Source organism: Pleurodeles waltl, chromosome 2_1 (assembly GCF_031143425.1).
Source record: "Pleurodeles waltl isolate 20211129_DDA chromosome 2_1, aPleWal1.hap1.20221129, whole genome shotgun sequence".
NCBI classification, from domain to species: domain Eukaryota; kingdom Metazoa; phylum Chordata; class Amphibia; order Caudata; family Salamandridae; genus Pleurodeles; species Pleurodeles waltl.
In genome coordinates, this window is record NC_090438.1 from 656823109 (window position 1) to 656967287 (window position 144179).

A 144179-nucleotide genomic window follows, 5' to 3' on the forward strand; every position below is an offset into this window, starting at 1 on the left:
GCTAAGAAAATAGTATTTTGATTGATTCCTGCTAGCTGTATCATCAACCTCCAGCAGCACCAATTGTGATGTAAGAGCTATATCCTGCCCCAAGAGTTTTCCCCAAAATTTTGTAATTTCATTCATAAAACCAGATAATTTTTCACATTAAAAAAACATATGGAATAAATCTGCATTTGTGCCGCTACATCGTGGACAAGTGATCCCCTCTGTCCTACCCCATCTAGCTAACTTAGCAGGCGCGTACAATAGGTTAAATTGTAATTTATAGTGTTGAGCTTGTGTTCCAGCCGACAGCAACACACCTTGAGCCATGTCCAAAGAAGCTAGGAATGCACTTTCACCGACCCCTATCCACCTACCCCAATCCTTAGCTTGGTTCCCAAATTGTCCTGCAGAAAAAATAATAGTAGCGGATGGAGATTTCTAATAGCACAACTAGTTGCATTCACTAATGCTTCCCTAATGCTTCCATTAAGCTGATCTTTTTCCCACAAGGATTTTCCACGGATATGGTTGTTCAAAAAGTTTCTATTCTGCAGGAATTTAAAGAAATCTCTGCTATCCAAGGAACACTCCTCCTTCAAGTCCTCAAACGCTTTTATTTGCCCTTCTTTTCGGAAAAAATCTCCCAGCTTCCGAATCCCACAATTGATCCATTTTAAACAGTAATTATATTAAACGTCCCAGGGAGCACAGGAGTATTCTACAGTGGCTTATAATAGCAAAACCAACTGATGCCAACCCTTCGCTTAGTCTGAGCCCAGACTTGAAAGGCTGCCCTGATCATTTTAAATGTAACTTTCTTAAAATATCTAGGTGCATCTATTCTTAAAAAAGCAGCATGAGCCATGCCGCCCCAGATCAGTGTGTATATGGAAGGAAGAGTTTCTGTTGACCCTCTGTCAAGATACGGAGATGAGCATACTCTCTGGGCGTACTGTAAGACAGCCGCCAAATAATAAAGCCTAAAGCAGGGGAGTGCCCAGCCCCCTCTCTCTCTTGATAGTACTAGATACCGCAGAGCTAGCTGCATTTTAGAGAAGGAGCATATAAAACTGCTGGTCAGGTCTTCCATTTGTTTAAACCAATCCTAACCAATTTCTAACAGAAGAGTCCTGAAAAAATACAGCATCCTGGGTTAAAAGGTCATTTTAATCACATTACATCACCCTACTATTGAGAGCTACAGATTATTTATGCAATGCAGTTCTTTTTTGGCACTAACTAATACCGGAGCAAGGTTGATGTCTACTACTTCGTCCTGATTAGGTGGTAGCCTGACCCCCAGATACTTAACCTGCGGCACCTTACGCTCATCCTCCATATTTATCCAACCATTGGTCATAATTTGACATTTAGATTTGTTTAAAAAAATACCCAGAGACTCTCCTAAATCCTGCCGTCTCTTGTTCTAACTCTGCTATTGCAACCACTAGGTCGGAAGTTACAACTGCAATATCATCGGCGTAGGCAAGTATTTTAGTGCTCCCACCTACCGTTTCCATTGACTTAATTGCTCTGTTATCTAACAGTTTTCTAATAAGTGGGTCAATATATAAAGCAAACAACAGTGGTGAGCACGGGCACCCCTGCTCTGTGCCCCTCGAAACAAAAATAGGCTGTGACTCTTACCCTGCTATTTGCAATTTGGTCATAGGATTTCAGTATAAATTCTTGATAGCCCTAATAAAGCCTGGACCAATATTATTTTTGTGCAGAACAGCCCATAAATATGCCCAATGCACCCGATCAAAGGCTTTTTCTGCTTCTAGCAAGATCACTGCCATAGTGCGCTTCGCCACTTCTGCGGCATCCAATAGTGAAATCACTCATCTAATGTGATCAGCCGTACCCTTCCCCAGGATAAACCCATGCTGCCATGGAGAGACTAAATTAGTGATCGCTGAACTCAACCTAGTAGCAAGAACTTTAGCATAAAGTTTTGCATCACTATTTACTAAGGAGATAGGGCGGTATGAACTAGGTAGCCGTGGATCCTTTTCTTTTTTTTAGGAAAGACTATTATATTCACCTCCAACCTTGATGTAGGTGGTTGAGATCGTACTTGCACACTCACGAATAGGATGAGGAGCTCTTTCTTCAATTCTGCAAAAAATACTTTGAAAACTCAAGAGGGATCTTATCTGGAACAGCAGCCTTGCCACTTGAAAGAGAGTTAACAGATGGTGCTATCTACCCATCCATCAAAGGGGCCTCTAACTTACATTTATCATCTTCATGCAGCTGTCCCACAGAGATACTAGCCAGGTATTGGTTTATCTCATCCTCTTGCGGATACATTTTCTGCATATATTGTTTCTGATAGAATTTCCTGAATACTCTTAGAACTTCTAGGTTATCACTCACCACTTGGCCATCTAAATCTTCAAGCATGCTAGTGCAGCCATAGGTTATTTTTTGCCTTACTTTTAAAGCCAAAAGCCTGCCAACCTTTTCGCTATATTCATAGCATTCCTGTCGATGCATCAGAAACTTTACCGCCGTGTTTCCATATAAGCCTTGGTAATTTTAGCTTTTACCACCTAATCTTATTTAAAATTTCCACCATAGCAGAGTCATTTCTTACCACCTCCCCTATCCATAATTAAAGCGAGGCGAACTCTGATTGAACTACCTCCTGCCATTTAGAGCGCACCCTCTCCTTCCTTACACCAAAGTTAAGGATCTCTCCTCTAATACCTGCTTTAAGCATATCCCAAACAATGTGGCTGGGGGCCGTGCCCTGATTTACCTCCCAAAAGTCTGGAATCCAGTCCCTCATGTGTTGCACATATAATTGATCTGCTAACAAACCCCTGTCACCAGGTCTTAGTCTGAGGCCTATCACTCCCCAATCAAACTTCCATAACTAACGGGTTATGGTCCGACATTACTCTTGGATGCTTCTCAATCCTTATCCTGGATCTGAAGGTCTACATATCTGCCAGACATCAACCTTACCATGATTCAGTACTAATGTCTGTAAAGCCCCAAAAAACTTTAGGTTTCCTCCTCTGGTACTTTGTTTGATCTTGAATAGGATAGCCATTATCTAGATGTATATTCAGATCTCCGCATACAATTTCCGGAGATCCCCAGGACGCAAGCTCAATATTGACAAGATCCAACACCTCCGTATCATCTACATTGGATCCTTAGACTGAGTAGAGTGTAACTTTTGTTCCCCCAAGAAGACACTCCAAAAAGACCCACCGACCACAGTCATCAGCGAGCTTTTTCGTAACCTTCAGTGACCTGATACGTGTCATTACAGCTACCCCTTTAGTTGTCGTGCCCTGACTTGTATATACCAACAACCACCACCCAGGAAAATCCATCAAATGCTTCTGTAAGCCAGAAATATGGGTCTCCTGCATACAAACGATGTCGGCCTTGAGGGATTTTAACCTTTCGCTCACCAATCACCACTTTTTGCCATCATTGAGCCCACAAATATTCACAGTTACTATATGTAATTTACTTTTCTGTACCATGTCCTAATCTGGAGTCTTCCCCTTAAACGGGTCCCTAAAATTCCCTTTCCTACCTGTGCAACTGTGTGAAATCCTCCAATTTGAACCAATACCCAGTTGTGTGCCCCCTGCGGAAAACCATCCCACCCACTGTGGCTTGGCCAAGGGGCAGTGCTCCACCCCTACTCTCTGCCCCACCTTAACCCATCCCTCCATCCTGCTGTGTGAGACCACCAGACCGCTAGGTCCGTAAGATGGAAGTTGTCCCTTACCCACCACCCAACACACTGCATACCTGCCCTTAAAATCATAATCCCCTAAATGCTACCACTAATACCCAGCCAATCATGCACCAATTTTAAATCAGGGCCCGTCAGCAGTCCCAGTAAACTCATAATATCTTTTCTCATAATTCCATTCTTCAGTTTAACCCTCCACGAGAGCTCCTGCAATTCAGGTGTCCCAGATATTCCCTAGCTTTAATTTCTGAAGTAAAAGTTCACACTGCACCTTTATATACAATCTTTAAGCAAGCAGGGCTCAGAAGATATGCCTCTGCCCCTTTCTCCTGAAATGGATCAATCAATTGCCTCAGCCACCACTGTCTCTCCACTGTAGCAGGAGCAAAATCTGGGCAGAAAAAAAAAGACACCCCATCCACATTTTTCATTGAATCCGGGCGGGCCTTTTTAAACACTGCTTGCTGCAGCAAATAGTTGCCAAAGTAAAGATAATGGCCCTAGGATGTCTCTGGTTGTCAAAGGTTCCTTCCTTCTGTTTCTTTCTAAAGAGTGGATACCGATGCGCTCTCTGTATCTCCGCGTACCAGTTCCAACCCGCTAGGTCAGGAAAGACACTCTTGAATAATTTGACTATATATGCCCTCATGTCTTGCCCTTCCGTCCCTTCCTTGAAACCCAAAATCCATTGTTGTGGCTTTGACAATTTTCTGCATCTTCCAACTTCCATTAGATATCTGATATCTGTGATTCCTGTATATCTGCTTGTTTAACTGCTGTGGTGACTTCTGCTTCCAGTACATTAGTACGACTCTCCATTGTACTTATGCGTTCCCCAATTTCACAGTAGGACTTTACCACCTTCCTAATCGATGCCTGTAGTTGTTTATTTGCAATCTTGGCTTTCCTGCTATCCCTTAGTGCTTGCTCATGATGCTGTACCATTGTCCAGTAGATAAGCTCGAGAGAGAGAGATGTTAAGTGCCCTAGGGCGCCAGCCGTTGGGCTTGCGGGTGGGTTATCAATTTTTGGGTACATCTGTTGAGTTACTGTGTAATCCCATACCATTTACCCTGTTCTTTTATTCAATTTTATTTTTCAGTGCCCCCCACTTACTGACATCCCTGAGCTGTAAATGTCTCAATTTCTTCCTGCTGGTTGGTTTGCTCGTGACCCGTCTGCTGGTGGCCGAGCTCTCAACAGTCTCTATTTCTAGCAATAGGGTGTTGTCATCTGAATCCAACTTGGTTTCCATTGTACCTGGCTGTCATTTAAGTACAACCAGATGACAGCTGTTGGCAATTAACTCTTTTTGGTGCTATTTTCATTTAAAACTTTAAAAATGTATATCTCTGGCACCCCTTATTGGATTTTCCTTGCAGTGGTGTCATTTTGTTCATTAAATTATTATCTATTTTTATAAATTGAAGCAGAATCTTTATTACATTGTGTTTTTGATTTCTTAACTGTCTTTTGCTTCTTCTAAATGCTTTGCACATTTTCTAAAGTTAATCCTGTCTGCTCTGTATCATAGGTACCAGCAGTTGAGCTCAAGTTCAAATTACTGAAACCTTTACTGGACCTAATAAGGATAGTGAGATTATTACTTGTGGTGGACTGCCATCCACGCAATTAATATTCGTCCTTCTCACAAACAAATTGACATTAGAACGTTAAAAATAGAACAAAAGAACAGATTGTATTAATTTTAAACGTTTTAAGGCCAAATGCACTAAGGAGTTAAATGGAAATACTTAATGTAAATGCACGTGATTGACTTGTACCTAGATTTGATTTCAAGTTGACCACAGAGCGAGAGTCGAGTAGGACATTTTCTGGAAAACAATCTGCTTCTGTGAGGCAAGATAGCATAATGAAAGAAGTGAGGGTACATTGATTTGAAGTTGAAACTGAAGCTTTCTACATTGGTGCCAAAGGTTTTGAGCAGGGTAAAGCTGATTTTCATTGCCACTAATGTAATTCCCCACAGAGGAGCCATTGTCACCTTGACCTGGTCCCAGGTCCTGAAATCAAATGTAGTTCTTTTTTAGTTTACAAACATTTCCAGTAGTGCAAGTCAGTAGTCTGTAGCTGATGAGGACACCTGAAGTTCAATCATTTCCATGCTATCTTTAAGCTTTTCAGGCACTTTTGCTGGAGCTTTGCTGGTATAGACACTCTACGTGGGACAAGATGGCAATTCATGGGTTGTGCACTTCGTGGGGAAAATTGGTGCCATGTACTGACCCTTCAGAGGCACAAAAAATACAACAACCCACTTAACGCTACTGGGAAAAGTCCCTCCTGGGTTATGCTAGTGGTTCCATGATTCTGGAAAAGATCCTAGGTGCTGACATTTAAATAATTAGAAGTTTGCCTCCAATGACTCTTACTCTGGGTCATCGGAGAGATTTCGTCAAGGTGGAGACCGAGTAATCTTCACTGTAATTAATCCTAAGGCCTGCCGCATCTAAATTGGGTAGGCAGATCATTATCTTGGTTATGTAATTAGAAATTGCCCCCTTAGTCATTGAAATGAAAGCTAAAATCCTTCAGCAGTGCAAGGTTGCAGGTTGTATCTAAGGAAGTCCTCTCAAAACTGGATAGCTGTTGGACGAGGTTCTGCTGAAAGCCTTGGTCTTGGTGGAAAATGTTTAGAGTGGGAGAAGTTCAGATTTTGCCCTGGGGGAAGTCCATTGTCTACTTTTCAAACCTTTACCAAGTCCTACATGGGGCAAGGCTGCAGGCTGTCTCCAGGAATATGTCACATTGAAGTCAAATAGGCTTGCTGTGGGAACTGTGCTGAGCAGCTTTTTCAAATGGCAAGAGGTTCTAAGCAGTACCAACTTGATTTTCCTGCCCAGAGATTTTGTGCCTAGGGTGGATTGATTTGGGTGACCAGTTCAGGTCCTTCAGAGTCCTGGATACCATTATTTTAATAATCCCAAATTTTTCAAGGATTTCCGAATAGTGCCGCTGGACAACATTAAGGGGGTTATTCTAACTTTGGAGGAGGTGTTAATCCGTCCCAAAAGTGACGGAAAAGTGACGGATTTACCACCAGCCGTATTACGAGTCCATTATATCCTATGGAACTCGTAATACGGCTGGTGGTATATCCGTCACTTTACCGTCACTTTTGGGACGGATTAACACTCCTCCAAAGTTAGAATAACCCCCTAAGGCTCCCCAGAATTCAGGCACAGCACTTAATTGTAAGGACTCTATTGTGCAGAGCCTTGTCCTCTCCACGGTAACATTCAAGGACAAAGGCATCTAGCAGCTTGTGATGTCCTTGTAGCATGTCCTTTTAGCTTGGAGGTCAGACAACTGACCCTTGGAGTCCACTTTATCCTGGGTACAAGTGAGAGCAGGTCCATCATGTCAAAGACCAGGTGCAGTTCTTCTTGTGTTCTGTCACATGTTCACAGAGTGTTCTGAGGAGCCGTGGAGAAGGGGCCTTATTTAAAGGTTTCACTACCCTGTGGGTGTGTGTTTCTACTGGACACTCCCTAGCCAAAAGGGAGAAGTACCCAGGAGCAACCTTACCAGCTTTTGCAGCACACCTGGTTTAGTTTACTGCAAACTGGACCAGAATACACTATTCTAGGGACTCTAAGGTGACACAAGCCTTCTGCCCTTGAAAGGGGCTTGGGTACTAGGCAGGCGTGAGTTTAGAAAAATGACCAGTGTTGTCTACGTTACACCAAACTGGTTCTGTGACAGCTTCCCCTTGCTTTGGGTTGGTGCCCAATTGGCTACCGTGGGCCTAAAGAAAAAAGGTTTCCCCTTCCTCAGGTCTACCCTGACACTAAACTATGAATGGGCAGGCTTCACCTCTGTCCCTTTCAAGCTAATTAAGTTCCTGGAACCTCCCTATGTGACCTTCCTGAGTTGATATAGTTCACCTGGCCTACACCCAGCCCATCTATCTTGTCACCAAGCCTAAGACATTGTCCTGATCTGGGAGCAGTTTGGACATTTTATTAAGGTCAAGCTTCCAGCACAAATCTCACAGTAGACAGCACTTGCTCACACTTGGTCCACAGCTCCATGCTTCGTATCATGCTTCGTATCATGCTAAACAGCTCAATCAATTACGTCATTAACATGCGACTTATAGCAAATGTGATGCTGTGCAATTTGCTAACTTATATGCAATACAACACCAAAGATTGCTATGCATGAATGTTGGTAAAATGTAGCCTTGATCTTCATTGATTATAGGCTGTTTTTTTGGCAAATTGTTACAACATAAACTCTACTACTCAATTGCCATCAAGCATTTTATGAAAGCTAAAATATATGTCAATATTGGAAGAAGCGCAAACACCGTTTTGAACCAAAAATGAAATTGTTACATTCCTGAATGTATCAATAAAATGTAAATCCTTCGCAGTTAAGAATTACAAAACTTATGTTGCCATTCTTGTGTCCTACCCAATGTCTTTGGTAGATATGTGACTTTCTTTAGGATACAAACAATGTGCTTATTCATATTTAACTCATATCAATAACATATCGGTGGTGTGTAAATACATGTTTGTGTGAGCTGAGGCCGTATAGAACCTTGTATTATCCACTTAAACTCGTACAAAATGCCAAAGATATCCCTGCGGAACTGGTGATTCAAATAGACAAGCAGAGTTCATTGCACCCAGTGATGTCAGATTAGATTGAATCACAGCCTTGACAATAGTCTGTAGCTTCCGAACACAGACCAGGAAGGAAATACCTGCGGTACTCTGAGTGAATTATGCTCGAGTTAGCACTGTGGTCTGTGTGCTTCTGAGAACAGCATAGTCGTTTTAATTCAGAGAGAGCAGCAGATTACTAATTCTGTTGTGTATGACCTTCGTGTGTTGCTCATAAATTACCTATATGCGTTTCTGGCACTCACACCACAAGTTTGTATTTGGTCACTTCAATTTGCAAACTATAGCAAGCACCTTTCCCCTAGACATTATTCTCAAATGGAGATCCAAGGGCTCTCTCTTGTTTGTTAAGAACACGCCTAAAGGTTTGGCTAAAGCAAAAATTGTACTGCAACAATTATATTCATATTCAAATTAATAGCTGTTTAACGTTCTAACCAAAACTGAAAACGACACATTTTAGATTCTACTTCTATGACTGCATTTTATTTTTCTTGTATTATGTAATGCTATATGTTAAGGTATGTGTTAAAATATATCCTATCCTATATATTACGTTATTTTATGCGGTGGTATGTATATGACATCAGTGAAACCATTCGGTGGTTATGTAGCCTGACAGACATATTGCTTTGTAAATAATCACATACTGATAGATATACTTTGCACAAAGGTGATTTTGCCTATCCTCTCTTGATATCCTCAGTCACCCTTCTGTTGGCACTCTACCTTACCAGGGATCCAACCAAACATGCTGTGCAAACCTGTGGATATCCGTAGTCCTGAATTCATGTTTTATTTCTTAAAACACTCTGGTGGATTATCCTTCTTCTTCCGACAAGTTTCAAACAAGATTGTTGTGGACCGCTGTGTAGTTCACAATGCTGCATTGCATCAACCCATACATATGAACCTCATACTTGGGTTCCATTCAAACGTATAACCCACAATGTAGTTAAAGGTGAACGGGCAAACGGAGCAGAGAATGGATATGAGGACCCATATGGAATGCATCTACTTTATACAGGTTCACCACTTTCAATGCTAACCCACGACAAATTTGACATCATCTTGTAATCTCCCTTGCAAAAACACCAAAGTGATGGATGAAATGCTTGAATTAATCTCAGCCACTGGCTATCACTCAGGCCACATCCCAATCCATAAATGTTTTTCCCCACTATGCCACCTCTGTGTAGAGCCAGTCATATGTGTTAGAACTGGCATCCTTGGCATGGTTTCCTCTAACTTTTTGTGTTCTGACCTCCTGTTTTGCCAACCTCGTTTTTGCTGGCCTTAGGACTGTGGGCACTTTACCAATGCTGACCAGGGCTAAACTGCATGTGCTCTTTCCCTAAAACATGATAACATTGGCTTATCCACAATTGACATATTTAATTTACCTATAAGTCCCTAGTAGAGTACACTACCTGTGCCCAGGGCATGTAAATTGAATGCTACTATGAACATTCAGCATTGAATGTGTTACTCACAGCAGTAGCCCTTCAAACATGGCTCAGGCCTGCCATTGCAGAGCCTGTGTGTGCAGTTATAAACTACCATATCGACCTGGCAAGTTAACCTACTTGCAGGCCCAAACCTTCCTAATTATTACATATGTCACCCCTAAGGATAGTCGCTACATAGCCCCAAGGGCAGGGTGCAGTGTTTTTTAAAAGCTGGACACGTACTTTTAAGCTTTACAATGTCCAGGTAGTGGAAAACTCTTAAATTAGTTTTTCACTACTGCAAGGCCTCTTTCTCCCATATGTTAACATTAGAATTGTTTCATTACATTTTATAAGTGTAATTTACCATTGGAAAGAGATGGTACCCCCGAGTTTGGTGTCTCTGGAATCACAATTTTAAATCTTGATTTATGGTGAAGTCAGATTTCAATTGTAATTCTAAAACTGACCCTTTTAGAAAGTTGGCATTTCCTTGCCTTAAATTATCTAATGCCTCTAACTACACCTCTGGGGTGGGTGACAACTGGGCTTTGTGCATTCCCTCTAGACAGCCAAACACAGAGCTCAGTTGTACCTAATAGGTCATCCACATCCTGATGGGTCATTAACATCTTGATGGGTCATCCTGGGCAGAATGGAAGGGAGAAGCTGACACTTACACCTGAATGGGCTGTGCCTGTCCCCACATAAAGAGCTGCATAACCCCCATAATGAGTCTGGAGACAGGGTAGAAAAAGCAGGGACTTATGCAATTCAAAGGCCTCCCTTTGATGTCTCCCCCACTTCAAAAGCAAACAAGCACAAATGATGGACGGAATGCGGAACCAATCAAACATCCACTCCCAGTCACAGATCTAGATTCAATCCAGCAATTGTTTTTTTGTTCACCATGCCACCTCAGTTTGGACCCAGCCATATGCAAATCAGTTGTGACCCTGCTCCCCCATGGGAACAGTCCAGCCGGAACTGCAAGGCCAAGTCCTCCCTGGACCAGAAACAAACATCTTGGGACCGGTTTCAGGGTATCACCCTTCACGAACCAGGCTAGCTTGAATCCAGTAGCACAGTGAGCCCTAGACCCACATCTGGGCATACATGGCGCACTTATGGCAACAAAAGCAAACAAACACAAACGATGGACGGAATGCAGAATCTATCAAACATTCACCCCAAGTCACAGATCTGTGTTTAATCCAGCAATTCTTTTGCTCACCATGCAACCTCAGTTTGGACCCAGCCATATGCAAATCATTCTTGACCATGGATTAAACCGAGATCTTTGTGACTGGGGGTGAATGTTTGCATTGTTCAGCATTCCGTCCATCATCTGTTCTTTTTGCACTTGTCACTCCAATTTGGAAGGGTATGTCCAGACGTGGGTCCCGTGCTCACTGCACCACTGGATTCAAGCTAGCCTAGCTGATGAAGGGTGATACCCTGAAACCGGTAATAAGATGCTTGTTTCCGGTCCGGGGAGCACCTGGCTTGGCTCTTTGGGCTGGACTGTTCCCATGAGGAAGAGGGTCAAGACTGGTTTCCATATGGCTGGGCACTGAGTTCAGCAGAAAAAGGTTGGCACCTGTATTCAACTTGGGTTTCATCCCGGTCAGATTGACCTTTTGGATTTCACCCAGTCTACCAGGAAATGAAATAGCACCAGTTGGCGCTTTATGTTTTTAAGCAGTACATTTGCAGATGTTCTTTAAATATTAATAACTTGACTTCTACTTATTGGTTTTTAGTTGTTTTGCTCTTATTTTGTTTATTAAGCTAACCTCTAGTTGTCTAACCTGGTGTGGATTAGTTTTGTGTGGTGTTTTCACTCTTTTACTATTTTGAGTGTTGCACAAATATGTTGTAGATTGCCTCCTAAGGTAAGCATGCCTGCTCTGTGACAAGATACCAGAGGGTAAGTACAGGATAATTTATGGTGTTTATCTGTCTTACCCTGACTAAGATTGTGGTTCCTGCTTGGACAGGGTGAACACCTGTGCCAATGTCTAACAATATGCAAATCTGTCTTGACCCTGCTACTCATGGGAATAGTTCAGCCGGAACTTCCAGGCCAGGTTCTTCGTGAACTGGAACACAAGAAAGCTAGGATCAGTTTGCCCTAGTTAGGGCTCTTCAACCAGGTATAACTTGGGTCCAGTGGCACAGTGAGTGTGAGCCCACATCTGAGCATACCCTGTACACTTAGGGTGGCAAGGTCACAAACAACAAGGTGATGGATGGAATGCTTGAATTAATCTCAGCCACTGGCAATCACTCAGGACCACACCCCAATCCATCACTTTTTTACACACCATGCCAACTTAGGATCGATTTTGTCCTAGTTAGGGCTCTTCAGCCAGGTAAACCTTGGTTCCAGTGGTACAGTGAGCCTGAGACCCACATCTGGGCATACTGGGCGCACTTAGGGCAGCAAATGCAAAAACAACAAGGTGATGGTGGAATGCTTGAATTAATCTCAGCAACTGGCAATTGCTCGTGCTACATCCTGGACCAAATGTCACGCACTTTTCAAGACTTGGCAAAAACAGGTGCAGTCTTTGTGGGCTCCATCCTTTTCATTTTCTGACACTCCACTTCACTCCATTTCACAAACACACATACAGAGACTCTCTCTCTCTCTCTTTCTCTCTCTCTCTCTCTCCCTCTCTCTCTCACACACAAGCACACACACACACAAGCAAGCACACTCCACCTCCATTTCCCTACATGGGACATCCTGTAAATCATGATTTATGAACTTTCAATCTTACTGAATATATATGGCATACAGAGCAGTTTAGCAATGTCAAGAAACAATCTCTGGGAGAATGAGTAAGACAGGTTGGCCAATTTGCTGCACTAGGGACAATAGTGGGTATTTTGTATGTTTAGAAGTGACACTGATCCAAACATTGGTCTCATCCTGAAAATGCTTTTGGCTTGCCCTCATGAGTCTGCAGATAAGGTCAAACTGTCCAAGCAATGTGCAAACTATGATCACACAAACACATATTTTTGGGCCATGTTAAGAAATAGTAAGCCATGAAGTCCTGCTCCCTACTTTGCATTCTGATACTAGCAGTCCTCTTTTCAAGACAGACCATATGATAGTCCATGTAGGAAAAGAAAGTAGGCAGACAGTTGTATGTTAGAATACCATTAATAAGAATATTATGTGCCAAAATTACTGTGTTCTAAATATCATTAGACAGATTTTATCCCATTGGGTGTAGATTACTTGGTATTCATTTGAATGTAGTCATATTTTTATAAATAACATTCAGGATAAAATATCTGCAAGGCGATATTAGAGCTACAATATTGTGGTGCCATACCGGACAGATAGTTACTATCCTAATAATATAGTTGGCAACCTCAAATAAGAGACATATGACCCTCACAGAACATCCTCGTCTGTTGTGTTGAAATTTTCCAGATGTTTGGAGAACCAAATATTAGAGTTTAGTCCCAATAATCCCCACCAGCTGTAATCCATTAGGTTATAAATATATGTGGGGTACTTGAAAATGTACACAAGGCTAGTGAGCAAAAATTTATTAAGAATTTGATTATGGACATGGCTACTACCCCCATGAATTACCTTGGTAATGGAAATTGTGGTGAGAATTACTTGAAATTAGCTCCTCTTTTGTTGTGGATTTTCACGAGGTGTAAGAATGAGACAGACTTTTTTTCAAATACAGTTTCTGTATTCAGTTTTCAACCCCAAAGAGTTGCAGTTGAGTGCTTAGGTAACACTGAGCAATTCAATTGGTATCAATATATATTGGAATAATGGCTTGATAACATGGAGCAATTTCATTGGTATCTATATAATTGGTATAATATCTGGATTATGTAATTAAGCACAGACTTGTTCCTGTTAAACTAGTGAGTACTTTGCATGTGTAATTTGTGCTTACATCTTTGAGTATTTTTTCACAAAAGTGTAACGTTAATAAAAAGTGTAGACATACATATTTCCACCCACCGAAACAGGAGGCTTGGACAAAGTTACAAATATAATGTACTGCTGCTGAAAAAAAGCAGTAGCAAGTCCAGCATCACACATGACAATCCACTGGTACTACAAATCCCTCTCCCCCAATTAAAAACTGATGGAGTTAAGGACTTAATAAACCTCCATATAAAATAATTAACAATTAAAAGAAATTATTTAAAATAGTTCAAAATATAAACAATATCTAAAACAATATCTCTGTAATCCTAAAATATGTTCACAGCATTTATTGAATTGATTCATTAAAGTTACAGTTGTCTTTATTAACATATAATTAGACTACTTTTAATTATTTCTATACATCACTTTTAATAGCAGTTTTTTCTCCAACCCTATCTCATGAAAGCTACAATCAATAAATCCTTACAGACCACACAGTGATGTGTTAACTCCGCTACTGAGCTCTTAAGGCTACCAAAGCCTTCCTCCTTAACATTTGCACTAAATTAAGGAAAAAATAACAATATGCCACCAGAGCCAAAACTAACAAACCACTCTACCTTGGATAACAAAACTTCATAATCCTTTGCACATGCCTGTTCAACACCTCAATCGTCAAATGACCTCACCGCCTAAAAGCAAAAAAGAAGACCTCCCAAAGAGAACTTTCCACAACTTGCTGCAGGAGGAGGCACTGTCTGAGTGTTAGTAGTCTACAGGTCTATCTTTAACACTAAAATGTCCCCACATTCTGCCATCAACATTCAACTGTCCTATAACAGCACTATTAAAAGCAAAAAATAATATGGGCACTCTGGTCATGGGAAAAAAGGATGTATGATGTAACAACACATGCACTTACAACACATGCCTTTACAACGCGGGAAATAAAGTGCATGCATTTACCACAAAATATTTTTACCATGCATGTCTTTACCATGAAAATTTCGTAGTAAAGGCATAGTTGGTAAAGGCATATGCATGGTAAAAAGTACAGGTAAATATAAAATATATTATTATTTTATATGTATGTGTGTATATATATATATAAATATATATATATATATATATATTACATATATTTATATGTAATATATATATATTTCTAAATATATGTATATATATATATATATATACACATATGTGTATATATATATATATATATATACATATATATATAATTATATATACACACTCACACAAACACACCTTTGCACCCAAAAACCCTACCTACACTAAACACTACTTTATCATCCCAAAACCCATACCCACCCTAAAACCTAAAAATGCCCTGGCCACCCCAAAACCCACACCCACCCTAAAACCTAAAAATGCCCTTACACCCCAAAACCCATAACCACCCTAAAACCTAATAAATGTCCTTACCACCCCAAAACCCATGCCCATCCTAAAACCTAAAAATGCCCTTACCACCCCAAAACACATACCCACTTCAAGAAGATATCTCATTACTCAATCAAATCATCACAGGTATATTTCAGCGACCCATGGATGAATTCTCACAAAACTGAATTTTACTCTCCCCAGCGCTTCAGCTTCTGTCCAAGACTGGTTAGCTTCTATAAATGTTCTTGTCTGTGGACCCAAAGTCATTGCATGCTCCAGATTTCTCTGGACCAACTTTCACATGAACTTGAATCCTCAAACACACATACACATCAAAATAGTTCTAAACTCGAATTCATAACTCTAAAAAACATCAATTCTTTTGTTCCGGAATCAGGGCCTGATTACGTGTTTGGCATCCATTCAACGCCATGGAGGTGCAGGCAGTCCGACTGCCATCAGTTTGGTTGTCGGACCACTGTATTACAATGTTGGTGGTCCCATAAAGCAAAGACCGCCGTGGTCCTGCAGCCTGCTACGGTGTTGAGGCAGGACAAACAGGCCAGTGGAGCCAGTATGTCTGCCAGACACATTATGATATTGCACACCACCAATGTGACCGTGGCAGTCCAACCACCACGTATCAGCAGGTGGAAATGGGGACAATAAAGGGAGCATCTCACCTGTAGGTAGCGTTACACATACTGTGCCACCAAGGAGCCCAACACACATGACTTGCCGCTGCTCATCGAAGGTGCACAAAATCCATGCCACCATGGACACGACTGATGGAAGGTACACACACCTACCTGTTTCATTAAGCTCAAAAACAGATCGCTACGCCACCATCCACATGATATGGGGTTCACGCTATGGGCACCAAGTGCACATGTCATTTTGTCCACAGTCAGAGTCATTCACAAACAATAATACATTCACAGCCACAAAACGCCCCATTGGGCAAGTTACTGACACTGCACTGCAACACTTCACAAAAACACACTTCTGACCATCTCAGGCACAGGGTCAGTGAAGTTTTCACATCATTGTGTCATACAACAGCAATACCACGGCAACATCACATTTGACAATCCAACTGACACCCTCACGTTGCACACATGCCATGGACTGTCATCAGATTGAATACACATATGTGTCATAGTGCATGGTTGGTCAAAGGGATGTACAATAGTTTTAGAGACACATATCCAAATATCACTATGTAAACAATAACGCACAATAGGAAAGGGGACATCAGGAGCACTCATTAAAGGATGCTGCCTTGGGGCACATTACACTTTGCGAATGCCCCTAAAATAACATTGGTCGAGGAACTGGCCCTTCAAGTATCTCAGGGACAAACAATAGTAGAGCCAAGTGGCATGCCTATCTTCATGATGTGGAAGTGCAAGTCAAGAAAGCAAACACAACAGCAACAGCATAGGCTACACATCTAGATGAAGTAGCAGCAAAGTACACACATCAAAATGGACACCTGCTCATTCAAGTGCAAAGGAAGCTAGTACAATTGGGCACCTTCCATGTGTGGACAAACAAAACTCAAGGTTCCACACATGAGACAACTGTGCAATCCATAACAAGGAGACAGGTTTAGCACCCTACATGCTGACATTGGACAACGCAAGAAAAAATACTTACCATACCAAACATAACACAATGCAATCACACCCCATTTGGATTAACACACACATATACATACAGTCAACATTTAACTTTGTCTTGGGTGACACCAGCACTGCCCATAAAGTCAGGTAACTCAGCAAATGGATCAGCAAGCAGGGTGAAACACACACAAATGTAGGCATACAACATGTTACTCAGGAACAACATAATGATAGAAAAGGAATTGCAGGACAAATGTGCACCCAAGAAAACAACAATCTGGATTCAATAACTCACAACTCAGAATTGTGCAGAGCAAAGTCCTTAGGCCAGTCCAATTAGAATATCCATGCACATCACTGTGCCCACACTTGACTCCAATCGCTGCCAGGGAACATACAAAAAGGTCATCAAGAGGGTGGGCAGGCACCTCAGGGATCATCCTTTCAGATTTAAAATGGGTGGATTTGGGTTTGGGGGTATTTTTCTTTGCAGGGGTGTGCTTCTTCTTGGGGGAGGGGAGGACTTTGACATGGAAAGGATGGGTTGGGCTGTGGGTGAGGGCCTCTTGGGTTTGGGAGGGAAGATGGAGGGAACAGACGAAAGGACAAGCTCAAGAAGGAAACTCATCTTGGGAAAAAGGGAATGTTGTACAGATGGGTTTGGAGTTGATGAAGTGTTTGTCTTGTGTATGTAGATGCCTTGCGTGTGTGTATGTGTGAGGCATGCTTCTGTGTGGGTGGTGTCTGTTGTGTGTGTGTGAGTGTGTGCGTTTGCAGGTCTTGGTGGGCTGGAAGGTGGAGCTGCTGAGTGATGAGGGAGTGGTAGATGTGTGTGTGTGTTGAGGTAGTGTCTGTGGGTATGCTGGATGTGTTGGATATGTGTGTGTCTGTTGGAGTGGTTTCTGCAGGTATGCTGGATGTGGTGAATGTTTTGTGTCTGTTGGAGTGGTGCTTGTGGATGTGGTGGATGTGTCTGTGTCTGCTGGGGTGGGTTTCTGCCCAATGGGAAGCTTCACCACTGTCTACATTTTGGTCCTGGAAACTCAGATGTGTGCGAATGAATGGCTGTCCCCAACCACATGTGATTCCAACATAACTGCAAGTCAACCCATGATGCATGACAACAGTCAGGTAACATACCTCCCCCATTACACATGTGCAGTGCACTTTACCACAGTATTCCAGATTAATGGCATGGAAATGCACATTGTGGGTACAAAAATCTAGTCCTACTTGTCATGTCCCTCATTGCTACTTCAGTTGTGTATGCCAAATGACATACTTTGATGGGTGAGGGTATGTGTGAGCCAACAACCAATGGTGAAACACTCCTGTCTGTGGCACTACATGAAATGCAGCCCTATTGCAAATATCATATTTCAAACACAGCTTGTCATGCACATAGTAGACCACACATGAAACAGCAGTGTACACATTTTGTCAAAAGAAAAAGGGACACATGCTAACATGTTAGCACAAGGACTGTTAGCAACAGTGATGGCACATAAATCATGTCAATGGACATGCCCCACTTACCAATGGAAAGTATTGATCTGTAGATGTCCAAAGTAACAAAGTATGATCTGTCACATGTGAGATGGCCATATTCAATTACAGACAGTAGTGAGGCACCAGCACTCATCACAGACAAATGGCCTCTGGGGGCAGATGCCAATTTACTCAATGGACCAGACACATGACTGAGTACAATGATCCATCACTTATTTTGTCTTTGGCCTGCAACACTGAGGAGTAGGGGTCTGTATCATGGTATTTACACCCACTACAACAACAAACATTACTTGATTGATCAATGTACACAGCCATGTATTGGCCCTGGAGTGCAAATTGTTTATGGATTATACACAGTTGTGTCTTTGGTCCCTGGGCCACTAGGCAAAGCACATACCTATGCACCACATCACAAATCTACACATACAGTTACTCATCTACTGTGTCACACATGGCTCATCCCTAATCGTCAGGGGGGATGTCAGAACTTAACACATTAACTTGCAATGTGACAGGAATCTGCCCTGTACTCACCCCCTCATTGCTGCTGCATTCCTGTCAAACGCCCATCAAGGTCCGGGTTAGGCCTGGGTGGAGTGCACATCGTCACCTTATGTGGAACTCCGCGAAGTGTAAAAAAATCTCTTTCATGCTACACGGAGTTGCACTAGCGAGCAGAGATTCTTGCTGTGCCTATTTGCGTGATTTTTAACATCCCTGGCAATGTGAAGTACGTTTGCCTGGGTGTGGCCATATTGATTTTTGCCTTGTTATGCTGCTGGGGCCTACTTCTATCCCTCTTCAAAATGTCCCATCCTACACTTTTAAAACTAATTTTCCCCTCATTTGTGTTTATTATCTTACCTAATCTCTTGGTGTTTTTATATTTTTTTGTGTTTTTTCATGACTTTTTTACTTTTTCTGTTCTTTGTTTTACTTTCTTATTTTTTCTTTCCTTCCTTTGTTCCTTTCTTATATTTTCCCCCCAGTGCCCAGTGCCATGGAAGAGAAGGGGTGCTGCCATGAAGGGGTGCAGCCCACACCATTTTTTTGGAGAAGGAAGTGGCAGGATTAGTCTTTCCTGTTTAGCGCCACCTCCCCTCCACCTTGGCAGCAGGCGGCAGGCCCGGGAGTGGTTCAACCCCTGCATTGCCAGCAACACTGGGAGAAGGTGCACCGGGCTGTGCTCCACAGCTCTGGGGGGCAGCGCACCCAGCAACAGCCTACTCACTGGTAGGCCATTATCCTGGACCGTGAAACAAACCTGCTGGACCTGCTAAGCGTGGAGGTTGTGGGGCTCAGTGAGTAATATTTCGGTATTAGTTGTGTTCTATGCTAATATTTTCTTCCCAAATAGCAAGCATGCGGCTCACGCCCACATAAATTAACTTTATATTATAAATATTATGTGATCATCATCTAAATAGGTGCTCAGTGCTACTGAATCGTACTCGTTGTCAGCACTTGCTTGGTCCGATTAAGAAGTAATACAGAGACTTCTTCTGTGCCCTGTATTGCCACTAAGATAGTGATAGTAATTTATTAGTAATTCCAAAATGTAGTTTGGGAAATTCTCAATAGGGTTGGAAAATTTGGAATAGGATGGTCCACAATGCAAGTATTAATATTATACAGGCGCTCTGATTTAGAAAAGTTCAATGTTACTGCTTTTGTCTTTTCCTATCAAAAAATATTTTTAGAGAGATTAATATTAACTGTACCACTAATGTTTTACATTTTTTTTCTTACATCATTCAGCATCCAGGGGCAAGAAAAGGGTTGGTCAGGTGGGTAAGGGGGTTGAAGGTGCATCCTCCCCAAATACCAGGAAAGATGACTTTGCTAGCCCAAGTAACTCCTCCTGTTGTAAATATTAATATTTATTTCCCTAACTTTTACAGCTCCACATTTAGATTTATTTTACCTTTTTATAGTGCCTGTCTCTTAATTTATTTCCAACTCCTCTTCGATGTATTTGCTTTGTAAATTCTTCTTATCCCTGCATTATCTTATTTATTTATTTTCTATATTTCAAGTTTCTTTACTTCAAACTGTCTGTCTGTACTAGTCTGTCTGTAACTTCCTATCTTCTGCTTTGTCAGTGAGCTTTCCCTCTCCCCTTATATATCTTGTGTACTGGTAGTACTGTGAGGCTCAGAGAACAATGTACTCTACTGTGAACACTGCATGCCCGAGCAAGATATTCTACGCATGTTTGTTGTGAAGGCTTTCTTTTTCTTGCTCCAGCTGAATCAGTAAGAAAAAGAAATAAAAAGTGTTTTTGAACATGGACATGTAATTAGACCCTCCAATGTTGTGTATGTATTATATTATTATTATAGTATACCAGCAGTTGATGACTGCGAACTATGTTGGAAGTAGAAGGAGGATGGCCCCATTGCACTTGCTAACCCAAACCATATGTCCCTCATTGACTAATTCTTGCACCCTTTAATTCTCTTGAAAAACTTAGATTCATCAGCAAAAAGTTGTGTTTGGCTTCACTACATGGCTTTTCAAAAATTGCCAACCAGCCAAATGTCCACCTGATATTTTGATAGAAGATAAGGCTGTAACCGAAATCTTGTTATGTATTGTGGTTGTATTTTGCTACAAAAAAATCAATAGGGACAGGCATATCTGGCGTCTAAAATGTGTAATATTTTTTTCTTGTCGCACTGACCACCAATACCAGGGCCAGCAGCGACAGTTCCAGCACAGATGCAGCAGTGGCAGCGGATGAAAGGGGAATCTCAGTAAGTCATATTGCTTGCTTATTGACAATTAGTAATATACTCACTGCAGGGGTGTACTAGTGTTGTTGATTCATTCGTGAACACCCTACTTTAGCAGATACAGCGGAAGTTAAGTATTACTATTAATGGGCTTTTCTATCTGCCACTCAGCAGACAAAGGTTCAGAAAATGAACTTTAACTATGATGTGTTTTGTTTATGGAAAATTGAAAGAAGGATGGAAGGAGAAAGGATGGGTGAGATATAATATGAGTGAATTGATGTGTGGGCGTAAGGGTGCATAATAGTCATTTAGGCTGGTGATGTTAGGGTGCATGGGTGGGTGAAGGATGGATGAAAGGGTATGGGTGAAAGGATGCCTGCCGGGATGGGTCAATAGAATCCTCGGGTGGTTTGGATCTCTTGGATGGGTGAATGGGTGAATGGATGAAAGGATGCATGGGTGGGTATTGTATAAATGGATGTTGCTGAAAGGTTCATTTAGAGCCATGTTTGGAATTTGGGTGGGTTTAAACTTTGAAGGACTAGATGAGAGAATGCAAAGCTTAAATGGTGTCAATGGAAGCTTCAAATATTTACTTTTCAACATTTGCCAACCACAGTGACTCATACAACTGGTCAAACCTTAGGCACATGATGATTCTAAAAATTTATCATTAAAGTGTCTACTCTACCTACCCAGCCTAATCCCCTCTACCTTACCCTGCAGTCAAGTAAGTTAAGTTTATTTTCCCTAGTGTAAAGCAAATGTATTTTGTTGGAAAAAATAAGTATTATAAAGTGTGATGGAGGAGGGAGATGAGGACAGTAAGTAAAATGGGACTAAGTAAGTGCCTTGACTTTTGTGGATGGAATAGTCTATGAGGAATATGCCAAATACAATCTATATATATCCCATTCCTTAATCCTTTCCCTGTGCTGCAGTACTTCACGTTTCCCACCGTCTACTTATGGTAGATAGGATGTCTACATGACTGATTTTATTATATTCCGTGGCGTGTATCATTCATAGTATTCATCTGATTGTTGTCAGGGTAAAATTTAAAGGCATTTTGGAGAAGAGCAGGGCCACTGGAATGAGATAGTTTTCTAATACAGCTGCCCCAGCTGCAGACAGTAACATGTATGACCAGGGCACCAGCTGAGCTAGCATGCCTCCATAAATTAAGCACAACAGGAGAGAGAAGAATACTTGTAAGCCATAGCGTATAATGGCTGTGACTCTAATCTCTTCAAAATCGAATGGCCTGAGGTGACCAGCAAATGCACTGCCATTAAATTATTTTAAACAAGTGTTTTAGACAGAGCATAGTTTAGAATTCCTTTTTTTAATTTCTTGATATAGCTATTCCTGCTGGTCCACCATCATGGCAGGAAATAGCAGCCTGCTGTGGCAGCAGAAGCTGGAGGCCATCAGGGCAGATTATCGGCTGCTGGAGGTCCTGGAGAAGGAGGATGCGGCAGCAGCAGCAGCTGCTAATACCCAGGGTCCCAGCCAGTCCCTAGCGCCCTCAGCTTACACTCAAAACTAGCACTGCTATTCCATGGCAGACATCTACCTTCGTTCATTCAATGCTGCCGTCCTCAGACACCACCTTCCAATTTAACATCCTTAAAAGGCTGTTGCAAATAGAAGCCAGGAAGGCATGCATGGAGGGGCTCTTCAAACAGCTCCTTGCCTGCCATTAGTGCCCTCGTCTGTCCCCTTTTTAGCCTTTGTTTTGGTGGGTGGGACTTGTTGTGGGTGGAGAGGGTAGGAATGGGATTTTGGGACCAGGACATTTGGACTTCTTTTTTTTTTATTCATGGACATTACAGACTTTTTGGACATTGGTAGGGGACAGGGAGATTTGTTTGGGGAGGCAGATGGGCCAGTTGTGGGTGGAACTGGTAGGTTTATATTATTGTTGTAAGGGATGGGGGTTAATAAATATTTATTCAATGTTATTTATGCCTAAAATCTTTCTTGGGGTGGTTTACTTCTCACTGCTGCCTTTTAGTGCAGCGTGTTTTTAAAATCTGCTGATAGTGTATAATAATAACTTATGCAGTGAGGTACCCTTATCCTACTACTCTACTAATCTCTGCACTGCATTATGCAAATAAATTTGACCCATAAGGAGTGGGAGGGGGACTTGCCACTGCCTTTTATATTGCCTAAAAGTACAACAATGCTCTATAGTTCTCTTGCCTGAATAGATGAAGCGAGGGCTGCATGGTTTCCCAAGGCACCAGGGTGGTGTAGTATTGGCACTAACAGTGAAGGCATCAGAAGCGATTTGCCATTCCACCTAGGTGAACTCAAATGAAGATCCTGCACACTGAGTTGCCATTGCTTCCACCACATCCTCCCCACTAAGTGTGTGATTAATCAAAGGTGTAAATTATTAAGTCACACCTCAATAAATCACACTGCCCTGGGGAAGAAGGTTAGGGATTTGATGAATGGATGAGAAAGGGAGTTAGGGAAAGATGTGACAGAAAGACAAAAACTACACTAACACAATATTCATCTGGTTAATGACCGGCAGCTTGTTGTGGGAGGAATGGAAAAATAAAATGAATATGATACAGTTATCTTAACATTCCATCAGCCCCAGAGAGACCCAATGTTAGACCTCAAAGCCTTAGGGTGGTCATCCCCCAACTTTTTGCCTGCCTCCCTCCACTTTTCTGACATTGTTTTGGTTGGTTTTAGCACTCTGTGCACTTTACCGCTGCTAACCAGTGCTAAAGTGAATATGCTCTCTCCCTTAAACATGGTAACATTGGTTCATACTCAATTGGCATATTTGAATTACTTATCAGTCCCTAGTAAAGTGCACAAGATGTGCACATGGCCTGTAAAATAAATGCTACTAGTGGGGCTACAGCACTGATTGTGCCACCCACATAAGCAGCCTCTTAACCATGTCTCATGCCTGTCATTGCATTTAGTACGTCCAGAATGGTAATAGAAAATCCTGCTTAATGGTGTGGTTGGATTTTATATTACTATTTTAGAAACACCACTTTTAGAGAGTGAGCATTTCTTTGCACTTAAAACCATCTGTGCCTTACAGCCTGTCTCCAATCAAGGTCTGGGCTGAGCTGGACTGGTTGACAGATCCCTTGTGCATTTCACCCAAACACAGGACAATAAGTCACACCTGCACTCATCTGCATACTGAATAGGTCTTCCTGGGCTGGAAGGATGGAGGGCCTAACACTTACATTTCAAAGGCTAGTGGCCTGCCCTCACACAATGGACTGCCAAAACATCTACTGGAACCATAGCAGACAGGACTGCACTGAAAGTGGAACTTGCGCACTTCAAAACCACTTTTTGAAGTCTCCCCCACTTCAAAGGCATTTTTGGGTATATAAACTAGTTCTCAGACCCTGCCAACTCAGACACTTCTGGATCTACACCTGCACCCTGTCAGAGGAACTGCCTGTCTTCCCAAAGAGCTTTGTTGAGAAGGACTGCTGCCTTGCTGGCCTGCTGGCCTCTGACTTTATAGGAAGGATTCTGCCTTCCCCCAAAAGTGCTCTCCAAGGACTTGGATTAAGCTTGCCTCCTGTTTCCTGAAGTCTCAGGGTCAAAAAGACTTCAGCAGCTAGCTTGTTGCTAGTACACTGACTTCAGTGACTGCAAAATTACTTCAGCGGCGCCAGCAACTCCACAGCCTGATCCTGCGCCATCGACTGCGCTGCATGCAACGCAAGTCCAACATTGCTGCAACTCCACTGTCATCCCACGGGGCCATCGCGATTCTGCGAAGTTGACACATCGAATCCTGATGGACCGGAACAAGTGACCCCACTGGGTCACAAGGAATCAACGCATCCTGAATTACGCCACATCACCTCCCCCTACATCCAGAAGGAACCGACATTGCACCTCTACCTGCTTCGCAGCGCAGAACCGACACCTCTGTCCTCGGATACAGTAAGAGACTGATGCCACACTGACTCCACTGACGCCTCTTTCCGATTCTGTGTGACATCCTTATTCTTTGTTTTCGAAAGGTACTGTACCTGGGGGTCTGTGTGATTCCGTGATCAGCACTGGTGGTGTTGGATTGTTGGGAGCGACTCCGTCAATGATGCCTTGAGAGCCCCAGTGGGAGCTATTGTGTTTTCTAGGCACTTTAGTTGGATTTAATCTTTAAAAATTCATAACTCTGCTTATGTACACTGGAGTTTCATCATTTTTACCTTATTTTATACACATTCATATTATCTATTTTTCTAAACCTGTGTTGTGTATTTGTGTGGTGTATTCACTTGTTACTGTGTGATTTATTGTACAAATACTTTACACATTGCTTTCTAAGTTAAGCCTGACTGCTCAGTGCCAAGCTACCAGAAGGTGGGCACAAGATAATTTGGATTGTGTGTTACTTGCCCTGACTAGGATTGTGGTCCCTACTTGGACAAGGGCGCATACCTCTGCCAACTAGAGACCCCATTTCTAACACCCAAGTTATTATATATCTAAAAATGTTCTTTCACCTAGGTTTGCAAAATAGTAAAATATAATTGATGTTAGAGTGAAGCTAACACACACAGGTCTAAAAAAAGATTATTAGAAGGAAAATTATACTAGTCTGTATTGCCAAATTGGGTGGTGCATCTGCATTCTTCTTGGATTGCCTTGTCAATCTTGAGAGCCTACCTGAAGCAGTCCGATAAAGTAAGTATGGGTGCTATGGTGCAGGAGAAGAGATTAAAAAGCCTGCATATTATAAAAATGAAATGATTATCATGATACTTTAGAATTAAGAAGGATAGAATGGAAGGTAAGCTTCATTGGAGTAGGGGAAGATAAAAATGTACCTTCAGGAAAACAATGATCAGTCATTAGGCCACCAACATTGTAAATCAATTTTGACACAAACACAATCAAGCGTAATAATTATAGTTAAACAATAAGCACCTACTCTCACTATCTGCCACCACTAGACATGAGTAACATGAACCATCTCAACATTGAAACAAGAATTCCTCATATCACTCATTGGGGCACAGCATTACGTACCTGTTCCAATCAAACATGGTGTTACATTGCTGATCCTCTTTGGTTCATGAAAAAAAACACACATTGGCCAGTAGGTTGTAAATCAAATATCTGGGGCAGATCTGCAAGGGGATAAAAGAAAGACTAGGCACAGGATGGAGGCAGGTATTGTCTCAACAATGTCCTTACTGGTCCAACGCCAAACCCGCCATACATGTGCCTAAAAAAGTTGCAGTTCATTGGTGTTTGAGACAGAAACAAACAAAATATAAAATAAAAATGATCTCCCAATTAGCTATATCTTTTTTCCCTAAGCAGTTCATCAATAGAAGAAAGAAAAAAGTTCTATGGTGGTCCAGGTCTACTCAGTAGTCAAGGAAGTAGAGTTTGCCCTAATATTTGGGTCGCTCGTCCTAAAGTTGGTCTGCTAGCATATTACCATGTCCTGAGTCTGACCAATCACCCTCATCACCTTTAGTTGTACTTCAGGTATGCTGTAATTGGGAGGTATAAAATGCTGATTCATTTTGATCATGGTCAACCTCTTGATGTTTTGGGGTGAGAGACTGGTCCTTTTCACTCTCACAACTGCACCAGCTGCACTGAGCACACGCTCAGCAGACAGACTGCTACAGGGCAAGCCAAAAACTTTAGTGCTAGCCTACTGAGCACTGGCCATTAGTGTGTCTTCCCATACAAATGCACCAATGGCTTTTGATCCGGATAGACCTCCTGTTCCTGTTGTTGTTGCTGGTGTTGGTTTTGGATGCTGTGAGCCAACAGCCCTGTCTCCAGGCTCTATGGAGATAGTAGGTTGCACCCTAGAACTTCTGCCCATGAGTGGACAGTTAAATCACAGCCATTTTTTTTCTAGGTCACTAGCTTGCTCCGCAATACACATCTTCTAGGATGAAACTTCCCCATCTGAAAAAGGAATGAAACTGGCCAGTTAGTGTTTGTACTGTGGATCAAGAATTGCAGCACAGATGTAATGTTTGGATGACACTATGGCCCTCATTTTAACCCTGGCAGTCTTTTTACCACCAGGGTTAATGTGGCGGTATCACCACAAACAGGCTGGAGGTGTATACCACCATATTATGAGTGGCCGCAGCCAACCCGACACATCACCACTCATACCGCCATGGTGGTATGAACTGCCGGGCCGGAGATGTGCTCCTCTGACCCGGCGGTCCACACATGTCCACCAGCGGTATAATGAGCCAGCCTACCACCGTGGTTTTCAGGGCAGTCCACCGCCAGGCGCCTCGACCGCTAGCATGGCTACTGCCAGATTTCCACCCTTATTGTGGCAGAAATCCTGCAGTAGCAATATTATGGCGGCTGGAAGATCACCAGCACTGGTGGTCTTCTGGCACCCTTGCATCAGCGGTTTCCTGACGAAGCTGCCGATTTCATAATGAGGGCCAATGTCTCTTTGCGGCCTTGTATCAAAAGATACGTGAAGTATTAAGCTCTCTGCCAACTCCTGCACATCTGTTTTTCCATCCACACCTGCGTACATTTCATGCACCTCCTTTGGCTGTTTCTGCAACATATGGAACAATGGGATAGCTTGGCCCATGGTACAGTCCTCCTTGCTGACTTTCCGAGCGAAAATTTCAAAAGGAAGCAGCATCTCTGTTAGGCATTTGACCAGGACCCACTGGTCCATCTCAATGATCATGCAGTTCACAGTTGCATCCCCTCTTTGCATGACATATTCCTTAATCAGTCTGCACTGTTCAAACAGACGTTGCAACATGTAATAAGTTGAATACCAACGTGTTGAAACATCATGTATGGGTGCCTTAACCGGTATTCTATTATCACGCTGTATTATCTTCAGCAGCCTCCGGACTTTCAAAGAATGGCTGAAATTAGTGCACATTCTTCTGTATGTGGACAGTAAGTTGCTGACTCAGGGTTCTTTTTTGAGAAAGTCCTGTACAATGATGTTAATGCTGTGCGCCAAACACAGGACACTGAAATAGCCACCAACTGACATGGCCTTAACTTCATACCTGCCATTGTCAGTGGCAACAAATCCAATGTTAAGTCCTCTAGGGCACATCCATTCAATTCCTTGTTGTTGAAGTTATCCAGAATATTTGCTGCTGTATGCGATTTCTCTATGGCAAATATAGCTACTGTTGCATGCTTCTGAACACCATTAAAACGTCAGCAGTGTCAACATCTGCGGACATAATTTCTCCAACGCCCACAAAAGAGATCCAGTGTGCAGTGATGCACATGTAATCAGTGGCTTGGCAACTGGTCCTCGTATCTGTTGACACGTGGATTGTGTGGGCAGCACTTAGCTGCAAAGCTTGCTCAACCAATTCCAGCATATTGTGATGTAGTGCTGGAACAGCAACTCTGGCAACATAGGTTTGGCTTGGAACCTTTCATTTCGGGGAGATGGCCACCACAAATTCTAGAAAACACACTCCTTCCACAAAAGAAAAAGGGAGAAGGTCCATCGCCAAAATTTTAGCCAGCTTCCCATTGTACAAACATACCGTTGGATGGTTGCATTTGTACTGCCCCTCCCACCTAAACATGCCAGTAGTAGAAGCCTGGATTTTTTTATTTACTGGTGCCACTGATTCAGGTGACTCCTTAAAAGCAGAAGGTGGTGGTAGGCTCAATATGTGTCTCAGCTGGGCAGTCACTGTATGTTCTTGCCTTGGAGTTCCGACCTGACTCTGAGTCTTCTTGTGCCATTGAGATGTTGCTGATGTGGGCAACAATACTATTGCACTGCTGGGGACAGGGCTAATTTGTGTAATCGGAATGTCACCCTCTCCTTCACCTTCCTACATTTAAGGCGAGCCACCCAGCAGATTGCATGGTGTTTTCTTAAATGGGTTGTTTGGCCTCTGGTACCATAGTTTGTACCAAGCTTACCCTGACTAACACTTGCTCGGCAAAAGGAGCATATGGCAAAGTTCAGCTCCTATTTACCAACCATAAAGAAGTCCCAAACTAGGGAAGTCAACTTTCTATCACTGGTGCTACTACCAATGTCAGAAGTGGCGGTAGGTGGTTGTTTTACTGATGTCTGCCCCTCTACAGTACCTTCTTCTACTGAAGTGGCTGTGGATGTAGGTTGCAGGCGGGCCCTTGTTGTAAATATAGAAGCTGGCGGTGATGGTGGTGTCTGTGCCACATCCTTCAGTGCAGATTCAAAAGATAGGGTAATGTTGGATTCTACTGGAGCTGGGCTAACATCTATGATGACTGGCTCATCGTCAGACTTGTCATACTCCTCTTCTTCATCGATAACTCCATGGCTTTCAGGAACCTTCCTTTTCACTTCTTGCCTCTCCTGGCATGCCTCAGACTGAGGTGGAATCTAAGTGGAGTCTTGATCATCAGAAGGGGAGCTTGAAGAAGAAAATGGCTGAGATCTGGAAAACAGTGGATCTTGTGAAAGAGGGGCTTCTTTGACTTCCACAGCATAAAGCTTAATATCCTCCTGATGTGCTCCTACTTCAGGAGGAACTACTAGTGCTGACTGCAGCTGTTGTTGTCCACTGATCTAAGTTTCCGGCAAATGATTGGGTACTACCTTGAGAAAGGGATGAGTCCAATAAATCATCACTGCTTGTCAGCATTGCTATGATTAGAAAAACTGCTCCTTTTCCAGACATGGACTTGGACCTAGTTTGGAGCGGGGTCGATGATTCAGGAGTGCTGCTCCCAGTTTTGCCAGTGTGACAGGCACACGTTTTTGCCCAAAAAAGGTCTATGGCGACATACTAGTGGTGGGAAGCTCCTTTCTTCTTTCTTGGTAGCACCTTTCTGTGGTGCCATCTTGAAGCTGTCAGTTGGACGTAGCACTTAGCTTCACAAGCTAAAGAGATGTCTGTGTCATGAGTGTGGTCACACTTCACGTCGTGCACAGGCCTTCTGTCTAGCAATATTGTGGGTGGTGTCTTTTCTTTTTTTTTGTGCATCTAAAATCAAACATGCAAGAAGAACATCAGTGAACTGTGGCATTGTTGCAGTTGAATTAGTAGTGGAGACAATGGCGGTCATTACAACATTGGCGGTAAAAGCCGCTTACTGATGTGCAGAAGACCGCCAACACACCGCCGCGGAATCCCGCCACAGCTAATATGACCCACAGCACTGAATCCGCCACAATTCAGACACCGACACAAGTCGCCAGACCAAAGGTCAGTGAGAAACTGGCGATAACAAGACCTCCACCGTCACGCCAACAGAAATACACCCACGCTATCACGACAGACGAATCCACACGGCGGTCTTTCAACCGCGGTATTCCATTGGCGGTACACACCGCCAAGCTCAAAATACACACACTCTTACAAAACACTACCACATTGGACAATTTGAAATACACACACCTGATACACATACACACACCACTCCCACACACCCATTACAATATAAAACACACACCCACATCACCCACAAACCCCCACGACCAAATATTCCAAAAGAAGGCCAGAGAGAGACACCACCAGCAAGAACAACAGCATCCACAGGCACACAACTCCATGACCCACAGAACTTCCACCCACCTCACACAACACACCACTACATATCAGCACACTTATCACCACACACTCCACCCCACACATCACCTACACCGCCCCATGGCACGGCAAAGACACCCCAGGTTCTCGGAGGAGGAGCTCAGGGTCATGGTGGAGGAAATCGTCCGGGTAGAGCCACAGCTATTTGGAGCACAGGTGCAGCACACCTCAATTGCAAGGAAGATGGAGCTATGGCGAAGAATAGTGGACAGGGTCAACGCAGTGGGACAGTACCCAAGAAATCGGGAGGACATCAGGAAGAGGTGGAACGACCTACGGGGGAAGGTGCATTCCGTGGTCTCAAGACACCACCAGGTGGTTCAGCGGACTGGCGGCGGACGACCACCTGCTCCCCCACAACTAACAACATGGGAGGAGCAAGTGTGGGCGATTCTGCATCCTGAGGGCCTCGCAGGAGTAGGTGGAGGAATGGACTCTGGTAAGACAAATCTTAATTATTACATCCCCCACCCTACCTGCATGCTGTCACATACCCCCACCCTCACCCTCACCCCCAGCACACCAACTCCTCACAGATGTCCCAACAACACAAACCACCCATCCCAACACCAAGCACTGCATGCAACAACAAAGCATGGACACCCATCACTAAAGCATGCCCACTGAACATACCCATACAACCCCCTAAACCATCATCACACAAGGTCCCACACAGGAATGCAAGCACTGTGGTACACGGTCACCCACCCATTGCACACCATGACACACACAGATGTAATAACCATCCTTTTATACCCCTGCAGGACCCCTACCCAATGTCACCGGACAGGAGGGTCCACACATGTCCACACTACCAACAGAAGAGGCCCACAGTGATGACAGCAGCTCTGTCCAACTGTATCTAGATGACCAGCCCGGCCCATCGGGGACCTCAGGACAGTCGGTTCCCCTCACCCAGTCACAGGCCACCACAGACCTTTCCCCCTCTGGAAACACCAGCACAGTACCCACCCAGCGGGCCCATACCTCCGTCCCCAGGACATGTCAATCAGCTGTGTGTCCACCACTACAGGGAACCCAGGATAACTCACCACCCCAACAACAACAGGGACCTGGGGGCAGTGGTAGTGGGCACACGGTCCAGGGGACGGAGGCCCAGGAACACAGGGGAACTGGGAGGGCTGCTGTGCGACAGGGGGCAGACAGGCCAAGGGAACCCACTCTCCACGAGGCCCTCTCCTCCATCATGGGGGCCTACCACCACTCCCAGGAGATGATGGCAATGGTACTGGCCAAGTTTCAGGAGACCCAGCGCCTGCAGGAGGAACAGTATATGGGCTTCAGGGAGGAACTCAGAGCCATCAGCTCCACCCTGGGCACCATCGTAGGGGTGCTGAAGGAAGTAATCAACACCAGGAGGAACACTGTGGCACTACAAGTGGCCCCTGACACTAGCATGGACGATGAAGTGCCCACCACCTCCGCTGGTGCTAGTGGACAGGATGCCCCGCCACAGGACCACCACAACAGCACCCCACCCCCTGCAGAGGGAGAACCACCCAGCAAATGGTCCCTGAGATCCAGGACAAAGACAGAGCACGATGCCAAGACCCCCGCCAAGAAATGAGACCACCCAGATTGTCATCCTACTGTCCCACTTTGTCACCCTGTCCATACTTAAACTGCCCCAGCTCTACTTCCTATGCCCATTTGGGCAATGCACCTGTGAGACTAATAGACTGGACTCTGCCATGGACATTCCTCCGCCATCACCCCTCACCATTTCACTACCCCCTCCAATATTGAGCACTAAAATAAATACACTTAAAGCACAAAACAATCTGGAGTCTGTCTGTGATTTCGAAATAGTGTATTAGCAATTGCAGTGACAAAATGCTCTTTCAATTACAATGTCAACATACCTATGTCACACAGCTTGAGTCTATGAGGAATCTAAGCAGATGTCACACAGTGGGACCCACATCTGTGAAATCATAAGGGAAAGTGACAACTCAGTGACCATACACTGGGTGAAAACGACAGACAGTAGAGAGGTAGTAGTGTTAAAGTACATGTAGTAGGCAGGTCTGTTCTCTTACCTGTGTCTCAATGGAAATATTGCTGGATCACTGAGTCCCTGTTGTTCATGTCTTCTTCCTGTGCTTCCTCGTCTTCTCTGTCCACAGGCTCTACAGCTGCAACAACACCGCCAACTGGACCATCCTCCTGCAGAAAAGGCACCTGTCGTCGCAAGGCCAAGTTGTGAAGCTTACAGCAGGCCACGATGATCTGGCACACCTTCTTTAGTGAGTAGAATAGGGATCCACCTGTCATATGGAGGCACCTGAACCTGGCCTTCAGGAGGCCAAAGGTCCGCTCGATCACCCTCCTAGTTCGCCCATGGGCCTCATTGTAGCGTTCCTCTGCCCTTGTCCTGGGATTCCTCACTCGGGTCAGTAGCCATGACAGGTTGGGGTAACCAGAGTCACCTGCAAATGGTGAGGGACAACTGTTAGACATGCACTAACCTGGAGGGATATCCCCAGGCCCAGACAACCATTCCCACTGACTTGCCTCCAGGTGCTCACCTAATAGCCACACACGGTGCCTCTGGAGTTGACCCATCACATAAGGGATGCTGCTATTCCGCAGGATGTAGGCATCATGCACTGAGCCAGGGAACTTGGCATTCACATGGGAGATGTACTGGTCTGCCAAACATACCATCTGTACATTCATAGAATGATAACTCTTCTGGTTTCTGTACACCTGTACACTCCTGTGGGGGGGGACCAAAGCCATATGTGTCCCATCAATGGCACCTATGATGTTGGGGATATGTCCCAGGGCATAGAAATCATCTTTCACTGTAGGCAAATCCTCCACCTGAGGGAAAACAATGTAGCTCCGCATGGAGCAGGTCTGGCTCCAACTGGGTACACAGTTCCTGGATTGTGGCATGGTCAAGCCTGTATGTGATAATCACATGTCACTCCTCCATTGTCGACAGGTCCACCAACGGTCGGTACACCGGAGGATGCCGCCATCTCCTCACATGTTCCAGCGGACGGTGCCTATGAAGGACAACAGCGAGCACAGAGTCAAACAACTCAGAGGTACGTACCCACAGTTTACCCAGAAGACCAATCATACATGAAAGGTGGCCTGTATGTGTGTTGAGTCTAGGCCTAGGTATGTGTGACGCAGTTGAAAATGAAGCCATGTGGGCCCCTGAAATGGAGGCTGCCTGACCTGTAAAGTGGGACAATGGGATGTGAGGTAACTGCGCTGACGTTGCACACCGTCGCAGTAGGCGGTCGAAGACCACGGCGCAATCCTGCATTGGTTAACATTGGACCCTATGTGTCCCTGGAGCCAATGACGATGTACGCCGGCGGTGACCGTACACACCGCTGCGGACGTGACCGCCATTTTCTATCTGTTCAATCACTCGATACCTGATCTTCGACAGTAGAGGACCTACACTGCAAGTGCTGCTGTGACCTCGGTCAGGAAGAGACAATGGCTCGAGTGTCTGGGGAAAGGGCCCCTGCCTTCACATCGGAGGAGTTGGAGAAGCTTGTGGATGGGGTCCTCCCCCAGCACACGCTACTCTACAGTCCTCCAGACAAACAGGTAAGTACACAGGGAGCATGTTGTATGGGCTATGCCTGTGTGGAGAGGGCTGGATGTAAGAAGGAAGGGGGGAGAGTGCTGCGTGCATGAAAGACGGTGAATGCATGTGCCACATGGCAAGGGTAGGGATGGGGCCAATCACTTTGACAGTGCAGTTGGTAATAACTTCTCGTTTTCCCCTGTACATTTCATGTAGATCAGCGCCCACCAGAAAAAAGATATTTGGCGTGCCATCGCCAAGGACGTCCGGACCCTGGGGGTCTACCACAGACGGAGCACCCACTGCCGGAAAAGATGGGAGGACATTCGCCGCTGGAGCAAGAAGACGGCAGAGGCTCAGCTGGGGATGGCCTCCCAACGTGGAAGGGGTGCCCGTCGCACCATGACCCCCCTGATGTTCAGGATCCTGGAGGTGGCCTACCCGGAGTTGGATGGGCGCTTGAGGGCATCGCAGCAGCCACAAGGGGGTGAGTACACTCTCATTCTGGTGACTTTGCGTGCAGTGGAGGGGTCTGGGTGGGGGAGGTGGGCTGTGGGTTTCCCTAGGCCAGGACACGTTCCATAGGCAAGGCGGCTCAGTAAGGCAGGCCATGTGGCACCCCACCCCACCTCTGTAGAGTGCCAAGTACACCTACTCATGCCCCTGTGTCATCTATGTGTGCAGATGTCGTCAATAGCCTTGTAAGCCATTTCCCAGGAATTGAACAGTGGACCCCAAGAGCGCGGCATAGTGCAGAGGGCTTCTGTGTCTGTCGTGTCCGCCAACGGAAGCGGTAATGCATGCACTCAACATGTCTTTCTTCTGTCTTCCCTCCCTTTTTGTGGTCTCCCTGTACTTGTGTGCATTAGCATCATCAGGCGGAGGAGCAGTGGCACCGAAGCATGAGGGACCTGCATCCCACATGGCCCTGGAGGGCGAGACTACGGACTCAGAGTTCACCAGTGGGACGGAGGGCGAGGGGAGCTGACACCAGCGAAACGGACTCATCCTCTGATGGGAGCTCCCTTGTGGTGGCGGCAATGTCTATTCCCCCCGCATCTACAGGTACATCTGCCATCCCCCCTACCAGTACCGCCGTCCCAGCAGCCCCTCAGCCTTTGTCCCGTGCCCGCTCACCCAGGAGGGTGGGCATCACCTTTGCCCCAGGCACCTCAGGCCCTGCCCCAGTCACCCCTGCTGCCCTCAGGGAGGAGGCCATTGACCTCCTCAGGTCCCTCACTGTTGGGCAGTCTACCATTTTGAATGCCATCCAGGGTGTAGAGAGGCAGTTGCAACAAACCAATGCATTCCTGGAGGGCATTCATTCTGGTCAGGCGGCTCTTCAGCGAGCTTTTCAGACTCTGGCCTCAGCACTGATGGCAGCCATTGTCCCCGTCTCTAGCCTCCCCCCTCCAACTTCCGCCACCCCGACCCAATCCCCTGTACCTCAGCCTATCCCAAGCACACCTACAGACCAACATGCACATACGTCAACACACAAGGGAAGCTGAGGCAAACATAAGCACCACACATCCCACAGGCACTCACGCAAGCATCACACACATGCAGACACACCAACATCCACTGCCTCCACTGTGTCCCCCTCCTCCTCGTCTCCCTCTTCCCTCCCAGTCTCGTCTACACTCACACCTGCATGCACTACCTCTACAGCCACTACGTCCCTCTCCAGCTCACCCACCACCACACCCCGCTCACGTGCAGTCACCCCCCCACTACCATTCACAAGTCCCCTGTGTCCTCTCCCAGTGTGTCTGTGACACCCCCTCCCAAGATACACAAACGCAGGCACACACCCACCCAACAGCCATCCACCTCACGACAGCCAACAGCGCATGCACCTTCACCCAAAGTCACCAAACGTATACCTCCTACAACCACCACCTCTTCCTCAACTCCCAAACCCCCTCCAGCTACCCGTCCCAGTGTGTCCAAAAAACTTTTCCTGTCCAACCTTGACCTCTTTCCCACACCTCCCCCACCCGGTCCGTCTCATAGTTCGCAAACTAGCACCTCAGCCACAACATCTCCGGGACCAGTGGTGCCTGTAGTCACCAGAATCTGGAGTGCACCGGCCACCAGGGCAGCCAGTGTGGCATGGAGCCACAGCACAGACAGTCCCCCACCTGTGAAGCATCAGAAGTTGGCCAGTGCCCGGCGGGAGAGGGGGAAGACTCCAGCAACCAAAGCCGCTCCCAGGGGTCCCAGTGGGAGTGTAGAGTCAGCTGTGACACCTTCCAAGGTGGGGAAGGGCCACAAGAAACCCAGCAAGTCTGGGAAGAGCAGCACGGCGGAGAAGACCGCCATCATCCCCGATGCCCAGGAGCCCACCTCCAGCACAAGCCCAGCTGCCCAGGACAGGATCGCCAGCACCAGCCCACCTGCCCAGGAGGGGCCCGCCAGCACCAGCCAGCTGCCCAGGAGGCTACCCAGGACAGGATCGCCAGCAGTAGCCCACCTGCCCAGGAGGGGCCCGCCAGAACCAGCCTAGCTGCCCAGGTGGGGCCCGCCAGCACCAGCCCAGCTGCCCAGGTGGCAACTACCAGCACCAGCCCAGCTGCCCAGGAGCCCACCGCCAGCACCAGCACAGCTGCCTAGGAGGCCACCGCCAGCACCAGCACAGCTGCCCAGGAGGCCACCGCCAGCACCAGCCCACCTGCCCAGGAGGCCACCGCCAGCACCAGCCCACCTTCCCAAGAGGCCATCGCCAGCACTAGCCCCGCTGGGCCATGAAGGACCACCAGCAAAAGCCCCTCTGGGCCATGAAGGACCGCCAGCAGCTGAGACCCTGCAATGGAGACCGCCATCTCAAGCACCGCTGAACAGGGCACCGCCGCCTCAAGCACCGCTGAACAGGGCACTGCCGTCTCAAGCACCACTGCACAGGGCACCGCCGTCTCAAGCACCGCTGAACAGAGCACCGCCGCCTCAAGCACCGCTGCACAGGGCACCGCCGTCTCAAGCACCGCTGAACAGGGCACCGCCGTCTCAAGCACCCCTGCACAGGGCACCGCCATCTTAAGCACCGCTGCACAGGGCACCGCCATCTCAAGCACCGCTGAACAGGGCACCGCCGTCTCAAGCACCACTGGCCCATGAGCAGCAAGGGCACTGATGCAACTGAGTCCGTCACGGGGTGAATGATGCACTCTGGGCACCAAGCCCCCTCCAGAACCAGTGGAGAAAAGCATCCACTACCCCAATCCATGGCAGGATGAAGCACTCTGGGCACCAAGTCCCCTCCAAAACCAGTGGAGAAAAGCATCCACTACCCCAATCCTTGGCAGGATGAAGCACTCTGGGCACCAAGCCCCCTCCATAACCAGTGGAGAAAAGCATCCACTACCCCAATCCTTGGCAGGATGAAGCACTCTGGGCACCAAGCCCCCTCCAGAACCAGTGGAGAAAAGCATCCACTACACCAATCTTTGGCAGGATGAAGCACTCTGGGCACCATGCCCCCTCCAGACCCAGTGGAGACTGTCATCCACTTGTGAGACTGTGGCTTTGCACTCCCCAGGATTGAACAGTGGGCAAACCAACCACTGTAGAGACTTGAGAGACTGTGGCTTTGCACTCCCCAGGATATGGCAGTGGGCAAACCACCCACTGTAGAGACTTGAGAGACTGTTGCTTTGCACTCCCCAGGATTGAACAGTGGGCAAACTACCCACTGTCGAGACTTGTGAGACTGTGGCTTTGCACTCCCCAGGATTGAACAGTGGGCAAACCACCCACTGTAGAGACTTGTGAGACTGTAGCTTTGCACTCCCCAGTGGGCATGTGGCCCCCTCGTGGATTTGGCGTTGTGCACTCAAGCAGCTGAGGTGCCCCCCCTTTCCCTCCCCCTGAGGTGCCTGTTTAGTTGTTCTCTGATGCCCCTGCAGTGTTCTCTCCGTCATGGTCAGGGATCTTGTGTGGGCCTCACCCATACCGTGTGGTCCCAGTGTTCCACGGACTTTCTTAGAACACTACCTGGACTACTATGCTTGGTATATATTATGTACATGGTGTATATATATATTTCTGCCTACTTGCTTTTAATATATTACAATGGTTACACTCATTTTCTATTGTCTTTGCATTCTTCCAGGGGGTTTGGGGGGTGTAACTGTGATGTATTGACATGCTTTAGTGTGTGTGTTGTAGTGGGTGAGGGTGGGGGTGGGGGTGTTGCGTGTGTGTGTCCCTGTTTTTTTCCCTCCCCTGTGTCGTAGGTGCAGTACTCACCGTGGTATTTGCCGCCGGCGTTCGTGCTCCTGGTAGAGGAGCAGGAAGACTATTGCAGGGAGAATTTGGAGTTCCGGGTCCATGGCGTCCTCGTTCCTCGTGGGGTGTGTAGAGGTGAGTGTTTTCCCTTCGGGATTCCTGTTTCCGCCATGTTTTTATCCGCGGTGAATCCACCCCGGAAAAGGTGGTAGATTGGCCTGTCATAATAGTGTGGGCAGTACATTGTCTTCCGCCTGTCTGTTGGCGGTGACCGCCGCGCTGTTTGTTTGTACCGCCGTGGCGGTCGGAGTGTTAAAGTGGCTGTCTTTGTTGGCGGTTTCCGCCACGGTCGGAATTGCTAATTTTTTACCGCCGGCCTGTTGGCGGTCTCACCGACGCTTTAACACCGACCGCCAGGGTTGTAATGACCACCAATATCATTTAGTGGTTACTTTAATTAAAAAGAATTAAAGATACAGAGTATTGATTTGTAAAACCACACCAACATTATCTTTCATCATCATGTCCACTCAGGAAGGATAAAAAAGAGAAGCAACTACAACATACAGAAGGTAAATGTTAGCTTTATGTGCATCAAGTTGACATGTGGCACTCAGGGAGTTGCTGCTGACAAATGTAAAAATCATTGAATGATGTTGTGCAGCTGTGTGCCTATAGCAGACATGAGGCTGATGGTGAAAATGGGGAAACATTTTTAATTTTTGAAAATGAAAAAAAAATGGAAAAAATGATTTAAAAAATATATATATATATATAAAACAATAAAATAAATTAAGAACTAAATATTAATCTTATTATGTTTAAATTAAATTAAATAGTGTGTGAAACTAATTATTTAATAAAAAAATAAAATTAAAATATATAATTGATGATCTATTAGGCGAAGGGGACTACCATGAAAAAACACTGGGATTTAACAGGCAAGGATGGGGCAGGTGAAAAACTCAAATAAAGTATATAATGTATTATAAAACACAGTTCATAGAGTACATTTAGTAATGAGCATTGACCTACTAGGCCTCAAGCATTACAAACAAAATGACCACCAGCCTCATGGTCAAATGACAACATCTAGCAAGGAGCCATGACCACTGCAGCAAAGAAGAACACATACAGTTCCACTGGTTGCCTACACAAAATGGCTACAAGCCACATGGTCAAACAACAACAACCATCAAGGAGGCATGGCCACCACAACAAAGAAGAACACATGCAGGCCCACCGGCTGCCTACACAAAATGGCCATCAGTCACATGGTCTAACAACAACTAGCAAGGAGGCATGGCCACACAACAAAGAAGAACACATGCAGGCCCACTGGCTGCCTACACAAAATGGGCGCCAGCCACATGTTTGAGCAACAACTAACAAAGAGGCATGACCACCACAACAAAGAAGAACACAGGCAGGCCCACTGGCGGCCTACACAAAATGGCCACCAGACACATGGTCCAGCAACAACCAGCAGGGAGGCATGGCCAAAACAAACAGCACATCCATTAGAGAAGAATTTTAGCTCAAGTTGTCTTTTTGAGGAGATTTTAGCAGTTTGAGCTTCAGCAAGTTGTAGCTATGGTCTAGTGCAGTAGATCATGCTCACTCGTGCTTACCTACATCAAAAGAGACGTGCAAGAAGTTGCTGTTGTGGTGCTAAATCTCGAGGGTGGGTATAGAATCTTGTTGTGCTTGCGAGTGACCAGAAGTTTCTCGTCGGGCTTCCTGCACACACTTAATGGCATTAAGCACGGACCAACTGGGAAAGCTCCGCTCCGTTGCAGAGTGCAGAGTCTATTGGTAACTCCACATTCTCTGTGTGACGCAGACTTGCCGAATACCACAAACTCTACCAGCAGAGTGGAGTTTTCCCCCCAGTGCTAGTTCAGGTACACCAGTGGAAGGATGAGGCCCATTAGGGGGGGTCATATTCTGATGTGCACTCCGCCCATGTTGGGAGGACAGCTTCAGCTGGACCTCCGTGATCTTCCAGGCCCATCATCACATGTCCTCCCACCTCTTATGACAGGGTCCGCACCTTCTGGGTGATGGCTATCCATATCTCCTTCTTCTGAAGGGTGTTTACCTGTATGGATGCAAGAGACAAATCAAGAGACTTCAATCACAAGTTTTTGACAAAATGGTTGTGTCACATGTCAGAAACACCAAAAGATGGTCAATTTGTTAACACACCCCAAGTTTAAAGCGCACATGCCAATAAGTACAGGGACAAGACTACATACTTTTGTTTCCATCTGCACTACCCTGCTCATGGCCTATAATGACTAAACAAGCCTACTGACATTGTTTCATAGGCTCTCATTATTCTAATGAGACTACTGGATTTGAGCGGCAGAATCCCCTGCGTTGTGGGGGACTGAGTCTAACCCACTACAGGAGACACCTGTCGGCCTAATCTAGGGTTTGCTCTGGCTAAATAGCAGTGCCTCATCTCAACCCAAGAGCAGGGACAATTGGGCAGCCGAGCGCATGACACAATTGACTCCTCAGGGAAATCATGGTCACTCAGATCACATCTGTTTTCTCACATTTATATTAGTCTCACATATACAAGGACAGCCAGAGGCAGTATATGTTTCAATAAGGTTTTAATGAAGCAACTGCATCTTAGATAATAAAGCATGTACTGCAATAACAAGGACGATGAAGCATGACATGATTAAAATAGTGATGAGGAGAGTAAAGCATAAAAATAACGCTACAATGCTGTCACTAGAGTCATTAAAATTACTACCTAGGCTATATTAGAGCACAGCATGTTAAGCTCTAGTTCTGCCCTTCAGGTTCCCATGGGAAGACATCATCCCTCACACCTGAGCAAGAGGCCTGAAGTCTGCATAAGCAGCTGTAGCGAAGCATTCAGCAATCAACATCAGTCCTGGTCATCTGACTGGAATCTCCAGGACAGTCAGAGGCAGTATATGTTTCAATAAGGTTTTAATGAAGCAACTGCATCTTAGATAATAAAGCATGTACTGCAATAACCAGGACTATGAAGCATGACAGGATTAAAATAGTGACAAAGAAAGTAAAGAATAAAAATAACGCTACCATGTTGTCACTAGAGTCATTAAAATAATTCCTACTTAGGCTATATTAGACCAGAGCATGTTAAGCTCTAGTTCTGCCCTTCAGGTTCCCATGGGAAGACATCATCCATCATACTTGAGCAAGAGGCCTCAAGTCTGCATAAGCAGCTGTAGCGAAGCATTCAGCAATCAACATCAGTCCTGGTCATCTGACTGGAATCTCCCTCTAACGTGTATGGGACAGAGAAGTGTTTTTTAATGAAACAGCTGATGTTCTGAGAAAATGTCCCTACGTAAGGATGTGTTTCTTTCTATGAATACCAGAGACAAAGAGTTACCATCTTTACTGCCAACCTATCTTACTTCAGCCATGAGAAAAACACAGAGTGAAATAAATGTCTTGTTTAAGAACACAGTGCTGACCTAGGCAAAGAACAGCTAGATAGAAATAAATAAAACAAGACCACAAATGTGGCTATTGTTAAAATAATAAATGAAGCTTAATAAAATATATCTAGGTTAAAGTGCACAGCGGCAGGCCTAGTGTGCTAAAATAATATGCATGGAGCTATAACTAAAATGGCTACACAACAACATCAGGTAGCCATGCTCCAGGAATATGCACTGTGATGTGAGCCACAATGAAACACTACACACCTATGTGCTACTGAAGGGTAAATTCCTTAGGCCTGACTGGGCCAACACATTTACACTCTGTGAGATTGACTCACTGCATAGAGTCCCTACAGGCAACTTCCATAGTACAGACTTCACTCTTACACTTGAGTGGCAATGAAGGGATTGGCATGGTGGGTACAGAAAGCATCTTCCTTGTGAATGTGGACATGTGGCCTACCAAAAACAGACTCATGCCACTTCAGGGGAAAGGGTTCTTGGTATGTACCTATACCACAGAACACTCCTTTAGTCATGTGTCAAAACTACAGAGAAGGCATCCAACATACAAAAGTAAGCACTGTACAGTTTCTGCTATGGAACCAAGCTACTGAGTCACATGTCATGGCCTCCCAGGAATCTGCACAGTATCTGCACTGTGGTTCTGTCATCTGTGCAAAAAGCATGCACAGAACAAATATAACTTCTATGAAGATGACAACAGTACTGTGGGAGTAGGGGACCAGTCATGAGTCAGGAACACACATTGACAATAGTGCAAAATCCACATGTGGAGTAGTTTGGGGATTTACCTCAGTACCCATTCCTGATCTAGTCAATGGACTGAGGCATTCAGGGCAAGTGTTGTAACTAGAGTTTTAGATTGTCCACATGACAGGATCTGCTGGTGTACATAGAGTAGACACAGTGCCACAGTTGCATAGCCAAATTGAATCTCCCACAGCCTAGACTATGTCCCATACTGGGAAATACATTTGACAGGCCCTGGTTTCTGCAGGGTTACCTACATGACACTCCCATTTCCATCACTTCTATGCATAACAGTACATCATGTGGCCATCAGCAATGTGGCTTGTGTGGCTACCTACAGGGCACACTGATTCAAGCTATGCCTGCCAGACAACAGTTTGGCAAGGACAACTGTGCGGACCCCAAGGACCCCAAAATACATCACACAACAAAAAGTGAATGAACTCAGCATATAGTATGGGTCACCAACACCTGCACAATGTACATCCCATTGATGCCACACAGACTGCAACAACAGGCACACAAGATGTTTAACTAGTACACTGGGCACTATGTAGCCTGTGAGGAGGGAAAGGATGGTGTTGAACAGAGTCAATTGTGCACATGAGGTACTTGCCTGCTCCTCTGGTGACCAGTGGAGCTGTTCATACATGGGAAAGACCTAATTCACAAGCCTCTCCAGGTCCTCTCAGGAGAAGGCAGGGGCCCTTTCACCTGCTGAATGTGGCATGATTGGTCCCAGAGGTGGCACACAGCAGCTGAAGTAGTGGAGGTGTTGTTAGCATCAGTGTCAGGAGTCAAGTGACTAATTTTGCAGAACATCGCAAACACGTGCACTATGTAGGCAGTCATCACTGCTGACTGATACAGCCAAAAGGTTGTGACCACCACAGGCAACAATGTTAGCCTATGGCTGTGTCTGCCACAGTTGGAGCTTCCTACTATGTGGACGACTTCCGCAATTGGTCGTGGGTGGCTCTTAAAGTCCAGTGGAGTAAGTCAGGCATCTGCCATTTTGGTGTTTGGAAATACTGTACAGGGCTCGGTAAACTGTGTTACACATACAATATATGTATAGGATCACAAACATCCTTATTATGTCTTGTTATGTAGGTCCTACTACACCACCACAAGTGTTGTGTGTTGCAGGACACAGATGGCATATGACGGCGGTGTGAGGGCCACCACCGCCAACAGGATTTTTCACGGTCAGAAAATACAGTCACATTTTGAGGTGTAATTGTGTAGCAGATTGTTGGGTTTTGCCCAAATCCATGTTGTGGGCACATGTGTTGACAGCCATGGAGGTCACATATGACCCTTGGGTACTTTCCAGCTGGGATGTCAACCGGGTTTCATGTATATCCAGTCAGAAATGCTTTGCCACTTAATATTGTTGTCATCCATCATGCATGTTGCTGTGGACACACTGACTAATGTTACAAATCATGTACTGTCACACATAGTTACCCTGGGAGAGGGAGGAGGCATCAACCTCTTATCTACCGTCCACTGCCAGACCTGCAGATCATAGACGTATGCCACGTCATACAATTATACTGTTTGAATAGACAAACAATAATTGACCTATGCCTTCAGTTAGAGTCAGATCTGAAGTCAGTTAACAGTCATCCAACCTGCATACCACCCATTGTACAAGTCATGTCTGCATTGCACTTCCTGGCCACAGGGTCCTTCCAACATACAATGGCCCTATCAGCTGGTATGTCCCAACCTATGCTTACTCTGGTGTTGAAAGATTTCCTCACAGCAATGATGAAACCCGTTGCCAGCTATATCCGGTTCCCCCAATATGAGGATTTAGCCAATGTGAATGCCTAATTTTATGGTTTTGCCTGCCTCCCATATGTAGTGGGGACCTTTGATAGCACACATGTTGTGTAGGTGCCACCACAGGACACTGAACGAGTCCATTGCAACAGAAAGAACTTCCATTTCGTCAACTTGCAAGTTGTCTGTTTGGCTGATCTCTACATCTCTTTTTTGTGTGTGCCCATTATCCTGATTCAGCCCATGATTCCTTAAAAATGTGGAACAGCACCATACCCCAGCTGATGTCACCACTGCACCCAGAGAGGGCCTGGCTGGTTGGTAAGTCACATCTGTCTTGATTGTGTGTCAGCAATGTCAGGTGCTACAATCATGAAGTGAGTGACTCATTGTTGCACTTATGCCCTATTCCTTAACAGGAGTCTCAGCACATCCAAACCATCTTTGGTTGTTGATGCCGCTGAGGACTCCAGCTATACCAGGGGAAGCCTGCTTCCATGCGACCTATGAAAGAACATGGCGGGCAGTGTAGTGGGCATTCGGGCTCCTGAAGGCCAGATTTCGGTGTCTGAACAGGACTGGTGGAGCCCTCCTCTACTCACCCGGCAAAGTGCATTAGATCCCTGTAGCATGCTGCATGCTCTCCAATGTTGCCTTGTGATCGAATATCCCATACATCCCAGAGGAGAGAGAGCCTGCTGTGCCACCGGGTGAAAATCCTGAAATGCTAACTGAGGATGACAGTAGTGAAGAGGAAGGCGCTGACTTGCAAGAAGATCTCATCTATTCTGACTGTGACTGTACAATGAACTGTAGTTGTGAGAATGTGTGGAGTTGAGTGTTTTGGATAAAGCTAGGTAGCTGATACTCTGCAATATTCAGCCAAAGGCTACTTGATAAGATAACTTTTGACATATCCCTACCTTGATGATGTTGCTGTGTTTGTGTCAGTTTCCTTGCAATGTACTTTTTTCTAGATGCTTGCTATGTGACTTGTGTCATATGTATATGTTCAAGCCTATACTCCTTGTAACTTCACCATGACATATTGATGTGGGCATTTCAGAGTTGTGACATTGACAGGTATGTGATGCTGTTCTGACATACAAAGTGGACGTGGATTGTTCCGGGTTATGTATGTTGCAGAGTTTGGGTATATGAGACCTTTGCCAAGACACCTTGCACAGTGTTTGGGTGGAAGTTCAGAAGTGCCCATTGCACTTGTTTTGTGTGCTGTGATGGGCCTGATGCCTCAAGTGTGTCATCAGGTGCTCATCAAATATGCAGACCTAGCTTATGACTAAGTCATTTTCCTTCACATCACCTGAACACTTTTTGTGTGACCTCTATGTAGCTGTAGATATTTTTAATCATTGTAGACCACAGTGCCTGTGCCACAACACCTCCATATGTTTGGCTACCACCAGTTGCATGGGTATTGGATTATAATGGCGCTGTGATCAGGGACTGTTGTACTGTCATGAATTACTTTGGTGTGGTATGTGATAAGTCACGGTCTGACAAATCCCTTTCTTTCAGGGTCTGTATCTGTCAATATGTTCATTTACTCAGTATGAGTCAATCATTCTTGATTTCCACTAGCTCAGACATATTGACAGCCTATGTACTAAACACTGTAATAAATGTTTTAGTTTGAGCAGTCACTTTGATGTATGTGTTTATGTGGGAGTGTTGTAATCCTGAGCTGGACATTGTGCACATGCAACATATCCCATCTTGAACAAGTAGCTTTGATATTCACTGTATGGTTCATGTGGTCTGACATATCTACATGGCTAAATATGAAATCATAATCGGCAGACAAAGAGTCATTGAAGGGTGATTTTATTGTGCAGCTATGACTAGCAAAAAATATAAGTGACATGACTCAACAAAAATTCAAATGTGAAGTGGTCAATCATGGTGAGTTAAATCATTGGAGTAGATGCCACACCATTGGTAGTCCAAAGTTCAGAGTGCTCCTCTCATTGAAAATGGTAGGCAGTTTAGGAACATTTCAGAGTGAATGTGTAACACACAAAGGAGGTCCTTAAGGAAGAGGGTTATTACTGGCAGTGGTGGTTGTCTTGCCAACCGCACCACCTGGATTAATTGCTAGACATCCCCGCTTGCTTGGGGGGGCATCTACTGCTACTGAGGCAGGGGTGTCTGGGGCTTATTGTTCCTCTGGCAGGGCCTCCCTTCCAGTGGCCTGCATCAATGTTGATGTGCCTGCTGTTGATGAGCCAACAGAGGGAGGAAACTGGTGTTGAAAAGCTCTGCTCAGGGTGATATGTATGTCCTTCAACACCCCTGTTAAGGAGGCTATGTTGGTATTGTGGGCCTCCATCTGTTCCCACATGTCCCTATGCATGTCCCTCTGTAGCTGCTCTGTTTCTCAGAGTTCGGTCAACACCTGGCCCATTACGCCTTGGGACACCTAATAGACCCCCAAGACATGGTTAATGTTGTCCTGGTCAAGAGCAGCCGCAGTGGCCTCACCCCACTGGCCCACAGCATCACTTCCATGTACCCTACCCCGACGAGGCTGTGCCTTTCAACATGGTGCCCTTTCCAACTTGTTCCTGGACCCTCATTGTCCAAAGTGTTGTACTGCAACTCAGGATCCAGGACTGGGAGGCATGAGATGGTAGACAGTGTGCTAGGAACACAGGTTGGGGGTGAATGGTTGCCTGAGATGTTCACGCAACAGGGCTGGAAGGTGAGACTCACTGTTGCCATCTGATCAGGCTGCCCAGATGGGCCAGAACTGCCCTCCATGTTCAGATGTTCAGGAGAGTTGTCATCACTGTGGGCTTCATCCAGAGGGGTAATGACAGTCTATTCCGTGGCCTCTTTTGCCAGCGGCAGATCCACCTGTTGATGTAAAACTTAATTGTTACTGGTTGTATTATGACATCTACCTCCAATGGTTTAGAGTTACAATAGGCAGAGACCTTGTACAAGGTTAAGTTGTAGTTAATACAACTGTGGCAAGTAACCATGGTATTGGGTGATTTGTCAGGATGTGTGAAGCATGCCAACTCATTTTGATTCAAGCAGCTGCTGAGATGTACACATCTGTTGCAGTTTGAAGGATGGCCAGAAAAAGACATATTGCCACCACTGCAGCCAACACAGTGGAAAGTCAAGATATGACTTTGACCATTTCAAGGCCTAGTTGAATGGGGTGTAGGCAGACCCAGGACTTTGTTGTGTATGTGACTAGAGTCATCATGTGCTCAGTGATGTCTCAATGTGTCTGCTGCTGCTACCAAACCAGTGATGGATTTAGAGGCCTTAGGAATACTTGTTGTACACACTGGATAAGGTGTTATTCCTGTCCTCAAGACTTTCATCCTGAGTTATCAAGTCAAGATGGAGCTAGGTAGATAGACACATCTTTGATTTTAGAATGATCTGTGCTTTATCACCCCCAGGTAAGTACAATTCATTTGTGAGTGACTGTGTGATTGTAATATGCACATTGGTTGACCGTGGAACTGATGGTGTTGGAGCTCAGACCACCTCTGTTCAGGCCGATGTCCTGCTGGCAGTCAGACTTTTTTGCTGGCAGTCGGCAGTCCTGCCAGTATAACTCATAATATAATGGTCAGGGGGACCGTCTTTTCAGGACCACCAACATGGTGGTCTGGAGGTCTGACCGCCAAATCCTTAATCAGGCCCTCAGACTTTAAACATATTTTGCAAGACTTATGGCTATCCTCTCTGCGGTATTACAAGTGCTTTATTTCCTATGGCACCAGTAATATAGCGGACAGAATATCTGTCATGTTTCTTGCAGAGTATCCAATCCATTAGGCTCAGCTATGTACTTGCCCTACTCACTGGGTTTTCCAAAGTACACCTGGCCCACTTGAAGGCATTCCTGAACTCTACAGAAAGACTTATCCCAGTAGGAAGATGCCACAATCACATTACCGCAGCAGTGCAAATTACACTCAACTGGGGTCCTATCGAAGCTAGAAGCATCTTTAAAGTTACATGCATTAACCCCCAGATGCCCAGGACGAGACCAGCTCATCCTGCACCCGGCCTCCCACCCGCACCCCCCAGTCGAGGATGGAAGGGAAATCGCTTCCCCTTCCATCCCTGACCCCCCCCCGCCGGCAATCTGATGACGTCAGTGCGTTCACAGCACACCGACGTCATCAGAAGCTGCTGAGGATGCGTTGGAAGCCATTTGCTTCCAGCACAAGTGGAGAGAGGACGTGAATCAGGTAAGTCATTCTCCTGTGGGCTTTGGAGGGGGGAAAACAGACACAGGGGGATAGGAAAGAGTTTTTCCTTTCCCCGTGCCTGTTTTCAGTGGATTCCTGCTCCACGATCAAGAGCGGGGACCGCGATCGTGGAGCAGGAATCCCCACTAGGCACCAGGGATTTTGATTTCATTTTATTTTGGGGAGCTACCCCTTGGGCAAGGGTCGCAGCCCTGGGGGACTATTCCAAATCCTGTGTCGGCACCCCCCTGGGGGCAGAAAACAACTAGACCAGGCAGGGGTCGCTGCCCCGGGGACAATAATTTTTTATATGTTTCGGCACCCTCTAGGGCTAGATCGGCCATGTTTTTGGCTGATCTTGCCCCCAGCGGGGTCGAAACCCACTTGGCACCAGGGATTGTGTGGTGTGTGTGTGTGTTTTGGGTGTTTGGGGGTACCCCTTGGGCAAGGGTTGCCCCCCAAAGGGGGGGAAATTAGTATTGGCCATTTCTGCCCCCCTTGGGGGCAGATGAGCCAATTTTTTAGGCCCGTCTGCGCCCAAGGGGGTCAGAAACCACCAATGCGCCAGGGATTTTTTTTTTGTTCCCCTTTTTTTGTTTTGTGCTGGGGGTGCCCCCTTTTGCCCACTTTGGCAAGGGTCGCCCCTTAAGGGGGCACAGAGCTGTTGGCCATTTCTGCCCCCCTTGGGGGCAGATCGGCCAATTTATTTTACGCCCGTCTGCCACCAAGGGGGGCAGAATCCACTTAGGCACCAAGGATGCTGTGTGTGTGTGTGTTTTGTGTGGGGGGGCACACCTTTTGCAAGGGTTGCCCCCCCAAAGGGGGCACATTACCTATTTTGTTTAGGCCATCTGCCACCAAGGGGGGGCAGAAGACACCAAGATGTCAGCAATTTTTTTTTTTTTTTGGTTCTCTTTGTTTTTTTGTGTGCTGGGGATGCCCCCTTTGACAAGGGTCACCCTCGAAGGGGGGGCAGAGCTGTTGGCCATTTCTGCCCCCCTTGGGGGCAGATTGGCATATTCATTTTAGGCGTTCTACCCCCAAGGGGGGCAGAATCCACTTAGGCACCAGGGATCTTATGTGTGTTTTGTGTGGGGGGTCAGCCCCTTTGGCAAGCGTCGCTCCCCAAAGGGGGGCATATTACTGATGGCCATTTCTGCTCCCCTTGGGGCAGATCGGGCAATTTTTTTAGGCCCATCTGCCTCCAAAGGGGGCAGACACCACTTAGGCACCAGGTACAATTTCTAAGTTTGACTTTTTTGATGGGGTTGATAAGGAAGCCGTCACTGGCTTCTTATTGGTCTACTAGTCCCTTGATGGCAACGGCTATATTTCCTGCAACTATGGACCGTAATCGCTTCTTCTTCGTATGCTGCATTTTGTAGACAATGCTTTAGACTTGCCACAAGATCACCCTGATTGTGACAGTCTTTTTGAGATTAGGCATGTCCGTGATCATTTTGTAGATCGGTTTTCAGAGGTCTATCTTCCAGGCAAAGAGATAAGTGTGGACGAGTCTTTGGTCCTTTTCAAGGGGCATTTAGTTTTTAAGCAGTACATTCCTAGAAAGAGGGCACGGTATAGAATTAAATTGTATATGCTGTCAGAAAGTAGTACAGGATATGTGCATAATATCTGGTTCTACACTGGTAGGGATTCCAGTATTGACCCTCCTTGTTGTCTGCCCACTTTTAGAGTTAGTGAAAAAATTGTGTGGGAACTTGGTCGACGACTGTTTAACAAAGGTCACCATTTGTACGAAGATAATTTCTACACTGGAGTGCAGTTGTTCAAGGAGTTGTTTAGAGTGGACACTGTTGCTTGTGGCACAATCCGTTCTAACCGGGAAGGCTATCCAAGGGAGCTTTGTGTAAAAAACTTGAGAGGGGACAGTGCAGTGCCTTGCTAAATAATGAGCTGCTAGCTCTGAAATTTTCTGACAGGAGGTATGTGTACATGCTATCTACCGTCCATGATGGGAGTACTTCCCCTGCGACTGTTTGGGGTCAGGTTGCCAAAGTGCGCAAACCTGCATTCATTTTGGACTACAATAGGCACATGGGTGGTGTTGATAGAGTAGATCAGAGGTTGGAACCTTACACTGCTCTTCGTAAGTCTTACGTGTGGTATAAAAAGTTGGCCCTACATTTATTTCATTTGGCCACTTTTAATGCCTTTATTGTGTTCAAGGACTGTTCACCTGAGTCAAGGATGAAATTTGTTAAATTTCAGGAGCCAGTGATAGAGAGCCTTATTGTGGTGGAACAGGCAAGAGTTCTTAAAGTAGCAGTGGTAGAGGATGTGGCTAGATTGAAAGATCGCCACTTTCCAGATCACATTCCTCCCACTCCCAAAAAAGTCTTGCCCACTAAGAAATGTATTTAGTTAGAGCTTTTGTGTTTGTAGTTTTGTACTTATTTTATAATTAGTTAGTGGTTTCTTTGTTGTTTTAAAAAAAAAAGTGATGGCGGTGTGCGTGGGGTGGCGCTTGGCTGGCGGTGTGTGTGGGGTGGTGCTTGGCTGGTGGTGTGCGTGGGGTGGCCCTTGGCTGGCAGTGTGCGTGGGGTGGCGCTTGGCTCGCGGCGCCAGCCAAACGTCAGTCAACACACTCCCATTAGCTAGTGTGACTGATGTATCAGGCATGTGGGTGTATGTAAGTGATGGGCCCTTGAGTGGTGCTGTCTGTCGATGCGAGTGTTGAAATGTGCTGGGCTCATGGATGGCACCGTGAATGGTCTTGTGCGTGTCGTGTATGAAAGGTGTGTGAATGGACTGTAAAACGGTTGGTGCCTTGACGCGGCTTTACAGCTCACGAGCTGTGAGTCATTGATTCAGTTTTTGGGCCTTTCAGCTATTAACAGTGCATTTCACTTTTGTGAAATCTCTTTTCAATAAAATTTGATCTACTGAACCATCACTCACCCTTGTGCCAAATCCAACCAATATGTGTGGTAAACATGACAAAACCTGCTCCGCTGTAATCAGGCGTCACAGCACACTTGTGACACGCTAGGTGTCTCAGGTGGGACCTCAGTGATGAAGCATGCCACCAACTTGGTTGGTGGGTGAGGGGTCTTTTTCACATAACCTAAGTGCGTTTCTTTTCACAATTTTACTGTTTGGCACATCACAGATATACGTGGACACATCAAAAAGGTATATTACAAAACTACCTGTGTTTGGGGGGTAGAGGGCACCTATGTTTTTGGTCCTGGGTGCGACCTTCATTGAGGGACTCCTACCAAACCCAAACATTTTTTTAAACTAGACATCTCAAGGAGTCTAGGGAGGTGTGGCTTGAGTGGATCCCCCAACATTTTCTTACCCAGACTCCTCTACAAACCTCAAAATTTGCTTAAAAAACATATTTTCCTGACTTTTCTTAGTAGGATCACGGCTCCAGCACAAAATTCCTACTCCCAGCGTTGCCCTCAGTCTCCCAAGTAAAATGACACCTCACTTGTGTGGGTCCGCAAAGCAGAGTCAGCCCAAAGATGTATTAAAGAAGAATACGTGCTTATCAACTCACTGTGCTATCCCCTCAATCTCTATATGTTTTTGGCCTTTTTCTGTTGCAGGAACCAGGCCCACCCACACAAGTGAGGTATCATTTTTATTGGGAGACTTGAGGGAACGCTGGGTGGAAGGAAATTTGTGGCTCCACTCAGATTGCAGAACTTTCTGTCACCGATATGTGAGGAAAAAGTGTTTTTATAGCCAAGTTTTGAGGTTTGCAAAGGATTCTGGGTAACAGAACCTGGTGAGAGCCCCACAGGTTACCCCATCTTGGATTCCCCTAGTTCTCTAGTTTTCAAAATTGCACAGGTTTGGTAGGTTTCCCTAGGTGCCGGCTGAGCTACAGGCCAAAATCCACAGGTAGGCACTTTGCAAAAAACACCTCTGTTTCTGTGGAAAAATGTGATGTGTCCACGTTGTGTTTTAGGGCATTTCCTGTCGTAGGCACTAGGCCTACCCACACAAGTGAGGTATAATTTTTATCTGGAGACTTAGGGGAATACTGGGTGGAAGGAAATTTGTGGCTTCTCTCAGATTCCAGAACTTTCTGTCACTGAAATGTGAGGAAAAAGTGTTTATTTAGCCAAATTTAGATGTTTGCAAAGGATTCTGGGTAACAGAGCCTGGTGAGAGCCCCACAGGTCACCCCATCTGGGATTCCCCTAGGTCTCTAGTTTTAAAAAATGCACAGGTTTGGTACGTTTCCGTAGGTGCCGGCTGAGCTACAGGCCAAAATCCACAGGTAGGCACTTTGCAAAAAACACCTCTGTTTTCTGTGGAAAAATGGGATGTGTCCATGTTGTGTTTTGGGGCATTTCCTGTCCCTGGCATTAGGCATACCCACACCAGTGAAGTATCATTTTTATCAGGAGACTGAGGCTTAGACTGGGTGGCAGCAAATTTGTGGCTCCTCTCAGATTCCAGAACTTTCTGTCACCAAAATGTGAGGAGAAAGGGTTTTTTAGCCAAGGTTTGAGGTTTGCAAAGGATTCTGGATAACAGAACCTGGTGAGAGCCCCACAAGTCACCCCATCTTGGATTCCTCTAGGTCTCTAGTTTTCACAAATGCACAGGTTTGGTAGGTTTCCCTAGGTGCTGGCTGAGCTAGAGGCCAAAACCCACAAGTAGGCACTTTGCAAAAAACAGCTCTGTTTTCAGTGGAAAAATGTGATGTGTCCACGTTGTGTTTTGGGGCATTTCCTGTTGCAGGCACTAGGCCTACCCACACAAGTGAGGTATCATTTTTATCGGGAGACTTGGGGGAATGCTGGGTGGAAGGAAATTTGTGGATCCTCTCCGATTCCAGAACTTTCTGGCACCAAAATGTGAGGAAAAAGTGTTTTTTTGGCCTGAGTTTGAGGTTTGCAAGGGATTCTGGGTAACAGAACCTGGTGAGAGCCCCACAAGTTGTCCCATCTTGGATTCCCCTAGGTGTCTAGTTTTAAAAAATGCACAGGTTTTGTAGGTCTCCCTAGGTGCCGGCTGAGCTAGAGGCCAAAATCCACAGCTCGGCTCTTTGCAAAAAACAGCTCTGTTTTCTTTGGGAAAATGTCATGTGTCCATGTTGTGTTTTAGGGCATTTCCTGTCACGGGTGCTAGGCCTACCCATACAAGTGAGGTGCCATTTCTATAGGGAGACTTTGGGGAATGCTAGGTGGAAGGAAATTTGTGGCTCCTCTCAGATTCCAGAACTTTCTGGCACCAAAATGTGAGGAAAAAGTGTTTTCTTTGGCCTGAGTTTGAGGTTTGAAAGGGATTCTGGGTAACAGAACCTGGTGAGAGTCCCACAAGTTGTCCCATCTTGGATTCCCCTAGGTGTCTAGTTTTCAAAAATGCACAGGTTTGGTAGGTCTCCCTAGGTGCCGGCTGAGCTACAGGCCAAAATCCACAGGTAGGCACTTTGCAAAAAACACCTCTGTTTCTGTGGAAAAATGTGATGTGTCCACATTGTGTTTTAGGGCATTTCCTGTCGTAGGCACTAGGCCTACCCACACGAGTGAGGTATAATTTTTATCTGGAGACTTAGGGGAATACTGGGTGGAAGGAAATTTGTGGCTTCTCTCAGATTCCAGAACTTTCTGTCACCGATATGTGAGGAAAAAGTGTTTTTATAGCCAAGTTTTGAGGTTTGCAAAGGATTCTGGGTAACAGAACCTGGTGAGAGCCCCACAGGTTACCCCATCTTGGATTCCCCTAGTTCTCTAGTTTTCAAAATTGCACAGGTTTGGTAGGTTTTCCTAGGTGCCGGCTGAGCTACAGGCCAAAATCCACAGGTAGGCACTTTGGAAAAAACACCTCTGTTTCTGTGGAAAAATGTGATGTGTCCACGTTGTGTTTTAGGGCATTTCCTGTCGTAGGCACTAGGCCTACCCACACAAGTGAGGTATAATTTTTATCTGGAGACTTAGGGGAATACTGGGTGGAAGGAAATTTGTGGCTTCTCTCAGATTCCAGAACTTTCTGTCACTGAAATGTGAGGAAAAAGTGTTTTTTAGCCAAATTTAGATGTTTGCAAAGGATTCTGGGTAACAGAGCCTGGTGAGAGCCCCACAGGTCACCCCATCTGGGATTCCCCTAGGTCTCTAGTTTAAAAAAATGCACAGGTTTGGTACGTTTCCGTAGGTGCCGGCTGAGCTACAGGCCAAAATCCACAGGTAGGCACTTTGCAAAAAACACCTCTGTTTTCTGTGGAAAAATGGGATGTGTCCATTTTGTGTTTTGGGGCATTTCCTGTCCCTGGCATTAGGCATACCCACACCAGTGAAGTATCATTTTTATCAGGAGACTGAGGCTTAGACTGGGTGGCAGCAAATTTGTGGCTCCTCTCAGATTCCAGAACTTTCTGTCACCAAAATGTGAGGAGAAAGGTTTTTTTAGCCAAGGTTTGAGGTTTGCAAAGGATTCTGGATAACAGAACCTGGTGAGAGCCCCACAAGTCACCCCATCTTGGATTCCTCTAGGTCTCTAGTTTTCACAAATGCACAGGTTTGGTAGGTTTCCCTAGGTGCTGGCTGAGCTAGAGGCCAAAATCCACAAGTAGGCACTTTGCAAAAAACAGCTCTGTTTTCAGTGGAAAAATGTGATGTGTCCACGTTGTGTTTTGGGGCATTTCCTGTTGCAGGCACTAGGCCTACCCACACAAGTGAGGTATCATTTTTATCGGGAGACTTGGGGGAATGCTGGGTGGAAGGAAATTTGTGGATCCTCTCCGATTCCAGAACTTTCTGGCACCAAAATGTGAGGAAAAAGTGTTTTTTTGGCCTGAGTTTGAGGTTTGCAAGGGATTCTGGGTAACAGAACCTGGTGAGAGCCCCACAAGTTGTCCCATCTTGGATTCCCCTAGGTGTCTAGTTTTCAAAAATGCACAGGTTTGGTAGGTCTCCCTAGGTGCCGGCTGAGCTAGAGGCCAAAATCCACAGCTCGGCTCTTTGCAAAAAACAGCTCTGTTTTCTTTGGGAAAATGTCATGTGTCCATGTTGTGTTTTAGGGCATTTCCTGTCACGGGTGCTAGGCCTACCCACACAAGTGAGGTGCCATTTCTATAGGGAGACTTTGGGGAATGCTAGGTGGAAGGAAATTTGTGGCTCCTCTCAGATTCCAGAACTTTCTGGCACCAAAATGTGAGGAAAAAGTGTTTTCTTTGGCCTGAGTTTGAGGTTTGCAAGGGATTCTGGGTAACATAACCTGGTGAGAGTCCCACAAGTTGTCCCATCTTGGATTCCCCTAGGTGTCTAGTTTTCAAAAATGCACAGGTTTGGTAGGTCTCCCTAGGTGCCTGCTGAGCTACAGGCCAAAATCCACAGGTAGGCACTTTGCAAAAAACACCTCTGTTTCTGTGGAAAAATGTGATGTGTCCACATTGTGTTTTAGGGCATTTCCTGTCGTAGGCACTAGGCCTACCCACACAAGTGAGGTATAATTTTTATCTGGAGACTTAGGGGAATACTGGGTGGAAGGAAATTTGTGGCTTCTCTCAGATTCCAGAACTTTCTGTCACTGAAATGTGAGGAAAAAGTGTTTTTTTAGCCAAATTTAGATGTTTGCAAAGGATTCTGGGTAACAGAGCCTGGTGAGAGCCCCACAGGTCACCCCATCTGGGATTCCCCTAGGTCTCTAGTTTAAAAAAATGCACAGGTTTGGTACGTTTCCGTAGGTGCCGGCTGAGCTACAGGCCAAAATCCACAGGTAGGCACTTTGCAAAAAACACCTCTGTTTTCTGTGGAAAAATGGGATGTGTCCATGTTGTGTTTTGGGGCATTTCCTGTCCCTGGCATTAGGCATACCCACACCAGTGAAGTATCATTTTTATCAGGAGACTGAGGCTTAGACTGGGTGGCAGCAAATTTGTGGCTCCTCTCAGATTCCAGAACTTTTTGTCACCAAAATGTGAGGAGAAAGGGTTTTTTAGCCAAGGTTTGAGGTTTGCAAAGGATTCTGGATAACAGAACCTGGTGAGAGCCCCACAAGTCACCCCATCTTGGATTCCTCTAGGTCTCTAGTTTTCACAAATGCACAGGTTTGGTAGGTTTCCCTAGGTGCTGGCTGAGCTAGAGGCCAAAATCCACAAGTAGGCACTTTGCAAAAAACAGCTCTGTTTTCAGTGGAAAAATGTGATGTGTCCACGTTGTGTTTTGGGGCATTTCCTGTTGCAGGCACTAGGCCTACCCACACAAGTGAGGTATCATTTTTATCGGGAGACTTGGGGGAATGCTGGGTGGAAGGAAATTTGTGGATCCTCTCCGATTCCAGAACTTTCTGGCACCAAAATGTGAGGAAAAAGTGTTTTCTTTGGCCTGAGTTTGAGGTTGGCAAGGGATTCTGGGTAACAGAACCTGGTGAGAGCCCCACAAGTTGTCCCATCTTGGATTCCCCTAGGTGTCTAGTTTTCAAAAATGCACAGGTTTGGTAGGTCTCCCTAGGTGCCGGCTGAGCTAGAGGCCAAAATCCACAGCACGGCTCTTTGCAAAAAACAGCTCTGTTTTCTTTGGGAAAATGTCATGTGTCCATGTTGTGTTTTAGGGCATTTCCTGTCACGGGTGCTAGGCCTACCCACACAAGTGAGGTGCCATTTCTATAGGGAGACTTTGGGGAATGCTAGGTGGAAGGAAATTTGTGGCTCCTCTCAGATTCCAGAACTTTCTGGCACCAAAATGTGAGGAAAAAGTGTTTTCTTTGGCCTGAGTTTGAGGTTTGCAAGGGATTCTGGGTAACAGAACCTGGTGAGAGTCCCACAAGTTGTCCCATCTTGGATTCCCCTAGGTGTCTAGTTTTCAAAAATGCACAGGTTTGGTAGGTCTCCCTAGGTGCCGGCTGAGCTACAGGCCAAAATCCACAGGTAGGCACTTTGCAAAAAACACCTCTGTTTCTGTAGAAAAATGTGATGTGTCCACATTGTGTTTTAGGGCATTTCCTGTCGTAGGCACTAGGCCTACCCACACAAGTGAGGTATAATTTTTATCTGGAGACTTAGGGGAATACTGGGTGGAAGGAAATTTGTGGCTTCTCTCAGATTCCAGAACTTTCTGTCACTGAAATGTGAGGAAAAAGTGTTTTTTTAGCCAAATTTAGATGTTTGCAAAGGATTCTGGGTAACAGAGCCTGGTGAGAGCCCCACAGGTCACCCCATCTGGGATTCCCCTAGGTCTCTAGTTTTAAAAAATGCACAGGTTTGGTACGTTTCCGTAGGTGCCGGCTGAGCTACAGGCCAAAATCCACAGGTAGGCACTTTGCAAAAAACACCTCTGTTTTCTGTGGAAAAATGGGATGTGTCCATGTTGTGTTTTGGGGCATTTCCTGTCCCTGGCATTAGGCATACCCACACCAGTGAAGTATCATTTTTATCAGGAGACTGAGGCTTAGACTGGGTGGCAGCAAATTTGTGGCTCCTCTCAGATTCCAGAACTTTCTGTCACCAAAATGTGAGGAGAAAGGGTTTTTTTAGCCAAGGTTTGAGGTTTGCAAAGGATTCTGGATAACAGAACCTGGTGAGAGCCCCACAAGTCACCCCATCTTGGATTCCTCTAGGTCTCTAGTTTTCACAAATGCACAGGTTTGGTAGGTTTCCCTAGGTGCTGGCTGAGCTAGAGGCCAAAATCCACAAGTAGGCACTTTGCAAAAAACAGCTCTGTTTTCAGTGGAAAAATGTGATGTGTCCACGTTGTGTTTTGGGGCATTTCCTGTTGCAGGCACTAGGCCTACCCACACAAGTGAGGTATCATTTTTATCGGGAGACTTGGGGGAATGCTGGGTGGAAGGAAATTTGTGGATCCTCTCCGATTCCAGAACTTTCTGGCACCAAAATGTGAGGAAAAAGTGTTTTTTTGGCCTGAGTTTGAGGTTTGCAAGGGATTCTGGGTAACAGAACCTGGTGAGAGCCCCACAAGTTGTCCCATCTTGGATTCCCCTAGGTGTCTAGTTTTCAAAAATGCACAGGTTTGGTAGGTCTCCCTAGGTGCCGGCTGAGCTAGAGGCCAAAATCCACAGCTGGGCTCTTTGCAAAAAACAGCTCTGTTTTCTTTGGGAAAATGTCATGTGTCCATGTTGTGTTTTAGGGCATTTCCTGTCGCGGGTGCTAGGCCTACCCACACAAGTGAGGTGCCATTTCTATAGGGAGACTTTGGGGAATGCTAGGTGGAAGGAAATTTGTGGCTCCTCTCAGATTCCAGAACTTTCTGTCACCAAAATGAGAGGAAAATGTGTTTTTTTGGCCAAATTTTGAGGTTTGCAAAGGATTTTGGGTAACAGAACCTGGTGAGAGCCCCACAGGTTACCCCATCTTGGATTCCCCTAGGTGTCTAGTTTTTAAAAATGCGCAGGTTTGGTAGGTTTCCCTAGGTGCCGGCTGAGCTAGAGGCCAAAATCCACAGCTAGGCACTTTGCAATAAACACATCAGAATTCAATGTGAAAATGTGATGTGTCCATGTTGCGGTTCTTGTCGCGAGCATTAAGCCTATCCACGCAAGTGAGGTACCATTTTTATAGGGAGACTTGGGGGAACACAGAATAGCAAAATAAGTGTTATTGCCCCTTGTCTTTCTCCAAATATAAGACAGTGTGTAAAAAAGGCGTCTATTTGAGATATGCCCTGTAATTCACATGCCAGTATGGGCACCCCGAAACTCAGAGATGTGCAAATAAACACTGCTTCTCAACACTTTATCCTGTGCCCATATTGGAAATGCAAAGGTTTTCTTGATAGCTATTTTTCAATCTTTATATTTCAGCAAATGAATTGCTGCATACCAGGTATAGACTGAAAACCCATTGCAAGGTGCAGCTCATTTATTGGCTCAGGGTACCTAGGGTTCTTGATGAACCTACAAGCCCTATATATCCCCACAACCAAAAGAGTCCAGCAGACATAGTGGTATATTGCTTTAAAAATCTGACATTGCAGGAAAAATTTACAGAGTAAAACGTTGAGAAAAATGGCTGTTTTTTTCACCTCAATTTTAATATTTTTTTATTTCAGCTGCTATTTTCCATAGGAAAACCTTGTAGGATCTACACAAATTACCCCTTGCTAAATTCAGAATCCTTTCAACTTTTCAGAAATGTTTAGCTTTCTGGGATACAGCATTGGTTTCACACCCATTCCTGTCACTAACTGGAAGAAGGCTGAAAGCACACAAAATAGTAAAAATGGGGTATGTGCCAGTAAAATGCCAGAATTGTGTTGATGAATTGGGTTTTCTGTGCATAGATGCATGTCAGTATATTGATAACAAAATATTAACTGAAATGCATATTGTGGTCTAAACATTGCTTATAATATATTGGCTCACTAGGGTAGTGGACTTTTTGCCTTACGCAGGGTCATCCCCAGTCTTTTTGCCTCCTTCCTCCTGGTTTTTCTGACCTCTCGCTGTTGGCTCTAGGACTCTGAGCACTTTATCACTGTTGACTAGTGCTAAAGTGCAGGTGCTCTCCCATCTAAAGTTGGTATGATTGGCTTATACCTAATTGGCATATTTAATTTCCCTATAAGTCCCTTGTACAGTGGTATCTCTATACCCAGGGCCTGTAAATTAAATACTACTAGTGGGCCTGCAGCACTGCTTGCGCCACCCACTGAAGTAGACTTTCAAACCTGTCTCAGGCCTGCTAGCACCGGGCCTGTGTGCACAGTTTTCTGCCACAGGGACCTGGCATCTAAACTTACTTGCCAGGCCCAGAACTCCCCTTTTACTACATGTAAGTCACCCCTAAGGTACGCCCTAGCTAGCCACATGGGCAGGGTGCATGTATGTAGAAAGGCAGGACATGTGCCATATTGCATGGCCTGTCCTGGTAGTGACAAACAGCCTAACTTGGTGTCTCACTGCTGTGAGTGCTGCCTTCTCATAGGATTGCATTAGGAATGCCCTGCCTTATGTGTAAGGGGTATTGTCTGATTTATGAAGGGTAGCGTAGGCGTATGTGGGATGGTTGTGATGGTGATAATAAATGCTGCTTACTGGTGTGGGTGTATTTTTTTATTACTATCACAGAAATGCCACTTATAGAAAATGCACATTTATCTGTGCTTATGACTCTGGTGTTTTGCAGCTTGACACCAATCCACGTCTGGGCAGAGTGACAGTTGGGGCTTTGTGCATACTTTTCAGACAGCCTGTACACAGGGAGGGTGGAGGTGTCACAGAGGTGCATCTGCATTCTGAATAGTCTTCCTGGGCTGGGAGAAGGGAGAGGCGGGCACACCTAGATTTGTAAAGGCTGTGCCCTGGCCTCACACAATAGGGTCGTTAACACCCCACTAATGCTTGGAGCCTCTACTGAAAGGAGAGAGGGGGCACTCCGAGAACCAGTTGTAACTGGCTGGAACCTCCTCTCCCTACCATTGCAAAACATTGTAAGGACTGAGTATAAGTATAGGGAAATTTTCCCCACAATTTGAAGACTCTTGGAATCATCTTGGAACTGGACCCCAAAGGCTGAAGGGACTCACCAGGAACCGCCATGGACTGCTGCTGCTGTGCTGACCTGTGACTTCCCTGGTCACTGTGAAGGACTTGCCACTTGCTGCCTTTCCCTTGTGCTGGCCTGTTTCTGGGTCCTCCACCTGAGGACCTTTTCTTAAGACTCTGCTCACGAGGGGCAGGGTGCTCTGGCCCCTGACCCCTGCATCCATTTCTTCACGAGGGGTGCTTCTCCGTGGTTGCGGCTACCATAACACTGATTGCAGCGCGCTTATGGAGCCTTGGGAGCTCGTAGGCTCCTTGCTGCATTGTGCCCCTTTAAAAATGATCACAGCCGCAGCCCAGGCTTCAAGAGTAGCTTTGGCGCTTTGAAAAGCACTCTTTTTGATGCCCTGAATCACTGCCGCAGCCTGGGCGTCCGATATTTACAAAGTGCGAGTCTTGGGCACTCTTGAGTGCCCCCAGGGTACCGTCCCCTCCCTGGAGCGCCCCCGGGGCACCAGCCGCCTCCGATCTTTGAGAAGATCACCGCGGCGACCCGGGAAGCTGGAAGAACACTCGTGCACTGCATCGGGTGTGGGCGAGTGTCTGCTCGAGCCCCAGGAGGGGTCCGATCTTATTGTGGCTTCAGGCAGGACCAGGGGAAGGTGCAGGGAGTGCCCCTTCCCCCTTCGCCTCTGCGGTAGGAGCGGGACGCTCCTTTCCGGCTACTAGTTAAAATGGGCATTATTGCGGGCCCCCCCTTTTGTGGAAGGGCCAGTGAAGGCCCGGGGGGGCCCCCAGAGATCGTGGGCCCACAGAGGGGCCCTTCATTAAACCGGAGGTGGTGCGTGGTGCCCCCCTCCTGCCCTAAGTTGTTTTTGCTGGCTTTGGCTCCCCACGTGAGGGCCGGTTGAGGCCCGGGGGCCCCCAGTAGTCAAGGTCCCCGGAGGGGCCTGTCTATAAGAGAGAGGAGGTGCATGTCGCCCTCCTCTGACCCCAGAGGATAAGGGAGGCCCCCGTTTTGTGCATAGGAGTGCCGGGGGCCCCATTGTTTGCCTTCTAGGCACTGGAGGTGCCTTCATCCAACCAGGTACTGTTTAAAGGACCAATATAGTTACAATCCAAAGTTCTTTCTACAGACTTTTATTGATTCATATATTACCTACCTGCGTTTGATGTTTTTTTTACATATGTGTATGCAAATGTTCCTGTTATGGGAATGACATGCAAATATGTTTTCTAACTTGCCATTTGTTTTCTAATGTTCCTATTATGGGCATTGTATGATATTCTTATGACAGGTGCTTTAGTGTAATAACGTGTTTTCCTGCATGGGCAGTGCAGGGGCCCCCAGGGGCCCCAGGACACCCGTTCCTGCCATCCTGTTCCTGGTGGTAAAAACCGCTAAAAACAGGGTGGCGGGAAGGGGGTCAGAATCCCCATGGCGACGCTGCTTGCAGCGCCGCCATGGCGGATTTGGGCAACCGGGGGAAATCCGGCGGGAAACCGCCAGACACGGTTTTCTGACCGCGGCTTTACCGCCACGGTCAGAATGGCCCAGGAAGCACCGCCAGCCTGTTGGTGGTGCTTCCGTCATCCGCGACCCTGGCGGTTTTTACCGCCAGGGTCAGAATGACCCCCATAGTGTTTTCAATTCTGTAGCCACAATACATTGACTATAACTCACAACTTCTACATGCACTAGCTATACTCTTTGATATTATATCACCTGTACCATCTAAAATTCTAGCATTTACAACAACACTTATGACATCACAGATCACATCATTTGTGAGAACAGAGTGCATGGAAGAGTGGCAAGTTATTTGTTGCTACCAAGTTGAATACACTGTTTATGGAGGTGTGCAAGTAAGAATAATTTGATGGAGCCCCTGCCATCCACAGTGTTGTTCTCAATGATGTAATTTCAGATGTTACAGTGATGTTAACAATGATGCCATAGACCATGATATGAGTGATGTAATATGGAAGGTAATTAGCAGTGAATGGCGAGGGTGCAAGCTGTAGTTACTTTAGGGCTATAACTGGTGAATTTCAGTGGTTTTGTTCTTTTGAAATGGCATGTTTTAACTGACATTTTCATCTACCTATAACATCACTTTAACCTTTGTTTTTTTCAGTAAAATTCCAAGGTTGGTTTTTAATGCAAAGTAAGATATTATATAACTTTAATGTCACCTCAACCTTTGTTTTTTTCAATCAATTTCTAACATTTATTTAAATGTAAAGTAATATTTATTACCATACTAATGCAAACCCGCACCATGATGGATTGGCCACAGGTCCAACCACTTGTAGGCAGCCAACCCCATCCTGAACATGGCCTTCAGGGTTGTGAACCATGGGGATAGCCACGGGCTAGGCCATGCACCTAAACTCTGCTGCTGCCAAACCTTCAGCTGTGCAAAAGTCATATGCAGCAAGGGAGCGGGGTACATGGCCTGTCTCCCAAACTCCCATAGGCACATATGCCTAAATATAAAGGGTGTTGTTTCAGTAAAGGAGAGCTACTGACTTTATCAAAGGTCAGACAACCAAAATATATAAAGTAGGCCTAATGGCATACATATATATATATATATATATATATATATATATATATATATATATATATATATATATATATATAATATATATTTGTATATAAATAGAGAGAGATATATATATATAGATATAAAGATATATATATATATCTATATATATATATAAAAAATATATTATTTCACCAATTCAATTCACACAGTTCAATGTTTATTAAAAGTGACTGTCATTAAAAAAATGAATAAAGCTTTATAAAAAAAAAAAAACATTTTGAGTCTATTCTTTAACATTTTTCAAGCTACAAAATGCATCCAAATATCTGGCCATAAGGGGGTCCTGCACTCCAGCTGCAGAAGATACAATGTGTTCCTTACAAATATTTACCTACTTTAAAAAGTATGCTCCAGGAGACTTGGGGCCAGATGTAGGAAAATCCAATTTTGACCGACTCTCAATTTGCAAGTCACAAAATTGGATGCAGAATGGTGTCTCAGACACCTTCTGCGACTCGCTATGGGGTCGCAAAGACCCACCTCATCAATATTCATGAGGTGGGTCGCATTTTGCGACCCCATAGCGAGTCCCTGCACTCACAGGGATGGTGGCCTGCTGTAGTCAGCAGACCTCCATGTCTGTGACTGCTTTATAAATAAAGCAGTTTTTTTTTTTCATTTTGCAGCCCGTTTTCCTTAAATGAAAACGAGTTGCAAAATGAAAAGTAAACCGAAACCATTTGGCTTCGTTTTTTTCGGCATTCACAAAGGGGAAGGGGTCCCCTGGGGACCCCTTCCCTTTTGCGAATGAGTTACCACCAGTGTGACACTGGTGGTAACAGCGAGTTGGTTTGCGACCGCATTCGCGGTCACAAAGCAACTCTGAATTGCGATGCGGTCGCAAATAGTAAGGGAACACCCCTTCCTATTTGAGAGTCGCATCCCCAAATTGCAAGTCGGTACCGACTCGCAATTTGGGAATGAGCATTGCGTTCGCCCGTTTGCATGCCTCAAACTGCGATTTTTGCAGTTTGCGACATGCAAACGGCTTACTACATCTGGCCCTTACTGTTTTACTTCTATGTTGATGGAAAATATAGACATCCTGTACCTCCTCTCACACTACAAAACAATGCAAAAATGTTTGATATTGACCCTGCCCCATCTAGGGGCACCACCTGACGCAAAAATCATTAAGAGGCTTTGCAGGGCACTTCTTACTTGGAGCAGTGAATATTAAAAGAGCAACACCTACTGCTCATGTACTATTCAGTTATTCTTTTTGGGTCTCCTGATGCCCACTCATGACACCCACATATTTACTTTTTGTTGTGGGCTATAAGGGTAGCCCCTAGGACCATTTGAAACTGGCTTACCAGTGACCCCATGGGCCATGCTTGAGCTGGCAACCTTTTTTATGTATTTATTTATTTTATACAGAGTTGATCATGTGCCTATTTGTGGCAGCCCAGAGCATTTTCTACATTGAGGGGTGTGAGGAGAGCCCCAAGGCCCCTGCAACCCTACTGGCTCCCCTGTCAGCATCCATGCGGAATGGGATGGGATGGGGCATTGTTCCCACCCTGTGGAAGCAGTATTCCTTTGCTTATGCTGGGAGGGACCAATTCTAAGTTTTCCTGCCAGTGAGAGCACAGCCAGGGAGAAACGTGTGTGTTCCCAACAAGCAGGAGCAGCTTTACAGAAGAGTTTCCTGCCCACAGTGTTCCAGGGTTTGGGATCCCCAGGAAACTGCCAGGGAGTTGGCCCCAGGGATGGGGTACCGTAGCCTGAGAGAGGTTCGGGGAGGGGAGCTGCATGCCCCTCCCCTTAATTCATATTTCAGGTCTAGGGATGGAATACCTGGTGCCTCAAAGAGGCTCAGGATGATTGTACCACAAGCCCCTCACTTTAATTTACATATTGGCCCCAGGATACGGTCCTAGGAGCCTGCGCATTTTCTTTTTTTTTCTTCTTTTTTTTACAGCATATTCCTGGATCCACTGGAAAGTTGTGCATAGTGTATATATACCCTGCCTACTTATATATTTTTTTTACTTTTTTTTCCCAGGGCTAGTGATTCAGTGCCCGAGTCCTAAAATGGCTGCCATCACATCTTTGTTCATGTGGTGGTAGCCAATCAGATCTTGTTTTAAGATCTGTCTGGTCCATGGATCCTCCGCTGTATTAAATATCTATATTTATTTAACCTTAATTTCTCAAAAACGACTGGGTCGAATTAGACCAACACACAAAAGGCACAACTTCCGGACCAAGATCTTGCTTTCTGCCATATTTGGTGTAATTGCATTTGGCTGTTTTGTTAGCTGCTGTGTCTAATGTTCCTACAGAAAAAAGAATGGGGAAAAGACATTTTGGGAACCCACTTTTTCTTGCCTACTTGACGGATACCCTATAACTTTCCAGGAAGGAACAGATGTGAATGACACTTTTTTTTCCTGGCAATGTTTGTGAAGATTTATCAAAGTGAGCCTAAGTTATAAGCAAACCAAAAAATAATTTTCCTATAAAAACATATTTCTAACTATAACTACCCAGTTATTTTTTATTTTAGAATTTAGATTTATTTTTCTAACACAATAATGCAGAAATTGTACCTACAAGAATGAGTCCAAAATAATAACACCAATGTTCTTTATTTCAATAGCTGTCTACTTACAGCTATTTACCCAGGACACTGTATGCAAACAAAATGTCCAATGTTGGTCATATTAAACATTTTCTTTAAAAAGGAAATAAGTGATTTCTTCATATCACAGTGTGTGCAAGCCTGACAAATAAGAACAAAAATATCCATCACATACATAATTCATCTGTGCAATTTCCGACTGCATGGAGTTTCTCCTCTGATGTACAATTATTTGCTTAGAAGCTATTTTGTTGGATATTTTGTATATTAAATGTATTTGTAGCCTTGTAAAATGTGGAAACATTGTGTGATTTTTGCACAGTTGCATACACAGACCAACAGAGAGGTTAGGTAAATATTTGTAAGGAACACATTGTACAGCTACCTACAGAACAAACCAAACAATAAAGTGAAATATTTTATTTTAAACTCTTCTTTCTGAATATTTATACACATTGATTTTTGCACATGCATGCTGGCTTTCAGCTTCTCTTGCACAAATGTATATTGCCATCCCATTGCATTCTCTATAGTTCACAAATTGTGGCTAGCTACCCCTCACTGGTCCCTCTGCAACAAAAGCAGGTAACTGAGATAAAATCGACTCATTAGAGTGGCATTGGATAGTTTGAATGTGTTCAAAATATGTTTTAGGAGCTCATAGAACTCACATGAAGGTGAGGAGGCAAGGGAGGGCCCTCAAGAGAATATCCAAGGGAGGTGCGGGGATTACTGATGGCTAGCAGATATTGAGGCACAGCCACCCAGCCTGAGGTAACGGGGGAGAAGTGCATTAGAGAGTTAATCTTCTGCTCTCTCTCTCTATGCCATACCTGACAGTGAGAAGGTACATTTTCCTGCACAAAAACAATCAACTGAGGTGTTTTCCTCTTTCTATTTGTGCTGTAAAGTGCACCACACACCTCCCCCGGGAAAGTGTGCTATTTTGATGCATTCCCAGGTTTACTAGTGTTAGTAAATCTGGAAATGCACCAAACAGCATGGGTGAATGAGTGGGAATACCAACGTTCCACCCATGGAACTCCTTCCCAGGGCAAAGTAAAGCAAGTCAGCGACTAGTGTTGCCTTGAGTGACTCCTGATTAAATGTGCCATACAGAGCCACACAGGGTGGCTCTGTGTGGCATGGTAATCTTATTTAAGGGCTTGCATTACCCTTGTGTGACTCAAAGTCAACAGAAGCCCTTGATAAATCTGGCCTAGTGTATGCATTTCAGATTGGGTGCCTTCAGTAAGGCTCCTCCCTCTCTTTCGGGTAGTAGCCCAGGCCATTGCTGATAAAAACCAATGTTTTCCAAATATCAGAGGCTGAGACAGTATTAGACACTCAGCTTAGACAGGAGCAGAACCCAACACACAGATTCCACCTCCCCACATTAGCAGGTGGCTCTGTTTGAGAGGATGAGAGAGGATATTGGTGAGCAGAACATGAAGCAGTGAGTGTTGTTAGTGCAACTCCTTGCCCTGATTGTTGCCTGCCTACCCCTGTTCCTTGTAGTCCCCAAAATGGTATGCACACTTATTCTGTCCCTGCATTCTTGGCCTGATGCATATCAGTTGATGCTACTGCTCTTCATCTACTGAGTTCTATAGAAGGCTAAGGCTATCTGTTTTTATGCTGCAGCTGCTCAGTTCCATCCTTGATGATGCTGAGTCAGGAGGGAACCGTCACAGTGCCCTGTGTGTGTGTGTGAATTTGTGTATGTGTGGGCAGGTGTAACCCATGATATGAGGACCAGATTGGTCTTCATAGCTTGAGTAAACTATGACTGAACAAGACAAACTCTGTGTGTTTGTTTGTATTGGGCCATGCAGTACAACATAGTGGATTTCCCTTACATAGTAATGGCCCACTCTTAAGTTATCGGGCATTTTGACAATATTTTGGCTATCCCTGGCCAAGGAATAACCCATTATTATCATATTGGAAATGTCCCAGATTACATACTGGATATACTTTGCAGAATGGGCAGCCATTTGTGACATGTTGTGGGAAATCTGGGCAACCTTCGGTTTCCATTGCATTGATGTCTTTTTGACCTATTCTTGATAGCTTACTGGTCATTTGTGCAATAATGGTGCCTTTGATGTCTTATTTAAGGTAAATTTTGCATACTTACAGCTAACAAGGTTTAATTGTACTTTTGGTCTTGTGCTAAATATCCTTTTTATTTTTGGGAGTTATTCAAGCTCAGCCACTGAGACATTTCGGCTCCACATGCTTTTTCATGCTAACCGGCTCAAGTAGAATACACTTCAATTTAAGTAAAAAAAAAACAAAGAAAGGGGACTGGGGTTCAAGTCAGCATATGGTCAACATATGGTTGCCATCTTTCAGTGATAGCACATTACATGTTGATCATGTAGAAAATCATATGCGAAAGAGACCTAAGAAAGAAAAAGTCATTTTGGCCCATAATTGTTGGACAAGCCCCCTATAATTCAATTGAAACAAAAATCTTACCCTCATGGGTTTTATATATTTTTCAAGAAAATGTTCCTGTAAACAAAATACTCAGGCCTAAATGGGCAAATGTATATTTAGATGATATACTTAATATACCAAAATATGACAGCTTAAAAATAACATTTCAGAGGTGAAGACTGAGCATGATAAAAATGTAACGTTTAAAAATAATAACTTTAATGTTAGAGGACTCCCTCTGAACAACATTGATTAATCATTCTGTAAAAGCCTGCAAGCAATCAAGCCAAGTGGGTAAAACTGACTCATCCTACCAGTTTCTTCTCCTAGTTAGGTGATACAACTCTAAATAAAAAAAATAAAAAATAACAACCATTGTGTCCAAATGATTACCTCATGATAGAAGAGTAGGGTATAGTAGAGTAGGGGGCCTCAGCCAGGACCACCTCTCATTCACCCCAGCAACGCCAGGTGTAGAGAGTCCCTTAGTCTCTTCCCTGTGAATAGAAGAAAAAAAGATTTTGATTAAAATGTCACTATAAAATCATTCTACACTCCCCGCCTATCAAAGGGCAACAGGCAGGTGATAACAGAAAAAACAAACATCAAGAGGAGTCAATGAAGAAACACATATCCACATGTCTCTAGCCACAAGGTAATGATTATAATAGTATTCTATGGTGTTCATTTGTTGTAAGATCATGTGTGAACTGGATAAATTGTACTACCAACATATCTCAGGGGTAATGGGTGATGCCTGCACCTCAGAAGGTGAAAAAAGAGGGGCAACTTATTTAGATGAATTCCACCTTCTTAGATGGGGTGGAAGATGTATCAGCAAAATGGGCAGGAAAGAGGAATAAGAAGGAGAGGCATAGGCTCATGAGAAAGGAAAAGAACAGCCAAAGAGAAAGAAGGAAGCATAAACATTACCTCTGTGGAAAGAGGCAAAAAGGTCCATGCATGGGGCAATGAACAAGAATATGGTAATGAAAGCTATCATTAATTTATCAAATAGACAATTGATTGAAATTGAATGTAAGCTTTTATGCTATGGACTTTCCTCTCATCTCATACACATACACAGACACACACAGACACACACACACCAACACACACACTAAAAACACACACAGGGATGTCTGTATATAAAAAAGGTCTTCGATGTTATAAGCAATTTGAGTATTGGTGGAGGGGTGGAAAGTGCCTGCCTCAACTAGTAATCACAGTCCTTTCAAGGTGAGCCACTAGAGTCACTAAATAAACTTGAGCTCAACCCCCTGGTAGCCAGAGCAGAGAGCACAGACGCCTAACTTGGAGGCAATGTGTAAATTATTTATGCACTACCAAAACAGTAATAAAGCGAAAACTCAACACAAGGAAATTACCAAAATAATTTAGAAAAAAAGACAATATTTTAATAAATGAAATTACACCAAAATAATAGAAAATCCCATAAGGTAAATCACACATAAGTATTTTTAAAATTGAAATACAAAAGAAGCACCAGAAAGTGTGAAGCACCAACCCCATCTCATTGCCCTTGTAAAGGACCTAAGTATGATTTGAAGTCAATAATGATAAAGTGTGAGGTCAGACTTTTTATCTTCATACTTAGGGGCTGATTACAAGTTTGGCAGACGGAAACATCCAAATTCCTGATGAGGAGGTCGCATAGTTCTGGTGACCTACCTGGCGGCTCCATTACAACTTTCCCACTGGGCTGACCGGTGGAAACCAAGCCCAGTGGGAAAAGTGCAGCGGCATTGCTGCCAGCTCATAATAGTGCCAGCAGCAATGCTGTCGCACATAGGGGGCACTAGCACCCTTGAAATACACCCTGTCTGCACAGCACATGGGCATGTTCAGTGCAGCGGCTCCTGTGGCCCCCTGCACTTGTTCTCCGCCAGCCTTTTCATTGCGGTGGAACTGCCATGAAAACGTTGGCAGAGAACAAGGTTTTAATCACAGGTCGACATTGAGTTCAGCTCCTTCTTGGCTGATTACAACCAGCACTTCTGTCAGCCCGTTGGGATCTAGGATCCTGGCAAGGATGGCAGGAGGTTGGCTGGTCTTCATCATGGCAATGCAGCAGTCTGTGGTCGAGTATGTCTCCATAACGTAGACTACTTATTGTTAAATGTCCCTGTGGAGCTGTTGACTTTTGATCAGAGTGGGAGAAATTTGAACTACTTCATGCCCATAGAAGGTCGGATACTTTTGGCACCATCGCAAAGTGAATGTTTCTAAATTCAGACCTAGTTACCTTTTAGAGTTTGGATTCTTTTAGTGTGGCAAGGCTGCAAGCTGTAGCCCAAGATGGCTCTACGAGGCTGAATACCTCCTTCAAGAGGTACTGCTTAAACAGTAAAAGCTCAGAGCAGGAGCAACCTGAATCATCAGTCCAGCAGCAATGCACCTTCATTGGATCAGCTTGGCAGGTTGGTCCCGGTCCTCTGGAGATCTTTGGTGCCAAAAGACCTTAAAGTCCCAGGTTTCAGGAGATGTTAGGTGGAGTACACTTTGACAAAGTCCAGGGTTCCAGGATCTGAGAAAACAAATGTGGGGGTTAAGACTAGACCTCAGTGAAAAGCTAATTAGTCCAGCATTATTGACATAATTTTGGTAATCTCAAAATGTTCACTAATTTACTGCGATCACGCCATTAAGTCACATCAGGTAATTTTGAGAAAAAATTTCAACATGTGATGTACCATTCAGGTAATTTCTGAATGTGTGCAGTATTTCAGATACAAAACTACAAATAGGAATGCAAAAAGCAGTACTACGAATGTTAGGAACAGTTTCTTTAATTTGAGTGGTCAACAAATATTTCAGGTAGATCTTCCATCCAAGCTGACTGAATAATTTTTGAGAGAAAAATTTGAAATTCAAACACAAGGTGGCAACATTTAAAACGTGAGCAACCAGAAATAATTCCAAATTATATTTTTGAATTTATACTTGAATAGACTGTTTAGGAAATATTTGGAGTTTGAGATGCATTTTGCGTAGTTCAGCATATTTTCATATAATTTTGCAGTAATTTCCTGTGATTACATGAGTTGTGCACAATCCTAGTCAAGCCTCATTCCAGCAAAAGCCACCAGCAGGGTGGAATGTTGCTGAATAGCTTTATTTTAGCCTGTGGTGTCCCTGTAGCTTGTACAGAAGGTCAGATTTATGGCCCTTGAAATACAATTATTTGTCCAGATTGCAAGAGGGAGATCAGGTCTAGTTCTTCAGGGTTTCTCTCAGGTCTCAGATAACAGATCCTGTAGTGTTCTGAGGAGGGTACTGTGGATGCCCAGTTTATGCCTGGCACCAGTCTATGGGTTGGGCTGACTCCTGATCCCTTTCTAATCCATAGGTAAATGTTCCCAGGCATAACCGTACCACTTTTTCAGCATTTACTCTATGCTCCTACTTCTAGTGATTCCACAGTACCCTTCTTTTCCTAAAACCAATACATTGCCTCTTCTGTGCAGAACTTGTGTGCCCACCCCAGAGATATGGCTATGGAAATAAGCAACTCTTCCTCTCAGGTCACTCTAGGCCAGTTCAGGAGGCAACTCCCCTGCCAGTGAGATTTGTACCTGCCTGACTAGGGGGACAAAGGAAGGGCCTGTCCAGGCATCCGGTAACATTTGCCTGGGACAGGGAAGGCCTTGTCAAAGTTAATCATGCTCCTGGGTACATCCGACTGGCCATCCTGTCATGGGAATAACATCTCCCCACACCCAAGACCTTTGTCCTACTCTGGGAGCATTTTTCATATCTCTTCAAGGGGGGTATGCTGCTGCCACGTGACAGTCATGATAATGGGCCCCAAGAGTCTTTATAGCAGGAAAAGGTAACTTTCGAAAAGTATCTTTTACTTAACAGTCATTGGGAATCTGCCTTCACCAGTGAATTGGGTGTGCCAATGTCATCATAATGAAAGGGGCGCGCAGGCACTTTACCATTGGTTAGCAGGGGTAAAGTGTGTTTAATATTCCCACTCTAATCGAAACCAGTTTGAAGAGAATGTTGGCTACTAAGGGAGTGACATTTACTCATTCCACTCCAATCTAAACCAATTGGAGAGAGGTGTTGTACTCTAAAGGGGTGACATTTAGTATTTCCACTCCAATCTAAACCAATTTGGGGAGGGTGTTGGACCCTAAGGAGGTGAGAATTACTATTCCCACTCCAATCTAAACCAATTTGGGGGAAGGTTCTAGACACTAAAGGGATTACATTTACTATTCCCACTGCAATGTAATCATAGTGGAGGAAGTTGTTGGACATGAAAGGTGTGACATTTACAATTCCCACTCAAATTTAAATCATTTTGGGGAAGTTGTTGGACTCTAAAGCGGTGGTATTTACTATTCCAACTCAAATCCAAACCAATTTGGGGAAGGTGTTGGACACTAAAGTTGTACCATTTACTATTTCAACTCCAATCTAAACCATTTTGGGGAAGGTATTGCACACTAAAGGGGTAACGTTTACTATTCTCACTCCGATCTACCCATATTGGGGGAAAGTGTTGCACACTAAATGGGTGAAATGTACTATTCCTTCTTCAATCTAAACCAATATGGGGAAGGAGTTGGAAACTAACTGGGTGACATATTTGGTTCCCACGCCAATCTAGCCATAATGAGTTAAATTGTCAGGCACTAAATGGGTGACATTTCCTATTCCAATCTAAATCAATTTGGGAAACGTGTTGGACACTAAAAGGATGACATTTACTCTTCTCACTCCAATCTACACTGAATTGGGGGAGGTGTAAGACAACAATGAGGGGACACTTATTATTCCAACTCCAACCTAATCATACTGGGAAGGAAAGTGTTGTACATTAAAGGGGTGACATTTACTATTCCCATTCCAATCTAAACCTATTTGGGGAAGATGTTGGAAACTAAAGACATAACATTTACTATTCTCACTCCAATCCAAAGTAGTTTCGGGAAGGTTTGGACACTAAGAGGGTGATATTTACTATTTCAACTCCAATCTAAACCAATTTGGGGAAGGTGTTTAAGACTAATGAGATAATATTTACTACTCCCACTCAAATCTAAACTAATTTGGGAAAGATATAGGACACCAAAGGGGTAACATTTAATATTGCCACTCCAATCCAAACCAGTTTGAGGAAGGTGTGGGGCACTAAGGGGTGATATTTAATATTCCCACTCCAGTGGAAACCAATTTGAGGAAGGTGATGGACCAAAAAGGGATCACATTAAGTAGTCCCATTCCAACCTAAACCTATTTTGGGAATATGTTTGACACTAAAGGGGTGTAATGTACTATCCCACTCCAATATACATTAATTTGGAGAAGATGTTGGACAGTATAGGAGTGCATTTTACTATTTCTCCTCCAATCTACCTATGTTGGTGGAAGATACTAGACACTAAAGGGGTGACATTTGCGATTCCCTCTCCAATATTAACAAATGTTGGGGAGATGTAGACTCTAAAGGGGTAATATGAATATCCCTAATCCAATTTAAACTACATTGGGGTAGGTTTTGGGCAGTAAAGGAGTGATGTTTACTATTCACACTCCAATCTTAAACAATTTGGGAAAGGTGCTGTAGACTAAAGTGGTGACATTTACTGTTCCCACTCCAATCTAAACATACTGAAGGAAGGTGTTGGACACTAGAGGGGTTACCTTCACTATTCCTGCTCCAATTTAAACCACTTTGGAAAGGTGTTAGACATTGAAGCAGTTACATACACTATTTCAACTCCTATCAAAACCAATTTGGGGGAGGTTTTAGACACTAAATGGGTGACATTTACTCTTCCTTCGACAATCTAAACCAATTTCGAGATGGTGTTGGAAACTAAATGGATGACAATTACTATTCCTATTCTGATCTAACTATATAGGAGGAAAGTGTTGGACACTAAAGGGGTGACATCTACTTTTCCCTCTCCCATTTAAAACCATTTTGAGTGAGTGATGTATACTAAAGGGCAAAATTTAGTATCACCTTGCCAATCTAAACTAATTTGGGGAAGGTGTCGGAGATTAAGGGGGTCATTAGACCGCCACGGCTGTTTTGGAGGAAACACCACCAACATGCTGGCAGTGCTTCCAGGGGCATTACGACCGCAGCGTTTTCCCGCCACATTGGTCCCCGCGGTTTAAATCCCCCAGGGCAGCGCTGCCCAGGGGATTACGAGTCCCCTTCCCGCCAGCCTTTTCATGACGGTAAGAACCGCCAGGAGAAGGCTGGCAGAAAGGGGAGTTGTGGGGTCCCTGGGGGCCCCTGAACTGCCCATGCCACTGGCATGGGCAGTTCAGGGGCCCCCTGCCACAGCCCCATGGAGCTTTTCACTGTCTGCTATGCAGACAGTGAAGAGCGCAACGGGTGCAACTGCACCCGTCGCACAGTCGCAACACCGCCGGCTCCATTTGGAGCCGGCTTACGTGTTGCGCCGAGATCACCACTGGGCCGGCGGGCGGAAACCAGGTTTCCGCCTGCCGGCCCAGCGGGGATCTCACAATAGACCCCGCGGGAGTGCGGCCTGGTGGTTCAACCTTGGCGGGTGGCGTTTGCCGCCCGCCAAGGTTGTAATGAGGGCCAAAATCAGTGACTTTTTTGTTCCAACTCCAATCTAAACCAATTTGTGGAAGAAGTTGCACAACAAAGGGGTATAGTTTACTATTCTCACTCCAATCCTATCATATAAGAGAAAAGTGTTGGACCCTAAGGGGTTGAAATTTACTATTCCCTCTCCAATTTAAATCAATTTGTAGAAGGTATTGGACAATAAATTGATGACATTTACTATCCCCACTCCAATCTATCCTCATTTAGGGAAGGTGTTAACACTTAAGGGGTGAAATATACTATTCCCACTCCAATCTAAAGCAATTGGAGGGAGGTGTTGCACACTAGTGGGATGACATTTAGTATTGAATTACTATTCCTAATCCAATCTAAATCAATTTGAGGAAGGTATTGGACACTAAAGTTGTGACATTTACTATTCCCACTTCTACCTAAAAGAATTTAGGAAATGTTTTGCACACCAAAGTGGTTACCTTTAGTATTCCCACTCCAATCTAAGCCAAATTTTGGAGGGTGATGAATGCTAAAGATGTGCCATTTAATAATCCCACTCCAATCTAACGCATTTTGGGAAGGGTTTTGGACACTATAGTGGTGACATTTACTATTCTCATTTCAAACTAAACCAAATTGGGAAAGGTGTTTAACAACAAAGGTGTGACATTTAATGTTCCCACTCCAAACCAAAACAGTTTGAGGAAGGTGTTGGACACTAAGGGGGTGACATATACTATTTCCACTGCAATGTAAACCAATTTGTGTAGGATGATAAAAGTGGAAATCCCACTCTAATGTAACTCAAATTGAGGTAGGTTTGGAAACTAAAGAGGTGACAACTTCTGTTCGCATTCCAATCTAATATAATTTGGGGAAAGTGTTAGAAACTAAATGGATGACATTTATTATTCCCAATCCAATTTAAAGCAATTTGTGTAAGGTGTTGGCCACTAAAAAGGTTACATTTACTATTCCATTTTCAATCTAAAGTATTTGGGGAAGGTGTTGGGCTCTAAAGCTGTGACATGTACTATTCCATCTCTAGTGTAAACCAATTTGAGGAAGGTGTTTCCCCATTAAAGGGGTCACTCAAATCTAATAATATTGGATGAAATTGTTGGAGCTGGCGCAAGGCCACTGCAGGGGACATCTTTGAGCACAGGTGGACCTTCAGTGCAGGGCACATGCTGGCCAGGTGCAGAGCGAATCTGTGAGCCAGAAGCTGTGCAGTCGATGGAAGCAAGAGGTTGGTCACTTTGAGGGTCACTTACAGGTCAGCAGGGGCCTTCTGGTTGGAGATCCTGGTGTTTTCTGAAGTCACTTGAGGGGGGCTTCCTCCTGGTCCTTTTTCAGTCCAGTGTGGACTGTCCTTTTGAGTGTCTGATGTGGCGTGACCAGTATCAGGAGATATTACATGGTTCGGCCACTGGAGATCACAGTGCCACCAAACTTAGCACAATGGTAGGCATTGTCCTCATGGTCTATCAGGTGAAATTTGGTCTGGCTACAGCATCTCTTTCTGTGGTCAATAGCCAGTCAGTGAACTGGACTTCACTGGTATTTTGATATTTGTTGCAGGAGAGTGATGCCTTCAGTCTGAAAGGAGATCTTCAGCTATTTTTAAAAGAGTGGGGGTCCTCTGGGGTTTGTAGAGTCTGTCTGATATCTGCGCAACTCTCAACAGAGATTGTTGAGTCCTGGGTGCAGTAGGCAAGGTTTGGCACCTTGGTGCATCAGGACTTCAGTTCTTGAGCCTTGAATCTTCTTTGTTGTTGGAATTCATTTGGCTTTGGAATCTGAATCTCAGTACTAAGGGTGCCCACTAAATACTGTATTTAGGGGAAGTTTGTGAAAGTACCTAGTAGTAACCAATGGGTCACCTACCTTAGGGTGGCTACACCCACTAAGTGAACACTTTGTGTGGGCAGAGGTCACTTCCATGTCCCTGATAGGCTATTTTCCTATCATGCAAGATGAAAGAAATGAAATGGAGGGCCCCCCTTGCATGCAGCATCTTGGAGGTAGTACAAGCTGGGGCTGACCACTCCTCCTCTCGTTTGTGTGTTTTCCCGCTATTGGTCCTGCCAAAAGTGGTGGTTTGCAATGGGGGCAGCCATCTGGTGCTAGCAGCAGGCTTCAGGGTTGAGATTCAAAGTCCATAAGCCCTTTGAAGCTCACTAGCAGGACAATGCACATTCCTGAGGAAGAAGCTGTAACACCTCCACCCAGGAAGGGCTTTGTTCTGGGACCCAGAGAGCAGGAGCTCTCACCCCAGGGTTCCAGGATCCTGTTTGGTGGTGGCAGGCTGGTTGTGAATGGCCAGCAACCATACCAGGGTAGTTAGCTTTTGCTGGGGGAACTCTAGAGTGATTCCTGGGTACACTTAGGAAGAAATCCAATACTGGCACCAGTTTAGATTTGTCATTCTGAGTTGTTTGATACCAAACAACCCACTGGTTATCATGTAGTCGTGGAAGTCGTACTGATTAGTGTCCAGCACAAGCTTGTAAAATGGGTGCTCTATTCACTTACTATGTCCCAGGTTTGACAAGGACACAGTAAGGGCATATTGTTCATGCATCTATATCCACACATACAGCATAGTGTACCCTGCCTTAGGGCTGAAGGCCTACCAGAGAGATGACCTACCTATACTGAATGCAATGTATAGTAGAAGGGGCCTACATGCTGTGTGCCATGTTGAATTTGCATTTTAGGATTGCACCTCGACATTCAGGGCCACATTTAATGAAAAGTGGTGCAGCGTCTGCTGCGCCAAAATTGGCTGCAACAGTATGCCAAACTTTAGAAACACAGGGATGCGCCATATTTAAGGGAATACAGCGCAACCTGGCGTTTCTCCCTGAGCTAGTGCTAAATTTAGCTGCCAGCGCCAACGCAGGTATTCTTGAACCATCATGCAAGGATGTCTGTGTTGAGGGGTGTGATTGGTTTTGTGCGGGAAGGTGTCCCTTCCTGCACATAAACAACCACTAATGGTGCTTTGGCACTTCTGTGTGTGCTGCACAATGCAGCACACACAGAAGTGCCAAAGCGTCATTTTCAAATGATTGTTTATGTGCAAGAAGGGACACCTTCCCGCACATAAACAATATTCTCTGGCATTTTGCTTTTTCTATGTGAGTGGTAGAATGCAGCACACATAGAAAAAGCAAAAAGCGAGGAGGAATAGAAGTATTCCTCCTTGTTGCGCCCTGCTAACTCTACCCCTGGAGGTGGTGTTAGATTGTGGCGCTGCCTCAGGTTTGTGAAGTTTCATAAATCTGAGGCAGCGTCAAAATGCAATGGGTGTTGCTGTGGCATGCCCACAAAAACACCCATTGCACGCCCCTTCCACGCAAAGTGCTGTGTGGGAAAGGGCCGTATTTACAAGGTGGCATTAATCCACAAAAAGTGGCTTAACACCACCTTGTAAACGCGGCGCTGTGCTTAGCACCACAGGAGCGTCACAAAAAGTGATGCTCCTGTGGCACTAGGGGCCTATAAATATGGCTCTCAGTCTGCAGTGGCAGTACTGGGTGTTTCAGAATGCATGGCCCTAGAGGGTGGCACAATCTGTGCGGCTGCCCTCAGGGGCCTCTCTTTAGTACCCCATGCACTGGGTACCTAAGTACCATTTAGTAGGGGCTTATAGTGACAGCTAAAATTTTGCAAATTGTGCTGATGCATCACAGCATTTTGGGAAATAGATCTGGCCCAGGGAACCAGGTTAGCAGGGGCCCTGGACACTAACAACTTTGAGACCACATCAAATACTAGGCAGAAAGTAAATGGGGGGCTAACCATGACAAAAGAGGCATTTTCTCACAATGTATGTTGGATTTTGTTGTTTTGGTCTTGTTTTATTTAGATAAATAGTGAATATTTTTCTCAACTGGTGTGGTCTGAGAGGAGCCTGACTGCTTGTGCCAAGCTACTAAGGGGATGAGCAGGGGTTATCTTAACTGTGTGACTCCCTTACCCTGACTAGAGAGAGGGCTCCTACTTGGACAGGGTGCAAACCGCTGCCAAATAGAGACCCCATTTCTAACACATAGCACATTACAAATTAAAATATTACATACACATTGAATAGTCACTCCATATTCTCACACTTTTTAAAAAATAAAATAAAATAAAATGCTATAAAAAAGACACTAATCTAAATTACAAACCTACACATATTTATATTTTAAATTATGTAATTACTATTTTTATTAGTACAAAAAAAAAAATCGAAATATTTACTAACTTTCTTGGACTTTAAACAATAAAGTAAAAATACATTAATAATACAATATTAATATTGCATATTTTTATAAATATTTATTTAAAAAAATAATTTTCAAAATTAAAAATAAATTTAAAAGGTGAATTCAATCTATTTTTAGAAAAATACATGTATTTAAACAAATATCATTTAAATACATGTAAATTTAACATTTTAATTTGAAAATGATACAAAATAGTAGTCTTAAGTAAACATATTTAATGTAAGTTTCATATTTTATAATATTTAAATGTTTCTTATAAAAACTTTTAAATTACCATCAATTTAAAATATTTTAAACATATTTATACAATAAAATAAATGTAAAAATCATTAATGTGCATATCTTAAAAGTGACCTTACATCTTAAATTTAAAGCATACATTTTTCAAAAAATCCTCTAAAGACCTGATATCCCACTACCAAAACAAAACATGATTAAATTATTTAAATACATGAATACAACTAAAAATACTAATTTCAGCAATTTCATAACTTAAAAAACTTACAAAAGACACAAATAAAAAATAGTGAACACATGAAATCTAACACAGGACAATACATTACATATTAATTAACTCTTAAAAATGTATATTATCTACAATATTTAGTACATCAATATTTTAACAAAGATATTGAAACAACATTAAAATTGTATTTTTACCTTCGATATTGCTGTCCATGATATTTCTGATGTCCATATATTCTTGACACAATATTTTTGTATCACAATATTTGTTTCTGATATTTTGGCCAAATAACCAAACTGGCCATTGTAGCACTGTGCAAGTGCTTTGTAGCTTTTGTTTTCCTGAAGCTTAAGAGGATACTACCAACTAGTCCATGTATTCCCCTCACTGGTTCATGACACCAGTTGGAGCAGGAGTGGCTCATGGGGTCTTTTGCCACAGGTTCAACGGAAGGAGCAGTCGTCCTTTTCTAAAGTGCTGTCTTGGTCCAGTAGGTGCAGCAAGTTCAGTCTTCCCACAGCAGCCTTTCTTCCTGACAGCCACAGATTCAGCAGGTGCAGTGCTTCTTTTCAAGTCCAGGAGTTTTCTGAAGCTGGTAGCCAGAGCTGCCTCTTATGTACCAACTTCAAGTTCAACAACTACGATGGGGGTAACCCCACCCACATTTACATAATTTTCTGTGGGGTTGGCACTAAAACATCACACATTGCATCTCACTGCCCAAATCCAAAATGTCAGGACCCTTCTAACCTGGAACAGATCTTTGGGCATACGCTAGATGTATGTCTGGAATAATTAGCCACCTCTCCTGGAAAACCAGTTCTGGAACTGATTTTCCATCCTTTGGGGGAGAGCCAATCTGTCTACCGCCACAAAGGGAAGCACAGCTCCAGTACAATACACACTTGATGCAGTAGCCTCATTGAAGCAGGGCCATCTGTGGCTAAAGCCCTCAGGCCATCCTCTCGGAGGAGGTCACACCTCAACCGACTATCAGACCTTTTGAACGCAATTCCTGAGAGCAAATTCACACCTATTGGCAGAAAAGCAGTAGGTTGTCCCAGGTGAAAACTGCTGCAGTTAATCAGAAACAGCAACTAGACGTTTGGGGCAAAAAAGTGATGACTTTCTAATACCACCTTTGTATTAAAAGTTACTTTAAGTCTGACTTAAGCAATAAGTCAAGTTCAACGTAACAATTTATTTGATACCTTTGAGTACTAAGATTCATGCTCTCAAACTGAAGTTAGCACTTAGCCCATGGGCTCTAGATGCTCGATGGTAATCAATTGAACTGCAGGACGTACTACACTGAAAATGACAATGTCTAGTTTTGACTGTCAAGATGCGCAACAGTAAAGAAACAGTAAAGAAAAATGTCCTTCTTTTTAATATTTAGCACTCTGCCTTCTGGGCCTTCCCTATGGTTGACTTCTAAATATTAAAAAGGAAGGTTTTGACTGGGCAAAAGTATTTATTTTGCCATGCCAGGTTCGCAGTTTAAAAGCTGACAGACTAGGCTGCAACTGCAGACCTGGAGACATGTCTGTCACTGCAGTGGTGGCACAATAATTGCTGCATGCCACTAGTGATATTTAACATTCTAGTTTTGGGTAAACCTGGTACTATATCCTAGGGACGAGGTTAGGTGAATATGCCAATCAGGGTTTACCTAAGTGTACATGCACTTTAAATAGTCAAACCACATGTATTGGAGTCTTGTCGGCAGGGCCCAGTGCACTTCTGAATCGAAAGAAAACACCAGCTTTATCAGTCCAGAAACGTAACGGGTGATCATACAAAAAGAGGCCCTTTCTTAAAATTCTTTACTGCCAAAATGGAGTTTAGGTGAGATTTATAAACCACTTGGAATTCAGCCTCATGGTTTACAAATGTCACCACAATGATATAAACCCATATAATACAGTTGCCCATTTTTTATTCTGTACATGTTATATACATGTGGATAGCAGCTGGGTAGTGATAGTAAGGTCAGAGTTTTCAATAAAAAGGCATTATTTTGTTTTCTTAAAAAATCGGCACTGCTTGTTAAATCTGGGTCCCTTGTATCAAGTTTGAGACAAATCTGTCAAGAGCAGGTCAGAAACCACGAGACCCCAATGTGGCATTTACCATTTTAACTCCCAAGTGATTCTTTGCTCCATTACACAGAAAGTGGACAGAATTATACCAAACTTGCATTTTAAGTAGCACTGTAGTCAAGGCAGAGGCTTGTGGCTTGGTGTAAATCTGATTTTGAGAAATTAACATTTGAAAACTGGTCCAGTGTGGGCATGAAGAGATTCAGGCCCTCAATACAACATTGGCGGTAAAAGCCTCTTACCGCCGTGCAGAAGACCGCCAGCACACCGCCGCAACCGCGGAATTCCGCCACAGCTAATATGACCCACAGCTCGGAATCCGCCAAAATTCAGACACCCACACAAGTCTGCCACACCAAAGATCAGTGATAAACTGGCGAAACCAAAACCTCCACAGTCACGCCAACAGAAATATGCCGACACTATCACGACCCACGAATCCACGCAGCGGTCTTTCAACCGCGGTAAACCACTGGCGGTACACACCGCTGCACTCAAAATACACACACATCTACATAACACTACCACATTGGACAATTCCAAATACACACACCTGATACACATACACACACCACTCCCACACACCCATTACAATATAAAACACACACCCACATCACCCACAAACCCCTACGACCACAATTACCGAGAGAAGGCCAGAGAGAGACACCACAAACAACTACCAAGCATCCACAGGCACACAATACCATCACCCACATAACTTCCACGCACCTCACACAACACACCACTAAATATTACCCCACTTATCACTACACACACCACCCCACACATCACCCACACCTCCCCATGGCACGGCAAAGACACCCCAGGATCTCTGAGGAGGAGCTCAGGGTCATGGTGGAAGAAATCGTCCGGGTAGAGCCACAGCTATTCGGATCACAGGTGCAGCACACCTCCATAGCTAGGAAGATGGAGCTATGGTGAAGAATAGTGGACAGGGTTAACGCAGTGGGACACCACCAAAGAAATCGAGATGACATCAGGAAGAGGTGGAACGACCTACGGGGGAAGGTGCGTTCCGTGGTCTCAAGACACCACCTTGCGGTTCAGCGGACTGGCGGCGGACCCCCACCTCCTCCCCCACAACTAACAACATGGAAGGAGCAGGTCTTGGCGATTGCGCATCCTGAGGGCCTCGCAGGAGTAGATGGAGGAATGGACTCTGGTAAGGCAAAGCTTTACTATTACATCCCCTACCCTACCTGCATGCCATCACATACCCCCACCCTCACCCCCATCACTCCTACTCCTCACAAATGTCCCACTAACACAACCCACCCATCCCAACACCAAGCCCTGCATGCAACAACAAAGCATGGACACCCATCACCAAAGCATGGCCACTGCACATACCCATACACCCCCCTAAACCACCATCACACAAGGTCCCACACAGGAATGCAAGCACTGGGGTACACGGTCACCCACCTATTGCACACCATGGCACACACAGATGTAATAAACATCCTTGTATACCCCTGCAGGACCCCTACGCAACGTCACCGGACAGGAGGGTCCACACATGTCCACACCACCAACAGAAGAGGCCCACAGTGATGACAGCAGCTCTGTCTAACTGGATCTAGATGATCAGCCCGGCCCATCGGGGACAGTTGGTTCCTCTGACACAGTCACAGGCCACTACAGAGCTTCCCCCCTGTGGAAACACCAGCACAGCACCCACCCAGCGGGCCCATACCTCTGTCCCCAGGACACGTCAATCAGCAGTGTGTCCACCACTACAGGGAACCCAGGCTAACCCACCACCCCAACAACAACAGGGACCTGGGGGCAGTGGTAGTGGGCACACAGTCCAGGGGACGGAGGACCAGGAACACAGGGGAAACTGGGAGGGCTGCAGTGCGACAGGGGGAGGACAGGCCAAGGGAACCCACTCTCCAAGAGGCCCTCTTCTCCATCATGGGAGTCTACCACCACTCCCAGGAGACGATGGCAACGGTACTAGCCAAGTTTCAGGAGACCCAGCGCCTGCAGGAGGAACAGTATTTCGGCTTCAGGGAAGAACTCAGAGCCATCAATTCCACCCTGGGCACCATCGTAGGGGTGCTGAAGGAAGTACTCAACACCAGGAGGGACACTGTGGCACAACAAGGGGCCCCTGACAATAGCATGGACGATGAACTGCCCACCACCTCCGCCGGCACTACTGGACAGGAGGCACCGCCACAGGACCACCACACCAGCACCCCACCCCCTGCAGAGGGAGAACCACCCCGCAAACGGTCCCTGAGATCCAGGACAAAGACAGAGAACGATTCCAAGACCCCCGCCAAGAAATGAGACCACCCTGAATGTCATCCTTCTGTCCCACTTTGTCACCGTGTCCATCCTCAAACTGCCCCAGTTCCACTTCCTATGCCCATTTGGGCAATGCACCTGTGAGACTAATAGACTGGACTCTGCCATGGACATTCCTCCACCATCACCCTCTCACCATTTTACAACTCCCTCCAATATTGAGCACTTAAATAAACACCCTTGAAGCACAAGACAATCTGGAGTCAGTCTGTGATTTTGAAATACTGTATTAGCAATTACAGTGGCAAAATGCTCTTTCAATTGTAATGTCAACATACCTATGTCACACAGCTCCAGTCCATGAGGAAACAAAGCAGATTTCACACTGTGGGACACACATCTGTGAAATCGTAAGGGAAAGTGACAACTCAGTGACCATACACTGGGTGAAAACGACAGACAGTAGAGAGGTAGTAGTGTTAAAGTACAAGTAGGCAGGTTTGTATTCTTACCTGTGTCTCACTGGAAATATTACAGGATCACCGAGTTTCTGTTGTCCATGTCCTCTTCTTCTGCTTCCTCGTCTTCACTGTCCACAGGCTCCACAGCTGCAACAACACCGCCATCTGGACCATCCTCCTGCAGAAAAGGCACCTGTCATTGCAAAGCTAAGTAGTGAAGCATGCAGCAGGCCACGATGATCTGGCACACCTTCTTTGGTGAGTAGAATAAGGATCCACCTGTCATATGGAGGCCGAAGGTCCGCTCTATTATCCGCTGAGTCCCCCCATGGTCCTCATTGTAGCATTCCTCTGCCCTTGTCCTGGGATTCCTCACTGGGGTCAGTAGCCATGACAGGTTGGGGTAACCAGAGTCACCTGCAAATGGCGAGAGACAACTGTTATACACACACTAAACTGTAGGGATATCCCCAGACAACCATTCCCACTGACTTGCTTCCAGGTGCTCACCTAATAGCCACACACGGTGCCTCTGGAGTTGACCCATCACATAAGGGATGCTGCTATTCCGCAGGATGTAAGTGTCATGCACTGAGCCAGGGAATTTGGCATTAACATGGGAGATGTACTGGTCTGCCAAACACACCATCTGCACATTCATGGAATGATAACTCTTCCGGTTTCTGTCCACCTGTTCACTCCTGTGGGGGGGTACCAAAGCCACATGTGTACCATCAATGGCACCAATGATGTTGATATGTCCCAGGGCAAAGAAGTCTCCTTTCACTGTAGGCAAATCCTCCACCTGAGGCAAAACAATGTAGTTCCGCATGTGTTTCAGCAGGGCAGACAACACTCTGGACAACACGTTGGAAAACATAGGCTGGGACATCCCTGATGCTATGGCCACTGTTGTTTGAAATGACCCACTTGCAAGGAAATGGAGTACTGACAGCACCTGCACTTGAGGGGGATTCTTATGGGATGGCGGATAGCTGACATCAGGTCTGGCTCCAGCTGGGCACACAGTTCCTGGATTGTGGCACGGTCAAGCCTGTAGGTGATGATCACATGTCTTTCCTCCATTGTCAACAGGTCCACCAGCGGTCTGTACACTGGAGGATGCCGCCATCTCCTCACATGTCCCAGCGGAGGGTGCCTATGAAGGACAACAGCGAGCACAGAGTCAACCAACTCAGAGGTACGTACCCACAGCTTACACCGAACACTAATCAGAATCCGAAAATTGGCCTGTATGAATGTTGAGGCAAGGCCTAGGTATGTGTGACGCAGTTAAAAATTAAGCCAGGTGGGCTCCTGAAATGGCGGCTGCCTGACCTGTAAAGTGGGACAATGGGATGTGAGGTAACTGCGCTGGTGTTGTACACCGTCGCGGTAGGCGGTCGAAGACCGCGGCGCAATGCTGCATTGGTTAACATTGGACCCTATGGGTCCCAGGAGCCAATGACAATGTACGCCGGTGGTGACGGTACGCACCGCCGCGGACGTGACCGCCATTTTCTATCTGTTCAATCACTCGATACCTGATCTTCGACAGGAGAGGACCTACACTGCAAGTGCTGCTGTGCCCTCGGTCTGGAAGAGACAATGGCTCGAGTGTCTAGGGAAAGGGCCCCTGCCTTCACATCGGAGGAGTTGGAGAAACTTGTGGATGGGTCCTCCCCCAGTACACGCTACTCTACGGTCCGCCAGACAAACAGGTAAATACACTGGGAGCATGCTGTATGGGCTATGCCTGTGTGGAGTGGGGTGGATGAAAGATGGAGGGGGAGTGATTGAGGCGTGCATGAAACGATGGTGAGTGCATGTGCACCATGGCAAGGGTAGGGGTGGGGACCAATGACTGTGACGTTGCATTTGGTAATAACTTTTCTTTTCCCCCTGTACAATTCATGTAGGTCAGCGCCCACCAGAAAAAATATATTTGGCGTGCCATCGCCAAGGACGTCGGGACCCTGGGGGTCTACCACAGACGGAGCACCCACTGCCGTAAGAGATGGGAGGACATTCGCCGCTGGAGCAAAAAGATGGCGGAGGCCCAGCTGGGGATGGCCTCCCAACGTGGGGTGGGTGCCCGTCGCACCATGACCCCCCTGATGTTCAGGATCCTGGCGGTGGCGTACCCGGAGTTGGATGGGCACTTGGAGGCATCACAGCAGCCACAAGGGGGTGAGTACACTCTCATTCTGCTGATTTTGCGTGCAGTGGAGGTGTCTGGGTGGGGGAGGTGGGCTGTGGTTTTCCCTAGGCCAGGGCGAGTGTGTTAGTTAGGTCCCCTTGTTCTGGCAGACCCTGTGGCACCCCACCCCACCTGTGTACAGTGCCATATACACCTAGTCAGGCTCCTGTGTCATCCATGTGCGCAGATGTCGTCCATAGCCTTGTAGCCCATGTCCCAGGGATTGAACAGTGGAGCCCAAGTGAGCGGCGTAGTGCAGGGGGCTTCTGTGTCTGTTGTGTCCGCCAACGGTACCGGTAATGCAGGCACTCAACATGTCTTTTTTCTGTCCCCCCCACCCCCTTTTGTGGTCTCCCTGTTCTTGTATGCATTAGCATCATCAGGCGGAGGAGCAGTGGCACCGGAGCAGGAGGGAGCTGCATCCCACATGGCCCTGGAGGGCGAGATTACGGACTCGGAGTTCACCAGTGGGACGGAGGGCGAGGGGAGCTCCACTGCAGGGACAGGAGCTGACACCAGTGACACGGACTCGTCCTCTGATGGGAGCTCCCTTGTGGTGGCGGCCACATCTGTGCCTCCCGCATCTACAGGTACAGCCACCACCCCCCCTACCAGCAACGCCCTCCCAGCAGCCCCTCAGCCTTTGCCCCGTGCCCGCTCACCCAGGAGGGTGGGCATCACCTTCGCCCCAGGAACCTCAGGCCCTTCCCCAGTCACCCCTGCTGCCCTCAGTGAGGAGGCCATTGACCTCCTTAGGTCCCTCATTGTTGGGCAGTCTAGCATTTTGAATGCCATCCAGGGTGTAGAAAGGCAGTTGCAACAAACAAATGCATTCCTGGAGGGCATTCATTCTTGTCAGGCGGCCCTTCAGCAAGCTTTTCAGACTCTGGCCTCAGCACTGATGGCAGCCATTGTCCCTGTGTCTAGCCTCCCCCCTCCATCTTCCGCCACCCAGACCCAATCCCCTCTACCTCAGCCTATCCCAAGCACACCTTCAGACCAGCATGCACACATGTCCACACACAAGGGAAGCTCAGGCAAACATAAGCACCACACATCCCACAGGCACTCACGCAAGCATCACACGCATGCAGTCACACCAACATCCACTGCCTCCACTGTGTCCCCCTCCTCCTCGTCTCCCTCCTCCCTCCCAGTCTCGTTAACACTCACACCTGCATGTACTACATCTACAGCCACTACTGCCATCACCAGCACACACACCACCACTCCCCGCTCACGTGCAGTCACCACCCCCACTGCCATTCACACGTCCACTGTGTCCTCTCCCAGTGTGTCTGTGACGCCACCTCCCAAGATACACAAACTCAGGCACACATCTACCCAACAGCCATCCACCTCACGACAGCCTCCAGCGCATGCACCTTCACCCAAAGTCACCAAACAAACACCTCTTACAACCACAACCTCTTCCTCCACTCCCAAACCCCCTCCAACTATCCGTCCCAGTGTTTCCAAAAACGTTTCCTGTCCAACCTTGACCTCTTTCCCACCCCGTCCGTCTCCTAGGGCCCGACTCTCCAGGTCCCAACCTAGCACCTCAGCCACAACATCTCCGGGACTAGTGGTGCCTGTAGTCACCGGAATCTGGAGTACACCGGCCACCAGGGCAGCCAGTGTGGAACGGAGCCACAGCACGGACAGTCCCCCACCTGTGAAGCATCATAAGTTGGCCAGTGCCAGGTGGGAGAGGGGGAAGACTCCAGCCACCAAAGCCGTTCCCAGGGGTACAGGTGGGAGTGTGGTGTCAGCTGTGACACCTTCCAAGGTGGGGAAGGGCCACAAGAAAGTCAGCAAGTCTGGGAAGAGCAGCATGGCGGAGAAGACCGCCATCATCCCCGCTGCCCAGGAGGCTACCGCCATCATCCCCGCTGCCCAGGAGGCCACCGCCAGTACCTGCCCTGCTGCCCAAGAGGCCACCGCCATCATCACCGCTGCCCAGGAGGCCATTGTCACCAGCCCCGCTGGAGCCCGAGAGGACCACGAGCACCAGCCCCGCTGGGCAAGACAGACAGGACCGCCAGCCCCGCTGGGCCAGACAGGACCGCCAGCACCAGCCCCGCTGGGCCAGACAGGACCGCCAGCACCAGCCCCGCTGGGCCAGACAGGACCGCCAGCACCAGCCCCGCTGGGCCAGACAGGACCGCCAGCACCATCCCCGCTGGGCCAGAGAGGACCGCCAGCACCTGCCCCGCTGGGCCAGAGAGGACTGCCAACACCAGCCCCGCTGGGCCAGACAGGACCGCCAGCCCCAGCCCCGCTGGGCCAGACAGGACCGCCAGCACCAGCCCCGCTGGGCCAGACATTACCGCCAGCACCACCCTCGCTGGGCCAGAGAGGACCGCCAGCCCCGCTGGGCCAGACAGGACCACCAGCCCCGCTGGGCAAGACAGGACCGCCAGCACTAGCCCCGCTGGGCCATGAAGGACCGCCAGCAGCTGAGTCACTGCAAAGGACACCGCCGCCACAAGCACCGCTGAACAGGGCACCGCCGCCACAAGCACCGATGAACAGGGCCCCGCCACCACAAGCACCGCTGAACAGGGCACCGCCGCAAAAGCACTGCTGAACAGGGCACCGCCGCAACAACCACCGCTGAACAAGGCACTGCCGCCACAAGCACCGCTGGCCCATGAGCGCCAAGGGCACTGACACTACTGAGTCCGTCACGAGCAGGATGAAGTACTCTGGGCACCAAGCCCCCTCCAGAACCAGTGGAGAAAGTCATCCACTACCTCAGTCTTTGGCAGGATGAAGCACTCTGGGCACCAAGTCCCCTCCAGAACCAGTGGAGATTGACATCCCCTTGAGAGACTGTGGCTTTGCACGCCCCAGGATAAAGCAGTGGGCAAACCACCCACTGTAGAGACTTGAGAGACTTTGGCTTTGCACTCCCCAGGATAAAGCAGTGGGCAAACCACCCACTGTAGAGACTTGAGAGACTGTGGCTTTGTACTCCCCAGGATAAAGCAGTGGGTAAACCACCCACTGTAAAGACTTGAGAGACTGTGGCTTTGCACTCCCCAGGATTGAACAGTGGGCATGTGGCCCCCTCGTGGAGTTGGCGTTGTGCACTTAACCGGCTGAGGTGCCCCCCTTTCCCTCCCCCTGAGGTGCCTGTTTTATTGCTATCTAATGCCCCTGCAGTGTTCTCTCCGTCATGGTAGTGGATCTTGTGTAGGCCTCGCCCATACCGTGTGGGCACAGTGTTCCACAGACGTCAATGGAGCACTACCTGGACTACTATTCTTGGTGTATATTTTGTTTATAGTATATATGTTTATTTTTGCATACTGGATTTTAATATATTACAATGGTTACACTCATTTTTTTTGGTCTTTGCATTCTTCCGGGGGGGTTGCGGGGTTTAACTGTAATGTATCATGCTGTATTAGTGTGTGTGTTGTCGTGGGTGAGGGCGGGGGTGTTGCGTATTACGTGTGTGTCCCTGATTTTTCCCTGCCCCCTCCCCTGTGTCATAGGTGCAGTACTCACCGTGGTCTTCGCCGCCGGCGTTCGTGCTCCTGGTAGAGGAGCAAGAAGATAAGGGCTGGCAGGATGTGCAGCTCTGGTTCCATGGCGTCCTGGTTGCTTGCGGGGTGTGTAGAGGTGAGCGTTTTCCCTTCGAAGTCCTGTTTCTGCTGTGTTTTTGTCCGCGGTGAATCCGCCCCGCAAAAAGGTGGCAGATTGGTAGGTTGTGATACTGTGGGCGGTACTTTGTCCTCCGCCTGTCTGTTGGCGGTGACCGCTGCGCTGTTTATTTGTACCGCCTTGGCGGTCGGAGTGTTAAAGTGGCTGTCTTTGTTGGCGGGTTCCGCCACGGTCGTAATTCAATTTTTTTTTACCGCCGGCCTGTTGGTGGTCTTACTGCCGCTTTAACACCGTCCGCCAGAGTTGTAATGACCACCTCAATTTCTTAACAGTAGAAAAGGTGTCTTATAAATTTTGGACTCTCAGACGAATTTGCATGAAATTTGGGAGATGCTTAGCATGTTTAGGATCGTCTTAATATTTTTTAATTTGTGCTGATTCGTCAAGTGGGGAAGCATATTTAATGGGTGTTAGACTTGGCATCCTTGGCGTGGTCACCGCCAACTTTTTTCTTCTGTTTCCCAGGTTGTTGATATGTGCTGGACTCTGTGTTTGCTGTTTTTGTTACTCTGGTCACCTTACCACTGCTATCCAGTACTAAAGTGCAAGTGCTCCTATACAAACTGTGTATGCAATCGGTGTATCCATGATTGGCATATTTGATTTACTAGTAAGTCCCTAGTACTGTGCACTAGAGGTGCCCAGGGCCTGTAAATCAAATGCTTCTTGTGGGCCTGCAGCACTGGTTGTGCCACTCACAACAGTAGCTCTGTAAACATGGCTCAGACCTGCAGTGTCTGTGTGTGTAGTTTTAAACTGCCAATTCAAGTTGGCAAGTGTACCCACTTGCCAGGCCTAAACCTTTCCTTTTCTTACATGTAAGACACCCCTAAGGTAGGCCCTAGGTAGCCCCATGGGCAGGGTGCAGTGAATGTTTATGGTAGGACATATACTAATGTGTTTTATTTGTTCTAACAGTGAAATACTGCCAAATTCAGTTTTCACTGTTGCAAGGCCTATCCCTCTCATAGGTTAACATCGGGGCTGCCTTTAAATGTGATTAAAGCGTAGATTCCCTTTGGGAGCGGATAGACATGTGGAGTTTGGGGTCTCTGAGCTCACAATTTTAAAATACATATTTTGGTAAAGTTGATTTTAAGATTGTGGTGTTTGAAAATGCCACTTTTAGAAAGTGAGCATTGTCTTGCTTATACCATTCCGTGACTCTGCCTGTTTGTGGATTCCCTGCCTGGGTCAGTTTGACAGTTGGGCTGTGTGCATCTCTCTCTAGACAGTGACACAAAGGGAGCTGGGGTGTACCCTGCATATCCTGATGAGCCATCTGTGCTAGGAGGGAGGGGAGGAGTGGTCACTCACACCTGAAAGGGCTGTGCCTGCCCTGACACAGTGCAGACTCCAACCCCCCGGTGTGTGTCTGGGGCCTGGACTGGGCAAGGCAGGACTTCATAAACAAGAGAGACTTTCCTTTGAAGTAAGCCTACTTCAAAGGCCAAACGGGTATAAGAAGGGCACCCAAAACCACAGACTTTAGATCACTTCTGGACATCAAGAGGAACCTCTGCCTGGAGAAGAGCTGTGGAGCTGAGAAGAAGTGCTGCCCTGCCTGTGTCTGTGCTTTGTGGAGCTATCCTGCAGTTGCGGTTTCTGCCTGGTGAAAAGAGACAAAGACTGGACTTTGTTGTGCATTCCGGCTTGTGAAGAAAACTCCAAGGGCTTGTCCTGAGCTTGTCTCCTGTTGTTGAAGTCTTAGGGCCATCAAAGACTTCCCCTGCCAGCACTTGGAATCTCTGCTGAGACTCCTGCCAGTTCCTGGGGTCTTCACAGGTAAAACTGGCAGACCAAGATTGAAAATCCACGCATAGACCACTGTGCTGGGAAATTTCCGACGCAACCTCCGAGACTTGGCTGAAGAAACAACGCGCTGCCGGTCCGTGGCTGAAATCAATGCAGCACTTGCAGCGCGGTGAGAAGATCGACGCTCACGGCTGGAGAAACGCTGCATCGCTAATGGAGGCTGGTGACGTCGCAACCCACACAGCGTGGTTTTGCTATCACCGTGTGGCAGGATTTTCGATGTAAACCTTGCTGGGTGCAGAAAAATTACGTAACGTCTGCCCAGACCCGAGTGCTGCCCCGATTGATGCATCGCTCCCCTGGGGGAGAAAAACCAACAGACGCCGACCTGACCGGAGAAGGAGAAATGACACACGGTCTCGCTTGTGGGTGAGAAATCGACGCACCGCTTTCCTTGCCCTTGCATGTTATTTTGACGCTACCCAGGTACTTTTTAACGCTAACAGTGTTTTACCTGTTTACAAAAGGATTAAGGGGGTTATTCTAACTTTGGAGGAGTGTTAATTCGTCCCAAAAGTGACGGTAAAGTGACAGATATACCACCAGCCGTATTACTTGTTCCATAGGATATAATGGACTCGTAATACGGCTGGTGGTAAATCCGTCACTTTTCCGTCACTTTTGGGACGGATTAACACCTCCTCCAAAGTTAGAATAACCCCCTAAGTCTCTTTTTGTTTTTAAAATTATCATCTTGACTTGTGTATGCTGGATTTTTGTCGTTTTGGTCTTGTTTTGTGTAGATAAATATTTCCTATTTTTCAAAACCTGTGTTGTGTCATTTTGTAGTGTTTTCATTAAGTCACTGTGTGTGTTGGTACAAATACTTTACACCTAACACCCTGAAGTTAAGCCTGCCTGATCATGACAAACTACCAAGGGGGTAAGCGGGGGTTAGCAGAGGGTGATTCTACTTTATCCTGACTAGAGTAAGGGTCCTTGCTTGGACAGGGGGTAACTTGATTGCTAACCAAAAAACCCATTTCTAACAATGGGGGTCCTGGACAGCAAATCAAATCCTTATGGTGAAATGGAGTTTCTGTCACCAATGGTAGCCCAGCTGCCATTTTTAAGCATGAACAGGCTCAATTAACTAAAATATGGTTGACACTTTATAGACATTGCTTGGCTGTAAAATAATACCAGACAGCAGCCAAGGCCTCTACATTTTATATATAGTTTTAGATAATTTTATAGTGGAAATACAATAGGGTAACATTGGTCTTTTTATTGCTTTACATTTTTTTAAACTTTTTCCCATGGTATTGTAATGATTTTAATGAATCATATAATAAATATTTATCTTATCCTTAATGGGGGGGTCAATTCATTTGCTAATAGCTATTGCAATATTTAACAAATCAATGAGAAATTTTGCAAAACGTTTGCATTTTGCTCTTTTAGAGGTATAGCAGTTTTATGCACATCCATCAATCGGGTGACAAAGTTTAAAAAGTGGAAAAATGAGTTACTGTTATAAAAACTTTGGTGATCTTCAATGAATAATCATGAAATTTGGCAAGTGGTAAGCTTATTAAACTCAGGTCAGGAATCTCAGGGTTCCAGCAGATCTGACAACAGGGAACACATTTAAATGTATGGTCAAATAATATGTATTTGCGAATACCTTTGCCACATGTTTATGCATCTACAAAACCTTTGAGGCATCAAAAGAAAATGATAGATGAAGTGCTTGAATTATTTCCCAGCCACTGGTAATCACTCTGGCTGCATCCAACCCATTGTTTTTCACCAATCCTGCCAGGAATTCAGAAATATAAGAGCCACATTTTTATTAAAATTAGCATTGCAATAGGGGCACTGATTGAACCAGTGGTTATATTAGTTGTACCAGGGCATTAATTTGATGTAGAGCCACAACATGAAGGAGTAGTTTTCACTTCCACATTAATTAGCATATTATGCATTGCAAAGCATTGCTGGAAGAAGATCCTCCACAATTTGGTTAGAGGTGGAATTGTTTAAAGGACTATTGTAGAATGTAATAGACTATTCTGACCGGTTGCAAGGAAAGTAACCATTTAACATATATTCAGGGCCGGGTTACACAATGGTTAGACACGCTATGAGTTCATTCTGTCTATTCTAAAGCTTGCAGTCCGGAATTCTGTGTATAGTGAATAATTTCATTTATCCATCTTTATTTTTTTACCGGATTTCCAAATACATAATTAAAACAGAGCCCAAAGTTGGGCTACTGACATTTAGGGGGTCATTATGACCCCGGCGGGCGGCACATACCTCCACATTATGACATTGGCAGGTTGGCTGAAGTCAAGCCGCCAATGTACCACACCGACTGCCATGGCGGTAGCAGCCACCGGGCTGGAGATAACAATCTACAACCCGGTGGCCGCTACTGTCCTGCCGGCGGCATTATGACCCTGCCTACCACCATGGTTTTCGTGGCGTAAACGAACCATGGCAGTAGGCCCTACCAGTGACAGAGAATTGCTTCCCTGTCACTGGCAGGAAGCCCGCCCCCCCAACACTCCCCATACAACCCCAAATCCCATCCTCCCATTCATACTCCTCCCTTCCAATCCACCCCCCATACACACAGGCACACTCTACGCATTCACACACTCACTCACACAGGCATACACGCATGCATCCATTCATTCATGCACACATCCGTACACACATCCAAACTTACACACAGACATGCATTCACTTTTCCATTCATTCACGCATTCTCACACATGCACACACACACTCACGCAACACTATACACTCATGCACATGCACGCACACACTCACACAGTCATGCACACAACCCTACACACACACACACAACATCCCCCACCCCCTCCCCTGTCGGAAACCCAACTTACCTGAATCCAGGGGGTCTACAGTAAGGGGATGGGATGGGGCGCCAGCAGCGCCCGCCAGCAGAACACCGCCAAGCCATATTATTTTTTATAATACAGCTGCCAGTGGTCTACTGGTGTGGCACTGCTGGTGGTAGCAGCGCTAGCTTAACACCATCCACCAGTATGGCCACAGCTAGATTTCTGCCCTTCTTGTGGCGGGAATCCGGCTGTGGTCATATTATGGTGGATGGATGTTAGCAACAGTCTTTTGGCGGCAGTCGCTGCGGGGGTAGGCGCCATTTACCGCCATTGTCAAAATTAGGGCCTTAGTTTGAGACTGTAGCCTTGACAGAGAATCTACAAGGCATGATGCACAATCGTTCGTTAAAGAGTTGGGTGTTACAGGCTCCATGTCTATTCATTGCATGTTTGAGCAGAGGAATACACACAAGTGCAATCCCATCAACCCAGTCTTTGATCCCCTTTCTTGTGCTGCATGCACTTTAAGATGTTAGCACTGGTTTTGGAAAAGTAATCACCCGAAATGAGAGATCTGCCAGTTTGGGTGCCTATATTTTCCGCTGCTTAATCTTCTACAAAGAGCTTCTCTTTTTGTACCTGCTGATACCAAGTAGGGCAAAACTGGTCTTTGGTTGCTTGTGTTCTGTTTCAATAGGACCTGGCCAGGCAGTTCTGGCAGTATGGTTCCTAATGGAGCAGGGTCAAAACTGAATTGCAGAAGGCTGGATCCAAATTGAGATGGAAGGTTGAGCAAAAGAATGGTAGTTTGCGATGCTACCTCAAGCAATTGCCAGTAGTTAAACAAATTGCAGGCCTTTAATTCACCAACTCAATCTTCAAACTTGTACATTTTCTGTGGACTTTCGAAAAGACTGCCATGAACCTCCCTTGAGATATCTGTGGCCGCATCAAAAATGGGACCTCTGAAAGTGCTAAAGCATGGTCTATGGCAAGGTTTAAGGCTGACTGATGCCTTAAATAGTTGACGAGCTGGAGCAGTACTTTTTTACCTTAGATGGCGATAAATTGCTGCTTGTGCAGTCTTTGACTCAAAGCTTTTGTTGACAAACAACAGCACATCACTCAATGACTTACACAAACCAACATTCCAATACATTTAAAACATAATAGGACACAACACCACAAACTAGTGCAACATGCTAGTTCAAAAATGTGCAACACAACAACCACAGTATGCTACAACCACCTCACATTGCAATAATGCAGACCTAAATCATAAGAGTACAAAAATCAACAGACTACATCACCATGACAGAAAATGCCACATAACAGGTATACACAAACATCCCTGCCAAACATTATTGTTTCCATAATTAGGATCTCATATCAGGGTGGTGAAAGGAGTTTTCACCAAGCACTTTCTTAACTCACCACCAAGGATGTGAAATAGCTGAGTCAAAAGCTAATACCTCACATGCTTTCCACACTAGCAACATCCTATGTGGCAAGATGGTACTCTGGGGGAGACAGCAATAAGTGTCCCTGCTATGCACTTTTAATTGCAAAAAATGTTCCCTCAACTAACGGCACAAGCGATAACACTATTGCAAGTTATGTAGTCCTGGTTGGTGGTGGCTGCAGCATTCACTTTTCTGAGGTTTGTTTATACTAAAATGACAGAAAAGCGCTTGTGATGTGCATTTGATCGAAGACCATGAGTGTGTGTGGTTGTCCAGATCAATCATCACATTATGTTATCATTTTATATAAAATCAGCACTCAAAGTGCTGATATATAATACAATTAGAGATATAGGGCCTCATTACGGCCCAGGCGGCCGGCGGTACACTGGCAGAAACACCGCCAACAGGCTGGCGGTGTACCGGCAGTGAATTATGACCGTGGCACATTAGCCATGGTCATACTGTCGGCCCCTCCAACGGACCGCCAAGCAGTCATAATCCCAGGGCAGCAGTGCAAGCACTGCTCCCCTGGGGATTTTGAGTCCCCAACCGCCAGGCCTGACCATGGTGGTAAACACTGCCATGGAAAGGCTGGCGGTAAGGGGGGCTCGGGGTGCCCCTGGGGGCCCCTGCACTACCCAGGCACTTGGCATGGGCAGTGCATGGGCCCCAAGGCACAGCCCCATCACGCATTTAACTGCCCGAATTTCAGGCAATGAAATGTGCGACGGGTGCTGCTGCACCCGCTGCACATCAACATTGACGCCGGCTCTATTATGAGCTGGCTGCAATGTTGATGTGCCTTTTCCGCTGGGCCAGTGGACGGAAACGCTGTTTCTATCCCCGCTGGCCCAGCGGAAAAGTCATAATAGGGGGCCAGCCATACCGCCAGCACTGGTGGTATGTTGGCTCCCGCAGCTTCAGCGGTCTTTTTTAAAGACCGCCGAAGTCGTAATGAGGCCCATAGTGTTTGACTAAAAGATGGCTTCCATAGATAAAACTATTTTACCAATTTAGTCAGTAGTTAACCGTTGTTTTCCACAATAACTTTAAATTTATTTTCTGCTTTTGGCTGTAAAGGCAGCTGTATTTTAGACATATCTAAACAGAACAGAGCACTTTCACAGATGCAAAACAACACAATTAAAATATAACAGGACACAACAAAAGAGTTAAAACAGAACGCCACACAACAACCAAAGTGCAACGTAATGCAGCACAAAACAACAGCAGCATAAAAACAACAGACACAAAAACAACACAACAAAATGCTACACAACATGCTTTCATAATGCAGAAGTAAATGTTGTTTGCAGTATTACCTTAACTAATTATCGAAGATATGAAAGTGCACCAAGTCCCTGAAACGTCCTCGTCAGTTCCCTCATCTGATTTAGAGTTTCAGAAAGATTAATTTGTCATTGACAAAGTCACTAAATAGGCTGCTAATGGGAGCATTATTAAGGTAGGCCAGGCACCTTGCCCAATTTAGGCAGCCCCTCTGTCGCTATTTATACTGGTGTTCTTTCAGTCTTGAATCACCTTGTAACTCTTGCTGTCTCAAATAAAAATGTTCCGATATGGCCTATAAACTAGAAGAAAATCAAGTTTTCATGAAGAGGGACTCAGCTTTGGGGGGGGGGCAATCTTCAGGAATAATGTATGTGTGGACCAGTGTGCCATGTCAGCATGAGCTGGTGGACGTGCCATCATGGGTACTTTTTTCTCAAGGGAGGCTTCTGCAAAGTAGAAGGGAGTCACTTTGGAACAAAACATCTTCAAATATGGCTGACAACTTTACAGTAGTCACTCTTGTCTCTCTTCTGCTGTAATGGCATTTGGTAGCATAGCTCCCATGCATTTAAATGTGGCCCTATACCACTTTGTCCCTTTACTCATAAGGATGCTCATACAAAAGTGTCCCGCTGTACTACAGCAATCCACTATTCATATATTGTCTCACACAGTGCTTTGTCCTATGTTCTGGGAACATGGGTGGATCACAGTCAACAGTATGCATTTGAGAATCGCATATATTTGCCAGCAACAGATACTGAGTGAATCATCAGGTTTAGCTTTCCTTCCTGAATTTCCTAAAGGCGGAGAGTTTGAGAAAATGAAGGGGTGTTTCCATAGCCTTCATATGAAAATGTAGAAAGTTTTTTTTTAATCTGTTCCTCTTGGAGCTTCTAGATTTCCACTCTGCAAGGTAGGTACTGAGGGAGGTTTGGAAAGATTTATGCGCTATATTCTCGCTTTTTGTGGTGTCTTGCATGAAGTAGTGTTACGTAATTTTGATATGGGGTTGTTGTGGTTCAAAACAAAGAGGGGGAGAAAAAGGACTGCAAACCTGGTAGACTGTCCTAAATAGATTAATGCCCAACACAATGAGAGTACAAGAGAGTAGGGAATGACACGTAGTGTAAAAAGGGGATTAAATAAGGCTCCAAAGGGGGCCTACTCTGGACTCCACTCATAGAGGATGTGGATATACAATAATGGATAATTGATCAGATGAAGGATTACGAGAAGCATATGCCTTCCATCGGAAGCCTAGGAAACAAATTAGGGGCAGTTGGTGTATTACGTCCCCCCGGCTCCTCAAACCCAGAATTAGGCCATCATGAAAAGATAAAGTTCAGTACTCATTTGTGTGTGGTTATATTGATAGCCTAACTCCTACTGTTTCTTGCAAGAAGTGAATTACATTCTGGTGCTCCGCCTCCTAATGAAATATTCATTCTAATACAAATTTACAAAATGTATAGTAATCCATCATATTATATTTTAATGAATGTGTTTTCTTGCAAGTGTGCCAGTTGAACCGATAGGGATGTAGTCTTGTATTTAAAAGTTACATTCAGGGGCCAAAGAAGCTTTTCTTTAATGATTAAAGATTGCATCTGATAGAAGAGTTAAAACAATGTGCATGAAAATCACCCTTACAAAGGGCAACTTGGTTATGGTGCACAAAGTGATCTAGTCATCCGCCTCTTTTCTTTGGGGCTAATAGCAAATATGCACAAATAGAGAATTAATGCAATGTCGAACGGATTTTTATTGTGCAATAGGCGTGTCTACACATGATTCAGGGACTGCTTACACTGTGCCATCTCATGTTTCAGTGACAGGCTTTTTTTGTGAAATAAAAACGAAGGATTGTCTAATGATGGATCTGAAATGTGAACTGGATCAGATCTCCATGACTGCGACAATAGTGATTTTAGATAAGAGATGCATCATCAGAACCCTTGCTAATCTTAAATCGGCATCAAGAAAGTCTTTTATCTCAAACCGCCATTGTATGCAGCTTAAATGTGGCCCTTGAAAGAACGCTTTAACAAATTAAGAATTGTTGTGAGGCTTCAGAACGAAGTTGGCAAATTGCTATCAGAAATGGTGTGGGGCCGAGCTTGCCGCGCTTGCAAATGGCAACAGGGTAGGATCTCTCCGCTGGCTTAATCATAATCCCACACAATCCTAAAGCACAGATGACCAGAAACTGGCCGTGTCCTCTTGCAAACCCTCACCTAGTGACCTGTGAGCAGTGGAATCTCAGCCTGGTCCTTTATGGCTGCGCTGTACGATTGAGAGGGCGCGGCGTCAGAGACCAGGGAATTTGAGCAGGTCGCTGTGATGGCATCTCAGTTCCAGTGACAAGAGGACAGGCAGTGATCTGGAAGCTTTGTCACTGTCTGCCTCCCTCGACCCCCCACAGAAGCTAACCAGCGGGCAGACAGGGGCCAAAGTTGATGGAGAGCCTCCTGGAGAAATTGCCGCAATGCTGCTTGCCTGAGGCTTTGTCTGAGAAAGTGCAGCCTGCAGCGCCCACATCGATATGGTGAGCTGGGCCGGCTCTTGTGGACTGACAGCAGTCACTGGCTCCAGGAGGTGACCAGGCACGCAGCGCAATGAGTAGAGGTGGGTGTGACTCGGGGCTAGTTCACCAACTTTGTGGCAGATCCGTGAGGTTGCGGCGCCCGCTCCCTGGGAAGCTACTGCAGTGCAACAAGGATTGATGACCACTAGGTGGGGCTGGTCATTCCACTGTGCACCTGTGACCCTAGGAGAGAACAGGTGAACATTGCTGTGTACGAGTCCTACATCGCTGGACTGCACCCTGATGAACTCCCAGGGTAATAAATCATAGGAGATCTGTGAAGAGGAGGAGTGGCCTCGACCTACCAGGATGGTGGAGGACCCCTCCTTTGAAAGTGTCAAAGAGATCAGTGGGGCCAGGATGGTCCTTTGTGTAGTGGGCAGCCTTGTTGACATAGAAGTGTGTGGACTTCCGGGGAGCACACAAGGAGCTCACAGCAATCTAGGTCCGCTTGCATCCCATTACACCTTGGGGGCATTACCGGACGAGGCTCCTGGTGTGACCCTGCTGGGGACTAGCCACTTGGTGCCTGGCTGGGACTGCACGTGCAGCACCTATTATTGGGCACCAGCTTACTACCTGAACTGTGCAGCGGAAGGCATCACTAGGCACACAGTGACAACTTCATTCTATTGGCTTTAAGCGTGCCCCCTGGGTAGGAGGCACTCAGAAGTGGAGATAGTTCCCCTCACGCTGTCCCAATCATTGGTCTCGGTGCTCTGGGCAGTACTGCGAATCCTTAACTAGATGAAAAGGTGGTGTGGTATGGGAGTGACAGCACTGCTCCTTGATTTGGGGCAAGAGATACCCCAATAGTTAATTTCCAAACAGCAAAGTAATAGGACGAGTGGGGCATGGGCCCATACCCACAGCAATGGGCAAGACAGACAAAACACAACTGAAGAGGACACAGGATGAGGATACAGCCTTGTTGGGTGACCAGGGAAAGAACACAAGCATAGAAGCTGATGCAGATCTGAAGTAGATCCTACTGGCGATGCAACAAAGCCGCACAAAGATTGATGGCAAGATTGATGCCCTAACATTTTGAATGGATCATATGATGGAGAAGCTGGATAAACATGCAGAGCTCCTGGACATGGTGGGGTGGAGAATCTCAGAAGTCGAGGTCGAACAGGTCACAGGAGCAGCAGCTCAGAAGATGGTGGACAAACTCATCCTCACAATGCAAGCCAAAGCTGAAGATTTAGCAGTGTGTTCCAGAGGGAATACCTTATGAATAGTAGGCGTAGTGGAACGCACCAAAATAGACAACGTGGAACACTTTGTGGAACAGCTTCTCTTAGAACTGCTGGGTCACGAAACATTCTCGTACATGTTCATTGTGGAGAAGGTGCATTGTTCGCTGCTACTGCATCCGATGCCGAAGGCACCGCCCTGTCCAATAATTGCTTGGCTGTTGAACTTCAGAGACAGGGACGCCACACTCTTCAGGGCAATGAAACTCAAGGTTCTTAAGTATGAGACGATGACTTCTCCTTCTACCCAGAATTTACATAACAAGTATAGGATGCCGGCAAGCAATTTGTTACAGCCAGGAACAAATTGCGGGAGCTGCAAATGGAGTACAACATGCTATACCTAGTGAGGCTTTGGGTCATGATTGATGGCAAGGCGGCCATATTCACAGACCCAAAAGCACTGCAGCAGTTCTTGGAGAAAAGGGAGCACAAGAATACATGACATCGGTCCCCTGGGCCGGATGCTGATGCAGAGAGGGACAGGAAAGATATGATGGGGTAAATGTTTTTGTTCCCCACTAACACCAACTGACAGCACCTGAACCTGGGGCTCAGGAGGCAGGGACAGACGCTAGTGCCACCTCTCACAAACGAGTCGGACACTAGCTCTGTATTCAATTTGACCCATTTGCTCACCTTGAGTTTCCATTAGATTGATTTGTTTCGTTTGTTCAACATAGTTACATGTTAGTTTACACCGGGGAGTGTCCTGGAAAGTGGGGGAAACCTAAGTTGTAGGAAGGTGCTGTAACTTAAATGTGATGACAGATGCAGGGATCCTCGCTACTTTTACACAATACTGTTATTGTTTACAGACACAGCCAAGAGTCCAATATGTTCGCAATTTTACTGATTTCAGTTTCTTATGTTATTTGTGCACACTTCAATTAGCCTACAGCAAGATAGGTGATGTAGATAATCAGTCAATCAATCAAACAATCAGGATTTATAAAGTGTGGCTAATCACCCAATAGGGTATCCAGGTGCTTGCAGGTTCCAGAAGCTTATTGGATCAGCCAGGTCTTGAGGGCCATTGGGAATTCTTTAAGTGAGGTGATTGTCCGGAGGTGCTTGGGAGGCTGGTCCTGGTTTTTGCTGCAATTTGAAAGAAGGAGCGTCCTCCACTACTGCTTCAGTAGATGCAGCAATTATAGGCAAGTGAAAGGTAGGCAAAGCACAGTATTCTTGATGATTGGTGAAAGTTCAGGTGGTGGTTAATGTACGCGGGACCTTGGTTGGATAGAGCCGTGTGTACATCGGTCAGCAGCTTGAATTTGTATCTCTTCTGTACAGAAAACCAGTGGAGTTACCTAAGGTAGGGTGTGATGTGGGTTCATCGGGGAAGGTTGAGGATGAGTCTGGCTGGAGCATTAGGCATGGTCTGAAGTCTCTGTAGGAGGTGTGCAGTGATTCCTACATAGAGGGCTTTTCCGTAGTCCAGTGGGCTGGTGATGTGGGCCTGTTTACAGTGCCTTTCGTGTATTGGGGTGGCTACTTGAAGTTGATATGTAGCGAGAAAGCAGGCGGAGGAGTCAGTGTTAATCTGTGATTTCATGGTGATCTTGTTGTCAATCATGATTCCGAGGTTTCTTGGGTGGTCGGAGGGAGTGGCTAGAGGTCCAAGGTCTGACGACCACCAGGAGTCGTTCCATGGGTTACTGCTGTTGCCAAAGGTCAGTACTACCATCTTGTCTGTGTTCAGCTTCAGGCAGCTGATTTTCATGCAGTCAGCGACACTTGTCATATATCTGTTGTTGGACTTGGCCCTTTTTGCAGGGTCATCCCTAAACTTTTTGCCTCCTTCCTCATATCTTTTCTGACCAGTTTTTGTTGGTATCAGGACTCTGGGCACTTTACCACTGCTAACCAGTGCTAAGTTGCATATGCTCTCTGTTTAAATTGTATTGCTGATTGGTTTATCCATGATTGGCATATTTGATTTACTATTAAGTCCCTAGTAAAGTATACTAGTGGGCCTGCAGCACTGGTTGTGCCATCCATATGAGTAGCCTTGTAAACATGGTTCAGACCTGCCACTGCAGTGTCTGTGTGTGTAGTTCTAAACTGCCAGTTCGACTTGGAAAGTGTGTCCACTTGCCAGACCTAAACCTCCCCTTTTTATACATGCAAAGCACCCCTAAGGTAGGCCCTAGGTAGCCCCATGGGCAGGGTGCAGTGTATGTTTAAGGTACAACATATACTAATGTGTTTTATATGTCCTAACAGTGAAATACTGCTAAATTTGGTTTTCACTGGCCTATCTCTCTCATCGGTTAACATAGGGGCTGCTTTTAAATATTATTAAAGTGCAAATTCTCTTTGGGAGCAGATAGAAATGAGGAGTTTAGGGTCTCTGAACTCACAATTTAAAAATACATATTTTGGTAAAGGTTGTTTTTAGATTGTGTGTTTGAAAATGACACTTTCAGAAAGTAGGCATTTTCTTGCTTAACCCCTTCGCTGCCAGGCCTTTTCCCCCTCAGGTGGCAGGCCTTTTTTTGGCTAAATGGGGCAGGGCGCGCATAGGCCCTCATAACTTTTTGTCCACATAAGCTACCCATGCCAAATTTGTGTCCTTTTTCTCCAACATCCTAGGGATTCTAGAGGTACCCACACTTTGTGGGTTCCCCTGAAGGAGGCCAAGAAAATAGCCAAAATACAGTGATTTTTTATTTATTTTTTTTTATTGGAAAAAAGGGCTGCAGAAGAAGGCTTGTGGTGTTTTCCCTGAAAATGGCATCAACAAAGGATTTGTGGTGCTAAAATTACCAGCTTCCCAGCTTTCAGGAACAGGCAGACTTGAATCAGAAAAACAAATTTTTCAACACAATTTTGGCATTTTACTGGGACATACCCCATTTTTATGATTTTTTGTGCTTTCAGCCTCCTTCCAGTCAGTGACAGAAATGGGTGTGAAACCAATGCTGGATCCTAGAAACCCAAACAATTCTGAAATCTAGACAAAATTCTGAATTCAGCAATGGGTAATTCGTGTAGATCATACAAGGTTTGCTACAGAAAATAACAACTGAAATAAAAAAATATTTAAATTGAGGTGAAATAAACAGCCATTTTTCTCTATGTTTTACTCTGTAACTTTTTCCTGCAAAGTCAGATTTTTTAAAGCAATATACCGTTACGTCTTCTGGACTCTTCTGGTTGCAGGGATATATAGGCCTTGTAGGTTCATCAATAACCCTAGGTACGCAGAACCAATAAATGAGCTGCACCTTGCAGTGGGTTTTCATTTTATACCGGGTATACAGCAATTGATTTGCTGAAATATAAAGAGTCAAAAATAGGTATCAAGAAATCCTTTGTATTTCCAAAATTGGTAAAGTGTTGAGGAGCAGTGGTTATTTGCACATCTCTGAATCCTGGGGTGCCCATACTAGCATGTGAATTACAGGGCATTTCTCAAACAGACGTCTTTTTTACACACTGTCTCATATTTGGAAGGAAAAAATGTAGAGAAAGACAAGGGGCAATAACACTTGTTTTGCTATTCTATATTTCCCCTAGTCTCCCGATAAAAATGGTACCACACTTGTGTGGGTAGGCCTAGCGCCCGCAACAGGATATGCCCCAAAACACAATGTGGACACGTCACATTTTCCCAAAGAAAACAGAGTTGTTTTTTGCAAAGTGCGTAGCTGTCGATTTTGGCCTCTAGCTAAGCTGGCACCTAGGGAAACCTACCAAACCTGCACATTTTTGAAAACTAGACACCTAGGGGAATCTAAGATGGGGTGACTTGTGGGGCTCTCACCAGGTTCTGTTACACAGAATCCTTTGCAAACCTCAAAATTTGGCCAAAAAACACTTTTTCCTCACATTTCGGTGACAGAAAGTTCTGGAATCTGAGAGGAGCCACAAATTTCCTTCCACCCAGCGTTTCCCCAAGTGTGCCGATAAAAATGGTACCTCACTTGTGTGGGTAGGCCTAGCGCCCGCAACAGGAAATGCCCCAAAACACTATCTGGACACATCAAAATTATCAAATACAAAACTACCTGTTTTTGTGGGGGGGCACCTGTGTTTTTGGTCCTGGGCTCAGCAGCCATACAAGGAAACCTACCAAACCCAGACATTTCAGAAAACTAGACACCCAAGGGAGTCCAGGGAGGTGTGAATTGCGTGGATACCCCATTGTTTTCTTACCCAGAATCCTCAGCAAACCTCAAATTTAGCTAAAAAAATCTAATTTTTCCCACATTTCTGTGTGGGATCAACACAGCGGGACAAATTTACTACCACACAACGTTTCCCTCAGTCTCCCGGTAAAAATTATACCTCACTTGTGTAGGTGGGCCAAGTGCCTGTGACAGGGAAGAGCCAAAAACATGTCAAAATTGAGGGGGAACAAAAGTGGGTCCAAAAGGGCAGTTTGGAAAAAAACATTTTTAGGCTGACAAGTGGGGCAGAATTTCTATCGGTATAGATTAGACAATGCTGGGTGGTAGGAATTTTGTGGATTCCTGCAGATTCCGGTAGGTTCCATCACAAAAATGTGAGAAAAATGTGTGATTTCCAGCAAAGTTGGTGATTTTCAGGGCATTGTGGGTAAGAAAATGGTGCGGGTGCATGTGAAGCAGACCACCCTGGACTCACCCAGATGTTTAGTTTTCAGATGTGTCTAGGTCTTGTGGATTTTTCTACATGGCAGCGTCCCAAAGTCCAAAAAGTGCAGCCCTCACCATACCAAGTGGGACGATTTTGAGAGTTAGCCAAGCTCTCATGGCCCAAATGTAAAACCAAAACCCCAAATAATCAGATGTCCACTTGCTTGCCGTGGGATAAGATATTTTAGTGTGCGGGGGAGAGCTGAAAGACTGTTACCCCCTTCAGTTGGGGTGGGGGCATCACCATGCCCATACTGGTTGGTAGCCACCACCCCACTATTTTTTTTTTAATTCCCTGGCATAATCGAAATAGGCCGATCTGCCCCGAAGGGGAGCAGAAATTAACTAAAATAAATTTGCCCCCCAAGGGGAGCGACCCTTGCCTAAGGGGTTGCTCCCCTTGCGTGAAATTGGTGCAAAAAAAAATCCCTGGTGCCTAGTGGATTCTGCCCCCCTTGGAGGCAGATCGGCCTAATAAAAATAGGCAGCTCTGCCCCCAAAGGGGGGCAGAAATGGCCTAAAATAAATTTGCCCCCAGGGGAACGACCCTTGCCTAAGAAGTCGCTCCCTTTGCGTGAAATTTTCACAAAAAAATAAAAATCCCTGGTGTCTAGTGGTTTCTGCCCCCCCTGGGGGCAGATTGGCCTAATAAAAATAGGACGATCAGCCCCCAAGGAGGGGCAGAAATGGCCCAAAGATAATTTTGCCCCCAGGGGAACGACCCTTGCCTAAGGGGTCGCTCCCCACATATAAAAAAATAAAACAAAACAAAAGAAAAAAAAAATCCCTGGTGCCTAGTGGTTTCTGCCCCCCTGGGGGCAGATCAGCCTAATTACAATAGGCCGATCTGCCCCAAAGGGGGGCAGAAATGGCCTAAAACAAATTTGCCCTCACAGGAGAGCGACCCTTGCCTAAGGGGTGGCTACCCTCAAGTGAAACTGACTAAAAAAAAATCCTGGTGTCTAGTGTTTTCCGCCCCCCTTGGGGGCAGATTAGCCTAATAGAAATAGGCTGATCTGCCTCCAAGGGGGGCAGAAACGGGCTAGAAAAACTTTTGCCCCCAGGGGAGCTACCCCTTAAGCAAAAAAACACAAAAACAACAGGGGGCAGAAATAGCTGTAACATTATTTGACCCTCTGGGGAGCGGCCCATGCTCCCCTTATGTGTACATATAATAAAAAAACAAAATCCCTGGTGTCTAGTGGTTTCTGCCCCCCTTGGGGGCAGATTGGCCTAATAAAAATCAGTTGATCTGCCCCCAAGCAGAAATGGCCTAGACTTTTTTTTGCCCCCAGGGGAGCGACCCTTGCCTAAGGGGTCGCTCCCCACAAATAAAAAACTCAAAAACAACAACAACAACAAAATCCCTGGTGTCTAGGGGGGTTTCTGCCCCCAGGGGGGCAGAAACAGCCAAAAAACAAATTGCCTGGCATGGAGACCGGCCCTTGCCCAAGGGGCCGCTCTCCTTGTCAAGAAAATAAAAAACAAATAAATTCCCTGGTGTCTAGTGGCATTTCTGCTGCCCGATCGCATTGTGATCGGGCAGCAGAAATGCTCAGAGAAGCCTGAAAGGAGAGGAACGGCATTTCCTCTCCTTTCATGCTTCTCTGTCCTCTCCACATGATCGGAGGAGAAATGCTTTTGCATTTCTCCTCCGATCGGCACTGGAAGTTGAGCTTCCAGCGCCAAGGAGAAGGCCTCTGATGAGGTCAGTGCGTGATTGCGTGCTGATGTCATCAGACGCCACGGGGTACACAGGGGGGTGGGGGGAAGGGGAAGCGATTCCCCTTCCATCCCTGCCCAGGGAAGGGGGGTGCCTGGCCATCGGGGGGAGCGCTAGCACTCCCCCGGGGGCCCACAGCAGGACGAGGTGGTCTCGCCCTCGGCGCTGGTTCGAGATCACCCCGTCCTGGGCCCCCAAGGGGTTAAACCATTCTGTGACACGGCCTGTTTGCGGATTCCCTGTGACACGGCCTGTTTGTGGATTCCCTGTGTGGGTCAGTTTGACAGTTGGGCTGTTTGCACCTCTCCTCTAGACAGTGACACAAAGGGAGCTGGGTTGCAGTCTGCATATCCTGATGAGCCATCTGTGCTGGGAGGGAGGGGAGGATTGGTCATTTACACCTGAAAGGGCTGCACCTGCCCTCACACAATGCAGTCTCCAACCCCCTGGTGTGTATATGGGACATGGCCTGGGCAAGGCAGAATCAAACAAATAAGTGAAACTTTCCTTTGAAATTTGCCTCCTTCATAGGCAGAAAGGGGTATAAGTAGTGGACCAAAACCCCCTGAAAATTAGATCACTTCTCGATTCAAGAAGAACCTTTACCAAGGAGAAGAGCTGAGGAGAAGTGCTGCCCCTGCCTGTGACTGTTGTTTGTTGGGCTATCCTGCAGTTGCTGCTTCCGCCTGTGAAAGGGGACAAAGACTGGACTTTGTGGCATATTTCTGCTTGAGAAGAATCTCCAAGGGCTTGGACTAAGTTTGCACCCTGTTCTGAAATCTCTGGGCCATCAAAGACTTCCTCTGCCAGCACCTGGACTCTCTGCTGAGACTCCTATCCTGCCAAGTGGTGTCCTATCCAGTTCCTGGGCCCTTGAAAGGAGAAGCTGATTAAAAACTTAGATAACTGACTTCGGATGACTCCGGACCAATGGTGCTGCTGAATCCTGTGATGCCACCTGCAACCGAAGCCATGGTCCTCGCTGGAGTGCGACAATCCCACAGGCCCAATGCTGCTGAAGCCCCGCCAAAGTCTGCGACTCCGTAGATGTTGCCACACCACGTCGTGTCTGCCGGATATCGACTCTGCCCGAAGCACGTGGATTCAATGCTTCCCAGCAACACTGCCTCACGTCCACCACTCCGCAGCAAGGACCCGATGTCTCTTCGCGACACCTCTGCTCATTCGCCCTGCAGCACCTGAACCGCCGCCGCCTCGGAACCAGTGACGCCGCGATCCCCGATTCTCTGCACCTGCTTGTTTTCACATTTCACTACCTGGGGGTCTGCGTGACTCAGTAACCGGCGCCATTGGCGTTGGATTGTTGGGAACGACTCCTTCACTACTCCGTGATATCACCTTATTGAAGCATTTAGGTTTCTAACCAGTATTTTTTGGGTTAATCTTTAAAAATTCATAACTTGACTTGTGTATGTTGCATTTTTGTTGTTCTGGTCTTGTTTTGTTTAGATAAATATTGGCTATTTTTCTAAACCTGTGTTGAGTCATTTTTTAGTGTTTTTACTGTATTACTGTGCGTGTTGGTACAAATACTTTACACACTGCTTCTGAAGTTAAGCCTTTCCGCTCATGCCAAGCTACTAAGGGGGTGAGAAGGGGTTAACTAAGTGTGATTCGCCTTTGCCCTGACTAGAGTGAGGGTCCTTGCTTGGACAGGGGGTAATCTGACTGCCAACCAATTCTAACATCTGTGAAAGCTGGTTCTGGTGGTGGATGGGTGGTCTGTGAGTGAGAAGATAAGTTGGGTGTCATCTGCATGGGAAATTATGTTGTGACCGTGGGATCTGATGATTGTGGCCAGCGAGGTCATATATGCATTGAAGTGTGGGGCTGGGGGATGATCCCTGTCAGACACCGTAGGTGATCTCCTTTGGTTTGGAGGTGAAAGGTGGAAGGTGGATCCTTTGGGTTCTTCTGGTGAGAAAGGAGGTGATCCATCTGAGTGCATCCCCATGGAAGCCAAGATGGTGGATTCTTTCGATCAGCATGTGGTGGGATACGGTGTTGAAGACTGCTAAGATATTGAGGAAGATCAAAGCTGCTGTTTCTACTCATTCGAGAAGGGTTTGGTTGTTGTCAGTGGCTGTGCTTAGGGCAGTTTGGTGCTGTGAGAGCTGACGAAACTGGGTTGGGAGGCGTCCACTCGCTGGTTCTGCTCCAGGTATGTCATGAGTTAGTTGCTGATGAGCTTCTCCAGTACCTTTGCTGGGTATGGGAGCAGGGAGATTGGCCATTAGTTTTTGGGGTCACTGGTTGGTGTAGGGCTTTTTGTGTAGTGGTCTGACTTCGACATGTTTCCAGGCGACAAGATATGTTATGGTGGTGATTGAGGTGTTGAGCAGGGTGGCGAGTTCCTGGCTGATCCTTTACTGTCTAAGTTTGAAGATGTGGCTCGGAAGGGGTCTGTTGGAGCTCATGAGGGAAGGGATTTCATGGTGGAGGTGATGTCCTGGGTGGGGAGAATGTTCCAGGTGGTCAGTGTGGGTTTCATGTCAGTTACGGTGGTAGCATATCTGTCCAGGGAAATCTGTATGTGTGGGTTGGGGTTTGAAGGTTCGGTATATGGTTGTTGTCTTGTTGTGGAAGAAGTGGGTGAGTTTGTTGCACAGCTCCTGTGAAGGTGTGATATTGTTTTTGCTGGGTTAGAGAATTCCTTACTTATGTTGAAAAGTTCCTTGTTGTTACTCGCTCTGGTATCTTTGTTGCCCTTAGCAGGAGGTGGCACAGCTTGAGGGAGGTCTTGAAGACTGCTCTGTCAGAGGTGTCCTCGCCATCTCCTCTCCAGCTGTTAGCTGTCTCTTTTTGCTGTTCTGTGTTCTTGAGTGCACCAGCTGGCCTTTTTGGAGGATTTTCTCTTGATGCTGCTCTTCATGGGGACGATGCTTCTGGCACAATTGGTGATCCAGGTGTTGAAGTTTTTCACTCCCTGTTCAAGGTTGGTGCAGAAGTGGAGTTGGAGGTGTTAAGGGTGAGAGAGTGTAGCTTATATAATCAATATTAGCATGAAATGTTTATGAACTAATGTATAATAATGCTGCATAGAAAATGTACTAATGTATTTTGCAAAACGTGTGCTTGAAATGTGCCCACGGGGAGTGGCCACCATTATATACGGCGACTAATGAAAATGACTAATAATGATGAATTATTATGTTAAGAGATAGTTTTACACTAATTATCATAGGTTATGTTGCTAAAGTTCTCCAAATAAATCATTAGGCCTTAGTTAGCATGAGTCGAGTCCTAGCTGCCTGGCTCTCATATTAAATGTGTTTTTCTAACGTGCAGTGTGCTGACTTGCTGAAGGATATGAACTCTTGTTTTTTCCAAAGCTAGAAGCTGAATGTAACTGTAGTAGATCCTTTCTCATGAAATTTGACTTGCTTGTAGAAACATTTTAGCTGAATGCAACAGTGTAGATTTATACCTGCTACAAGGTCGCCTGAACCGGTACAGACAATGGAGCCACTGACTAGAGATGTGCAAAGAATCACAAGAGGATGAAATCATACCGGACATTCTACCCCCTGAAGACATCAATCATAAGGCCCAATAAACTACATGAGAACTGTTATGGGGTGACAAATTTGATGAAGTAATCTGAACTCTATTGGAGGGAGATAGTGGGGTGCAACCCATTAACCAATGAACTTTTAGGGGAATGGTCATCGAAAAAGGGATAAAACCCCTTGACCCAAGGAAGTAGGGTAGACTAGAGAGAGAGAACAAGAGAGAATAAGAGTTAGTTAGGAAGATGCTGATGCGATTTGCTATGATCCAGACACTTTGTCACTCTGCATAGAGACTTTGCTGTTTGGTTCTGGGAGCCAACCTTGCCCTTTGATTGCCAGTTTATACTTTACCTCCTTATGAGGGAAGTACCCTTTTACCCTTCCTGCCTGATCTGAGTTCCTAACTGATGGCGAACCAACTGATGTCATGAGGACGAAGACAGAATCTGAGTGCTGACACAATACGGAGGGTAACTATATGACAATGTTATTGTAATTGTCTGTTTGCTTTTCCTTTCTAGGTACCAACTGCTACTTTTGACAGAGACCATAGTTAGAGGTTTTTTCTAAATTGATGTAACTAAATTGTTTTGCATGAAGTCCAACATGCCAATGCCAATTTGAGGTTAGTTAAGGGGTTCACTAAACAGACGCAAATGGACGAATGACTGAATCTATACTTTGTTGAACAATGCGCTAACGTTACTCTACTTAGGTTGATCTATGCTGACGCCGTGTTATGTTCTAATATTCGTGATTCTTGCTTTGATGAAATGGTATCATCAGAGTTGCCACATTGTGACTATGTTATTGTGCTTTTTGGTCTTGAGGTTAATAAACTTGCTAGTAGAATTGTAATCAATAGGGAATAAATATCACAAAATCGCACTAAACTGGCGTGGTTATTCATGACTGAAAGGTCATGGTGGTGTCCTGAGTCTTATTAAATGTCATTGACTAAAGTGAATTGCTTTGTTATAATAAATATTGATGACATTATTGACATATTGATTGACATGTTGATTAGCTATCTCGTCCTAAGTTGTCTTCAATCAGGGTCAAAAGATTCATTGGTCTAAAACGAGTCCCCAAGTGTATAAATTAGTCATAAAGGGACACCTAAGCAAGGGCATACGCCAAGCCGGTTTCTGAGATTTTTTTCCACCTCCGCCGGGGGTCACTGGTCATCTTGGTTTGGAGGTGCGGGAAAGAAGATGCTAAAGTGGATGATGGAGTGATCTGTCCATGTGAGTTCGGTGAAATGGCTGTATATGACATTGTTGCTGGAGGTGAAAATGGGGTCCAACATGTGTTCTGTGGTGTGTGTAGGGTTGTGTATGATATCGGTCAATCCAAGGTTGTTCATACTGTTGAAGAAGTGTGCATTGTTGTTGTCGTTGGGATCGTCGATGTGGAAATTCAGGTCACTGAGGAAGATGTAGTCCTTGGAGTCCAAGGCAAGGGGAGATTTTGCTCACCCACCATAGAAATGTCTAACTGCTGTATTTAAAGTATGGAACCTTAAATAAAAGTTTAAAAAAAGAGAAAAGAGATTGTGTTCAGTTGAGAGGCAGCTCACTAGCATTTATTTACATCGTTTGGTAATAAACAACAGACGTTAGGTTAACCATACACGAAAGACTATTGAACTCCATTTTATTCTTTGTAGGCCAATCTGGATCTCCCGCCCGTTTGTCTTAACGGGAAGAGAGGAAGGCCATCGCTCCATAGAACGTGTCCCAGGTTCAGATGTCTATTTCAGGGAGTGCTGGCCCTGTCCCATCTAAGCCTTTTTTAACACTCCGAGCCTTTATGTCTACTATGGTGTCTCCTTATGTTATTTAACGAGTATCGAGACCAATGGACTTGACCCTAGTTTGAAGTCATGGCATTGTATTTCTGTTGACTTGATATCAGGTAGAGAGCTGTGTATATAACAGCTTTCGGTTATTCCAGGAATGAGTCAGGTAGACGGGTCACCCAAACATTACCCGCATCAATGTCTGAAAGAAAAAGGTCTTGGACGTCACAAACCTACCTTCATTTGTCAAAAAGTGTCATAGTAAACCAGCTCAAGTCACAACGCCTAACAGGATAAAAAGCCGCTGAGAAACATATACAAGTGAACACTTACTATAATTAAAAACTTACATATAACGGCACACATGCAACCACTGATTCTTTTTATACACTGATATCACCTAAGGTTGTTTATTATTCTAAGAGCAGCAAACACACACTTAAATATACAATTAGCTGAAACTGTAGGCCAAGCATTCTCTCTGAAAGAAATGACCTGAATAGTTTTCTTGGAGCTTTTTGACACCCCCGTAATGACTGAAAGCCGCTTTCCTCAGCTGACTTTCTTCTTTCCTCACTTGATTATTTCGATTGGAACATTCCAGAAATAAAGCAAAACTAAGCCTTGAAGGGGTGCACATGTTTGCATAGAACACGTGACGACTATCGTAATGTGTGTATAACAAACTGAATACAAAAATAAAATCATTATTTACCTTCATGTTTGTGCCCCCTAGCTTCTTTCACCATGCATAATATGTTTAAACTGCTTAATGGAGAAAGAACAGTGACTGAGCGCCTCCGTTAAACCATTTTCATAAATGAAAATGCTACTAAATGTTGTGGGACTGGATATAGTCAGTATGGCCCGTGACCGCACATTGGCAAACAATGATAAGGAGAACAGATGCACACTTAATATTGTTTTCGCTGTGCCCCATCAATAGAGCATTCTGTTCATGATTCCACCAGATATTTGCTGCTCAGAGATTTTGCGGAAAGAGTCATCACAAATAATATTTATCCCGGCTGTTCACTAAATTTTAGAACCAGTTTTAAAGTGATCAGAAAGAGACTGTCAGCAATGTTAATATCAGTTTTACGCTTTCCAGCATAGTTAACTCAATGCTCTACATTGAAACCAAAGGCTCTGAAGTTGGACAGTAAATATGACACAAAGGGCTGGTACCATAATGCCTCTACTGTCAAGTATAATCTTGGACTGCACAAATGTGGAAATATTTAACAGAAACATTGATTGTATTGGCATTTTCCTCGTCCTTTCTCCAGCAACAAGAACTTGCTCGAGACAGCTTGGAAAATTCACAGGATATGTGCTGTAATATGTTGTTTACTGCCACACCTCCCAGCAATTACAGGAGATATCTGATTATTTGAAGCAGACAGGTGTCTGACAGCGCTTTACAATACATATCGTAATCTTCCACTTATGCCAGCCAGTCTCTAATTAAGGGGAGAATGCTTGCCTTTGATTGACATTCAGTGAAATACTACTTCTGGTTTAGTTCAGTGTCACACACTAAATACTAATGAACAATAGAGTGTGTATTTCGTTCGTACAAATTATTGTTCAATGTATTTTAAACTGTAATGTTGTAGAAATATCCTACTGGAAGGCCTTAGGACTCGGAGGCCGACATAGGGGCCTCACCCCAACACCGGTCATACACCAACCGACAAGACAGTTTTGTTTGTTGGAAGAAGTATTTATTTTCAAATATACTTTCATAAACATTCATAAACACAATTTATGGAAGTCATCATATGCACATTACTCAACTAAAAACATTTCACTGCAAACTTTAATATATATAAACTGTTATAGACGCTACTTTGTAACCATAGATTTTGACAGGATCCCTTCCTGTCCTGAACCTCCTTTGGACCACACAGGGACTGATCGTCACCTGTATCCTTAGGGGGGGCGGTATCCCTGCTTCCTCTGTTCCTTGCCCCCTTGTTCAGGGTTCCGCCCCCTCTCCAAACACCACTCAACCAAGGGGTGTACCAGGGCGGCCCAGGGCATGAGCCCCGTGACCACCCCAGTGATCTGGGCTCCTTACCCCCAAACAGGTGTGTCCATCCGCAGGTTGGTCCAGGACTTCAGGATCCTATCTCTGTTGTTATACCGGGGACCCACCCTTGGGGTCCCCTCTGTTGCTTCCGGTTACTTTATTCTCTCTTTCTGCGCCCTTCCACCAAGCCTAATAATAAGGAGAGGGTGGGTGGGAATCGCCGATGGGTCTGCCTGTTCCTGGGCCGCCGCGCACGAAGTAAGAAGGCCAAGCCTTCTGGGGGGGGCGCTTTTATGCCCCCCCACCAGTGCGCGGCGGCCCAAACCAGTCCAGCGCTGCCCCGACCGCCGACGCTCTCCCAGCGTCGAACTTCCGCCCGCGCGTCTCGCGAGACGCGCGAGCGGAAGCCCATGGCCATCCTGCGCACAACTAGTGCGAGGCTCGGCCCCAGCGTCCCCGATCCCTAAGGGGCCGTGCTCCCCCCATGTTGGGGGGGCGCTCTTCCGTAGGACTCGGAGGCCGCCATAGGGGCCTCACCCCAACACCGGTCATACACCAACCGACAAGACAGTTTTGTTTGTTGGAAGAAGTATTTATTTTCAAATATACCTTCATAAACATTCATAAACACAATTTATGGAAGTCATCATATGCACATTACTCAACTAAAAACATTTCACTGCAAACTTTAATATATATAAACTGTTATAGACGCTACTTTGTAACCATAGATTTTGACAGGATCCCTTCCTGTCCTGAGCCTCCTTTGGACCACACAGGGACTGATCGTCACCTGTATCCTTAGGGGGGGCGGTATCCCTGCTTCCTCTGTTCCTTGCCCCCTTGTTCAGGGTTCCCCCCCCTCTCCAAACACCACTCAACCAAGGGGTGTACCAGGGCGGCCCAGGGCATGAGCCCCGTGACCACCCCAGTGATCTGGGCTCCCTACCCCCAAACAGGTGTGTCCATCCGCAGATTGGTCTAGGACTTCAGGATCCTATCTCTGTTGTTATACCGGGGCCCCACCCTTGGGGTCCCCTCTGTTGCTTCCGGTTACTTTATTCTCTCTTTCTGCGCCACGAGGGCGACCAGGGCCCCAGGGTCCTACGCCCTCCCCACCAGAAAACAAACACTTAGCGAAAAACCACATGTCTGCCATGAATTGGTCAGTACCTGCATCAGATAAATGAACCAAATCCCTATGAAACATTTCAGGTCCTTTCAATTGTCTATGTGGGATGTTCCACAAACGGCCTGGACCAGGACAAAGCTTTGACATCTCCGCGTTAAGCATCCTAACTGACACATTGATTGTTCTTGGTTTGATTCCTGGGCCCCATCTTTTTCGTGGCACCATGTGAGACCAGGCGATGGCTGTATTAGGAAATTGCTTAGCAAGCTTTGTTATTTCTAGGAATATTGCCTCTCTGAGGGTCATTGCCCCCAAGGTGAATGATGATGAGGTCCGGGGATTGGAGCCCTGCACATCCGCAAGCCAAATCAACCAGCTGCTGTAGCTGTTTAATTCCTTTGCCGCCAACCCCGCACCACCTGAAGGCCACGTCTAAGTTTGTCGCCGGATTCGGTTTACGGAGCTGCTGCAACCGGTACGCGGCCCGACGAACGAATGAATGCCCCAGTACCCAAACCACACGCGGAGCCATCTACTGCAATGAAGGGAAAATTTTGTGAGGAATGATACAGAATGTTAAGATACACAACAATCCAAATTAGACCAGCTCTGGCCTAACGTAACGCTTATAACAGTTAGATGACCATCTGCCAATGGCCTTGACTTCAGAGATGGGCAAGCCTGCCCCCGCAGCTAACGTAGCCGCGCCAATCCTGAACGAGTGAGGAGAGTAACCTAGAAGCTCTATGCCTGCTGCCTTTAATGATAATTTCATTACCTCTGTAAATTGGTAGCGCAACAAACAGTCCCCATTTGCGTGTATGAATAACGCCGTTGATTTTTCTAAAGGGCGCACCTTTAGGTAAGCATCCAGGTTGGCAACCGGACAGATAAGAGACCCTTGCGCTGCCCGAAGAGCAATCCTCGCCCCTTTTCCTAACTGATCAGTCTTTGATTTGCGCAGTAGTATGGTGGCGGAGTTATTATTGATTATTACATCTGGCCATTGGAGACCCCCTGCATGGTCGTTTTTGGAAGTACCTAACATTTCCCCAATACGGAAGGCCCCATAGAAGGCCACCGAAAAAGCTGATGTGAATAAGGCAGTCTCAAAAGGGGAGGAAGAAACTACAGCAACTGCACCCAGCAATTTCTCTAATACCTGGGGGGTTATAGGCCGTCTGGAGTCTACTTTGGGGCCCTCCGCTCTTGACCACCCCACCAGTGCCTGCTTAATAATAAAGGCATTGAGTTTCGCGTCTTGCCCTCCTAGTTTGGCGAAAAAACGGATGGCTGCCAAGTTGGCCTTGGCGCACGAGACCGGCTTTCCATTGTTTTTTAAATGTTGCAAAAAGGCACAGATTGCTTCGGATGAAAACCAATCTGAGGAGTTCACTGATTTAAAAAACAGTCTATAATTCAAGAAGGCCCTTTCATATGCCCCCTTTGTTCGTGTCGCCAAAGAAGCCCCTACTAGGGCTGACAGCGCGGGACACCAATCTTCCACAGTGATGTTGGAAACTCTGTCATCCTCTCCGACGCCTGTGGGTGGAACCTCTGAAAATCCTGCATTAATGATCGAGACAAGGCATCAGCTGCATTGTTATTTACCCCAGGCACATGTTTCGCCCGGAAGGTGATGTTGAGTTTCAAACATTGCAGCACCAGATACTTAAGTAGTCTCAGCAACCATCTGCAGCTAGCTTTTTGTCTATTGATTGACTCCACGACTGCCATGTTATCTGACCAAAATACTACTGTCTTGTTTCTCAAAGTGTCCTCCCAAACAGAAACCGCTACAATGATGGGAAATAATTCCAAGAATGCTATATTTTTGGTGAGCCTCAACTCTACCCAACCAGTTGGCCAATCTGCCCAGCACCATGCAGAACCAAGTATAGCCCCAAAGCCCACACTGCCTGCCGCGTCTGTAAATAGGCCAAGAGAAAGGCTGTCGGCAGGGGGAAGAGCCCCGTTAAAGTCTTGAAGGAATGCTTCCCACACTCTCAAATCCTCCCTTACTTCAGCAGACAGCAGACAGCCTGGTGTGATGGTGTTTCTCGGTCAAACCTGCCATAGACCTAGCTATGGATCTGGAAAAGGGGCGGGCCATGGGAATGATCCTCAGGGCGAAATTTAATTGACCCACCAGGACTTGCAATTGGTGCAGGATGACCTTGGAATGGGATAAGACGGTTCTGATGGACCCCTTAAAAACTTGAAGCTTGTCCAGAGGAAGGCGACACTCCCCCGCTACGGTGTCAATTTCTATGCCCAGGAAAGTGATGCAAGTGGAGGGGCCTTCTGTTTTTTCCTGGGCTATTGGGACCCCGAATTCCCTGAACATGGTTGTCAGAGACTGCAGGGCCCAAAGGCATTTGTTTGACTCAGGAGGGCCCAACACTAGGAAATCATCCAAATAATGTATAACATTCGCATGACTTGTACGCCTGGTGAAAATCCATTGCAAAGCAGAACTGAACTGTTCGAAATAACTGCAGGACACAGTGCATCCCATAGGCATATATTTGTCATAAAAATACTCCCCATCAAATTGGAATCCCAAAAAATGGTAATCTTCAGGGTGAACTGGCAAAAGCCGGAAAGCTGCTTCAATATCTGTTTTTGCTAGGAGCGCACCCCGCCCCAGACCCCTCAGCAACACTAGTGCCTGGTCTACGGTAGCGTAACGCACTGAACATAAAGTCGGGTCTATTGCCTCATTCACTGAGGCGCCGCGTGGGGCTGATAGATTATGGATCAATCTGAACTGTCCCGGCTCTTTTTTGGGTACTACTCCTAATGGGGAACAGACAAAATTAGCTGTGGGTGGGGAAGTGAAGGGGCCAGCCAGTCTCCCTAGAGCGCATTCTTTTGCAATTTTTCTAGCCACCACGCCGGGGTTTTTTATGGCAGACATAAGATTTCTGCAGTGACCTAAGGGGGGGACCTGGGATGCTGGAATTCTAAAACCCTGTGAAAAACCTTTAATCAGTAGTTCAGCTGAAGCCTTGGCTGGGTAAACCTTCAGCCAAGGCAACAAAAACTCTAAGTGAATGGGAGAAGGCAAGGAAGAACTAGGTACTGGATTTACTCCCTTCCTTAGCTCTGTCCTTTGCTTTTTTAAGGCATTTAAATTCGGGGTGAGAGGGGTGCCCACAAAATGCACAGGAGTGCCTGAATTTGCACGTCCCAGGGGGGCGTGAACATACTTTCTTGTTAAACGCCCAGCAAGACCCTTTTTTGTCGCTTGTATACTGTGCTCAAAAGGGCTGCTTGCTGGGTAATTTGTTGTTCACGCACTCCAGCCAAACATTTACTTCCGTCTGGTCCCAACCAATTGCTGGATCCTCTACCTTAGCCCACCTGAAATCACGGTCATACTCCAGCCAAGCGTTCCCACCGTACATATGGTGAGCTTTTAAAATTTTGTTTGCATAAAATATCATTGACAGACCAATGTCAGGCTTCTTTTCCAGCATGACTGACATAAACACATTAAAACCGAATAACCAATTTGTAATATTCTCTTCTATCTTTGGTTTTTTATCTGTATATGATGAAGCTTTAGTATCTTTATCCTTTGATTCTACTTCCCTTCTCTTAGCCCTTATCAGGCTAAAAATGTCCACAAAATCCCCTTTCCAAATTTTTTCTTTGATTTCAGAAGCCACATGTGCAGCTAACTTCCCCGGCCTAGATAGCAATGTGTCTGCACCCGTGACTTCAGCTGGTGTTACTATGGTGTTACCACCCTGTTCTATGACCTTACCATGTTCTTTTCCACCTGGAGGAGTCTGTGACAGCGGGCCCGGTGCCTGGCTGACACTGGGGCCTGAGGTCGCCACCTGCAATGAAGGAACATTACGCGCTGCTACCAATGCCTCCACCTGGCGCTTAAGTTCAAGAACCGAGTTCTGCAATGGGTCACTAGCCCATGGGGTCGTGGGGGGTGGTGTTGGCACTGGCACAGTGAGGTTGGCCAACATCTGTGATACTGACACCAATGTTTGTGTTGTCAGGTCCTGGGATGCCCCTGGAAGGGCCCTAGCCGCCTGCCCCTTCTCTGTGACTGCGCTAGCTCCTGGTGCCACTCCCTGCGCAATGGGTAATGCTTGTGTGGGTACATCATTGGCTGGTGCTGCTAATGCTGCTACAGAACGCCGTATATCTGCCAGCATTGCTTCCACACCTCCCGCCGGACCCGTGCTAGATGACCTTACCCCTGCGTGATGGCCAGCAATTTCTTCAGAAGGCGCAGCCGCTGCAATACTGGGGGCCACCACTGTGACTAACTCAATCACAGGGGGGGGAAGGGTCAGAACTGCCTGAGGCGTAGGCTGTTGAACTACCGTCTCCCTAGTCTGTTTTTTATTCCTACGCTTAACTGGGGGAAAAGCTGCAGGTGGTGCTACGTTCGCGCGGCGCGGGCAGGAAGCGCCTACCTCACCGTCATCTCCATCTGAAGGAGCAGCCTCCCCTTCTGAATCCCCGCCCCCTAACTTAGCTAGGACCAATTTTAATAGCTGGGTAAGATCAGGATCTGTGCCCTTCCTCTTACCTCCTCTCACCCTATTAGCTGCCATAATGCCAATATTAGGTAAACAAGTTGTAAGCAGTGGTAAGGCAACTTTCTAAGTTAATTAACCTAAAAGGAATAATCTGTTAGCCCAATGCCAACAGCACTTTTTGCACAATACAGTGGATAACAGCCCTAGGACACTGTCACGCAATGCACAATTAAACACAATCAAATTAATGACAAAATTACCACCTTCCAATATCACAATTATACCTGCAAATAAGCCCCTTCAACAATTGAATATATGACCCCCTTTCGCTTTACCACACAGCTGAAGTGAAATGGGAGGAGAACAAATATCTGTTGCCACAAACAATTTTTTGCTCCAGCGCCACAGCCCTCTCCCACGTGCCACACAAAATGTTTCAACTATTCAAAGTAGGGAGAAACCCTTTAACTAACTGACCTGGGGTGAACACAAAATTTAAAAGTAGGGAGAAACCCTTTAACTAACTAACCTGGGGTGAAACCCCTAGCAGGTGAGAGCGCGCACAGAACAACCTCCTAACAACGGAGTTAGCCTCCGTGCGCTCACTCACCTCACTTTCCTTTTCTTGCCCACACGAAACTGACGAGGTCGCTCCCCTGCGCCTGAGAATACTCGTCCGATTTGCTGCACCCGACACTACAAGGTCGCTCCCCTGCTATCCGATTCACAGGTCTTCGTCTCCCTTGGCACTGCTCCAAGCTCCCTTGCTGGATAGAACAACGCGCCTTCCTCGCGGATCCCGCCTCGGCTGAAAGTACTTTAAAGGCGTAGGCTGGATTCGAACCCCTATAGGGCTAGCCTGCTGCACCAAAGGCACTTGATCTTGGCACTGAGCAATCGCCGATGGGTCTGCCTGTTCCTGGGCCGCCGTGCACGAAGTAAGAAGGCCAAGCCTTCTGGGGGGGGCGGTTTTATGCCCCCCCACCAGTGCGCGGCGGCCCAAACCGGTCCAGCGCTGCCCCGACCACCGACGCTCTCCCAGCGTCGAACTTCCGCCCGCGCGTCTCGCGAGACGCGCGAGCGGAAGCCCATGGCCAGCCTGCGCACAACTAGTGCGAGGCTCGGCCCCAGCGTCCTCGATCCCTAAGGGGCCGCGCTCCCCCCATGTTGGGGGGGGCGCTCTTCCATAGTCCAAATTTACTATATTTTTGTCGACTTGCACCAAAGGGAGAGAGGAAAAATGCACCATACCTACCTACAAAGGTATGGCTCATTTGAATCCCTCCTTGCACTGGTGAACTTTTGGTTGCTTTGTTACAATGCCCTTGTGGGTGTCTAAGTTGCAAGTGCACAACAGGGAGGTTTTGCGGTCTAGAAACTGAACTGAACAACACACAATATATTAAAGATCAAAGAATGTTTATTAAAGCCTTCTTATTAATTTGTCAGAGAGTTCACAATGCATGCAAACCCCCTACCTATTGTATTTGTCAGATAGGAAAACATATAACACCTTTCTTGCATTTGCCCTATTGTTCACCATATCAAACCCCGTTCTGGCATTCGTAATGCTAAACCATTTCATTTTCTATTTAAAAAAAGGGTTCACAATGTAAAACCCCTTGTTCCTTCCTATAGTGTTTGTCAGAGGGTACACAATATAAAGCCTTCATGCTGCCTTTGGCATGAAGCCCACAATGTAAAAGCTCTTCCCATTGTATTTGTCAGATGCTTCAAATTTAAAACACCTTCCAATTGTATCTGAGAAATACATTGCAGAAGGTGCCGCCAGTGCAGTCAGAAATTACTTACCTGTGGTTGTGCCCAAACAGAGCTTATCACTCTTGTGTTCTGGGGTCCTAATACTCCCACCCCTCAAACTGGGGACCAGGTGCCTCTTTAACAATTGACTCTAAAGCTTACTAGATGGAACCACCTAAGGCTGTGTTGTGGGCTAGAAACTCAGAAGAAAGCAATATGCAAAATTAGCACCATTAGCATCATTTTCCAGCAGGTTCTATTCTTAAATGCACATAACTAAATATTATAATAATGACAATTAAAATTATTATTAAGATTTCAAGTTGGAATAAAAAATTAGAGCCCTGCCTATACTGGCTTTGCAGATTGACCAGGGTGCAAATCAAGTACTCTAACGAAATATCACAGGAAGCAACTAAACTTCAAATGTAGGGGGTTATTCTAACTTTGGAGGAGTGTTAATCCGTCCCAAAAGTGACGGTAAAGTGACGGATATACCACCAGCCGTATTACGAGTTCCATAGGATATAATGGACTCGTAATACGGCTGGTGGTAAATCCGTCACTTTTCCGTCACTTTTGGGACGGATTAACACCTCCTCCAAAGTTAGAATAACCCCCTTAGTCTTCTCTCATTATCTGTGAAATACCATGTGGCCAAAGAAACAACAACAACCTTTGTGGGCCTATTCAAGTTGTTCCTGTGGAAAACGAGGGACTTCATGAATTTATCACCCCATTCAAAATCAATAAATTAAGGCAACAAGCTTAGTAGGAACATAAACATGACCATGTGGTCTCTGTCTGCAGAAACCCATCAAACATTTCAGGTAGACCCAAAGTATACATTGAAATTAACATATATCTGTGTCTATAAACCAATTACTTACTGTGCCCAGGAAGCTATGTAATAAACCCCTTTCTATTGCATTTGTAAGATGGCTTACAATGTAAAGCCCCTTACTAAGGAATCTGTCACATAGTTCAAAATGTAAAGCTTTCTTCTATGGTGTTTGTTAAAATGCTCACAATGTAAATCCCCTTCCTTTGGCATTTTTACTACAGTTCACAATGTGAATGTCTTACCTATAGCCTGTGACAAGGAGTACACAATGTAAAACAACTTCCTATTGTATTTGACATATGTGGTTCAAGAGGTCACAGGGCAGTCTTATATTACTAGCACCAATTCAGTCATTTGAGGACCTTCACTTCTGATGTTATGGGGCCTGCGTTACAGAGACTCACAAACGGGTTAAACCGGACCTCTTAACATTTGACTCTAAGAGTAATTAGGCTGAGCATGCTAAGGCTGACTCGGGTGTTTTGGGCTTGAAACTGCGAACAACAACACACAATACACTCAAATATTCAATATCCAGCCAGTGATATTTCTTTACAACTGAAAACTTCTTTTAATGCAGATACAACTAAATACAGTAATCAACATAACAAATGTTTACATGATTTAAATTACAAATTGGAGCACCTCATTTATATCCATTGCAGATTGAACTGGGAACAAATTTTGTAACCTAAAGAAATATCAAAGGGCTATCAAATTCTAGGAAAAAGAACACCACATTGTCGCAGGAACATCCTATTCACTCACAATCTTTGGAACTAATTGCGACTACTGTATTGGATTCTTAGTGAAAAAGGCTCTTTGTTTTGAAACAAGATCTTGAAGAAGCTTGGCACTCAAGATCTCAGTGGCTACTTTGAGTTGAGTTTATTATTCAAACTTCACCCACTAGTGAAGCCCATGTTTTGCTTCAAGCAAGTGCTTACTTGGTTAGGGACTCCCCCTCCATGGATAGGAATGTCCAAACAAGCATCATCCTTTTGAGTGAGATCTTCAACCTGTAAAGAAAAAAGAGGAAAAACGTTTGTTTCATTGTTTGAGAGTGCATGACTGACCATGGTTGAAATAATAGACTAATCTGAAAACTTGAATTTACCAAATTGTGCTTTGTACAGAACTGCACTGTATATTTCAATTTGCACAGCAAACATTTCAAGATCCATCAGAGTAAGGATGTGGTTTACAGGACAGTGCCTTCAAAGAAGGATAGAGACTACTGATTAACCACAGTGCATGAACATAAAACAGTAAGGGGCATATTTATACTCCGTTTGCGCCGGAATTGCGTCGTTTTTTTTGACGCAATTCCGACGCAAAACTAACTCCATATTTATACTTTGGCGTTAGACGCGTCTAGCGCCAAAGTCCATGGAGTTTGCGTCATTTTTTAGCGTGGACACCTACTTTGCGTTAATGAGATGCAAGGAGGCGTTCACGTCTAAAAAATTGACTCCGAGGCATGTGCGCTGTATTTACACTCCCAGGCAAAATTCACGCCCAGGAGTGGGCAGGTCAAAAAATTTTACGTACGCCCGCTTTTGCGCCGTTTCTTAGCGCCTGGAAAAGGCAGGCGTTAAGGGACCTGTGGGCTCTGAAGGAGCCCAGAGGTGCCCTCCCATGCCCCCAGGGACACCCCCTGTCACCCTTGCCCACCCCAGGAGGACACCCAAGGCTGGAGGGACCCATCCCAGGGACATTAAGGTAAGTTCAGGTAAGTCATTTTTTTGTTTTTTTTTGTGGCATAGGGGGGCCTGATTTGTGCCCCCCTACATGCCACTATGCCCAATGACCATGCCCAGGGGACAGAAGTCCCCTGGGCATGGCCATTGGGCAAGGGGGCATGACTCCTGTCTTTGCTAAGACAGGAGTCATTTCTATGGGGGTTCGGAGTCGAAAAAAATGGCGCAAATTGGGTTGAGGCGAAAAATTTGCCTCAACCTGACTTGCCCCATTTTTGGACGCCCAAGCCCCATATCCCCCTACGCCGTCGCTGCCTGGTGTACGTCGTTTTTTTCCACGCACACCAGGCAGCGCCGGCGGCTAACGCCGGCTAACGTCATTGATTAAATACGGCGCCCGCATGGCACCTCAGAATGGCGCTTCAGAATGGCGTTAGCCGGCGCTAATTTTTTTGACGCAAAACTGCGTTAGCGCAGTTTTGCGTCAAAAAGTATAAATATGGCCCTAACTGTGAAACCGTGAAGAGTTTATTTATAAAAGAAAAACTGGTCTTATTTTGGAGTACATATAAAGAGCTTGCTCTCTCTTTTGGTTAAGAAGCTGAACCAGTTGGAACTAGAGAAAGAATCAGAGGTATATTTTGAACATTCCTCAATGTGTGCTTAATGAAACAATCTGTGTGCATGTTCGGTTATTAACATTTACGAACCAATGTCATATTTTCTGTGATTATTTCAACTCTGTTGACAACTCTCTATAGATAGTAATTGCTTGGTGATAGAATCCATAATCCATAGTTTGCATAAAATTCTAAAAAACAAAAGACAATGGCAGAGATATATTTGGAATAAGAGAAACACTATGAGTGAGAGAGAGACACTCCAAGAACCCAAGAGTCCTTTTGTGTCTGCTTAAAAGTCTTATGTTGCAGTAATTACTGAAAAAGAACTGTGACCCATGACTTTACCCTTCCCCATCCTAACCTTGACATTCTCTGTTATTGGGAAAGAAGAGGTTAGGTAGGTGGACCCGAAACGTGCAATAACTCGGTGCATCCTCAAAGCATAGTGGTTGTGCAGTTCTTCATCTCAACAAAAGGGCCAGTATCCCTGGAAATGTGGCTTTTTACCATTATCCCTGAGGTACCCTTTGCCAATCTGTGCATCCGCAGGCACTAATAGTAAACACAGCAATGTTCTTATATGGGCTTATTGGATAATATTATTGATACCACAATCAAAACATTTTTGTCACAGGCTTTTTTCAAGTCGCTTGCTATGTAAAATGAGAGTCTTTGTTCCTTTCTCACATCTTTTAGTAATCAACAAAGGAAGAATGATGGCTTTGATTGGAACATAAACATGACCATATAATCTCTGGCCCAAGAAATGGATCACACAAATTATGTGGCCCAAAAGCACACCTTTATATGAACATTAGCTATCTCTTGAAACACCAAAGATTTCCTGTAGCTGGACCAAAAAAGGGGATTTATGTAGTGTATTCCTTCCTGTTGCATTTGCCAGGCTTCACTTTACATCTCTGTTTGCCTCATAGTTCAAAATATAAAAACCCATCCTATGGTGTATGATAGGGGGTTTGCACTGTGATACCCCTTCCTATTATATTTGTCAGAGTTTACAAAATAAACCCTCCTACTAATGCATTTGCCAGGCTTTACAGTTTAAAACCTCTTCCTATTTCATTTGGCAGAGAATTTCCAATGAAAGTCCCTAGCCAATGGTCTTTGGCAGGGAGTTCGCAATGTAAAACCCCTTCCTAATGTACTTGTCAGAGATTTCACAATATAAAGCCACTTAGTGTGATTTTTGGCAAACAGTTCAATGTAAGACCCCACTTCCTGAAATATTTGACAGAGAGTTAAGAATGTGAAACCCATTCCTACTGTATTAGCCACAGTGTCACACCATGCACAGATGCGTCACACCTTTTTTTTGACCTGCAGTCGGCATTAGAAAATACTTGTCAACATGCCTCAACTCACAATAATAACAATCTACTCATAATGGCTGGCTGCGTCAACATATGCTTTTCATGATAAATAATTTAGGGCTACTGCCTTTGTCATAACGTTTCACAATATACAGATCAGACCTAAGACAACAGATCTAATTTTTCCCAATGGCCTATTCAGGCCTACAGCCTGGATCAGTGGGTTGTTGCCATCAGCAACTCAGGCCTCCCATACCAAGAGTGTTCCATGCAATGCTAAGAACACTACCGTGGTTGGAGCCAAAGCCTCAATATCAGTACTGCTTCATAGAGCTCTTTTTCTGTTTATGTTTTCTAGGAACACCTGCCTCTACTCTCTTGCTACGTAAAAAAAGATATACAAGTGGAAAAATATAGTTCTATAGGGTACCATTACCTCAATTATGAGTGCCCCAAAGTTTGTGTTTTATTATTGGACTTTATAAGTAAGGATGCCCTGAAAATGTGCCTATCGGATGAGATAAGAACTTTATTTATACAGTTTCTCAAGATAATGGAGGATAGCATGCAAGTTAATCTGCATGTCCCTGTAGTTTCAGGCATGCCTTTTCCTGTTAGATATCAAGAGGTTTGACGTATTGATATTTACCTGCCAAAAACTCTGAAGGGGGAACCATGACCCAATTGCAATTGTGATGTGTTCACATTTGGGGCCTCATTTACGAGGACCGAGCGGCACACCGAGCCACTGGAGAGTTATTTTTTGACACTCCGGTGGCAGTGTGCCAGCCCATATTCGCAAAGCCACGCAATGCCATCTTGTGTGGCTTTTCATGGCCTTGTAAGTATGGACCCCTTTCCTGCATAACACTGCTTGAAAAGGGTGTTCTATGGGTGATGCTAGGGGTGTTTCCACGTAACACCCATGGAACTAGAAAAAAAAAAACAGACTCATTCCCAGATTAAGAAGTCTGGGAATGCGTCAGATTCCTATGACACCTCAGGGGTGGCAAAAGAATGACACAATGGGAAGAAATACCTTTATTTCTCACTATTTTTTCCTCTTTCTATGTGTGCTGCATTCTGCAGCACTCATAGAAAGATGAACCCACCTTTCGTGATTGTTTTTGTGAAGGAAGGTGTCCCTTTCTGCAAAAAAACACAATCATCCCCACATGGCAAGCATCCTTGCACAATAGTGCAAGGATGCCTGTGTTGGCGCTAGGCAGCAATTTGTGAGCCAGCACAGGGGCAGAGGACAGAAATGTGGTGTATATGTAAGATACAGCACATTTCTGCCCTTTTCCAGAGGTGCAAGGGTGGCACAGTAAGGCGGTCCTTGGTGTCTTGGTTTAACACAGTACTGATAATTGAAGCCTGAATAGATTTTTTTTCTGTGTAATTTTCATGGTAAGAGAAACACTGGGCCTCATTTAGAAGAATCTGATGCAACAGCTTCGATGCGTCAGATTTCTTTGCTGCCCACGACCATCTAAAGACACCATGGATGAACTGTATTTACAATAAAGAGCTCCATGGCTCACATTTTCACAGATGCATAGGAAATGGTGATGCATCTGTGGTGATAAACTGATGCACTGCTGGCTAGCGTCAGAAAATGATGCTAATCCAGCAAGGCAAAAAACGACATGTCTCAGTTTTACACTTTCTCTGAGCATGTGTTAAAATTCGACATAGTGAAGTCGCAGAATAACGCAGTGAAATGTGAAGGCCTACCTTGCATACATTATACCCCAGGCAGGTATAATTTGACACAAGGCTTTACAAACTGATGCACTGGGGCCAATGCGTCAGTTTGTAAATGTGGAGCAGTGTAAAGCACTTTATGTGCCACTGTTGTGTCAAAAAAAAGATGCCAGCGTGGAGCAAAGCTATTGTAAAGGAGGCCCACTGTTCTTTGGAACATTCAGTGTGCTTGAAATAAAAAGACAGCTGGCATTTGTAGGGTTTCCCCACTTTTTGGAGATATTCATTACAAATATTACATGTTTAAAATATATTTGTAAAATGTTCATTTTGTATTGCTGACTAGTATATGTGTTTTTTTAAAGTTGTGCCAAAAACGCACCTCTTTTGTGTATGCTTCTGTAATCTACATTACAACAACACATTAAACAAAATGAATTAGTTGTGTGACCCATTCTTTCCAAAGGTGATGTTTCTTGCAATCAATACTTCTTATTTCATGTGGCGTCAGAGTTAAACGAAGAACGAACGAGATGTGAGAGGTTAGTTGAAAAACACACGTTGGCAGTGCTTTCACAAATAGAAACACATGCACAAAAATAGCAACGTGAAAGATATCAATAGTGCTTCATTTCATTTTAGGCATTCGGTGGAAACACCATTTCTGCTGTTTCTCTCCCCTGTTGGGATTCTTCTTTGTTGTGAGTGACCCCAATCAACTGGGACTGAACAAGCACACCCTGCTAACCTGGAAATGCCAAAGAGACAATGTTACCATGGCAACCAAAACAGAAAGCCAGCATCCATTCTTTGTTTTGCCACCACAAACTATCATTTTCAAATCATACTTTTGCACAACAAGATAGAATTACTTCATAGAATAAATCTCATGTTCACGAGAAGAGTAATTTAGAGGGTAATATATACTTTTTTTTAAATTTACTCTTTCATTTCTTCACATCCTGTTTGAGCTTATTGCTAGATATTTGAATATACTGCTTAACAGCAGGTATATTCTGATTCCCGCAGTGCATATTTGTGTCACAAAAATTGCACATAACTATAAAGAACAATGGTTGCTACCTGTGCTTTCGAATACGTGGTGTGATTGGCCCAGTAGCGTAAAGCATGACTTAAACTAACTCAGAATGTAAGGCAACATGGATTAACGGAATAAAAACAACATGAAAGCATGCAGTTCGTAACAAAAGTCAGACGGACACTTGAAAAACACCTTGGACCAAGATACTTGTCATTGGTGCTAGTATATGTCCTTGATGGTAACTAAGGTAGAACTTGGTGCAAAAAATCGCACTATCGTATTTTAAAAACAAAAATGAGGGGGTAGTAATTGGTGACAAGATTGTTTGCACACATTTCTCCTGTTGCATTTAATGCAGTGTTTTTGTCATGCATTGTTGCAGTGCAGTATTGTTTTTTAATTTTTTATAGTATTTTTATTAAGCATATATGAGCAGGTACGACATTAAGGAATCAGAATTACAAATAAAGATTACGAAATATTCCTAAAAATCAGAACAGTGCAACAACATTTTGTGCTGAGTTTTGGCGCTTATTGTGAAAAGTAATAATACTCGAGTAATTCGGGAAATTGTGTTAATTCGTTGAATTTTAGATTAGGATTGAGGTCCAGATCAAGCTGGGGATGAAGATGTCTTTTCCCATACAGAATAATACTTCCATATAGCCCCGATTCTTTGTGCATACAGAAGTTCTTTAACTTGGACTGAATTCATTTTCTTTCTCCAGAGATCATATGATGGAGGTTGGGGAGTCTTCCATTGTTGTAAAATCAGGGATTTCACAATCAGAGTTGCGATAAAGAAGTATTGCTCTGTGCATCTGGACAGCCTGGGATGATTAGATATGCCAAAAAGTGCCCCCACTGGTTCTGGTGTTAGCGCTACCTGAAGATTCAAACTAGTCGATGGAAAATTGGATCCCAAAAATTAGTGCCAACAGGACAGAGATAACAGACATGGTGCCAATCCCCAACCTCGTGATGGCATCGGAAGCAGTTTCTTAAGATTGATGGTGCAATCTTATTAACTTGCGCTGTAGAGCATCCACTTCGTAAAGAATTACATTCTTTTAAAATTTTCGCCTCTTAAAGCTTTGGAGGAATATCTATTATAATGTTTCCATGTCTAGGAATCAATCACACAAGACTTAGCAGCTGCTATTCAGCTTAGTGCAGGAGGGAGAACTTTAGCTGGCAATTCCTCTAGAACAGTGGTTCCCAACCTTTTGACTTCTGTGGACACCCATTTTATCATTATTGGAACCTGGGGCCCCCACTGAATCATTACTGGAATACATGGACCCCCCACTAAGTCACTACTGAAAGCTGGGGACCACATCTGTTAATATTATTTCATTTTCTTAGCAGTCGCGGACCCCCTGAGGAGGCTTCGCGGACCCCCAGGGGTCCCCGGACCACAGGTTCGGAACCACTGCTCTAGAAGGATACTGTACCAGTTACTAACCCCTGTCTGTTTCTGAACCCACATGGTTTGTGTAATTCTAAAAGATAGTGATTCGGCTGGGTACTGACCTACAGAACCATTGATTGAATGAAGTGAAGTATTTGAAAATAAGAAAAGCTTACGCGTGCTGGAACAGCTGGATTGCTGATTTAAAGTTGCGCCCATGTTATGACACTATCACCTACTTGGAAATCCTGGTTTTCTCAATCCCAGATTTTCCCAGTCAATTAGAGCTTTGGTAGTGAGAGGAAGTCCAAATGCAACAGCTTCCATTAGGGGAAATAGTTGGATGGAACCAAATAAAATGATAGCTTTGTTAGAGTTCTACACCTTTAGACCAGAGAAATGACATCTTGAGAAAATGAGATAGATCAATATTGTTTTTAAGAATCATCTGTTTCAAATAGAAGTTTGAGTTAACATGGTATTTAGAGTCAGCACTTACAATCCAATCTATGTAGGTCGCCTCATAATATTTTTTAAAATGGGAGAAAGCTAGGCCTCCGTCCTTTAAAGTCAGCTGAACTGTCTCCAGCACAGTGCGAGATATTTTATTTGACCAAATGAATTCCTGTAACATTACATTAAGATCCTTGAAAAACTTTTGGAGAGCCTTGATCATAACGTTAGAAAATATGAACAAGAATAAAGGTAGTATCATCATTTTGATTAAGGCAACACGGGCAATTATTGTTAAAGGTGAGTTCTGCCATTTAAGCATAAGAGTCTGTGCTTTCTTAAGAGTAGGGAGATAGTTCATTGAGTAGAGGTTAGACATGTTTTGAGTGACATAGATGCCTAGATATCTGATAGGATGGGGAGCCCCGTAGTTAATTTGCATCTCGACTGGTAATATGGAGTCTTGAGCGTTGAAAAGCAATGCCTCTGATTTGGATTTATTAATCCAATAGCCTCCCAGGTTGGAAAAATGCTTGAGTTTTGCTGAAGGCCTTCTCAATATTCTGCGAGTCAGTCGTAAGATACAAAATTGCATCATCCTTGAATAGTTTTAGCTTGGGCGCACCCGGCATCTGAGGTTTTATACAGTTATCCTGTCTCAGAGAAGAAGCCAATGGTTTGATAAAAAGAGAGAAGAGGACAGGAGACAAAGGGCATCCCTGCCGGGTCCCACTCCATTTCGAAACCTACCAACTACTTGTGAATTGACTAGGATGTTGGCTTATGCCCCTTGATAAATGTTAGAGAAAAATTGGACTATTTCATTAGGAAATTTGAATTTTCAGATGATGCAAAAAGGAGCTCCCATTGTACAAAGTTAAAAGCTTTTTCCGCAGTGAGCATTATTACAGCTGCTTTCCTTTTATTCATAGACTAATAATCAATTGCCTGGAGGAGAAAATTTGTGTTAGTGGAAATAAATCTTCCAGGGAGAAACCCACACTGCTTATGGTGAATAAGACCCTAGGTTAGGGGAGCAATACGAGCTGCCCAAATTTTTATGAGAATCTTATAATCATTTATAAAAAGACTAATAGGGCAATAAGAATTGGATTTTTGGCTGGGCTTGTCTTTCTTATGGGAGCTGACAATGGCTGCCCGGGTACATGAACTGGGTACTACTTCTCCATTAAGTATCACATTAAAAAGCACAGCTAGGATTGCAGCAATCTGCTCAGACACACTTTTGTACAACACCGCTGGAAGGCCATCTTCTCCGGCCGCTTTGCCATTTGGAGAGTTCCTAATGGCTTCTACTACCTCTTGCTTAGTGATTGGCTGCAGCAGTGCAGATTGGAGTTCTTGGTCAAGGCTTGGTAGAGAGACAGATTCAAGATATTCATTAATGAGCTCATCGCGTGTAGCTGACTTGGGAGTATAAATATTTGTATAGTGAGTTAGAAAAACCTTTACAATCTCCTTGGCCTGGTCTACAATGCGCCCCTGGGACTCGTCAAAAATGGATTTGATTAAAGAACCATTCTGACGTTTTTTTAATTTATTGTGCTAAAAACGTACTTACATGCTCACTCTCTTCGTAGTATTGCTGAAAACATGTTTTATGATTAACAATCTCTTGCTCTAAGAAACAATTCTTCAATTGGGTTTTCGCATTATGGAGGTGCCTCCATGATTGGTGATCGCTGAGTAGCTGATGCAAGCATGTGGCGAGATTGAGTTCCTGCTGAAGGCTGTGAACTTTTTCCTGTATGGTTTTTCTAAGAAAGGCATTAAAAGCTATGGCTCCCAGATAGCGAAGATAGAGGCAGTTGCTTCATTTCTATCTAAAAACGCGGCAACTGATACTTTAAGAGAAGAGATCTTCATTGGTTAAGAAAGACTTGTCTAAAGACCATCTGGGTCTTTCTTGATGCTGATCAGAGTAAGATAACTGAAGCAATGGAACGGAATGATCCACAAAGGGGTCCGAGCTGACTCTATGCCAAGCATGAGATACTCAAAAGAAATCGATCCTTGATGCCAAATTAAACCTTTTAGAAAAACAGGTATAACATTGATCTTGTGGATGGTCTAGCCGCTAAGGATCCTGCAGGGCCAGATCGCGAATAAATTTTGTCATAAATCAGTTTTCTTGTGGCTTTTTTTGTGAACGGTTTCTTGGAGAGGCATTAAGATTCATATCTTGAATTATATGAGAATCTCCACCGACTACCAAGAGGCCAGGAAGTGTGCTCAAAAGGTAATAGGGACTTTGCAGAGAGGTAGTTTCATCTTCTATGGGACCATAGAAGCTTGTAATAAGCATTAATTGCCTTCCGGCCTTGACACTAACTACTATCCATCTTGCTTGAGGATCACAATGGACCTCAAGAACTTCTCCTTGGAAGTCCAGAGTGAACAGAACTGCCATCCCACGGATGGCTGCAGTAGCAGAGGCAAAAAAGGAATGGGAAATGAAGTTTAGGAAAGGAGGACAGTTTACCTGTTGTTTAAAATGAGTTTCCTGTGATAGAATCACCTGGGCCTGGGAGGATTTTAACCAATGAAGTATTGCTCTAAATTTGTGTGAATTATTCAGCCCATTCGCATTACATTAACCAACTTTCAAGAACCAAGAGGAGTACGTACTGGTTAGACAATCACTCATTTGATAAGAGGAAAAAGGTTTTTAACAGCCTGTTGGCCCTGGACCTGGCTTTGCAACCTGTTAGTGGAAGTACAAAGCGTATAGATGATGATTTTTATCCTCAACGATTCATTTTTGTCTCAGCACAATCTATCTAGACTATGAGTTACTAGTTCCTTGTATTTGTAACCTGCACTTTGTGCCTGCCCCCTGTGGAAGAGCACCCATAACCAGGTGCTCCCACCCCCACCACAACCCCTAGGCCTCCCTGTCATGACCTCATCTTCTCAGTGCCTCCTTCTCGTCTCATTAGTGAACCCTCCACCCCCAGGTAAGAGTGCACTTTTGGGACACCCATTGAGTCTGTGTCTGGGAAGAGTATGGACGCACTGCATTATTGTTGTACTCTGGATGTTGTGTTGTGGTCTATTATGGCTCTTACATTGTGTTGTTGTTTTCCTTCAAAATATGCTGTTGTTCTGTGTTTTGTAATTACATTAGAGATGTCAAAAAATGTTGATACATTTCCAGCTAAAAGCAGCACATTCCTTATCGCTTCATTGACAAACAACCATTATCCTGTCTAACGTGGTAAAATATTGCTGCTCCTTCTCCCATACTAATTAAGGCACCAGTCAGGCCAAAATTTATTGCAGAAACCATCGGGGATATTTAAAGTTTGGAAGACAGCACCTGTTCCCTCAACACCGATCTTGTAGGTCCCCCACTGTATTAGGAGCTGTGAAAAGCATCGTGTTTACAATGCAGAGAATCATGAGGTCTCCTCCTAAAGTCCTGACGTCATGCCCCATACCCATTGTGCCATTAGGTCATAGTCGTGAATAGAGGCAACATCACTCACTTAACCTACTTGTGCCCACAATGGAAGAAATTTCTGTCCCAAAGTAGGGAAAACTCATGATGGCCACAATACACAAGGGGGCACTTCCCATTGTATATGAGCCAATTTAAAAAAAATACTCCCACTTTTAAAGTTTGTTTTCAGAAAACAAAAACATTGCTTAGCGACTGCTCATTTAGCAAAGCTTTGTGGAATTTATTAGCAGAGCAAAGAAATTCCCAATTGCCTAAAAATAATCTCTAAATACGTGGACATTTCTCCGGATTCGAAGTGGAGGCCATAGCCTCTCCTGACCCGGTGGGCAATCCAGTACCCATCATGTCTTAAATTAACAATTCCATGCTCACTTACTGTAAAACGGCTTGATACCTTTGAAAGTTGTGTCATTTCAGTAGTCTATAAAATTAATTTACAAAACGTCTATCCATGAAATGTGTACGTGCTGCGTTTGTCTCAAGCACATAGTAATAATCATTAAATCAGCTGACCAGCAATTTGTGTTTTGTTAAATTTATCAAGAACGATGAAACTACAAAAAACAATAAGGATTACAAGCCCCTGAGAGGGAAAAGTAGTCACTCAATGTGAACATTTGTTAACTCATCTGAGCACCCTCCTCCTCATGAAGTTGTAGGCTTGCTCTGCTAGCTCTCTATTTTCTGTTGCGCTTGTTAATTCACTCTGCAGAATTACAGTTTGAGACTGGTGTTGCAAGTCCTGATTTATGATTTCATTAGCAACTGTTCATATAATGGTGGCAATTTGTGGATCACGCCAAATTGCAATTTGCAATTTTATATTTAGAAATTGTGACTACTAATGATTCAATATTTCACTAATTGATGTGGCCGTACATTTTGATTTGCAATTCACAATCTGTGAGTCAGCATTTGCTCCCAATTCTGCACTGTAAAAGTGTAATTCATTCATCAGAGCCCAAAGTCCTTATCTATCATCAGAATTGTGAGGTTGGAAGAAAGCCCAACCTTGTACAAATAAACCTAAGGCCCCAACACAGGGTTAAGGTAAGCTCAGAAGCTGAATCTATTTCAAATTGTTCTAACTTAGAATAATAAGGAACAGAGTCAGAAAATGCTGGTTTTACTTGGTGTACACACGGATATGTGAAAGAATGTCCGTACTGCGTTTGAGGACTAGAAGTCTGAGTATAAACACAAGCACTTCTTAGGCTGTATGTCTGAGAAAGGTCAGGGTCTTCAATCGTATGAAATTTCTTAGGCTGATTATCTCTCTACATGGCGACATCCCAGTACACTTTGGGCCAGATGTAGCAAAATTTCAAATTGCGACTTGCAATTTGCGAGTCCTTCCGACACCGTCTGCGAGTCGCTATGGGGTCGCAAAGACCCACCTCATTAATATTAATGAGGTGGGTCGCATTTTGCGAACCCATAGCGACTATGGGCACTCGCAAACATGGAGGCCTGCTGTAGTCAGCAGACCTCCATGTTCGTGACTGCTTTTAAATAAAGCAGTTTTTTTCTTTTTTTTAAGTGTAGCCCGTTTTCCTTAAAGGAAAACGAGCTGCACTTAAAAAAAAAAACGAACCCTTTAGTTTCGGTATTTTTTCAGGGCAGGTAGTGGTCCCTTATACCACTACCTGCCCTGAAAAAATAATTTGGGGTCCATTCACAAAGGGGACCCCTTCTAATTTGCGAGTGGGTTACCATCAACTTCAAGTGGATGGTTACTGCGACACCATTTGCGACCGCATATGCGGTCGCAAATGGTATTGCATACCACTGCGAATCGCAAATAGGAAGGGAACACCCCTTCCTATTTACGATTCGGAAATGCATTTTGCGAGTCGGTCCCGACTCGCAAAATGCATTTCTGCATAGGAAACTGCGATTTGCGACTCGCAAACGGCATTTTTTGCCGTTTGCGAGTCGCAAATCGTTTCCTACATCTGGCCCTTTGTTCTGTTGCCAAATTCATTGGCTATTAACAAGGGTGCACTATTGCTGATTAATTAAGTGACCCTGAAACCTAATATGTATGAGTGATTTGTCATCAGTTCTTCTTTTCATGAGTTTATGAGCAGTGACATAAAACTATTTTTTCTGGACATGGATTTTGGAAATTATTCCTTTTCTCTGTCTTCATTGGGAAAATAGTATAAACGTGTTCTCTTTCTATTTAGCAGGGGTTGGATTCCCCATGGTTAGTTACGATTGTTTGTGGCTTGTGTTGTGTCAGGGATGATGACTAGTGGAGTGCCAAGGCTGAAAATAGATTGGAGACTGGAGAAATTAGGGCCAATAGGGTCCAGTTGTTCTGACTGGGCCACCTCTGGCATGTCACTGTCATCCACATTATGGTAACATTCTTGTGAAGGGGGACACTTAGCACAAAATACCTAAATCAGAAGCAAGACATTGTTTCAAAGGAAAATGCATGATAAGCGAGTTGAGAAGTGGCAATTTTAAGTTATTTTTTGGACACAGATGCATTGAATATTGGTTGGTTTGGTGTTGTGTGATAGTGGAGTTATGCTGTTTCTGGGCCGTCCATGTATTAGGGAAAAATGATTCTGTTTTAGTCAGAGGAATGAGCTTTTCTCATACATAGATTGAGGAAAATATATAACCGAAGTACCTGCAAGCACAAAATATAAGACAAGATGATTTTAGAAAACGATCTCTGACTAACAATATATGAAACAGCATATGAACTAGGGATTCTGACACACATGACTAAAAAAGATTGATAATCCTGTTAACCAAAGGTGGACATGATTCAATGGCCAATAAAGGCATATAGACCACTGTCAAAATGCTGACCGTCGATTAGTAAGTTTATCACCATGCGTTTCCTGAAAGTGATAACCAAATTGGCCCATTTGGACCACAGCACCTTTGATGAAACCCACAGATAGGCAGGGAGAAGTACATTATGATGTCAACCAAGGGTCCAGGAGCTTGGGGCACGTCATGTGGATCAGGACTCACTCCAGGCAGAGGCCATGAGCAAGGCTCAGGCAGCTCCAATTGCAGGTCAAGGATGGCTCAGTACAGCAGATGAGCTGGGCAGTTGCAGGGAGGCCTCTGATGCTTGTTAGGTCAATATAGGAATGACTGCTACCAGTGCCCCTTGGAGATGAGAGTGGAATGCAACATGTTGCTCAAAGGCTACAAAAAGGTGTGAAGAGGGGGAGTAGGCAAACCTTCTGTTGTATTCTGCTCCGCAACGGTTGGGTTCCAGAGCTTTTGGTCTCAGTTAAATTATTTTCTATAATGGGGAGCTCGAGTGTGCCTTTATCAATTTTAGTCAGGGTATTATTAAGGGTGTTAATGATCAGGTTGTTATATTCTCTGGTTGGGACTGGGAAAGTTCTAGCTGCATATAAGGGTTTATTATATTCAGCAAAGGTTTCACCTCTGACTGGAATACAAACAACTGTCTCCCCTGCAGTTAAATAATGGACCTGCAATGCCAGGTACGTACGGCCATATGTACGAACACATTTTCCCATTGACACAGAATGGGAAAAAACCTTTGTTACATCTGGCCCTTAGCTCCTAACCAATATAGCGTCTTACCTGCCTTGTCTTCCTCTTCATACATATGATGCATGAATGCTTATCATGCCTTTTTATTGGCATCTATAGCCATCTGGTTATATTTAGGTCTCAATATGCCTAAATGACATAAAGCATCAGTGTTTCCTGTCAATCAGTGTACTGCTTTCAGATCTCAGATCTCTTTTTCTAATTGCTCCACTTCTAGGACCCATTAAGCTTTCATTCCCTCTCAAATGTGATCTGGTAAAGTGCTGTTTTGAAGCCACCAAACACTCTGGTTCCTTAAGGGCCTACTATCCATTCAAATCTATTGAGTCTTAGTTCCTCAAGGGAGTGATCAAAGAGGCCTTGTGGATGTATGCATAACCCAGTTACCATGTCCATATCCACCACTGGAGCAAAGAAGTAGTCCACACAGGAGTAAGACTGGTGCCAATTTGAAAATCACATGTCACCTTTAACACCACAATGGCAGGTGCGTAAAATGTCAACAAAGCCGAATACATCTGATCATTGGGAGATAGCTATGGATTTCTGTGTGGTAGCATCTTCAGTCTCCCTGGAATCTATGCTATGCTTACAGAATATTATTAAATCTCTTCCAATAACTACTACACCCTTTGGTACCCCAAGGAGCAAGTCTGTGAGATTCTGGAATGTGTTGCAGGGGAGAGTTAGTAGGACATAACCCTAATGCAAAGACAATTATCAAATCTCCATTGAGCCCAAAACCATTAGATACCTTTCTAAGATGCCAAGCACCATTTTGTAAAACAGCCTCTCCTGTTAAGCCTTTGGTGAACTCAGAGTGATAAACCTTTCTGTAGCCATGCCTACCTATTTACCCCTATCAGATGTGAGTACAACATCAAGGGAATGTCCCCTAATATACTGGACTAGCATGTCCCTTTTCATTTTGCTGAGTAGGTTTTTCTACATCAATATTTTATGTTGAGTTGGTCCATTGTATATTGATATGTGTGGGCTGCACTGCTTGGAGAGTGTTCAGTCACTGCTGTTGAAAATCTAACCAATCAAAATAACACATTTTCCAAAGCCAGTAACCCATCCTTCCCAAAAGCATCTGTCGCTGAACTTGGTTCAAACTAGATGTTGTCAAAGCAAAAAAAAAAAAAAAAACAGTCCTGTGGGCTAGGATTTGTCTGTCTATGTGATTTCACTTGCTGGCTCCTCAGTGTCAGTTTGGCATTGATGACTTCTCCGGTCTTCGCCACTCTGTGTGAGGGCATCTCTTTAATGACACTGTTTTTGACTGGGTACCAGGTACTAGCCCCTGTCATTTCCTCCCTCAGGGGCACCCCCAGCCAACAAGTGAGCAAGGGTGTTCCTTGATCTCTAGTTGATCTGGGGCCCAATTCATCAGCACACTCTCCCACTTCCTCAGGGCTATCAAAAAGTAAACCTTCCCTTGAAGATTAACCCTAAGCGCCTCAAGGAACAGCAAAATATATTACAGTTTCATTGCCACAGATTTTGTTTTACTGAGATAAAGGAGTGTCTCTGTTGCTGCACTTGTTTAGTGTACTCTAGGTACAGTACCACGGTGTTGGATTCTTGCTTGACTGCTCCTGAGCCTCTGAAGGTTGTATCCCTGTTCATATGACTGAGGAACCACATGATGATGGGACTGGGAGGTGTGCCAATGGGAAGACGAGGCACCAAGGCCCTATGTACCCTTTCTACCGCAAAGCAGGTGGAAATGGCTTTAGCTGGGACTCATATTTTAAGCCAGTTGCTAAAGAACTAGGTTAAAGTACCACTTCCTAAGGCCTCCACGATTCCAATCAGTCTCACTCCCTACGTCTGAAAACTTCCATTCTTTGATTAAGCGTTTTTGCTGTTTTTCCAAGTTTAGTTACCTGGACCACATGGGAGGCAACTGAGTTTTTAAAGGTTGAAATTTGCCTCTCTGCTTCTGTTGTAGGATCCACTTCATTACTTACGTTTTATTGTATGAGCTACACAGCCACATAACCTTGTACTCCAACGAGGATCAAAATTCTTGAATTGCTTCAAGAATCAAGTTAATATTTGTTTCCTTGGCATCAGTCACAGTCATTGCAGTGTTTTATGATGTCATGGAGTCCCGTTCCCTGCGCTCCTATGAATGTGTCCATTTTTATTTGCATATATGGAGGGCTCTTTGTCCCTGTCCATAACTAAGTCTGTTTGGGCTGAACGAGTGCCTTAAAGATATATTGTGCCCTCTATAGTAATGTATGGATGCTACCAGATCTTGTATCCTAAGGTCAGAAGGTCTATTCAGGGCAAAGTCAGCACTGTAAGGCAAATCAGCTAGTACTTTGACTTCCAAAAGGTTGGCCAAGGCAGAAAACAATATTTCAAGGAAATTCCTTCAGGGCTGTTTGATCTGGAGGCCAGGGGTATGATGCTTATTTCCCACAATACTGCTGTATTAAGCATACTCTGTTCGGACCCTTGAAAATTCACTGGTGATATTCTTCTGTTTGTACAATCACCAGTCAGGCCATCTTTTACTCCAATGTAAAAGTTAGGCCCAGAAGAGAGCACGGGAAGGGCCTTGATAAGGACAATTTCTTTGGGGAAGACCACTTTCAAGTCCAAGGGGCTATTGCACTATTGTCCCTAGGCCCACTTACAGGGCTCTTGCAGTTCCAACGATGAGGCCCCTTTCTTTGGCCACTTGAAGGTAGTGCTGCTCACTCCATGACAACTGTTGATGCCCAGTTGTGCCATTCAAAGGAGGGGAGAAGAAGGTGGTGAAAAGTTTACAAGCTGTGCAGTTTTCCCCATGGTAGAATTCAAATATGATCGGCTACCAGCCCTTCCCTGCTGGAGCCAAGCCACCCACAGATTCTGCTACCTTGTTGCAGGTGGTTCCACTCGCGTACACCCAGCCCCGGGCTGCTGTCACTGGTACAGCTCTTGGTGAAGTTAGGCAGCACACTCTAGCCTCCTCGTAAGCTGTCCAAGTAGTGAGTCTCCACACCAGCATTTATAGGTCAGTCTCCTCAGCTGCAGGCAGCCCCATCAGGCTACAGCTCTGACATTGGCCCACGGCCACCCACTTAAGGTTCGATCAAAGTCAAGCCATGCCTCTTCTTCCTCACCAAGTGGAAGACCACTCAGGTGACGGAGGTCCAGGCCAGGCTCCTGTTAGTGAGGCTCAAATGACGTAGCCACCAGATGCTCCGTGACTTACCAGTCACTCCAGACCTGATGGGTCAAGGTGGATAGTGGTGGATTTAGAAAGTCAGGAACAGAGAACTACTGAAGGGCGCCTGCCATCCTGCGGTGGTTAGCCACGTCCTGGTTTGTGGACTCTTAATGAATTGTGAGTTAGTATTAGGCTCCAGAGTGGCTCATTCCAGTCATTTGTTCCGAGTGGTGCACTCAGAGGTGTAAGATTGTTTGAGTTTGATAGGTGGGACGAATCCAAAGTGATTGGATTGAACATTTGGCACTTGTCAGTATATCCTCAAAAAGCAAGAGAAATCCCAAGGATAGAGAATGACGTATTATTGATTTGATTTAATCACTAAACTGTGTCCTGATTGTGGTAGCTGTAAAATATATTGCCTCACCTCCACCTCCCAGTGATGACTGAGTCCTCAGCTGATATGGTAGTACTTAAACATTGCAACCAGGAAGTCATGATATCAGGTCATGTGCAAAGGCAAGAAAGGACTATACAAAGATAAGGTATAAAGAGCTAGCTAAGTTGTGTTTTTTCAAGACATTGATTCTGCCCCATAAACTGTGATAAGAAAGGTTAAATGTGATAAGAACTGTGATAAGAAAGGGTAAGATTCATTTTAAAGAAGGAAATCAGTAGCTAAACAGGCATTACTGATATAAATTAATAATTTTCATAATTTGTATATAAATATGTTAAATTAAGGTAGATCTTATTAGTAAATAAATAAGCATTCCCAACATTCTGTAAATCAACGATGCCTATCTAATTAATGTACTTTCAGGTATAACTCCATTCAGTTGAAGCCCTTGGTTGCTAGCTTTGGATACCCAGCCCTGTGTGCCGGTCATGGACGTTGGCACTAACCTGAATCGAAGTGGGCAAAGATCATGACTGATAGTGCTGGTCTGCAAATTGCAAACGTATGCATACAAAGGTGAACCTAGTGGTAACTAATAGTCTGCAGAACTGTTTCTTCTTTGTTATACATACGTCTGTTCTGGCAAGTCCTTTTTGCCACTATCTGTCAGTAGAATTTCATGAGAGGGGTGTTTGTGTATGTTTTAAAATAAATATTGCAACTCAACGCAATACTGCAACAACATACCACAGAAATACATTACAATAAAATATCAAAATTGCACTAACAAACATACAGTGTAATAACACACCAGTAGAAAAAGAAATAACAAAACACAAAATAAACACAATATAAACTAAACAAATCAACAAATAGAGATCATATCACAAAAAACGAAATGTTACACCACAACATAATAGAAGCACAAAATCATACCACTATTATTATAAAATTCTTATTCTTAGCTCATGTTTTTTTTTTCTCTGTCCACATCATGTTGCAATTTTCTTGGCCAGTCCTTTCTCTTATATTCACTCCTATATACCGCCATACACCAAGTCATGTTGTACCATGTTCAGTGCTTTAAATGGGAAAAGAAATGTGCAGGTGCTCACCAATTGAGCTATAACCAAGGGGGCATGGTGAGGAGGCGGGTTTTGGGGTGAAGCATTTACTGGGAATCAAGATTTTCTTGGCGTGAGTAATAACAGTTGCACTTCTGCAGTCTGTGGTTTGATAAACGGGGTCATGTGTGAAGGTGATGCATTTAACGTTATACCTCTGAAGACATATGGATTGTGAAAAATCCAAACATCACCCCAAAAAA